General features: G+C 58.7%; 10 protein-coding genes and 1 non-coding gene across 13 annotated transcripts; 5 read left to right on the forward strand and 6 right to left on the reverse strand.

Moving 5' to 3' along the window:
- Window positions 1–6,578: 6,578 nt before the first annotated feature.
- On the forward strand, window positions 6,579–8,730 carry ZNF784 (zinc finger protein 784). Its single transcript, XM_068993302.1, is given in 3 exon segments — window positions 6,579–6,656; window positions 7,844–8,594; window positions 8,597–8,730. Coding segments are annotated over 3 exon segments (963 nt in total).
- A 3,491-nt stretch (window positions 8,731–12,221) lies between these two features.
- Window positions 12,222–15,679, reverse strand: ZNF865 (zinc finger protein 865). Its single transcript, XM_068993313.1, has one exon. The coding sequence runs from the start codon at window positions 15,677–15,679 to the stop codon at window positions 12,536–12,538; it is 3,144 nt and encodes a 1,047-aa protein (XP_068849414.1). The 3' UTR covers window positions 12,222–12,535.
- Window positions 15,680–23,702: 8,023 nt separating this feature from the next.
- On the reverse strand, window positions 23,703–26,939 carry ZNF524 (zinc finger protein 524). Of its 2 annotated transcripts, none has more exons than XM_068992918.1 (2): window positions 26,704–26,939; window positions 23,703–24,676 (listed from the first exon to the last, which is right to left on the reverse strand). In XM_068992918.1, exon 2 carries the CDS (start codon window positions 24,635–24,637, stop codon window positions 23,840–23,842), a length of 798 nt encoding a protein of 265 aa, XP_068849019.1. In that variant the 5' UTR covers window positions 24,638–24,676; window positions 26,704–26,939; the 3' UTR covers window positions 23,703–23,839. The 2 variants fall into 2 exon arrangements, with proteins under 2 accessions (XP_068849019.1, XP_068849018.1); XM_068992917.1 differs by lacking the exon at window positions 26,704–26,939 and adding an exon at window positions 26,346–26,435.
- A 2,056-nt stretch (window positions 26,940–28,995) lies between these two features.
- On the forward strand, window positions 28,996–33,226 carry FIZ1 (FLT3 interacting zinc finger 1). Its single transcript, XM_068992645.1, has 2 exons — window positions 28,996–29,312; window positions 31,020–33,226. Exons 1-2 carry the CDS (start codon window positions 29,001–29,003, stop codon window positions 32,193–32,195), a joined length of 1,488 nt encoding a protein of 495 aa, XP_068848746.1. The 5' UTR covers window positions 28,996–29,000; the 3' UTR covers window positions 32,196–33,226.
- Window positions 33,227–42,298: 9,072 nt separating this feature from the next.
- On the forward strand, window positions 42,299–44,040 carry ZNF579 (zinc finger protein 579). The gene has a single exon (XM_068993478.1). It carries the CDS (start codon window positions 42,299–42,301, stop codon window positions 43,985–43,987), a length of 1,689 nt encoding a protein of 562 aa, XP_068849579.1. The 3' UTR covers window positions 43,988–44,040.
- A 16,973-nt stretch (window positions 44,041–61,013) lies between these two features.
- Window positions 61,014–65,436, forward strand: SBK3 (SH3 domain binding kinase family member 3). The gene is made up of 4 exons (XM_068991656.1): window positions 61,014–61,058; window positions 61,520–61,670; window positions 62,143–62,345; window positions 64,756–65,436. The coding sequence occupies exons 1-4, from the start codon at window positions 61,014–61,016 to the stop codon at window positions 65,434–65,436; spliced, it is 1,080 nt and encodes a 359-aa protein (XP_068847757.1).
- Window positions 65,437–68,874: 3,438 nt separating this feature from the next.
- Window positions 68,875–78,270, forward strand: SBK2 (SH3 domain binding kinase family member 2). The gene is made up of 6 exons (XM_068993173.1): window positions 68,875–69,112; window positions 71,030–71,232; window positions 71,815–72,374; window positions 74,201–74,252; window positions 74,468–74,519; window positions 78,194–78,270. Exons 1-6 carry the CDS (start codon window positions 68,875–68,877, stop codon window positions 78,268–78,270), a joined length of 1,182 nt encoding a protein of 393 aa, XP_068849274.1.
- Window positions 78,271–81,144: 2,874 nt separating this feature from the next.
- On the reverse strand, window positions 81,145–103,215 carry SSC5D (scavenger receptor cysteine rich family member with 5 domains). The gene is made up of 13 exons (XM_068993174.1): window positions 103,191–103,215; window positions 102,696–102,722; window positions 102,121–102,429; window positions 101,389–101,508; window positions 101,089–101,202; window positions 100,442–100,750; window positions 98,413–98,730; window positions 97,986–98,162; window positions 97,447–97,764; window positions 94,827–95,405; window positions 94,431–94,745; window positions 94,129–94,296; window positions 81,145–83,135 (listed from the first exon to the last, which is right to left on the reverse strand). Exons 1-13 carry the CDS (start codon window positions 103,213–103,215, stop codon window positions 81,145–81,147), a joined length of 4,770 nt encoding a protein of 1,589 aa, XP_068849275.1.
- LOC138097274 (U6 spliceosomal RNA) lies at window positions 84,479–84,585 on the reverse strand. Its single transcript, XR_011146474.1, has one exon. It is a non-coding gene; the product is annotated as a U6 spliceosomal RNA (small nuclear RNA).
- A 1,082-nt stretch (window positions 103,216–104,297) lies between the features above and the next one.
- NAT14 (N-acetyltransferase 14 (putative)) lies at window positions 104,298–113,619 on the reverse strand. Of its 2 annotated transcripts, none has more exons than XM_068992913.1 (3): window positions 113,569–113,619; window positions 106,076–106,191; window positions 104,298–105,307 (listed from the first exon to the last, which is right to left on the reverse strand). In XM_068992913.1, the coding sequence occupies exons 2-3, from the start codon at window positions 106,145–106,147 to the stop codon at window positions 104,759–104,761; spliced, it is 621 nt and encodes a 206-aa protein (XP_068849014.1). In that variant the 5' UTR covers window positions 106,148–106,191; window positions 113,569–113,619; the 3' UTR covers window positions 104,298–104,758. The 2 variants fall into 2 exon arrangements, with proteins under 2 accessions (XP_068849014.1, XP_068849015.1); XM_068992914.1 differs by lacking the exon at window positions 113,569–113,619 and adding an exon at window positions 106,592–106,639.
- On the reverse strand, window positions 107,428–110,539 carry ZNF628 (zinc finger protein 628). Its single transcript, XM_068993013.1, has one exon. The coding sequence runs from the start codon at window positions 110,537–110,539 to the stop codon at window positions 107,453–107,455; it is 3,087 nt and encodes a 1,028-aa protein (XP_068849114.1). The 3' UTR covers window positions 107,428–107,452.
- Window positions 113,620–116,331: the final 2,712 nt, after the last annotated feature.

Raw genomic sequence — 116,331 nt, forward strand, 5'->3', positions numbered from 1 at the left:
AGAGGGATCCCAAAAGGATCACTCTCTAGGGGAGTTCCCTGCTCCTCGTTTCTTTTTTTTTTTAAGTTTGCAAACTTGATTTTTCTTTCTTTATAATTTCCCCCCTTTATCTGCACCTGACATGTGGAGCTTCCCTGACCAGGAACCAAACCCCACATCCCCTGCAGTGGAAGCTCAGAGTTTTAACCACCACGGAAGCCCCTCATTTTTGTTCTGATACTGTCACAAACAGACGAGGAAATCGGGAAATGCTCACCTCCTACACGGATTGGGGAAAATGAGAACAAGATGGGAGGGAACTTGCTTAAAACTAGTCAACCAGGAACCAGATGGAACTCAAGTCAGGGTCTCCTGGTTCCCAGTTCCCATAACCTCAGGGGTTTTCCTGTTTAACAATAGGTGAGAATAGCAAATGAAACAACTGACAAAGGATTAATTTCCAAAGTATACAAGCAACTCATACAACTCAATACCAGAAAAACAACCTAATTTAAAAAGTGGAAAAAAGACCTAAACAGACATTTCTCCAAAACCATACAGATGGCTAACAGACACATGAATAGATGCTCAATATCACTCATTATTAGAGAAATGCAAATCAAAACTGCAAGAGATATGATATCACCTCACGCCAGTCAGAATAGCCATAATCGAAAAGTCTACAAACAATAAATGCTGGAAAGGGTGTGGAGAAAAGAGAACACTCTTGTACTGTTGTTGGGAATGTAAGTTGATACAGCCACTATGGGAGACGGTATGGAGATTCCTTAGAAAACTAGGTATAAAACCACCATATAACCCAGCAAACCCACTCCTGGGCATATACCATGAGAAAAGCAAAATTTAAAAAGACACACGCACCTCAGTGTTCACTGCAGCACTATATGCAATAGCTAGAACATGGAAGCAACCTAGAGGTCCATCAACAGATGAATGGATAAAAAGTGCTGGTACATATACACAACGGAATATTACTCAGCCACAAAAAGGAATGCATTTGAGTCAGTTCTGACGAGGTGGATGAACCTAGATCCTATTGTACCGAGTGAAGTACATCAGAAAAAGAAAGATAAATATCGTATACTACTGTATATATATATATATGGAGAAGGGAATGGCAACCCACTCCAGTGTTCTTGCCTGGAGACTCCCAGGAACAGGGGATCCTGGTGGGCTGCTGCCTGTGGGGTCGCACAGAGTCAGACACGACTAAAGTGACTTAGCAGCAGCAATGTATATATATAGAATCTAAAAATATGGTACCAAAGGATTTATTTGCAGGGCAGAAAGTGGAGAAACAGACAATAGAGAACAGACTTATGGACTCGGGGAGCGGGTGAGATGTATGGAGAGAGTAACATGGAAACTTACATTCCCATATGCAAAATAGATAGCCAATGGGAATTTGCTGTATGTCTCAGGGAACTCAAACAGGGGCTCTGTATCAACCTAGAGGGGTGGGATGGGCCGGGGCGGAGGTGGGAGGGAGGTCCAAGAGGGAGGGATCATATGTATACCTGTGGCTGATTCGTGTTGAAGTTTGACAGAAAACAAAATTCGGTAAAGCAATTATCCTTCAATTTTAAAATAAATTTTTTAAAAAGAAAGAAAATAGATGAAGTAAATAATAACAGCATGGCTCCTAAAGGAGGAATGCAGGGCCTTCACAGTCAAGTTCCATCTGATATTCTGCCCCATCTCCAAGGATTCTTCTTCACACGTAGCAAAGCACATAGAATTCTTTGCTATAAAATTAACTAAGCATAACTGCAGAGGTGGATTTACCATGAATCTAATGAAGCTTAAGCTTCAGGGGTTCCTCACTTGCACAAGATATTTCCTGAGTCGTAAGCACTGACAATTCAAAGAGTCGTTAGATTAGTCACTGCTCAAAAGAAAGCAAAACAAAAAACTTGCACCAGGGTGTCCAGTGACAGATGAATGGATAAAAAGTGGCATATATCTACATGCAATGGAGTACTGCAAGTGTGCTAAGTCACTTCAGTAGTGTCTGACTCTGTGACCCCGTGGACTGTAGCCCACAGGCTCCTCAGTCCACAGGGATTCTCCAGGCAAGAGTACAGGAGTGAGTTGCCATCTCTTCCTCCAGCAATGGAGTATGATGCAGCCATTAAGAAAGAATGAAAGAATGCCATTTGGAGGAACATGAATGGAGGAGAGATTATTGTGCTAAATGAAGTCAGTGAAATACAAATTATATGATATCCTTATATATGGAATCTAAAATATGATACATACGAACTTTTTATACATACATATAAAAAACAGAAATAGACCCACAGAAGTAGAAAACAAACTTATGGTTACCAAAGGGGAAAGGTAGGGGAGGGGACAAATTGGGACGATGTGACTAACAGAATCATGGTACTGTATACAGATAACGGGCAGAGCGCTGGGCAGCACTGCCAATGTGTCTCTCCTTCCACGGTGCTCAGACAGAACAGGCCCAGGGACGCCCCTTCCTCCAGCCTCCGACCACCTTCCAACCATTTTTCCAGTGGCAACCTTGGAACCAACCAGCTGTCCTCGGCCCCCAGGACCAGCCAACGCCATTTGCAGAGCTCGGCTCCTTGTCTCCGGCTACCGTGAGCTCCCAGATTCCTGAGAATTATTCCTGCAGGCGGAGGCGCCCCGGCCACCCGGTCCACGTGCAGCCTCCGCCTACTGCCCCGACCTCTCTCTGGGCTTCCCTGACCACTAGGACCAGGCGGCTCTGGAGGGCGGGCCATCTCCCCACGGATCGGGGGAGAAACGGGGGACGGGGGACGGGGGGGGGGCGGACGGGGCGGCGGGGATGGGGGGTGAGGGGGCGCCGAGCTCCGTGGAACCTGCAGAGCCAGCGCTGGGCCGCGCGCTCTTCCAGGACATCCGTCCAGGGCAGGACGAGGTGCTCAGACCCCGGACGCCTTGGGGCCGCCCTGCTCGCGGAAAAGAACCCGAACCAGGCCTTCGTGGACCCGCAGGCCCCAGGTCCTCCCCGCCCGACTCCACCTCTGTGGATTCCTGCAGCCACGTCCTGGACAAGCGGGTGAAACTCATCACGACGGTGGGCGCCCACCTGACCAGCCCCGCAGGCCTCTCTCTGCCACTAGGCAGTTTATATTTCTTGGTTGGTTGATTTTATTTTATTTATTTTTGGCTGTGCTAGGTCTTCGTTGCTGCTCGAGGGATTTCTTTAGTTGCCGAGTTGGGGGCTATTCTGTGGCAAGCACAGGACCTAGACCTCAGGCTCAGAAATTGTGGCGCCGGGGTTTGGTTGCTCCAGGATGTGAAATCTTCCCAGACCAGGGATCAAACCTGTGTCCCTTGTGTTGGCAGACAGACTTTGGACCACCAGGGAAGTCCCACTAAGCAACTTGTTAACTTTGGAGCCCTCTCTGGAGCCTTCCATCAAAGGGAAATAATACAGGTTTTTGCAACAACAAAATTAAAAAGAGATAACCAAAAAGAACCTACTTTTTATGATAGGTAACTATATTCACTATCTTGTAATAAATTATAATGGAAAAGAAGCCAAAAATATATACATCCAAAAAAAGAATGAATATATATATATATATGAACCAATTCGCTGTAGTGAAACTACCACAATATTGTAAATCAACTATACTTCAGTAAAAAGGAAACAAATTGCAACCAACCCAATGTCCACCGCTAGGAGAATGATTAAAGGTTATCTGGCCTCATCAGTCGGCTATCAAAACAGCATTGACAATGAATGACTAGACTACACTACACTGTGGATATTTACAAATACCAAACAAAAGCAATATTGAGCGGAGAAAAGATTACACTGAATGACACCATCTATCCTAGAGGTGTTAAATGTGCAGGACAGTATCACATTGCATCATGTATGTAGCAAAATAGAAAGACATACATGCATAGGAATGGTAAACAAAAGACGCAGAATCTAACAGCCTCTCTTAGGGAAGGGAACGGAGAAGGCAATGGCACCCCACTCCAGTGCTCTTGCCTGGAAAATCCCACGGGCGGAGGAGCCTGGTGGGCTGCAGTCCATGGGGTCGCTAGGAGTCGGACACGACTGAGCGGCTTCACTTTCATTTTTCACTTCCATGCATTGGAGAAGGAAATGGCAACCCACTCCAATGTTCTTGCCTGGAGAATCCCAGGGACGGGGGAGCCTTGTCTCTGGGGTTGCACAGAGTCGGACACGACTGAAGTGACTTAGCAGTAGCAGGGAAGGGAAGGAGAAAAATTGATGGGGAGGGGTACACAGAGGGCTTAGACTGCTTCTGTAAAGTTGTACAGTCTTTGCTTATTAGTGAGAACAGGGAGCTATTTATGATTCTGGATATTTTTTTGTATAGAGAAGTGGTTCCAGATACTATTAAGAAAAGACTCCCTATATTCACCTGTCAATAGATTCTGCTGCAGTAACAAACAACACCAAGCTCAGTGGCTTTACACAACACATGATTATTTTAAATGTTATACATCTAAGGAAGATGAGCATCGTGTTCTGGTCACTGTAGGCACATACTCTGGAATTCAGGCTGATGAATTCACTTCACTTCACCCTGCAAGTCCCCAAGCACAGACCAGCAGGAATGGAAAGTGATCAATAGTCGAGCTGGCTCTTACCTTGTGCTGAAGTTGACACACATCTCTTCCACTTTTATTTTACTGGGCAAAGAGAATCACAAGGCCACATCTAATTGCAAAGGAAAATGCAACCTTATCATGTTCCCAGAAGGAGAAGCAGAATTTAGAAATGATCGTCATGCTTAGCATCTCTTCCCCTGTTGCCAGGAATAACAATATCAATATCAAATAACCTCAGATAGGCAGATGACACCACGCTTATGGCAGAAAGTGAAGAAGAACTAAAGAGCCTCTTGATGAAAGTGAAAGAGAGTGAAAAGTTTGGCTTAAAACTCAATATTCAGACAACTAAGATCATGGCATCCGGTCCCATCACTTCATGGCAAATAGATGGGGAAACAGTGGAAACAGTGGCAGACTTCATTTGGGGGGGCTCCAAAATCACTGCAGATGGTGACTGCAGCCATGAAATTAAAAGACGATTGCTCCTTGGAAGAAAAGCTATGACCAACCTGCTGCTGCTGCTGCTGCTGCTAAGTCGCTTCAGTCGTGTCCGACTCTGTGTGACCCCATAGACGGCAGCCCACCAGGCTCCCCCATCCCTGGGATTCTCCAGGCAAGAATACTGGAGTGGGTTGCCATTTCCTTCTCCAATGCATGAAAGTGGAAAGTGAAAGTGAAGTCACTGAGTCGTGTCCAACTCTCAGCGACCCCATGGACTGCAGCCCACCAGGCTCCTCCGTCCATGAGATTTTCCAGGCAAGAGTACTGGAGTGGGGTGCCATTGCCTTCTCCATGACCAACCTAGACAGCATATTAAAAAGCAGAAACATTACTTTGCCCACAAAAGTCCATCTAGTCAAAGCTATGGTTTTTCCGTTAGTCATCTGTGGGTGTGAGAGTTGGACTATAAAGAAAACTGAGCACCAAAGAATTTAGATTTTGAACTGGTGTTGGAGAAGACTTTTGAGAGTCCCTTGAACTGCAAGGAGATCTAACCAGTACATCCTAAAGGAAATCAGTCCTGAATATTCATTGGAAGGACTGATGCTGAAGCTCCAATACTTCAGCCATCTGATGTGAAGAACCGACTCATTGGAAAAGACCCTCATGCTGGCCAAGATTGAAGGCAGGAGGAGAAGGGGACAACAGAGGGTGAGATGGCTGGATGGCATCACCGATGCAATGGACATGAGTTTGGGTAAACTCCATGAGTTGGTGATGGACAGGGAAGCCTGGCATGCTGCAGTCCATGGCGTCGCAGAGTCAGACACTACTGAGCGACTGAACTGATACCCCTGCTCTCCCAAGAAAACAATTTAAAGTTGCTCCAGTCCAAATATCTTGCGTATTTATTTCTTATTGGGTTTTACAACCATCTACATTGTACGTGAGAGAAATGCAGGCACGACCCTGAGAAATGTGGTGACCTCTTCAAAGTCCCACAACCAGGCCACAGAATGAGTTGGACTCCTAAGACCTCAGCCCTGTCCTTGGTGCTGTCAAAACCCCACCATCTTTGGACTCTTTCCTCCCAAACATCATACCACCTGACTTATGCTAATAAATCCCAGTACGACCAGTGTGGCTGTTTGATGACTGTATTTCTGCAAATGGACTTTAAAATCCTTACATTGGTAAACTTTTGTCTCACTGGGTTATGGCAAGCCATGCAGAGGAGGTGACCGCAAAAATGTGTAGAAAACAGAAAAATCATTCAATTCTGGTCAGTGTCAACTGACTGCCAGGGCCTACTCATACAGGTTAAAAAGAGAAATTCGAGTTAGTTTCTCTGGCACCCAGCGCACCACGCAGAATGGCTCCTGAGGGCACTGACAGGTGATTAGAAAGAAATTCACCACTTTCTTCCCGGCTCCCTGGATGCCCCGCCCAGTCCTCCAGTGCGCCTGAGCCGAGGCGCTGACGCCATTCCCCGGCCACGCCCCCTCCCGAGGCGACCACGGGCCTCGGGGGCGGGGCCTGGGCAGAAGATGGCCGCCGCGCGCCCGGAACCCCCGAGTCCGAGCTCAGCGGCCCTGGAGCCGCGATCCTCGGAGCCTCCGGACGTGGTGCGGGCGAGGAAGGGGCCAAAGCTGGGGACTCGAGACGGCAGGAGGTCGCAGGGCTGGGGGCGGGGCTTAGGACGGGGCGGGGGTGATATTTATGGCTCCGGCTCTGGGGGCGGAGCTTCTCTGTGGGCGAGGGGGCGGGGATTATCGTGGAGCCAATGAGGGTGGTGGGTGGGGCCTGGGTGGGTGGACCCCGAGAAGGAGTGGGGGGGACATCTGAGCTGTTGATGGATTCGGAGAGGAGTTCACGGGGATGGCGTTTGTCTAATTAGGGGGCGGGGCCTCCGAAATTTTAGGGGTAACGAACCTCGTAGGTTGGGAAGGTGACCCTGAAAGACAAGGCTGTGGGGTTATAGCTGGGGCATCCACGCTGGGGTGGGGTATGATTATGCAGGGATCTGAGGGATGCGTCTTGATGCCCAGGAGAGGATTTGGGTGGAGGAAGAAATGACTGTTCCAGGTGACTTTGGACAGACTCTCAGGATGGGAGAGTAGGGAGGATGAGAGACATTCATTCATTCGACAGACATTTACTAGTCCTACCTGGGCCAGACAGATGGAGAGGCGAACGAATACATAAACTGTATTCTTCCGGAGCGCGCCGTGGAAAAGGGGAAGAGAGACAAGAAATGAGACTTGTGATCTGGAAAGAAAGAGTGAGCTGAGAGAGTGGGGGGTAGGGGAGCTAAATTTAGACGAGAGCAGTCAGCTGTGTACCGGCTTATAGTTACACTGGGGTCAGAGAGATAAGCAAGAGCTGGGTCATGGTGGATATTAGATGACGGTTTGGGATTTTAACTGCAATTGGAGTCATATGACAGTTTTGAGTGGGAAAATGACTGCTGTCTGATTTCCATGTTTCAAAAGGTCATTCGGGCTGCTTTGGGGAGGTGGGTTATAAGGGAGCAGGCGTAGGCACAGAGACACTCAGAGGGTTAGGAAACTTGACAAGAGATGATTGGCTTTAAAGTGCAGGTGGAGGAGAGAAACGGCTGGATCTGTGATGTATTTTGGGCAGGAGGGGAAGCCTTGATGGTCATAGGGCAGAATCCCGGAGGATAGAGAGCTGAGTCTAGAAATCGAGGGGCCCAGTAGGCTGCAGAGAGCGTTTGAATAAGTGGGGCGTGTTGGGGGGTGGGGTGCAGCAGAGTCCACAGGCTCCTCTCTTTCTCCCCCTCCCCACTCAGGTCCTGGTGCCTGATGATGGCCGCCCGGCCACCCCCCCGAGTGACCTCATCGAGATCCAGGTGGTGAAGGTGACAGACACCACCCTGGTCCCCGAGCCCCCGGAGCCAGGTTCTCTGCACTGTGCCTTGTGCCCGGCTGCCTTCCGGCTGGTCTCCGAGCTGCTGTTCCATGAACATGGTCACCTGGCGGGGGCTGAGGGTGGCGGGCAGGGTGGGGACCCCAGCCAGTGTCATGTGTGTGGCCACAGCTGCCCCGGCCCCGCCAGCCTCCGTGCCCACTATAGCCTGCATACGGGCGAGCGGCCCTACCGGTGCGCACTCTGCCCCCGGGCCTTCAAGGCCCTGGCCCCTCTGCTGCGGCACCAGCACCGACACGGGGTGGAGCCGGGGGCCCCTCGGAGGCCCCCGGAGGCGGCGGCAGCGACTCGAGAGCAGCGGCCCGGGGCGCCCCCGGAGAGGTCGGAGGTGGTGCTGGCGGCAGCGGCGGCGGGCGCGGCGGTGGGGAAGCCCTTCGCCTGCAGGTTCTGCGCCAAGCCGTTCCGCCGCTCCTCAGACATGCTAGACCACGAGCGGGTGCACACGGGCGAGCGGCCCTACCACTGCGGCGTGTGCGGCAAGGGCTTCACCCAGTCCTCGGTGCTCAGCGTCCACGCGCGCATCCACACCGGCGAGCGCCCCTTCCGCTGCAGCCTCTGCGACCGCACTTTCAACAACTCCTCCAACTTCCGCAAGCACCAGCGGACCCATGTCCACGGCCGGGGCCGGGGGACTCTAGGGGCCCGCTGGCACCGGGGGCCGAGAGGCCGGGGAGCAGGTGTGGGGCAGGGAACCCTCCTGAAGAGGGGTGTGGGGAGACGGCCAGAGTAAAGGTGGAGGTCGACCAGTAGTCTGGGAGCGCACGTTGCTGTAGGAGAGGAGCAGGTGGACAGGGGAGGACGACGAGAGGTTCGGGGTTCGCAGGGTGACATCAGAGCTCACAGAGATGGCCACGAGCAGCCAGCGTGGGAGAGCACACGGACAGCGGGGCTCACGACGCTCACAAGTCACACAGCCCCTGCGTGTGGTTCCGAGAAAGGCACGGTGGCAGCCCTGTGGGTGCTAGGAACCTGGGCTGGATGTCATGGCTTCGTCTGCCTCCCCGACGGCTTGTCCTTGCACAAGACATCACTTGTCGCAGCAGAGCCTGGGCCCTTCTTGAGGCAGGGGGATACAGGCTGGACCCTTTCGCCTACCTCACGGGATTGCACTGACCCTAAGACTGCCCACCTGTCCTCAGTCTGCCAGCTGGATCCTCCAATAAAGAAGCTGGGACCCTGTCACCTCAAAGCCAGAGGGTCCCCAAGTCACAGTGTCAAGGATGGAAGCCTAACCCTAAGGATTTTGACACCAGGACCCTTGCTCCCATGGTGGTCCCTCCCCTAAGCCAGACTCCTCTTTCAAGACAACTAAAACACTGGCCCACACTCAGCCAGCTGCTGCGCCCCTCCTAAAGCTCTCGGCTCAGAGCCCAGGGTCTCCCGGGGGCTGCCAAGTAGCCCCCAGTGGATCTAATTCCCTTCCACTCCCAGTTGGGAGCAAACAGCTTACAGGCCGGTCCCAGGCTATCCCACAGAAGGGTTGGTGGATGCCAATGGGGCTGTCCTGGGGGGCCTGTGGTTGGTGTGGGGCAGGAGATGAGTCACTGGGGCGGAGGCAGAGGAGGACCTGGGGGCTGGATGTGGGAGGCCTCCAGTGTTATTCCTATTAAAGGACTCTCTGAAGGGTTTCTCTATGTTGATCTTATGTTTTGGGGGGCGGGTAGGAGGGCTACCCTGGGGTCTTGTCCCCAGCAGTGAGTTGTGACTCTCTTCAAACCTCTGTTTCCTCATCTTTAGAACCAGGGAGGGGGTGGTCGGGGGAGGTGTCTGCGGTGGACAGCGTCTGGCTATCCAGAGAAGCTATGTGGTTCAGCTGTGGAACTGGGGATCAGGCAAGTTCAGCAATACGAAGGGGCTCCCAGGATCGGTATGCTTCAGGAAGGGGAGCCCAGGACTCACGCCTCTTCCTGTTCACCCAACACCTCCACAAGGCATCCCAATAGATGAAAGAGAATTCTGTTTTCACCAAGGAGACACCCCTGGTGTGGACATCACCACCCAAGCTACACAGCTTGGCGGGTTCCTTAAGCCGTCTTCACCCTTCACCCATCCATCGAATCCCTTATCAATTTCCTGTTGTTGGAATCTGAACGCTTCATCATCACTACTCTTGAAGACCAAGCTAACAAGTCGCACAGGTTGGGGCCCCGCCCTCTTCACTCTCCAGGCTGCGGCCACCTGGACCCATCCTTTGGAAACACAGATCCCTACCTTGTTACCAATCCCCAGCTCCTTGTGGCCACGAGGAGGGATCCCAAACGTGAGTGCCTGTAGGGTCTTCATGATAATGTGAGTGAGGAAGGTGGTGGGGTTTCAAGGAGAAACACCAGGACCAGTGAGGTGAAATGGGACCACTGACACGTGGGATGCCACGGTGCTGCAGCAGTTTGGAGAATACATGCCACGTCCAAAGAGAGCAAGGACTACTCGGCCCCGGGGGGATGCAGGCCACGTTGCTAGATCTTCCAAATTTTTCAAAAGTTGCATTAGTTTATATTATGTGAACTCGCTCTTTTTTTAATGTGGCTGCATTGGGTCTTAGTGTGTATGTAGGATCTAGTTCCCCGACCAGGGATTGATCCCCGGCCCCTCTGCACTGGGAGCTCTGAGTCTTAACCACTGGACCACCAGGCAGGTCCCCATATGTAAAATCGTTTCATGTTCAAAGTTTCGCAGCAAAGTCTTTTTTTTTTTCCTCCCATGGGCTAAACCGGAAGTCTCAGCGGCTCAGATCCAGCGGTTGCCAGCCTCCAACCCCTGCCTCCAAGGTCATCCGAGCTCTGCTGTTTGGGATTCGTGGCTCTTCAGGAGCCAGTCCCCGACCCTCGGCGTCTCTGGCCACACCAATCTATTCAAAATTGGCTGGAACAGCTGGGTTGACTTGGACACGCTTTAACCCTCCACCTGGAATTCAATGCCTGCGTCACCTGCCAAGCTTCTGTGGCCCTGTCATGCTTTGGATGTCCTGCTCCTCCTGGGAGCCTGGTTAGCCCCTCCAGTCTGATGCGGAGAGTGTGCCATGCTCTCAACCCCTGGGGAGACTCCACGTCCTCTACAGCGTGGTGTGCAGCGTCCACGTGACTCACTTTGAGTCCCACACCGGGTCTGTCACCTGCTCGGTCTCCGGCATTACAGCAAGGTGGCCACACTGGCTTCCTGCCCTCTCGTGAGTCAAACTGGACTCACCCAGGCAGTGACCCCTGACCTGACTTGGTCTCCAGGTTTCAGTCCTGAGGCACCCGGGACTGTAGGCCCAGGGCTACTACGAACCTGCTAGGTTTCCCTGGAGCCTTTCTTCTCTGGGACCTCAGCATCCTCTTCTGAAAGTGGGCTAAGTCAGCCTCACAGGGCATATATTTCACTGCTCTGAGGACCAAAATGAGGAAAAAAATGAAAGGGCTTCTGATGCTCCACTAAGTCACGCTGGAGGGAGACATCCTATAAGTGGGCTGTATAATAAACAGAGCCCCAGCTCACCCGCTCTCTTCCAGCTCATTTGAGGGCCAGGAACGTGTCCACTTCATGTTTCCCCGTGCTAAGTCACTCAGTCATGTCCAACTTTTGCAACCCCGTGGACTGCAGCCTGCGGGGCTCCTGTCCATGGAATTGTCCAGGCAAGAATACAGGAGTGGGTTGCCATTCCCTCCTCCAGGGGGTCTTCCTGACCCAGGGGTCGAAACCGTGTTTCTTACGACTCCTGCAATGGCAAGCAGGTTCTTCCCCACTGGCGCCAATGTTTCCCCAGTGTCCATCAAAGGACTGGGCAGATGGGCCCTGGAGAAATGTTGGCCGTGGAATAAACAAACCACAAAAGCATTCTGAAGGAGATGGGGTCCAGGTACCTGGTCGGTTCCTGAGCCATGACTTACCTGTCTTGTTCTGTGCACGCTCCACTGGGAGACCAGAGCCTGGACATGGTGAAGCCTTGGTGACTACCAGCTGAATGAGGAAAAGCAGAGAGAGGCAGGGCGAGGCAGAAGGTGCTGGGAAATCACCATCCCAGGAAGCCAAAGTTCTCACCCTTCCGTTTGTCAGCGCTCAACCCCCTCCCCTGGGACGAAAGAAGGGACTCCAGCGGCCCTGTTGATAACATTTATTCTTCTCCGCTCTGTACAAGCCGCGTCTGCCCCCCGCCCCCCACCCCCACAAACCAAGAGCACCCAGGCCCCCACCCCGTGCCCTCCCGAACCGCCCGCACTCCGCTGTCCGGCCAGCTTGCTGGGGAAGGGGGAGAGGCCGTCCAGACCCGGCACGACCCAGCTCACTGCGGGGCTGAAGGCTGCTGGGGCAGGGGGGCTGGAGAGGCGTACACATCAGGGGTGGACGGAGGGTCGAGTTCAGTGTCCGATAGGAGGAGGAGAGGGCCAGGGAGGTCCAGGTGGAGAGAGGCAGGCTAGGGTCTGCACGACATGGGCCTTGGGAGAGGAGGCTAGTCTGTCTTAAATTCGGAAGGATGATGGATGGGAGGGCCGGAAGGAGGAGGTCTGCGCCCCCGAGGGGCGAGTCCCGGAGGGGACGAGTGATGGGAGTGGCGATGGGGAGACACACTCCCCGGTCAAGCGTCCTTCCCGGGCAACGGGCCGGGCCCCGCTCCCGGCCCCGCCAGGCCCTCAGCTTTGTGCGCCAGGCGGTGTTTCTTGAGGCCGTATGTGTTGGCGAACCCCTCGCCGCAGGAGGAGCAGCGGAAAGGCCGGCCGCCCTGGTGGGCCGCCAGGTGCTTCCGGAAGTAGCCGGGATCCTTGAAGGCCTTGAGGCAGGCGGGACAGCGGAGCTCGGGCCGCGGAGGCTCGTGCGCGCGCTGATGGCGCAGCACGGAGCTCAGGTAGAAGAAGCCCTTGCCGCAGTGCTCGCAGCGATAGGCGCGCTCGCCAAGGTGAAGCCGCTGGTGCTCCAGCAGGTTGGAGCGGTAGCGGAAGGTCTTGCCGCAGGCGCCGCAGCGCAGGGGCCGTGCCACGGCGTGCAGCCGCCGGTGCTCCGCCAGGCTGGACGACTGCGCGAAGCGCTTGGCGCACACGCCGCACTTGAAGGCGCGCTCGCCCGTGTGCACCACGCGGTGCTGCCGCAGGTACCAGGAGCGCAGGAAGCCGCGGCCGCACACGCCGCAGCGGTAGGGCCGCTGCTCCGTGTGGCAGCGCTGGTGGCGCATGAGCAGGGCCGCCTCCCAGAAGCGCTTGCCGCACACCGGGCACCGGAAGCCGCGCTTCTGCCGGTGGCTGCGCCGATGCAGCAGCAGGTCGTAGGCGCCCGCGAAGCTCTGGCCGCACAGGCCGCAGCCCAGGGTCCGGCGCACCAGGTGCACATACTTGTGGGTCACCAGGCCCAAGAAGTGCTTGAAGCTCTGGCCGCAGGTGGCACAGCTGAAGCGCTCGGGGCCCGCGCTGGCGCCCCCGCCGCCCCCGGCCGCCGCGGACCCGCTCGCGTCCTCGCCCCCGGACACCCCGGCCAGCGCCGCCACGGCCGCCCCCACCTCCCCAGCCAGCCCGTTGTCCAGCACGGTGGCCGCGTCGGTGCCGCCGGAGCCCTCCGGGGGCTGGGCGCCGCCGGGCGCGGGCGGCAGCAGGCGCTCAGGGGCCGCCTGGTGCACCAGCTTGTGCCACATGAGGTTCTCGATGAAGCCAAAGGTCTTGCCGCAGGCGTCGCAGCCGTAGGGCTTCTCGGCCATGTGCGCCTCCTTGTGGCTCATGACGTGGAAGAGATCCGGGAAGTGCTCGCCGCAGTCTGAGCAGGCGTAGCTGAGGCCGTCCGCGGCGGCCCCAGACGCGGCTGAGCCGCTCGGGCCGGCCGCCCCAGCCGCGCCCTGGGCGGCGGGGAGGCCGGCGGCCCCGGCCAGGGCGCAGGGCAGCTGGAGCCGGTGCACCTGGCGGTGGCGCGTGAGACTCTGCGGGTAGCCAAAGACCTTGCCGCAGAGCTCGCACTTGTAGGGCCGCTCGCGGGTGTGCACCACGTGGTGCTTGCTCAGGTGGAAGGACTCGCGGAAGCGCTTCCCGCACACCGGGCACTGGTGTGGCTTCTCGCCCGTGTGGATCCGCTCGTGCCGCTTCAGGGTCTCGCGGCGCCCGAAGCCGCGCCCGCAAATGCCGCAGCAGAACGTCTTGCCGGGCGCAACGGCGCCCGAGCCCCCGGCCCCGCCGGGGCCGGCCCCGCCGAGCAGCAGCGGGTGGGCGCCCAGCAGCGGGACGGGCACGGCGCCGTACACCACCGCCGCGGCCGCAGCCGCGGCCGCCTTCTCGCCGTCGGAGGCGGGCGGGTCCGGAGGCAGCAGGTAGGGCCCCGGCGGGAAAGCGGGCGCGGGAGGCGCGCCGGGGGCCGCCGCGTCCTTGGGCGCGTCAGGGGCGGCGGGCGGGCCGTGCGCCGCCTTGTGGCGCAGCAGGCTCTGCGGCGCCGAGTAGGACTTGCCGCACAGCTCGCAGGGGTAGGCGGGCCGCGGCCCGGGCGCGCCCGCGTGCGCCGCCTGGTGCTTGAGCAAGTAGGCGGCGTCGCGGAAGGCCTTGCCGCACACGCCGCACGGCAGGCGCAGCAGGTCGGCCGAGTGCGTCTTCACGTGGCGCTTGAGGCTCTCGCGGCGGTTGAAGCTCTTGCTGCACACGGAGCACGAGAAGGGCTTCTCGCCCGTGTGGATGATCTGGTGCTGGTGCAGGTGGCTGGGCTTCTTGAACACCTTCCAGCACAGCGTGCAGGCAAACGGCCCATCGCTGCCCCCCGCCGCCGCCGCCGCCGCCGCTGCCGCCGCCGACCCCGCCGGAGGAGCCACCCCCACGCCCGTGCCCGCGGGGGCCGCGCTGCCGTCGGTGGGCGCAGCCGGGGGCCCGGGGGGCGCCGAGGAGGGTGCGGCGGGCGCGGGCAGGCCCAGCGGTGGGAGCGGAGGCGGCGCCGGGGCGCCCGCGGCCGGCGGCACGTCCTTGTGGCAGCGGCGGTGGCGGATCAGGCTGGACACGTGGTTATAGGTGCGGCCGCAGACGCCGCACTCGTAGGGTCGCTCGCCCGAGTGCACCAGCATGTGCTGCACCAGGTGCGAGGACTGCTTGAAGGACTTCTGGCACACGCCGCATGGGAAGCGCCGCTCCATCAGGTACTTGAGCCGCCGGAAGTAGCCTTTGTCGTCCTTGGCTGCGTCGCAGGCTGCTGCTCCCGCCGCCGGACCTGGCGGCGCCTGCGAGGCAGCGGGGAGCGGCCCGGGGGTCCCCGGGGGCGCGGCCAGCCCCGGCGCGGCCCCCGGCCCGGAGGCCGGCCCCCCACGCTTCAGGTTCCCAAACAGGTGCTGGTGGCCCGAGAGGTCCACGATGCCCCACTGCGGGGCAGGGAAGGCCGCGTCGAAGATCGGGGGCGGCGGCGCCCCAAAGGCGGGGGGCAGCGGCGGGTCGGGCTTCTTGGCCTGGGAGGACGACGACGAGGACGAGGACGAGGACGAGGAGGACGACGAGGAGGGGGCCTCGGCCTTGGGCTTGAAGCTGGCCTGGGGCGGGTAGTCGTACTGCGGCGGCGGTGGCTGCGGCGGCGGCTGCGGCGGGGGCCCCGGCGCACAGGGCAGCGCGGCTACTGCCTTGGCGTGCTCCCCGTACAGCTCCATGGGCTCGAAGCGCTGGTGGTTGAGGAACTCCAGGAAGTCGAAGGGGTAGCTTTGGAAATGGACCCCGTCCTCGCCCCCCAGGCCGCCGCTCCCGCCGCCCCCGGCACCGCTGCCCGCTGGGTTGGCCTCCATCCTGGGCGGCGGGGAGACGGGGGACCCTGCAGAGAGGAGAGCGGGGCTCAGGAGGCAGAGCCGCGTGGGGTCCCCCAGCTGCGGGCACTGGAAGAGCCACAGGCACCAGCCGGGACCCCCACTATCCGTCCTCGCCCGTCGGTCCCTCTGTCCTTCCCCCGCACCAAGCGGTCTTCCCCCGGGCTCCGCTGGCACGCTGACCTCTCCCACTCGGCCTGCCGCCTCCTGCCCGCGTCCTCTGTGGCCCTCGTCTCCCCTCTCCTCCCGAGATTCCCCCTCTCTCTTCTTCCCGCAGTTCCCACACATCTCCATCCATCCCCAACACCAGCACGCCTTGTTCTCAGACTCTGGTCTCAGGCCCCTGTGCAAACACTTTCAGGCCTCCAGGCTGGGTCCCCCAGGCCCTCTGCTCTGTAGCCCCCACCACCACACATGCACTAGCCCAAGCCCTGTGCTCCCAAACCCCTCACGTTCTGCCTTTGCCAAAAGAGAACAGTTTCTATCAGAATGATTAAGAGGGTGGCCATGATGCCCTGCTAGCCTCTCACTGTGTGACCCTGGACAAATTCCTGAACCTGTCTGTGCCTGAACCTTCCCATCTACACGTGGAGGTGACAAAGCATGTCCCTGTCTCCCAGGGCTGATGCAAGGACCCAACAAGCTACAGTGGGTCGGGTGGACACTCGGGGCCCTCTGGAGGGGATTCTCATCCTCATAGTAGGAACACAAAGTCAGGACAAACGCTGGGCGGGAGTGGGGGTGGGGTGGGTGGAGCTGGGAGGAAGGCCGTGTGGGTAGTTCCTGCACTACCAGGTAGGAGGGAGATGCTGCCGGCCTGAGAGGAAAAACACGCTACAGTAGGAAACATGCCAGGCCAGGGGATTTTAGCCCCATCCCCGTCTGACCTATGCTTGTAAAGGGGGCCCTGACCCCCAGAAGGAGGGGGACTTAGGGGGCTGGCTGGCAGAGCTCGCTGGCCCAGTCCCTGGAGCTACCTGTACCTTCACATCTGGGAGGAGCCTGGTGGCAGGTGGTCCAGGAGGTTCCCGCCCTCGCCCCTGGGGGCAACTCCCGCACCCTCCACCCAGCAGTCATTCTCTAAGCACCTTTCTAGGACCTCTCCTTCCAGACTGCAGCTGGCCAGCGTCTGTCTGCCCCAACCCCCAGTGTCCTCTGCAATTGATCTCGGCCTGACACCCACCAGGGGCCCTGGGAAACGCCTCCACTGAGCGGGTGGAGCGCCACGGGGAGAAGGGCCCGCCCGGTCAGGCGTGCTTCTTAGCCACCGTCCCCCCTCCGCTGGGGCCTGGGGCCCTGCGGCCAGCCCACCCCAGTGGTCAGTGGGCCCGTCCGCGGCCACCTGCCCGTCTGGCTGCCTCTGTTCCCAGACAGGTGAAAAGTGAGTGCCTCCCCGACCCCTGCCCGGAGGACAGTATTTTTAGCCTCCAGCTCCGGGTGTCCCTGGGAGCGATTCAGCAGCCCATGCCCGTCACACTCGATGCCCGTCACACTCGGCTGGTTAATCTGATCTCCGGAAGGAGCAAAGGCGTGGCCGGGTGCTGGTGGAAGCCTGTGGGCAAAGCCGAGTCCAGGAGGCAGTGCTGGAGTGGGCTGGGGAGGGGACAGCGGGGAGGCATGTGGGGGGGCGGGGCCAGGGCGGGGTCCCATGATGAAGCCCCGCCCCACCCCAAGCGCACACCTAAGGCTGCGGGGCCCTCCCCCAGGCCAGCACCTTGGAATCCCTGCCATGATGCGCACATACAAGGTGGTTCCCTGAGGAGGAAGGCGAGGGTGGAACTGGGGGGGTGGGGGGGGGCAGAAGCCTTACTTTGGGGGCGCTCTCTGGGTTATGAGGGGCATTTCTACAGGGGCTGGGTGGGAGGGGGGGTTACCTTCCTGAACACGTGGAGCGGTGAGGCGGTGCGGCTGCTTCCTCCTGCCTGGACCCTCGTCCCCAGACTTCACGCCCCCTGCCCTAACCCCCTTGAGGTCTCTGCTCCGGGTCAATGTCGCCTCCAGGAGAGAGGACGTGCGTCCCTCATCCTGCCACACTTTTTTCACCAAAGCCACTGCTGCCAACATACTGCTCTTATTTCCTCGTGCTGTCTCTTTACTGTCGCGTCTCCTCGCCTAAGAGGGCTAAGACTTGGCCTGTGTCTTACCACTGGGCGCCCAGCGCCTGGCACAGCGTGGCTACTTGGTAAGTTATTTGCTGAAATGTGGGAGTTAAACAGCACCCTCCCTCATCACCAGTGGGAAATCAGATGGACAAAAATGGAAAAGTAACAAGTTAGGAGATGCAGCTAAAGCTGGGCTCAGAGGCAAACTTATAGCTGTTGGTGTCTACTGATATAAATTTGTTGAATAAAGGGAATCGACTGTGCTGACCAGAACTTCCGGGGGGTGGGGAGTGGGGGGCAGCATTTAGCAGAGATGGAGCTGATATTGTCAAGGTGTGCCCAGGAGGACGAGTTCTGGTGGGAATGATGTCATGAAGAGGGCCTCCAGGGCAGGTGAGATGCCGAAGGACTTCGGCTGAGAGATGCAGGCGGTGGGACTGAAGGACAAAACTGACCCAGCTCACAACTATTTTCACTGGGAAAGGAGCCACATTTCCTGTCTCTGGGGACCTGAGTCTTAAACTGCTGTCTTTCTAAGGGGAAATGTATGGTGGATTTCACGCAGAGTGGCCTGAGGGGGTAGCCCCTCCCAAGGGGCAGGAGTCCCACAGCAACTGCAGTCACAGTCCTAATAACAACTCGTGTGCACTGTCTGACGGGTTTCACGTGGAACATCACCCCGATGCCTCCTAACGTCCTGTACATCACTGGATCCACTGCACAAGGAAGGAAATGGAGAAGTTGGAGGGGTCATTTCCCCAAGGAGGGGAAAGCAAGTGTTGGATTCCAGGCCCCTGATGCCCACACCTGTGGGCCATGCTGGTGCCATAAAGCTGCCTTGTGATGAGATTCTCGTCTGTAATGACAATAACAGTGACACACAGTAACAGGGAGCCCTGAGTGAGTGCTTCCTATTTGGGAAGTACTCTTTTAAATCCTTCATATGTGTTGACTCAATGAGTCTTCCCAATAACCCTAGAAGATGGTTCAGATTATTAACTCCATTTTACAGAGGAAGAGACTGAGGGCCTGAGAGGTCAATTAATTTCCTAAAGTCATACCACCAACAAGTGGCAGGGCCAGGAATTGCAGGCCAGCGGTGAGGTTCAAGAGGACATGCTGTTATCTTCACAACATGCTGTCTTTATCTTTTTCTATTTTTGTGGTAACACCTCATGGCTTGCAAGATCTTAGTTCTCTGATCAGGGATGGAACCTGGTCCCCCTGCAGTGAAAGCATGGGGTACTAACTACTAGACCACCAAGGAATTTCCATGCTGTCTTTCAATACTTCTCTCTCCAAAACAGAATTTTTAAAAAGCCTTCACTCCACTTTGTACTGGAAATACACTCTGCCTCCACACAACCCCAGGACTAGCCACTGGCATTTACTCAATGCTACCAAAACCGCACTGTGTTTCATATGCCTCTTTCAATCAAACTCACAACAGACTTGCAAGATAAGCATTAGTGGGGCTTCCCTGGTGGTCCAGTGGTTAAGAATCTGCCTCGCAATGCAGGGGAAGTGGGTTCAGTCCCTGGTTGGGGAATGAAGATCCCACATGCCGCAACTACTGAGCCCCCGCACCACAACTAAGACCCGACTGAGCCAAATAAATACGAAAAAAGGAAAAAGATAAGCTTTATTATTGTTCTTACTTAGTAAACAGGAAGACTAAGACCGAACCATGTCATTGTCGCTCCTCTGCTCAAAACCTGCAGTGACACCTCAGAGGAGGTCAGAGACCTCCGCAGCCCCAGCTGCCTCCTGGCAGCTCTGGCCACATGCTGGCTCCATCGCTGCCCCAGGGCCTTTGCACAGGCTGTTGCTTCTGCCTGGAAGGCTGGGACTCCCATACACACGGTTCTCTCACCCCCTCATCTCCTTCACGTCTTTGCTCAGACGCTGTCTTCTCAACCAGGTGCTCCAAGACCACTGTAACCTGTCGCCCAGAGCAACATTCCTGCTCACCCCAGCCTCCTCCGCTTCTCTCCTTTCCAGTCAGTGCATGCGTATGTGTGTTTGCGACCCTACGGACTGCAGTCCACAGGGCTCCATGGGGATTCTCCAGGCATGGATACTGGACTGGGTTGCCATGCCCTCCAGTCAGTACCACCACCGTATGTTCTATTTGTTGCTGGACTGCCCCTCCCAGAGGTGGGCTCCAAGCAGGCAAGATTTGGCATCTGACTTGTTCACTGGTCTAGCTCCAGCACTTAGAACAGGGCCCGTCTAGACAAATGTGTTAAATGAGTGAATGAATGAGGCCTGGAAATAGGAAGTGGTCTGCTCAGAGATATGAAGGCTAGTGCAAGCCAGGGTTCATGCTCTTAACCATTTCACTCCCGGGGGAGGGGAGCATTAAGGAGCCCCCTTCCCCCCGGGGGACTGCAGCTGTCCAGGAGAGGAGTCTACACACAGATCTAACTTCTCCGTGCTGGGGGGACAGGGATCTCTTGAAAGAGCCCTTCCTGTCACTTCCTCTGACACTGCGGCCCTGCTATGCTCTTACCCTGCTGTATTTCTTTCACACAAACATCTATATTTTGCTTTTTAATTGTCTGCCCCAGAGCTGGCATATGCACTCCACGAGGACAGGGCTTTTTGTCTGTTCTGTTCTCTGCTGCATCCCCAGTGTGTAGCAGGTGTTCATTAAACAGTTGTTGAACAAAGGAGAAGAAGGAACAAATGAAGGATGCTCTGGGCTCCGCAGAGCTGACCAAGGCCAGGTGACTGACCACAACGCCCCCACCTCTGAGGCCCTGTGAGATCACACTGTCTCCCCCCTCATCCTCCCCTCCACTCTTCTGCTCCAACCTCACCACCTCCCCTGCTGCCCCTCCCATCAGCATGCTCACGGCCACCTCAGGGCCTCTGCCTGGAACAATTCACCCAGACCTTTCCGTGGAGAGGTTGCCTGTGCTAATTCAGGTTTCACCTCTGAAGTAGCTCATAAGGCTCTCGGAAAAACCCCAGAAAACAGCACCGATCTTGTTTACTTGCTTTTGATCTGTCTCAACCAGACTGTAAAGACCCACAAAACAAAGACTGTATGGCTCTCTGTCCTTCACGCTGTACACCCTGGACCTGGAACAGCAAGTGCATATTCGTTCAGTGAAGAGTGAACGAATGCATGTCCAAGGGAAGAGGCGGCCGAAGCTGGGTCTTCCTGGGGGAGTCCAGGAGGGGCGTGGGGAGAAGCTGCAGGTGAGGGGCCAGGGGCAGAGGAGCTTTCTGAGGGGAAAGCCTCACGTGGGGTGCCGTTCCCTGGGAGGACCCCGGACAGGCGCTGACCCCGAGGAGGGCGGGGTTGGGGGGGGTTCAGGGGAGCCTGGGGCTAAACCGGCAGCTATTCCTACCTGAATGGGGGGAGGGTGTGAGTGTGAGAGCACAACTCTAGGGGGAGCTGTTTATGGAAGGGGGAAGTGAGGGTGTCGGTCATCGAAAGCAATATTCTCAAGGGAGATTATTGCGGGGAGGGGCGGGGAGAAACGGAAAAAAGGTATTTTGGGCCGCTGATCAGAATGCAATGTATTTTTACAGTAACGAAGGGGGCGTTGGGGGGGGGGTTAGGAGCTTTGGGGGCTGTTGTGCGTGGACAGAGAAAATAGGGGTCTGCTATAAAACACTAATACCACACTCTTGCGAAGCAACCTACAGGAATACCAAAGGGAGGGTTCACGGACAGCTGCTCTGCACGGGGACGGGCAATGCCGATGGTATTTTGGGGGCTGTCCTTCAGGAAGCAAAGGCGGGGGGGCTGTGTAGAAAGGGAACCTATGAGAAAGCCTTAGTGGGGGGCCCTGGCAGCAGCTGAGAGATCGCCACGAATGAGAGCGCTCTGGTAGCTGTCCTGCACGGGGGGCGGTAATGGGGCGCTATCCGGAGTAGTCTTATGGGGGCCCCCCAACGAGGGCCGGGCGAGAGAAACACTGATAGGAACGCTCTGGGAACCAAGGCGGGCCAGGGCGGGACCCCCCGCCCACGCTGCCCCCGGGCCCCCGGGCCCCGCGCCCCGTCACTCACCGGCGCCGGGGTCTCCGCCGGGAGGAGGCTGAGGAGGCGGAGGAGTCGCCGCCGCTCCGGGGAGACCCGAGGGCCCGACCGGAAGTGCCGCCCCCTCCCCCTCCCCGGCAGCCCCGCGCCGCCCGCCTGCCCGCCCGTCCGGAAGCGGAAATCGCGCCCGTCTCCGAGGCGCCGGCGTGGAGGAACGGAAAGGGGAGGCGGCGGCGGAGACCGGGAAGGAGAAGTGCGCCTGCGCGCTGGCTCGGGGGCCGCAAGAACAGGGGGAAGCCGGCCCCGCTTCCGGTAGGCGATCGGAACGCAGTGCGCCTGCCCCTTCCTAGGGCACCGCCCATACGCCCCGGGCCCCTCATTGAAGCCACGCCCCTTATGCAAAATAACGCCTAAGCCCCGCCCCAGCCCCGACGACTCCTCTTTCGGAGCTTATTTAGCATAGCCCCGCCCACCGCCTCAGAACCCACCCTCGTCGACCCAGCCCTTGAAGTCTGCCCGGTACTTCCCAGTCTCAAAGGCCCCCACTCTCAGGAAGCCCACTTTTCCCTGGTAACCCCCGCCTCTCGGAGCTTCTGGGGCCGAGCCACGCCCCTGAGCGTGAGCCCCGCCTTTTCCGCTATCAGTATTTAAGCCCCCGCCTCTCTCACCGCTTTCACGTTCAATTGTTTCGCACTTCCAAAGCATTTCCCTAAGTCAGGGGGTCTGAAAGTGTGGTTTGAATACTTGCAGCGGCGGCGCCACAGGAAATTCGTTAGAAATGTAAATTCCCAGTCCCCTACCCCAGATTCCCTGAATCACAGACCCTGGGGGTAGAGCCTAGGGACCTGCGTTTTAAAACACCCTTCAGGTGATTCTGACGCAGGCTGAAGTTTCGAACCACACAGCTTTACCACATTTTACACGGCCCCTCTCGAATACTCGCTCTAAGCCTCGCCTCTAACTCAGCCCCACCTCAAGCAGCTAAGCCCGAGTCTCTCCAGCCCTTCCTCCTAAGCTCTGCTTTCCTCATGGACTCCCCTTCGGTACTCCTCTCTTAAAGACCCTCTTCTCTCCCCTTGGCCTGCACAGCAGTTATATCCACCGCTCGGCATCCTCACAGTTCAAGTCCTACCTGTCCCAACACTTTGCTCTCCTGCAGTTTGCCCTTGAAGCCCCTCCCGTCGGATAAACCACCTATCCATTCCCTCTAAACGCTCTCAATTTCTGCGCGCCAACCCGCCCACTTGCTTAAGCCCCTCCCCGTCCTCAGCCCCCTTTTCCTAGGCCCCGCCCACAGCCGTCACCTAACTGCGCAACGTCCTGAGATCTGCCGGTGCAGGTCGCTCCTTATCTAGCTGCTGCTGCTGCTGCTAAGTCGCTTCAGTCGTGTCCGACTCTGTGCGACCCCGTAGACAGTAGCCCACCAGGCTCCCCCATCCCTGGGATTCTCCAGGCAAGAACACTGGAGTGGTCAGTACAGCACGCAACTGTTAATTCCATTGTCTCTGCAAACAGCTCCAGAACAAAAAGATGGGCCAAAGTGGTGGCTGGTTAGAATGGAATCTGGTTAGAATGACGCGGGGAACGGGGACTCGGGGTCACGTTTGCACGGAAGGTTCTATGTTTTACTTGAGTGGACATTTAAGGGGAATGCTTTGGGGTCCGCTGGAGATGGGAGCGGCGGCAGAGGCTTCTCCCAACCCATTCTTTAGCGCCAAGCTAATGAAGCACGTGGCTTGGGGTGGTGCAGCGGCGGAAGGACACTGGAAGGGAGAAGGGGGCCAGCCCTGGGACCCTGAGGGAACGCACACCAGTGGGCAGTAGGCAGAGATTTATTTCCACAGTCCCTGCCTCCACAGGCCTGTCAGTCCGGGGGAGGGTGGTAGAAGGCAGCAGGGTCCAGAAGTTGAGGTCTGCACCCTCAGCCCACTCCCACAACGGGAAGACCACCAGACAAGGTGTCCCGGCCTCGCTGCCCAGGCCCCGCACCCGCGGCACGCCCAGCTCTAAACCTGGCCCAGGGAGCGGTGGCCGGGGGTGTGGGTCAGGCCAGCTCTTTCCCCTCCAGCTCTTCCTCGTCGTCATCGGCCCCTGCCGTGGCCGGGATACCGTCGTCGTCCCACTGCGCTTCAGGCTCTGGGTCCGGAGGACACAGAGGTGCCTCCATGGCCTCGGGGTGCTTGCGTTTGGCGTGGCGCCGGAGGGTGTTGGTCTCCATGAAGCGCAGCCGGCACACCGGGCACTGGTAGGGGCGCTCGCCGGAGTGGACGCGGTGGTGGTGGGCCAGCTCGCCCGCCTCTCGGAAACGGCGCGGGCAGAGCGGGCAGCGGAAGGGCCGCAGGCCCGCATGGATGTTGCAGTGCCGCCGCAGGTGGCTGGACCGCTTGAAGGTCTTGCCGCAATCCTTGCACTCGTGCGGCTTCAGCTCTGAGTGTGAGATGCTGTGACGCTCCAGGTCGGAGAGGTAGGGGAAGGCCCGAAGGCACACCGGGCAGAAGTGCGGGGCCTTCTTAGGTCCGGGGCCGGAGCTCTCGGGCCCGCCGGCCACTGACCCTTCGGAGACCGTGTAGGGCACACCCTGATCGTCGATCAGCAGGAGGTCACTGCTATCGCCACTGCCCACCGGGGCGCTCACCCCCTGTGCCAGGGGGGGCTCCTGCTCTGACTTGGCGGGGCGGCCCCGCTTGCGCGGGAGGGAGGCCTTGAGCGTCCGGTGTGAGGAGGTGGCCCCCCCAAGACTTCGGCCTCGGCGGCCCCGGGGAACAGGAGGAGGTAAGGCCAGAGGTTTCTCTTCTTCCTCAGGCAAAGGCGAAGGCCACGGGTCTGGGCTGGGGGTGTCCATTGAGCAGTGGGGGGCTTGGGTCTGGGCACTAGAGCCGGGCTAAGAGGAGAGAGGGGCAGCTGTCAATGCAGGGTGGTCTGGAATAGCCCTAGTCCCCCAGACAACTTCCTGGGTTCCAGTCTGTCGACCAGGGCATGGCCGACATCCGCTGAATGCGCAATTAAAGCCAAGCTAGTGGGTAAAATAGCAGGATAATTCTGTACCAATCGCTAAACACCTGAGCCCCACAGGCGGGGGCTCCTAACTCCAGACCTAACTCCTCCTAGACATTCAGGGTCAACCAGCAAAAATAAAGAAAACTCTTCCTGGGGGGACAGAGTCCAACTGAGGGTGCAGGCCAGTATTTGAACCTCAGAACAGAGAAGAGCCAGCGAGGCCTCAGAAATGTTTTATCTCTCTTCCTGACGAGGTGAGTTGTGGATGAGGATGTATGTCAGAGCTGTTAAGAACCTGGGCTCTGGAGCCAGAGGTTTGATCAGAGCTCTGGAGCTCAGATTCCTGAGCCTGTCACTCACTCTCTGTGTGGTGGCCTTGGGCAAGGCGCTCACCTGTTTGAGCGGCAGCTAAGCCTTTGCAAAACAGGGTATTTGCACCTACTTGCACACACGTGCCATGAGGATAATATAGGCAAAGTGCTCAGTACGCAAAGGGCTTCCCTGGTGGCTCAGACAGTAAAGAATCCGCCTGCAATGCAGAGGAACCGAGCGCCATCCCTGGGTAGGGAAGATCCCCTGGAGAAGGGAATGGCAGCCCACTCCAGTGTTTTTGCCTGTAGAATCCCATGGACCCAGGAGCCTGATGGGCAACGGTCCATGGGGTCGCAAAAGTCAGGACTGAATGAGTAACACTTTCATACATAGAGGTCCTTAGACAGTATTAGCTCTTATCATGGCTTGTAACTAAGCTTTACACCAACCCTCTGAATAAAGGTATATAACCTCCTTTTTGCAAATTTGGAAAACGAAGGCACAAGTTGCAAACTCCCTCTGCTGGTAAGCGGCTGCTGGGTCAGGACTTGATCTCAGGGACCCCGGTGTCTCAGGGCGTGATAAGAAATGGGCCCAAGGGACCTCATGAGGTCCCTTAGCCCTGCGTTTGAATCCAACTCTGCTGTTTAACTAGCAAGCGGCCTTGCCTCTACGAGCGAGTTCCCACTTCGGTAAAATGGACATAGCAGGGTTGCCGGTTGTAATAAGCACCAAACGATCTACCATCAGCAAAACCACCAGGGCCTGGGACAAGGGAACTAGAGTGTACTAAAGTGAAGGGCGAGAAACACATTAGAGCAGGCACCCAGAGTGAGACCCACAGAAGGGCAGCCACTTCTCCGTGACCACACGGCTCCCTCTGTTGGGGGGGGGGTGCCTAGGCCAGAACCCGGGTCTCTAGAACAGGGCCTAGACCCTCGCCCTCCTCCACCCCAGGCGCAGGCGCGCGCTCGGCCGGCGGCCCCGACCGCGCGGGGCGGGCCCTGCGGGGGCGGCGGCCAATGAGCGGCGCCGAGCCGCGGACTGCTAGGCCGAGCCAGGAAGGGGGTCTGCGCGCGCGCGGCCAGGCGGGCCGGCTCGGCGGGGCGCGAGGTCGGCGCGCGCGCCTCGGCGGTCGCGCGAGCCGGAGCAGGTGGGGGGCGCGCTCCAGGCGCGCACGGCCCCGGGCCTCCCCTAGCCCGCTCCCGTCCCCCAACCCGGGCCCCCCGCCTTTCGGGTACCTCATTTGCATGCCGCCTGGACTCGCGAGTGTGCGCGCGCGGGGGCGCGAGGCCGGGGTGCGGGAGGGGTGGGGGAGAGGGGGACCCTGCCTCCCGGCCGCGCGCGCGCGGCCCCACCCCTCGGAGTGGACGCCCCGCCCTCGGCGCCCCCGCCCGGCCCGGCTCGGCCCGCGGGGAACAAAGGGCACGCGCTGGGTCCTAAGGGCCGGTCACGTCCCCGTAGGCCGGCCGCTCCTGCGCACCCGCCGCTCTCGCTGGCCCCGAGCGGGAAAAAATTACCGCACCAACACATCCTATAAACAGAAATATCGTCCTCCCACAAAGGACCCAGCCGGGTGACCCAATCAAAGAAAAGTACCAAAAGGAGGAGAAGCGGAAAAATGGCGGCGGGTTCCCGTAGTTAACATGGCGCCCGATGGGCTTCAAAGCCCACTGGAAGACTAAAGCACAAGATGGAGCCCGCTCTTTCCTCCTGTCTTTGTCGCAGGCGGCGAACTTCAATGTCTGTTTTTTCCTGTAGCAACTCGACGTCCTACCCAGGAGAAGCCTGAGGCTGCGACGAGGGAATCAAATCTGCCCTCATCTTTGTTAACACCCACCAGCGTCGACAACGCCGGAATGAGGCCGCGCGCTCGTAGCTTGTTGCCCTTAGTCTGTATGGCGCCGAGGGCCGCCCTAAGCCCCGCCCCTTCCTCATGCCCTCACCCAAGATGGCGCCGCCCTGGCTTCTCTACCCTCCAGCAGCTGGGAAAGGGATGGGAAAGAGGGAGAAGGGAGGGCGGCGGGGAGGAGAGAACCCAAGAAGGCGGGAGGAAGGGGGAGTGTGGGGGAGAAGGGAGCCGAGGCGGAAGTCGAGGGGCCCCCCGGGTGGAAGTGACGCTACCCCCGCTGCCCAAAATGTCGGCGCCCAGAGGGAGGTGTAAGTAATTAAAGAGGAAAGCCGATTGACTTTCCCGGCCTCCCGGGGCCGCCTCAGGGCTCCAGAAACCCCGCTCCGAGCGAGCAAGGTGGACTCGCCGGGCCGCGGGCCTAGCCAGACCTGCCACTGCCCCGGGCTCCCCGGCCCGCACCTCTCAGGGACAGGGGGGAGGGGCACAAAAGGCCGGCTCTCGGGGCCTGGGTCCCCGAACGGACTGGGGAGGGGGGCCAGCCCCGCAGGCGACTGGGTGGGGAGGAGGCGGGGCTTAGCGGCGCCGGGGCGGAGCGATGGCTACGAGGAGGCTGAGTGGGCGTGGCTTCGCGAGTGGGCGGGACTGTGGTCGAAGTGGGAGGAGTTTGGGCAAGGGGCGAGGTTTTACGAAGGGGAGTGGCTCCGGGAGACTGGTAGGCGGGCCCTAGGTTGAAGGGTCCCTACTGGGGCTGAGTGGGGAAAAGGGTTCATTGTGGAGGTGGGAGGAGCTAGGAGAAGGGGTGGAGTTTGTCTAGGGATGAAGCTTTCAGAAAGTGATGGGCATAGTGGAGGGGGGTGGGGTTTCAGCGTGTAATTTGGGGGCGTCTTTAGTGGAAAGTCCGTGGTGGAAATTGGGATTCTCTGGTTGCTAAGACGGTAAAGCGTCTGCTCGCAATGCGGGAGACATGGGTTCGATTCCCGGGTCGGGAAGATCCCCTGGAGAAGGAAATAGCAACCCACTCCAGTACTCTTGCCTAAAAAATTCCATGGATGGAGGAGCCTGGTGGGCTACAGTCCATGGGGTCGCAAAGAGTCGGACACGACTGAGCGACTTCGCTTCGCTTTAGTGGAAATAGCAGGTCTTTATAACTGCAGGTGAAATGACTTAAGAGAAGATGGGGATGGTGTCAGAGAGGAATGGCTGAGGTGGCAAGAGAGGGAGATTGATGGGGCCTTGGAAAGAAAGGGGTTTACCTAAAACCTGAGCTTAAGGAAAAAGTGAGCAGGATTTAGGAGGTGGATCTTGGAGAAGGGATAGGGACTTCAAGAGGAAGCTCGGAGGAATTTAGCAGACATCATTTAATCAAAACAGCTTAGCTGTTGAGTCTTTGCTGTGCGGTCAGTAAGCACTTGGCGCGTGTGGCCACAATTTTGCTTAGTCCTCACCACCTCCTGAGGTAGGTCCTCCTAGTATCCTATTTTGTGGATGGAAATAGAATCGGTTGGTTTTCTCAAGGATAGTCATGGTCACCCTGGAAGGTTGATTCATATGCCCTTAACCCAAAATCTTTGTTCTTTCATTGGCTAAGAATGTCAGCCTTCCTCTGAAGATGACTTTCATCTTCAAAGAAGAGAGGGGGTGGCTTTCAGAAATACAACAGGCTTCAGGAACAAGGAGACTTTGGAAGGAGTGGGTGCGGCCTGAGAGCGAGTGGGCGGGGCTTAACCACAGTGGGTGGGGCTTGGAACAGGGTGGGAGTCCAGCTTAGAAGTGATTGGGAAGATAGGCAAATGAGTGGTGGGGGTGGGGGTGGGGGTGGGGTCCAAGGAGAGTGGGAGGGGTTTTAAGAGCAGTGGGCGTAGCCTTTGACAGATGGGCGTGGCTTAGGAGGTAATTGGCAGGATTTCTAGGGACAAGTGGCAGGTATCTGAGTCCAAGGAGCCTAATTGGGGAGGCTGATGGGGAGGTGACTCCCTCACCCCCCTCCATGTCTCCCTGCTCCAGAGAGAGCCCCCACCCGCCACTGCCCTTGCACCGCGCCGCCATGGATGATGCGCCGCTGCCAGCGCCCCCGCTCCCCGCCCGGGCCCCGGCCCCGGCTCCGCCCGCTGCTGCCCCCCGCGTCCCATTTCACTGCAGTGAGTGTGGCAAGAGCTTTCGCTACCGCTCGGATCTGCGGCGCCACTTCGCTCGGCACACTGCGCTCAAACCCCACGCGTGTCCGCGCTGTGGCAAGGGCTTCAAGCACAGCTTCAACCTGGCCAACCACCTGCGCTCGCACACCGGCGAGCGACCCTACCGCTGCTCCGCCTGCCCCAAGGGGTTCCGAGACTCCACCGGCCTGCTGCATCACCAGGTGAGTCCTGCAGGCCGGCCCTAGGCTGGCCTCGCTGTGCTGGACTTGCCCTCGGAGTCCCGGAGACGCACTGTGGGCAATAGCAGACAGCTGGCCCCTGAGAAAATTCCTCCCTCCCTCGCCATCGAAGCATCCTGACCAGTGAAACCATGAGGTGTTTCTCTTTGAGTCACCACCCAACCCAGGAACTAAACATTCACAGTAAATTTGCCCTTCCCTGTCCTGTGCTTCTGCTCACATGCCAGCAGCTGCAAGTTTGTGTTCGTCTTCCTGTACAGTTTTTAAAGATAGATTTACCGTATATGTACTTAATTCCTTTACTCAGCAATTATTTATCAACTGATTTCCCAGTTCCCAACCCCGGGGCTACCAGGATGAACTCAATAAAGTCCGTGCCTCCGGAGAACTTACATTCCATTGAAAGTGGTCCATAGCCAGGTAGACAGCAAATTCACAGGCGAGGGTGATCTAGAAAGGGAGAGATTTGGGGAAGGAAGTTAAAACAGCAATAGCACTATTAACCATCTGCTATGAAGGAGGAAAGGGGGAAAGCTCTGGGCTACCAGTTCAGTTCGTTCAGTCGCTCAGTTGTGTCCGACTCTTTGTGACCCCATGAATCGCAGCACGCCAGGCCTCCCTGTCGATCACCAACTCCCGGAGTTCACTCAGACTCCCGTCCATCGAGTCCGTGATGCCATCGAGCCATCTCATCCTCTGTCGTCCCCTTCTCCTCCTGCCCCCAATCCCTCCCAGCATCAGAGTCTTTTCCAATGAGTCAGCTCTTCACATGAGGTGGCCAAAGTACTGGAGCTTCAGCTTTAGCATCATTCCTTCCAAAGAAATCCCAGGGCTGATCTCCTTCAGAATGGACTGGTTGGATCTCCTTGCAGTCCAAGGGACCCTCAAGAGTCTTCTCCAACACCACAGTTCAAAAGCATCGATTCTTCGGCACTCAGCCTTCTTCACAGTCCAACTCTCACATCCATATATGACCACAGGAAAAGCCATAGCCTTGACTAGACGGACCTTAGTCGGCAAAGTAATGTCTCTGCTTTTGAATATACTATCTAGGTTGGTCATAACTTTTCTTCCAAGGAGTAAGCGTCTTTTAATTTCATGGCTGCAATCACCATCTGCAGTGATTTTGGAGTCCCCCAAAATAAAGTCTGACACTGTTTCCCCATCTATTTCCCATGAAGTGATGGGACCGGATGCCATTATCTTCGTTTTCTAAATGTTGAGCTTTAAGCCAACTTTTTCACTCTCCTCTTTCACTTTCATCAAGAGGCTTTTTAGTTCCTCTTCACTTTCTGCCATAAGGGTGGTGTCCTCTGCATATCTGAGGTTATTGATATTTCTCCCGGCAATCTTGATTCTGGGAAGCTTGTGCTTCTTCCAGTCCAGTGGCTGCCAGACAAGGTAGGAAAGTCAGGGCAAGGTGATGCTCCGGCTGAGACCTGAGGGAAGAGCAGGAATTCGCCATGGGAACAGCATAACAGGAAAAGGGAACAGCCAGTCCTGAGGCTGGAGGGACCAAAAGAATGCGGACAATGGCCGGACGCAGAGAATGAGGAGAGGGTCGCAGCTAGATCCTGGCCCGGTGGACCTGGCCGGAGGCTTCCCCCGCGTCCCTCCGGGAGGCCAAGACTCTGTCCCCGGGGCCAGACTCTCAGCCCTGACGCCGGGCTCTCCCTCCTGCCCTTGCAGGTCGTCCACACTGGTGAGAAGCCGTACTGCTGCCTCGTCTGTGAGCTCCGCTTCTCCTCGCGCTCCAGCCTGGGCCGCCACCTCAAGCGCCAGCATCGTGGGGCGCTCCCGTCCCCGCTGCAGCCCGGCCCAGGCCTGCCCGCCCTGAGCGCGCCCTGCTCCGTCTGCTGCAACGTGGGGCCCTGCTCGGTGTGCGGGGGCGCGGGGGCGGGCGGGGCCGGCGCCAGCGGCGAGGGTCCAGAGGGGGCAGGCGCCGGCGCTGGGGGCTGGGGGCTGGCCGAGGCCGCGGCGGCCGCAGCGGCGGCCTCCCTGCCCCCGTTCGCTTGCGGCGCGTGCGCGCGGCGCTTCGACCAGGGCCGTGAGCTGGCGGCCCATTGGGCGGCGCACACCGACGTGAAGCCCTTCAAGTGCCCGCGCTGCGAGCGCGACTTCAACGCGCCCGCGCTGCTGGAGCGGCACAAGCTGACCCACGATCTGCAGGGCCCCGGCGCGCCCCCGGCGCAGGCCTGGGCCCCCGGGGCCGCAGGCGAGGGCGGCGAGGCTCAGCCAGCCTGGGACGGCGGGCTGCTCCTGGGCCGCGCCGGGGGCGGCGTGCCTGAGCTGGGGGTGCTGCTCCCCGAGGGCGGCGGCGAGGCGCCCGCGGAGCCGTCGGAAGACACGCTGTACCAGTGCGACTGCGGGACCTTCTTCGCGTCGGCGGCGGCGCTGGCCAGCCACCTGGAGGCGCACTCGGGCCCCGCGGCCTACGGCTGCGGCCACTGCGGGGCGCTGTACGCGGCGCTGGCGGCCCTGGAGGAGCACCGGCGCGCCAGCCACGGCGAGGGCGCGGGCGCGGGCGGCGCGGAGGCGGCGGCAGCGCCCACCCGCGAGGGGGAGTCCCCGTCCGGGGAGCCCGCGTCTGCCTCGGGCCGCGGCAAGAAGATCTTCGGCTGCTCAGAGTGCGAGAAGCTGTTCCGCTCGCCGCGCGACCTGGAGCGGCATGTGCTGGTGCACACGGGCGAGAAGCCGTTCCCATGCCTGGAGTGCGGCAAGTTCTTCCGTCACGAGTGCTACCTCAAGCGCCACCGGCTGCTGCACGGCGCCGAGAGGCCCTTCCCCTGCCATGTCTGCGGCAAAGGCTTCATCACGCTCAGCAACCTCTCCAGACACCTGAAACTGCACCGGGGCATGGACTGACGCGGCCGGGCCGTGCGCCCCGCCATCCGACCTCCCCTCCCCGGCGGGCTGGACTCAGGCCCCGGGCCCCGGGAACCTAGGGACCACGAGGGAGGCTCCCCACTGGCCCTCCAGAGCCAGGCACGGGCCCGGGGAAGAGGGGACCCTGGCTGGAGGACAGGGGACCACCCAGCGCCTGCACGGGCCCCTCAGCTGGTGGGCGGCAAGACTAACCTCGAGGGTCCCGGATCTATGGAGAGACTCCTCACCTCGAGGCCCCTGGATCACGTGCTGAGCACCCCCAAGTCAATCGGCCTCTAAGATGTGGGGACCTGGGGATGACAAAGGGGTCTCCACAAGTCCTTCTCCTCTTGGGGGCCCTAATAATAAAAGACGGGCACCCCCTTCCCCACCCCAGGGAAGACTGCCCCTCTTCCTAAGAGCCATCATTCCAACCACCTAGATCTGGAGTATGGGGGGAACCATGTCCCCGGATTTCCCTGGATCCCCCCGCAAATGCTACCCACCAGGAATCACTGGTGCCCCCAGATAACAGATATAGCCGGAATCTGCCTCCTCCCCTGTCACTTATACCCTGTGTGGAAAGAGGACCAGGGTAGTTGCCCGGTCTCGCTCCCCTACTACGGAATGGATGGACCCTAATGATCTTTCCCGCCCCTCAAAACTTAGAATAGGCTGGTTCAGAATCCGATACCCCCCGCCCCCTGTAGGATGGACTGATCGGGATGCAGGTAGACCCCACCCCCTGTCCGCTGGAATGGGCGGGTGCGGGTTGCGGCCTGCACCCCACTCCTTAAGGCGAATAGGGCAGACATTCCCCTCTTCCTCCAGCGTGGGGGCCGGTCCGCGTCATCCCCCGCTCTGTGAGCTCAAGAGTGGGGCGTGGGGTTCACCGGGGTGCCCCTCTCGCTCTGCTGTAGCACCTGTCAGTCTTTCCATCTCCGTCAGTTTGTCTCCGTGTTCTTCCCAGCGCCAAGGGGAAGGGGGGTTTGGCTGGGGAAGTGTCCCCTGTGAGCCTTGACCTCGCCCCCTCGCCCCACTCCCCAGCTCCTCCTGGACCCCAATAAACGCTGTCCTTTCAGCTGCTCCCGTCTCATGTCCTGATCCTTGGTTTTTAGGGACGTGGGGGCTTCTCCCTCCCTGAGTTACGGCAGGGAGACAGACAAAGACAGAGCTTTCCTTTCGCCGGAGACATTTCGAGTCCTCCAATCCCTCAGAGACTGCCTACCACCTCGTGGCATGTGAGAATCTTAATTTTTCCCATCAGGGATCGAACCCGTGTCCCCTACACTGGGCGCGTGGAGGCTTAACCACTGGACTGCCAGGGAAGTCTCAGTGTATGACCCTTTTAATGTCAGGGATGGTCTAGATCTCATCCGAGTGGAACCCTGCCTCTGAAAGCAAAATCCACCCCCAACGGACGGACATGCCCCCTGGGACCAGACACACGCTTTAGAAACCCTCAATCCCACAGGACACGCCCCCTAAACACCTAAAGGCCCCGCCCCTTAGGTGCTGTCTCCCAGACAACCAAATTTGTCCCTGAGCGTCCTTCCCCTAGATTAGGATCCGCCCTTCTGAGAGCGAGCAGACTTTCCACACTGTCTTCTACACACTAGATTGTATTCCTATGCTGAGTGCCAGGCACTGTAATTCCCCCTGGGGATCCAGCAGCGAACAAAATTACTCCCTGAGAAAACAAATGGCTGGGCTGTGTCACTTAGGAGGAGTGGTCTGGTGGAGGGGGGTGCTTCTCTGCAGAGGTGACACCTGATCTGAGACCAGAGGGTGAGGAGGGGCCGGCCAAGTGGACAGTTGGGCCAGCCCAGGAGAGGAGGGGCCTGTGAGAGGAGGTGGAGAGGTGAGCAGGAGCCCGGGCACGCAGACCCTGGGCTCACACAGGCATCTGACTGTGCTCCGTGGACACGGATAAGCACGACTGTTAAGTGTGAAGGGATGCGACCGCTGCTGCACTTCCCATGGGTCCCTCTGGCTGCTGAGTGGAGAAGGGGGCTGAGGGGATGCCGAGCAGGCTGCTGGAGTCCACCAGGAGAGAGACGTGCAAGCTTGGAGCTGAGCAGTGGACAGAGCTGGGGAGGGGGGGCGCGCTGAGATGAATCCTGGAGGTGGGATGAGGGAGGGTGTGTTGTGTGTGTGTGTGCGCGTGTGTTTAATGGAAAAGGAGGAATTGGGGTGGGGGCTGGTTTCGTGGTGGGGCCGAAAACGTAGAGAAAGCAAGTTTAGGTAGTGGCTAGAGGGGTCACGAGTGCCATCTTGAGCTTCTTAAATTTGAGATGCTTGGGAGGTAGTGTTGTTCAGTCGATAAGTCACGTCTGACCCCGTGAACTGCAGCATGCCAGGCTTCCCTGTCCACTATCTCCCGGAGTCTGCTTGGACTCCTGTCCATTGAGTCAGTGATGCCATCCAACCATCTCATCCTCTTGCCCCCTTCTCCTCCTGCCCTCAATGGGACACTTTAATAAGGCTCTACTATTGATAGGCCTGAACCCTAGAGAAACCCTGAATTCAGAACCACTGAAATACCCATTGCTATGATCTGAGCGTGTCCCCCCAAATTCATATGTTGAAATCTTAGTACCCAATGAATATGATGGTATTTGGAGGTGGGGTCTTTGGACGGTGCTTAAGTCATGAGGGTGGAGCCCCCACGAATGGGATTCATGACTCATAAAGGGCTTCTTTGTAACTGAAGGGACTCCAGAGAGACTGTAGCCCCTTCCACCCCACGTGGCCACAGTGGGAAAGCACAGCAGTGAACAAGGCCCCTCAGCAGAAGGCAAATGCTGGCACCTTGACCTTGGACTTCCAGTTTCCAGAACCGTGAGCAATAAACTTCTGTTATTTATAAGCCACCCAGTCTGTGGTATTTTGTTATACCAGCCTGAATGGACTACAACATTCATTACCAATACAGTGAATAAATAAAAGGTGGTATATTTATCCAGGCTTCCCTGGTGACTCGGATGGCGAGGAATCCTCCTGCAATGCAGGAGACCCAGGTTCAATCCCTGGGTTAGGAAGATCCCCTGGAAAAGGAAATGACAACCCACTCCAGTGTTCTTGCGTGAAGAATCCCCATGGACAGAGGAGGCTGGTGGGCTACATGGGTCCACATAATTGCACAAGGGTTGGACGTGACTTAGCGACTGAACAACAACAACAACAACAAATATTATTCTATGAAATACTATAGGGACTTCCTTGAAGGCCCAGTTGTTAAGAATCTGCCTTGCACTGCAGGGGACACAGGTTCCATCCCCAGTGGGGGAACTAAGATCCCACATGTCCTAAGCACCTAAGCCCACATGCCACAAGGAACCTGCCACAACAAAGACCCAACCCAGCCAGATAAATCCATAAACACTATACAGGAAGAGAATGCATGAGTACAGAGACAGATAGTTACACAAGGGAAAGTTACAAAGAAGCCAGGCCAAAGAAACCAGATAGGTAGAGTCCCTTTCCGAATCTACCACATGGAAGCAAGCAAAACTGAATTGTAATGTTGTTTAGGACGCCCTGTGGGTGTGAGCCATCTAGAGGAAAACTTTTATTTTCCCCTGTAAAACTCACAACAGTGTGGATAGATGGGTTAAGCTCGGGGTGGGACATAGTGGAACCTTCTATGGGGCTCTGGGGCGGCTGCCAACATTCCTTTTCTAAATCTGCTGATTATTTTATAATTCTTTGTTAAATTGTGCGTTTTTATCATGCCCTTTACACCGATACGTCTTATACTTCACAGAGAAAAAAACATTTAAAGGAAGGAGATAAGTTTGAGGGCAAACAAGTGGGAGTTTGTCACTCAAGAAAGACGTTTTGCCTGGAGATCCACACGTGCCCCACTTGGAAAGGTGGCAGGGCGGCCCCTGGGAATGCTCAACCTCTCCTCTCTACCCCCACTACTCAGCAAGGGGAAGCAGACTCACCCATTTGGGGTAAAAAATATATATATATATTTCTCCGAGTTGGAAAAACAAGACCCACCTCCTTAGGTACAGGTACCGCCCTCAGGGACAAGACCCGCCCAGTTGGAGACCCACTCGGCCTGCAGAGCGGAGGGCCTGGAAACGTACCAGGGTTGTCATGGAGACCCCCGCCTGGCAGTAGGGTGATGAATAGGGACCTCCCTCCCACCTCACCTGCACACAAATCCTTTCTCTTCCGAGACGGTAGTGAAAGGAATTCACCCCCTTTCCCGAATGCTCCCCAGTGCCAAGGGGGTGGCCTGGGCCTGGTCCCCTACTCGTGACACGGAGACCCCGTTTTATCGATGTGCTCAGTTGAGGCTCAGAGGCTGAAGGGGTGGGTTTTACCCTGGGGGCGATCTCACCGGTTCCGGAGCGTCAATTACGAGCCAGACGCCGGCGACTCCCACGCCTCTGTGGGCGGCGCTGACTCCCTCGCGCAGACCCGCTCACCTGCGCTCCGCATCGCACCCCTCCCCACAGTAGTCTTCCCTTCCAGGGCGCCCCCACTGCAAAACCGCGTCCTCCTCACCCCGCGTCCCTCTTTGTGTGCGCGCTTAGTCGCTTCAGTCGTGTCCCACTCTTTGCGACCCCCTGGACTGTAGCCCTCCAGATTCCTCGATTTTCCAGGCAAGAATACTGAAGTTCGTTGCTATGCCCTCCTCCAGGGGATCTTCCCCACCCAGGGATCGAACTTGCGTCTCTGAACATCTCCTGCATTGGCCAGTGGGTTCTTTACCAATAGCGCCACCTGGGAAGCCCCTCGGCCCTCCTTATTCACCTACAAATATTGCCCGACGTGCGACGCTCACTAGGGTAAAGCGGGTAAACAAACAGGTGAAGAAACCCCCCGCCCTCGGGCGTTTATACTCCAGTGGAAGGGGAAATAGGCAATCAGTGGGCAACTGATACACAGACTAATATTTGTGATACGTACAATGTTGAAAATTAGGGCCAAGCAAGGACTAGATGGTGACAGGAGAGCTCTTAATTTTTATTTATTTATTTAACCGCGCTGCGCGGCTTGTGGGATCACAGTTCCCGCATGAGGGATCGAACCGATGCCTCTGCCATGGAGGCGCGGAGTCCTAACCACTGGGCTGCCAGGGAATTCCCAAAAGGGCTATCTGAGCTAAGGTGGACGGGACAGATGTCTCTGAGGAGATCTGTAAGAAACGAGGGAAGTAAGGAAAACATGATGGCACCCCAGGAGAGAGCTACCCAGGTGTAAAGAATCCGCCTGCAGTGCAGGAGAAGCGGGTTCGATCCCTGGGTTGGGAAGATCCTCTGGAGAAAGAAATGGCAACCCACGGCAGTATTCTTGCCTGGAGAATCCCATGGACAGAGGAAAGTGGCTGGCTACAGTTCATGGGGTCACAGAGTCGCACACGACAACCTAGAAGAGCATTCCAGGCAGAAAAGTGCGCGTGCAAAGGCCTGAGAGTGAACGAGCCAAGAGCGCGGTGAGGATGGAGCAGAGGGAGAAAGGCTGGAACCCGTTAAGGGAGGCTCCAGGGTTCAGGCAGGTAGGGAGGGGAACGGGGGTGTAGGTGAGGAAGGTGAGGAGGAAGAAGTGAGAGCCCTGGGACCGTGTTCAGCGCGGAAGCAAAAGTGATTGCGGTTTCCAAGAGCTGGAGACAGGACTCCAGGGAGGGGCGGGGCCGTGAAGCAGGGAAGCCAATGAGGAGGCGGTGGCGGCGGGAGTGCCACCCAGAAGGGCAAAGCTGGGCCAATCAGCACAAGGTCCCGCCCCCAACCAGGGGACTCTGCCCCTGCCCAGGACCCCGCCCCTGCCAGAGCCGGCCCCGCCCCCTGCCCGAGCCGGCCCCGCCCAGGCCTCCTCGCTCACCTGGACCTGGTCCCCGCCCCCTCCCTGCTCAGCTCCTCCATCTCCCCTGCATCCGGCCCGGCCTCCGCGCGGGTCCCACAGGAATTTCTCTAAAACACTAATCGGATCATGTGAGTCTCCAGTTTAAAACCTTTTCAATGGCTCCTCAGTACACTCGGAATGCGTCCGGCCTTCAGCCTGGACTGGGAGGCCGGACGTCCTTGCTCGTGCGGCTCTCGCCATGCCCCCATCCAAGGCCCCACGTGTCCCCCCAAGGCACGGATTCCCACGGCCGCCGCCTGCACATACGGACAGCACGCTGATCCCTCTGAAACTGCTTTCCCTCACCTTCATTCCTGAATTCGTTTCTTTATTTAGGAAAAAAATAGTTTAAGGCTTTAAAATATACATAATAAAATAATAGCACACACACCTAGGAATGTACCCAAAAGAATTGAAAACAGCCATTAAAACAAAAACTTTACACGTAACGAATGCTCTTAACAGTACTGTTCACAACAGTCCAAAGGTAGAAACTACCTAAGGTTCACGAACAAATGAATGGATAAACAAAATACAGTAACCCATACATGGAATATTACTCAGCCATAAAAAGAATGAAGCATTGGACTTCCCTGGTGACCCATGAATAATAATCAGCCTGCCAATGCAAGGGACACGTGTTCAATCCCTGGTCTGAGAAGATTCCGCATACGGTGGAGAAACTAAGCCCTTGAACCACAACTACTGAGCCTGCGCTCTAGAGCCCGGGAACTGCAGCTACTGAGCCCATGTGCTGCAACTACTGAAGCCTGCATGCCCAGAGCCTGCGCTCGGCGACAAGAGAAGCCACTGCAATGGGAAGCCCATGCACCACAGCAAAGACCCAGTGCTGCCAAAAACAACTACATACAAAAGAATGGTGTTGACACAGGCTACACATGGATGAACCTGGAAAACACTGTGAGTGAAAGAAGCCAGTCATAAAGGACTACACACTGGATGACTCAACTGATATGAAATAGAGACAGGAAGACAATTATTGGTTGCCAGGAGCTGAGGGGAGAAGGGCATGGGGAATGACAGATTAATAGATCTGGGTTTCTGTCCAGGGTGATGAAAAAGTTCTGGAACTAGCCACTGGAGTTGATTGTACAACTTTGTGAATGTTCTTAATATCACTGAATTGTACACAGTTCCAAATGGCTAAAATAGTAAATTTTTATCTTTTTTTTTTTTTGGCTGCACCACAAAGTATGTGGGATCTTAGTTCACTAACCAGTGTCGAACCCACAACTCCTGCAGTGGAAGCCCAGAGTCCTAACCACTGGACCACCAGTGAAGTCTCTAAAGTGGTAAATTTTGTTATGTGTATTTTAACAAATAAAAATATACACACGCACACATTCATAGATTGACTACTAGTTTTAAAACATAAGGTACTCCTGATTCCATAGATCTCTCCCCTTCCCTGACTGTCTCTCCCTTCTCAGAGGTCACCCTACCCCAAATTTGGTGCTTATTGTTTCCATGAATGTGTTTAGACTTTTGATCATTAAAATACAGCATTATCGACCAAGTGCTTTTAATAATCATGCTCCTCACCCACTATCATCTCTCTCATCTCTTTGTGAGATACAGAGACTTAGACCCACCACTTTGAAACTCTCAGGACCTCACTTTACTGCTCTATGAAATGGGAGAGTAACAATACCCACTTCCCAACAGTCTGGGAGGGATTGGGGGCAGGAGGAGAAGGGGACGACAGAGGATGAGACGGCTGGATGGCATCACCGACTGGATGGACATGAGTTTGGGTGAACTCCAGGAGTTGGTGATGGGCAGGGAGGCCTGACGTGCTGCAATTCATGGGGTTGCAAAGAGTCGGACACAACTGAGCAACTGAAGTGACCTGAACTGAACACGAGGAGGAACAAATGGGTTTGTGTTTATTTTTTATTATCCCCATTTGTTTTTCTCTTTACTTTGTGAAGTATGGAACACATTCACTATGGTTGCAAGTTCCAAAAGTACACAAGGAGAGAGTGTAGTCACTTTCAGTCCTGGGAGTTAGACAATGTTGCGAGCTCTTCGCTCTCCTCCCAGTTCTCCCAGTTCACCCAGACACAGCCTGCTGATAAGTGCAAATGGGGCAGGCTGTGCTCCATCTTCCACGTTTCTCTGTTATCACTTGGAACCTCTCCATACTTTTACACAGCGAACTTCTCTGTTCTTTCTTTTATGAACACACAGCATTCCGCTGAGTAGATTTATCACTCAAATCCCTGACCGATGGCATTTAGTTCACGTCCCCTGAAGTAAGGCACAATACTGCAACAATTAACGTGATACAGACACCTCTCCTGACATGTTTCTGAGTAGCGCTAGTCTATTTCTTTCCTATTTCCATTTGCTCCTCTTCCCATTTCTAACTCTTGGTTTTCATCCTGAAGGTTTCAGCAGAAACACAGTTGCCTCCAGGAAGCCCTCAGGGGTCACTCTCACTCAGAGGCGAGTCTGCTCCGGTAATCCCACGGCATCCTGTTTCCTGCCTTGGAGCACACTCTCCAGGAGGGCAGGAGGGCCTGTGACTGTCTCCTGCTCCGTCAGACCGGGAGCTCCCTGTGTCCTGGGTCCGGTGGTCTCTGTCTTTGCTGCTTCAGATCCAGCACCAAGGACAGAGCTAGCTCATAGTAGGTGCTCAATAAACACCGGTGGCTTCGGATGGAGTCAAAGTACGTAGCACAATAAGTAACTGGTTTCTTAGCGTCAAGTGGATAGCCACGGGGGGGTTAATCACGGAGGCCGAGACTGAGGAGCACAGAGGGAACGTCGCCTTCTCAGGCAGCCGCGTGACGGCTGCAGCCAGGTTCCCGTCCCGATTGCGGAGACTTTTCCCGTCGCCTGTCACTCAGGGCCGCATTCACCATCCTTCCCGGCCACCCGCCTCGCCCCGCACAGTGCCTGGCGCAGACAGGACCTGATGAATGTGCATGTGTTGAAGGAATGAATGGGTGTGTGTGTGTATGTGTGTTGTGAGAGGTGGGGGCTGACCTCCTGGAGGCAGAGGACGGGCCCCCAGCCCCCTCCTCTTAGAGGACCCAGGCGTCCGAGCCGCCCTGCGTCCCCGCCTCCTGGGTCCCCGCGTCCACCCGCTTCCGGCCTCCCCGCCAGCCTTTTCCCCTTCCAGGCGCGGGCTAGGAGCCGGGTTTCCGGGGGGAAGGCTTAGGCGGCGACACCGAGGCGGCCTCCTCCCCCGCCCCCGCCCCCACCGCGCTCGGGGGCCCTGCCTCCCCGCCACCGCCGTCCGCGCTCGGCCGGCCGCGGGGAAGGAAGAAAGGAGCGGAGAGGCGGAGCGCGCGGAGGTAAGGGCCGGGCGCCGGGCCGCGGGGCCGAGCCGCGGGCCCAGGGCTCAGAACCCTGCCGGGGAGGCCGCGACCCGCCGCCCCGATTCTGCTGATCACGCCTGCGGGGGGCCGGAGGCTCCCCGCCCAGCCCCAGCGGCCTTCCCCGGGTCGGGGGCGTCCAGGCCCGGGCCCCCTGCCCCCTACTCTCCCTCGTCTCAGGCGCCCGGCCCCCTCCCCCAGCCGTCTCCACCCCCAGGGACCCCGGAATCCGCGCCCCCACCCCAGGTACTCAAGTCTAGATGCCGGCCCCCAGCATTGCCTCCCCAGCGCGCACCCCCAGCCCCGGCATCCGGGCCCCTGAGCCCCCTCCCGGCCCAGGACTCCCAACCTTCCTGTCCCGGCCTCTCCCAGCCTCTGGCCGCCCGGGCACCCACACTCCGTTTCCGGGGCCTCCGGACTCTGCCTCCCACCCCCTCCTCTCTGGCACCGGGGACCGTGTCCCGGCCCCTCCCGGCAGGCTCCGGCTGGGTCCCCCCCGGAGGAAAAGCGCTTCAGCGACTTTGCCGCCCGTTTCTTCTGTCTGTCCCCGGCTCGGTCTCCCTGTCGCTCCCCCGCTCCATCCTGCCATGGTCCCGCTGGCCTCTGTGCTGGCCCCATCTCTGCCTGCATCTCTTTGTTTTCTCTCCATCTCTGTCTCTGCTGGGTGTCCCCATCTCTCGCCTGCTTTCTGCTTCTCGCCGTCCCATTTTCCTGCTGCTCCAGGTCTCTGCCTCTCACCCCGGCCCCTTTCCTGCGTCTGTCTCTCCCTCTCTTGCCCCGCTAAGCTTCTGACCCTCGCTGTCTCTCCATCGCTCTGTCTCTGCATTTCCGCACCGCCCCCCACCCCACCCCGAGCCCCCCGCAACAATATCTCTGTCTCTTCCCTTTCTCTTTACAGACATGGATCCGCAGCCCCCTCCACCAGCCCAGGGCAGCCCACCTCACCGGGGCCGGGGCCGGGGCCGGGGCCGTGGCCGTGGGCGGGGCCGGGGCCGTGGCCGGGGGGGCGCTGGAGCCCCCCGGGCGCCCCTGCCCTGCCCCACGTGTGGCCGCCTCTTCCGCTTCCCCTACTACCTCTCTCGGCACCGGCTGAGCCACTCGGGCCTGCGGCCCCACGCCTGCCCCCTGTGCCCTAAGGCCTTCCGCCGGCCGGCCCACCTCTCCCGCCACCTGCGTGGCCACGGGCCGCAGCCCCCGCTGCGCTGCGCCGCCTGCCCGCGCACCTTCCCCGAGCCGGCGCAACTCCGGCGCCACCTGGCCCAGGAGCACGCAGGAGGCGGCGTCGAGCTGGCCATCGACAGGGCGGCCAAGGAGGCAACTGAGTCCAGCTGGGGCCCGCAGGACAAGGCCGCCGAGCAGCCGCCCGGCGCCGGAGCCGAGGCGGAAGACGCGGCGCCAGAGGAGGCGGCAGCAGCGCGGCCCGAGCCGTGGGCCGCGGGGGAGCCGGGCACGCCAGCAGCCGCCTCGAGCGCGGGAGCCCGCGAGCCAGAGGGGGCCGGGGCTGAGGCCGAGGCCGGGGCGGCGGAGCTCAGGGACGAGCTGGCGCTGGCAGCCGGGCGGCAGGAGGAGAAGCAGGTCCTGCTGCAGGCCGACTGGACGCTGCTGTGTCTCCGCTGCCGGGAGGCCTTCGCCACCAAGGGCGAGCTCAAAGCGCACCCGTGCCTGCGCCCCGAGGGCGACCAGGAGGGCGAGGGGGGCCCCCCGCCGCGCCCCAAGCGCCACCAGTGCTCCATCTGCCTCAAGGCCTTCGCCAGGCCCTGGTCGCTGTCCCGCCACCGGCTGGTCCACTCCACCGACCGCCCCTTCGTGTGCACGGACTGCGGCCTGGCGTTCCGCCTGGCCTCCTACCTCCGCCAGCACCGCCGCGTCCACGGCGCACTCAGCCTGCTGGCCCCGCTGCCCGCGGCGGCCAAGAAGGACGACAAGGCGGTGGCGGCGGGCGGCCGGACCTCAGGGAGGGGGCCAGAGGGGGGCGAAGGGGCAGAGGGTGGGCCGGGCGGGCAGAACGGAGGCGAGGCGGCCCCGGCCCGGGCCCCAGCCGGCGAGCCCCGCTTCTGGTGCCCTGAGTGCGGCAAGGGCTTCCGGCGCCGGGCGCACCTGCGGCAGCACGGGGTGACCCACTCGGGTGCGCGGCCCTTCCAGTGCGTGCGCTGCCAGCGGGAGTTCAAGCGGCTGGCTGACCTGGCCCGCCACGCGCAGGTGCACGCGGGGGGCCCGGCCCCGCACCCCTGCCCGCACTGCTCGCGCCGCTTCTCCCGCGCCTACAGCCTGCTGCGCCACCAGCGCTGCCACCGCGCCGAGCTGGAGCGGGCCGCCGCCGTGCAGCAGGCGCTGCAGGCCCCGGCCTCGCCACCGCGTGCCCCGATGCCCCCCGCAGGCCAGGAGGCCGAGGGGCTCCCACTGCCCCTCGCCCATATCAAGGAAGAGCCGCCGTCCCCGGGGTCCCCGCCCCAGTCGCCGGCGGCGGCACCCCCTGTCTTCCTCAGCGCCTCCTGCTTCGACAGCCAAGACCACTCGGCCTTCGAGATGGAGGAAGAGGAGACTGAGAGCAAGGCTCACCTGCACGGTCTGGGGGGCCTGGCCTCCTGACCCGCACCCACCCCCTCAGCCCCACCGTGGGAGCTGCCCCCCCGGTTTGCAGCATGGAGGAGGGAAGTGAAAGGAAAGGAGCCTCCTCTGTGAACCCACCCTCCTCTTCCAGCCCTCGACACTAGGGGCGGGGGCTGGACGCCCCTCCGTCCCCATTGCCCACCCCCAGGCCCCTGATGCTGGTTAGAAACTGCTTGCCCCACGTCTGAAGGCAGGACTCTGAGTCGGAGGCGGAGGACATTGGCCAGACAGATGGAGACTGAAAGGGGGGACCCCCCCCAAGCCTGGCTGCCTCCCTGTTTCACACACTGGACACCATCACTTCTTTGGAACTGCCGGATCCTGGGGTGGGGGGCAGTCCCCAGTGAGCAAAGGTCTGTCCGTGTCCCTTTGTCCGTCTGTGAATAAATGTGAGTTTGTGGAACTGGAGAGAGTAGGGCTATCTGTACGGGGAAGGCCGGTGGGGTGGGAGAGTCTGGGAAGCAGGGCGGCATCTTGGCTCAGAGTGGAAGAAGGCAGAGCCCCACTTCAGGGGACATGGGCCCAAAAGCCAAGCAAGACACTCATGAGAAGAGCCGGGGCGGGAGATGACAAGCTGCCCTCTGCCCAGGGGTCTTCGGGGACCCCTATGTGCACTCATTCACTGAACACTGCCCGAGTGAGCGTGAGGCCCTGGGTACGTAAGAGGAAAGCCGCTCTGCGGGAACCCGGGACTGCCACTCGGCACCGGCTGACACGGTGTAACCACGGGCCCCAGGTGGCGCTCCCACTGAAACGGAGAATAATACGTTCATGATAAAATAATTAAAACGGAATAAGATTAAACACTCCTCAGTGTTTGTTTCAAGTGCCCAGTATCTCCCTGTGGCCGGTGGCTACCGAGCTGGACAGCACAAATCTAGAACATTCCACATCACCAAAAGCTCCACCAGAACCTCGCTGCCCTAGATAATAAACCAGTCTGCACCACATCAGGTACTGATAAGGGCTTCCAAGAGAACTGTGGGTGCTGTGCAGACGGACCCCAGGGGACGGCGGGCCTCTGGGGAGATGACCTCTGACCTTCTGACCTGAATGAAGAACCAGTGGAAAGAGGGAAGAGCAGGGGCAAAGGAGCAGGGGTGTGTGTGTGTGTGTGTGTGTGTGTGTGTGTGTGTGTGTTAGGTGGCTGCTCCCTGTTAAGAAACCGCAAGGAATCATGGGTGGGGCGGGCAGTGTCATTGTGTACACAGCCTCGAGGTCTGTGTGTGTGTGTGTGTGTGTTTAGCCCATTTGTTTGGGTCCTAGTAGTGGAGGGGGGATGTCTCCAGGCCAGTCCTCCTTAAGCTCCCTCTTTTTCCTCCTACCGACATCCTGCCCCCCTGCCCCCGCCCAGGCTCTCTCACCCTGTGCAGACAGTGGCCCTGACTACTTAGGTATCTCTGCACCTGGGAGGCCAGGCAAGGGATGGGTGACATCATCCTTGTTTTCCAGAGCAGCAAACGGAGGCTCGAGGCTCAGGGAGGGGGTCTGCTTCCCTGGTGCGATGAAACACTGGCAGAGAGAGTGGGCAGGAGGGAAGCTGCAAAGACGGGGGCTGAGAGGCAGGCCAGGGAGACGATGACCACTCTGTGCTCTGCAGAATTCCCAGACGTAACGAGACGCATTGGAGCCGAGCCCTTGGAATGGTGCCCGGCACGCGGGAAGGTCTCCGTGTGTGCCGCGTTCGCCACACCCCAGGCTGCCTGTTGGCATCAAAGACCAGAGGAACACCTGCCTTGGGGAGCTCACAGACTGCTGGGGAGGTAATCATGTATTGGCACAAATAATGACAGTTTCCAAACCAGCCCCATTCTCCGGAGCATTAGATCCTACCTGAAACTATAACTTAACCTTGGGTGCTGGGGGAAAGGGGGCTGAGGCGCGCTTTCCTTACAGGCCAGCCACCTCCCTCCCCAGGAACCTTCAGTGGCTCCCTATTGCCACATGCCAACGGCGGGCCAGACACCATTTCAGCACAATCTCACGGATGAAACTCCTTGCGGAAGGTGATTACCCAGCCCCGTTTATAAGAGGCAAACTGAGGGTTCATGCTAAGAAGGCATTTGTCCTACTTCCGTGATCACTAACATGAACTGAGCCCTTCGGATCAACGTGTTACTGTGGGGAATTCCCTGGAGGTCCAGTGGTTAGGACTCTGGACTCCTACAGCCAAGGTCCTGGGTTCAGTCCCTGGTCAGGGAACTAGGACCCCCACAAGCTCCATGGCATGACCGAAAAAAAAAAATCACTTTATGGGAAGAGTTGAAGACAGTGGTTGACACCTGGGGGCAGTTTTTGCTGCTCTTGCTTTCTTCTTGATATAGATATGATCTCAGGGAATCCTAGTTCCCACAGGAAACATCCTCGCCATTTTCCAGAGGAGTTAACACTGCTCGGAGCAGGACTCTCTTGTCCAAAGTCCCATAGGTAGGCAACAGCAGATGCAGGGTTCCAGTGCAGGCTGGACTGGTTCCACACCCTGAACCCTGCACCAAGCCCATACGACCTTCACAATCAGCTCCCAGCCGTACAACCCACCTTTCAAGGCTCCCACACACACACATCCTGGCCTCCAAGCCCCAAGGCACCGCCACTACAGGTGTGCCCACTACCCTTCCCCACCCCACATGCTTACTCATACTTCAAGACACTACATCCGAAGAGAAACATTCCTAGAACAAAATATAGGACTTACGACAAGAAAAGGGCCTCAGAGACGGAGTCCACGTCTCCCGTTCCGCAGGTGAGAAAACTGAGGCCCATGTACGTGGGACAGCCCCAGGAAACTGTAAAATAACCAAGTGACTGGTATTATCGTAAAGCAGTATTAGGGCTGTTTGTGAATCTTAACTCTGTGTCGATTGCTGTCTTTCCCTGGAGTGAGCATTTTACACAGACGATCTTGTCACACTTGACCACAATAATACAGACGAGATTCTTGGGTATTTGCCCTACATCTCTAAGGAGATTCATGTGAATTAGCTCACAGTCTTCACAGTGGCATCATTAGAGAGATACCATTATAGGCTCTTCTTTTTCTTCTTAAGCATATTTGTTGAGGTGTCACTTACATTCCACAGAATTCACTCATCTTAAGTGTGCTGGTCAATGACTTTTGGTAAATTCACAGGATCGTGCAAGTATCGCCACAATCCAATTTTAGAACATTTTCATCACCACCACCGCCCTACCCACCCCCCATCCCCCCTACCCACCCCCCACCCTCCCACCCCCCCACCCCCCTACCCCCTCACTACCCCCCACCCTGCCGCCAAAGACCTCTCCTGCTCATTAAACACACTTCCAGCTTCCACTTTTAATCCTAGGCAGACACGAATGTACTTCCTGTCACTAGAGACCTGCCTTTTCTGGACATTGCACAGACACAGGTCACACAACACGTGGCCTCTTGTATCCGGTCTCCTTCACTTGATGTCCTCAAGGTCCATCCGGGTTGTAAATTGGATCCGCGTGTCACTACTTTCACGGCTGAATAATATTCCATTCCATCCATTCACGGGCTTTTGATGTTTTGGCTCTTACAAATAGTGTTGCTATGCAGTGAAGACACAGACATAGAGAAAGGGCTTGTGGACACAGTGGGGGAAGGAGAGGGTGGGAAGAACTGAGAGAGCGGCATTGAAATATATGCATCACCATGTGGAAACCTGGGCAGCCCGTGGAACTTTGCTGTGTGACACAGGGAGCTCAAACCCAAAGCTCTGTGACGACCCAGAGGAGTGGGAGGTGGGAGGGAGCTTCCAGAGGGCAAGGGCGTGTGTGCACCTATGGCTGGGCCAGGCTGATGCATGGCAGAGACCAACATGACACTGTAAAGCAATTGTCCTCCAATTAAAAATAAATAATTTAAAAGAAAACAGTGCTGCTGTGAACACGTGTGTACAAGTCTTCCTGCAGACGTGTGTTTCTGTTTCTCTCGGGCAGATTCCCAGGAGCGGAATTGCGAGGGTGTGTGGAAGTTGAAGGTGAGCTTTCCAAGAAACTGCCAGACTATTCTCCACCTACAGTCCCACCAGCGAGACATGCAGGCTTCCCAAGGGGGCTCTATTTTCCTGAGAAGGAAACTCAAGTCCAGAGAGGTGAACAGACATGCTCAAGGCCTGGTCGGGAGCGGCAGTTCTCGATACGACCCCGAGCACTGTGGTCCCAAAGCGTGTGCTCTCCCCCCACCCACACCACCACTTACCTTTTTACCCCTTAAGTGTGCAGTTCAGTGGCATTAAGGCCATTCACATTGTCATGTAACCATCACCATCTTCAATCTCTGGAACTTTTTCATCATCCCCAACTGAAACTCTGTGCCCATTAAACAATAATAACTCTCCACTCCCCTCCACTCGGCCCTCGACAATCACCCTTCCACTTCTTGTCCCTACAGATGTGACTACTGTAGGTATGTAAAGAAAACCCTTCCGTCTGTCTTCTCCACTCTCCTCTAACACTGCTCATGAAATACGTCATCTCTGATACTCCCAGCCATCAAATGTCTGTGGCATCTGGTCACACATCAAGTGATTCATCATCAAACTTCTGTTGTTTAGTCACCAAATCATGTCTCACCCTTTTGCAACCTCATAGACCGTGGCCCCCTGGGCTCCTCTGTCCATGGAATTCTCCAGGCAACAATACTGGAATGGGTTGCCATCCCTCCTCCAGGGGATCTTCCTGACCCAAGGATTGAACTCGAGATGCCTGTACTGGCAGGCACTGGCAGGTGGATTCTTCACCACTGAGCCACCTGGGGCGTCTAGAATTCAATTCAGTTCTGACATTGTCCACCCAGAGATAACGCCAGATCGCACAGGGCAAGGGCTCAGCCCCACCAGACTGTATCTCCTCTCCCCACCTCCAGAACCAGTCGAAGTCTAGGTTGTCACCATGCCAATGCCTGTGACTCATCCTTATCCTGTTCACTCATTTATTCATCCTAAACTCTACGGAGCATCTTGTGTTTAGAGGTCAAACATCAGCAGACCAGCAAACAACCTCACGTTCCAGTAGGGGATGTATATAAATATACTCAGGACATCAGTTCAAAATAATACTTGCTGGGCTTCCCTGGTGGTCCAGTGGTTGAGAATCCACCTTGCAATACAGGGGACATGGGTGCAATCCCTGGTCTGGGACGATCCCATGTGCTGCAGGGCAGCTAAGCACATGCGTCTAGAGCCTGTCTCCACAGTAAGAGAAACCACCACAATGAGAAGCCCGTGCTCTGCAATGAAGACCCAGGGCAGCCAAAAGTAAATAAAATGAAATTTAAAAAAACAAAGAAACAAAACACTTACTGAACTCCCATTCTGGGCTGGGCACTATGCTAGCTCACGCGCTGTCTAGTGAAACAGACACGAGGCCGTTCCCACGAGGGGCGTCCTTCCTGGCGGGAGGAGACAGGCATGAAAACGCGGTGATCAGGGAAGGGACAAGGCATCTTCGAAGGGGATGATGCTGTGGAGCGGGGAGACGCAGGACAAGGTGGGGGTGCGGTGGGAACTCCTGGCTGTCCAAACAGGAGCTGAAGGAGGGGGCCTCGAAGATAACTGGGGACGTGTCCCAGGGGAGGGCAGAGCGGCTGCAGAGGTCCTGAGGTGAGACTGTGACCTGTGTGTCCAGGGAGCAGAGAGGCCAGCCTGAGCGGAGGCAGAGACGGGAGAAGAGATACGCGAGGGGATGGACCAGATCCAGCAGCAACTCACAGGAGCCTGCTCTCTGCCCCAGGGAAGTGCAGACAGCGCCTCGCAGGGACTCGTGAAGAGGCTGACAGGACCTGACCTGCCTTCCCCTTTTAACATGTGATACATCTATTTATTTAGGCCGTGCCACGTGGGTTGCCGTCTCTCAGTCCCCCAACCAGGGATGGAACCCAGGCCATGACAGTGAAGACACAGAATCATAACCACTAGATCACCAGGGACCTCCCCGTCCATCTTTTAAAAAATAAACAGATTTTAATATCTAAAGCCATTTTAGGTTCACAGAAAACTCGAGGAGAAATACAGACAGCCTCCATCCACCTATCCTTTAAAAATGCATTTCAAAGCAATCTGCAAACATGTGTCCACATCACTGCTAAACACTTCAGCATGTGTATCATACCAACATATCAAATATTTATCTAACTTCCTTGTCCTATATAAAATTTAAAGTCATTGAAAAGCATGCAGGTTATGTTGCTGCTGCTGCTGCTAAGTTGCTTCAATCGTGTCCGACTCTGTGCAGCCCCATAGACGGCAGCCCGCCAGGCTCCTCTGTCCCTGGGATTCTCCAGGCAAGAACACTGGAGTGGGTTGCCATTTCCTTCTCCAGCAGGTTATGTTACCATCCGATAAACTTTGAGAGCTTACAGAAACACCTGAGTAGCACAGATTTTTCTTAAATAACTTTTCCCTCTGGAATCGTTGTAAATATACAGAGAAGTTGCTATGATGGTACTGAAGTTGGGTACCCCTGACCCAGGTTCCCCGAATATCGTCATGTCCTTACCATCCAAAACCAAGACGCCAATATCAGCAGTTTTCTATCAACCAAATGCGAGCCCTTCCTCAGATTTCGCTTGTTTTTCCTATTGTCTTTCTGTCCCAGGATCCCCCAGCCTCACCCCCAGGACACCGTGTGGCCTCCCGTCCTGCCCCGAGCCTCCACTGGTCTGTGTCCACTCCTGAGGCTGCCTGGGTCTTGCACGACCCTGGCCGTCCTGAGCGATTCCTGGAGGAGAGGCCACGCCCACGCGCCCCGTGGCTCCCGGATGCGGGTACCCCCTGACGTCACTGAGGATGCTCCCCTCACCTGGAGGTTTGCACACTGCGGAGTGAGCACCCCACAGCCTCTACTTTTTGTAAACAGATCAGCTGAGCGCAGCTCCCCGCCCCTCGTGGACGGGAGGGGAAGAAAGCTCCGCCTTCTGGAGGGGGCCGTATCCAGATACGATTTGGGGGAGAATTCTTCCGTCCCTTCTGTTTATTCATGTATTCAGTCATTTATTTGAACCCGAATGGATCCATAGCTGTTTCTTTTATACTTTGAGAGACAAACACCACGTTATCTCATATAAATAGTCTATATTACAGTCCAATGCCACCTTATGACTCTCATAGAAGCACACCTGTGTTTAAATGCCAGGTGTTGTCAAGGGAAAGAAGCACAGAAAACTCAGTGTCTTGTAGTAACCTATAAGGGAAAAGAATCTGAGAGTGTGTGTGTGTGTGCAAGCGTGTGTGTCTCTGTATGTGTGTAACTGGGGCTTCCCCAGGAAAAGAGTCTGAAACAGTGTGTGTGTACGTGTCTGTGTGTGTATGTAACTGGGGCTTCCCCAGAAAAAGAATCTGAAAGAGTGTGTATGTGCACGCGCGCGTGTGCAACCGGGCTTCCCCAGTGGCTCAGTGGTGAAGAATCTGCCTGTCAGTGCAGGAAACACAGGTTCAATCCCTGGTTGGGGAAGCTCCCCTGGAGAAAAGGAGCCTGGTGGGCTATATAGCCCATGGGGTTGTAGAGTCGGATGCGACTGAGCATGCACACACACGTGTGTAACTGTGTAACTGTGAAGCAGTTTGCTGTGTATCTGAAACTAACACAACACTGGAGATCAACTACACTTCAACAAAAAAATCAAAACCAGAGAGAGAACCAATGCTGAACAAGAAGCAAGGGCTTCTGGCCAGCGCACGATGGAAGATGAGGCTTCAGCCTGGTGGTCGAGGAGGGCTTCTGAGGAGGGGTAATTGGAGACTTGGGCTTCCCTGGTGGCTCAGTGGCTCAGTGATAAAGGGCCTACCTGCCAACACAGGAGACCCAGGTTTGATTCCTGGGTCAGGAAGATCCCCTGGAGGAGGGCATGGCATCCCACTCCAGTTTTCTTGCCTGGAGAATCCCACAGACAGAGGAGCCTAGCAGCCTACAGTCCATGGGGTCCCAAAGAGTCAGACACAACTGAGCAGCTGAACAACGATTGGAGATTTGTGCCAGACAGGCCGAGGAGCTGAGCCAGGGAGGGGCTCTGAGGCCCACAGGGTCGGCCACCTGCCCGGAGCTCACTCGCCTCTCCTGGGCACCAGCCCCACGGCAGCTTCAGCCCTCTGCTCTCAGCACCCCGGGAGGGCAGTTTGGAATTCAGCCTCCAAGGCCAAGTCCCCAGCCTCCTGGGGCCTCTTATCTCGCCACGCCCGGCCCTGTGCCTGGCACCAACCTGCGCTCCGCAAATACTTGCCACTCACCCGGCCGCCCGAGCCCCCACTGCCCTCCTCTCCCCTCCTCTCAAAGCAGCTCTTTCGCCTGCAGGAGGGAGGGGGCACTGGTGGGTCCTGACGGGAAGCCAGGGACGTGACCCGGCTGGGGTGGCCGGGAGAGAGAGCTGAGCGGCCTCCAGACTTCTAATAATGGGATAATCAGCACCGCTACTACTTGTTATCTGGCCTGTTTGCTGGCGTCAGGCACTTCACACGCCTTTTCTGGTTTCATCTCCACAACAACTCGCTGGTTACCAGCACAGACCACGCTGCCTCGCCCTGTGGCCGGGGATGGGCCAGCCTCTTGGCCTGGAATGACCCCTCCCCCTCCCCCCAGGAGGCCCACCCTGCACCCCAGTTCTCTAGCGAGAATTGTTAGATGGCCCCCAAGATCCCTGCTCCCTGGGCCCCACACCTCTTCCTAATTATTCAATCAGATGTGGATGTCGGTGCTGCTGTGAAGGGACATTGAAGCTGGAATTAAGGTTCCAAATCTCAGATAAGAATTGGCTCTTCGGTGGGCCTGGCCCATCAGGTGACCTCCCGGTAGGAAGGTCTCTTCAGTGGGCCTGGCCTCATCAGGTGACCTCCCATGCAACCTCTGGAAAAAGAGACTCGAAACATGAGGGGTGTTCAAAAGCGAGGAGATTCTCCATTGTGGCCTTTGAAGGCAGAGGGGACCCCACAACGAGAGGGTGTATCTCTCTGTCTCCCACTCAGTTTTGTTTTAAATCTAAAACTGCTCTTAAAAATAAGTTTACTTAAAAAAAACCCGCAAATCAAGAAGGATGCTGATGTTTCTTCCACAATAATGACTGAACATCATTCTGTTACATACAGGACAAGGGGGTGTTTATATGATATGGGTGTCTAATACCTCCGGTCTCTGGGGCCTCTGGTTAGAATGCATGCTTCACTGGGACAGGAATTGTTTTTATCGCTTTATTGAGATACAGTTCCTAGACCCCACAATGTGTCCATTTAAAGTGTACAACTCAGGGGATTTGGTGTCGTCATAGGCTTGTGTGACCATCACCACGATCAATTTCAGAACACTTCCGTCACCCCAAAAAGAGACACTGTAAAGAAGACAAAATAATAATAATAATATAGTAAAATGGAAAGAGAAAGAATAAAAGAAACACAGTAGCCCGTAGGCATCGCTCCTCATTGACCCATCTCCCGGGCAACCATGTCATCCCCTCTCCCTCGCTGATATTTGCCTCTGATGGTGGGGGTTGCACACTTTGCTCTGATGTGTCCCCGAAACCTGCAGTCCCGCTGGCTACACCCAGCAGGCAGGTGCTCCTCAGTTAAATGTAACTTGGTAAAGCGCCCACCTGCCAATCCAGGAGACACAAAAGATGTGGGTGGCTCTGATCCCTGGGTCGGGAAGACCCCCTGGCGGAGGGCATGACAACACACTCCAGTATTCTTGCCCAGAGAATCCCATGGACACAGGAGCCTGGCGGGCTACAGTCCATGGGATCGCAAAGGGTTGGACGCAAGTGAAATGACTTAGCACGCACGCGCACGATCTGTTTTTGAGTTCCAGTCGCGGCTGCTCTCTCTCAGAGCCCTGTCTCTCCCTCACCCACTGTCCAGCAGGACCTTTCAGAGTCACCTCCGTTAGAGCAGGAAACACACTGTTTCACAATTGCCTGTGTCCTTGTCCAGGGCACCCTCCAGAATCCTCGGGGCAGGGATGGAATCTACCTGGTCCTCTTGGCTCATTAGGCCCCAGGGATGTGGGTGTTGCCTTTGAATGGAAACCAGAGCAGTCAGCATCCTCGACACACACATGTGCCCAGCCTGCGGCCCAGCAGAGAGGCCCCGGGGGTGAGGCGCGGAGCCCACCTATCCCCGAGTGAGTCCTGACTGCGCAGCTGACCCCCAGCGGGATGCTGGGCAGGAGATTTAATCTCCGCGAGTCTTCCTTTCCTCAACTATAAAACAGAGCTAATAATAGGACCTACCTCTTCCCCACGGCTGCGAGGATTAGCACAGGGGCTGGTAATACACAGAGCTCAGTAAATACTGGCTATAATTATCGCTAAGCACGCGGGATTTATGAAGCCGTGACACACGCCCTTTGCTGGTCCATCCGGCGGCTGCCTCGCCCCGCACACGTTTCCGGAGGAGAGGGAGTGAGATGCCGCGCGCCCCCGAGGCCTGTGAGTCCTTCCCCGTGACTGGGGTGTTGGGTGAAGCGGGGTGTGGCGGCAGATAAGACGGGGCCGGTGCCAGCCCCGAGAGGGCTCTGAGGCCAGCCTGGGGACCGTGGTCTCTTTCCCTGAGGGCAACTAGGAGCCAGCGGGTGGTCCTGAGAGGCTGAGGGACAAAGGTCATCTTTGAGCATTAGGAGGATGGCTTTGGGGGTGACAGGGGGCAGGGGAAGACTGGAGGCCTGCAGGAGGTGGAGGCAAGGGGATGGCCCACGTGGGAGACAAAGCAGCCACGACCTTGGTCTGCAGCCCAGTGCGCGTAGAGACTGCCACGATTCCGAGCCCACCGCGTCTAGACTTCTAGAGAGATCTGGGAGGGTCTGTAGAACCGCCTTCGTCTGACAGCCCTGTGCTTCCGTTTTTACAGACGCAAAAGAGAGACAAGGGGAACGTAATTGTGAAATGGTTTAGTTCACCCCATACAGTGTATTTTTTCTCCTTTTTCACAGTAGTGATGCTTTATAGCCCGGCATGAAGAAATGAAAGCGTTAGTCGCTCAGGTCGTCTCTGATTCTTTGCGACCCCGTGGACTGTAGCCCCCGCAAGGCTCCTCTGTCCATGGGGATTTCCCCAGGCAAGAATTCTGGAGTGGGTTTCCATTCCCTTCTCCAGGGGCTCTTCCCCACACAAGGATCGAACCCAGGTCTCCAGCATTGCAGGCAGATTCTTTACCACTGGGTCACCAGGGAAGCCCCCTGTAGCGGCATAGTGAACCCTAAATAACTGGTCCTGAACTGGTGCATGGTGGGAGGGGAAACACAGGCTCAGGCTCCTGATGGGCTTTGATGACGCTCTGTTGTTGCTGTTAATTGATGTATGCGTAGTCTTCTGTGTGTTTCCACTTAAAGGCACCTTGTCTAATGCACACTGTTGACTCACTGACACTGAACTCGGAGCCAACAGTGCTCTCACTCACGCCTGGAGGAAGCTTATCTATCATTTCCTCCATAAGGCATGTCCCAGCTCTCTCAGGCTGTTAGGACACCAGACAGCACTTGGCTTTATGTTTGGGCCTGAGTAGCGGGTGTTTGAAGTTGTAAAATCACCAACAAAAAGCCCAATACTGTGAAAAAAGAAAAAAAAAGATGGTCCTTTACGGCGATGCGAGCTTGTTCCCCCTCAGCCGGGAACACGTGTCAGAGAGGAGAGGTGCTGGCTGCTCTGTGCAGGCACCGGGGGCCACAGTGGCATCTCAGTGGATAGGCGAGCTGGCAGATACAGGAATCCGCCCAACGATGAGCTCGACTGTATACCCAAAACATTATCATGTCATCATGTAATTAATAGAAATGTCACCCACAGACAGCTTACATGCTCTTTTTCGTGCTAAGTCTTTGAAAGCCAGGGTCTGTTTTGTGTTCAGAGCGCATCTCAATTTGGCCTGGCCACGTTTCAAGTGCACAACGGCCCCACATGGCTGGTGGCTTGTGTATCAGTACAAGTCCCCACAGCTTTCTTCAGACTTTCCAAGGGCCCTGTGAACTCAAAAATAAAGATTGGAAAAGCAACGTCAGATATGGCCACCTTGGAGAGAGCTGTGTGGCAATACCTAAGATTAGCTGTGCGCTCTTCTTTCCACCCAGAAATTCCACTTTGAGGCCAGTGCCCCATGAACTGTACCACTTTGCACCAGACAGCACATATAAGAAGGTCCTTTGCACCCCTGCCTGTAAGAGCACCATAGGGGAGAAAAAGAAAATGTCTGTGCTCGGAAGAATGCATCTGTAAAGCACAGCATGCCCACACACTAGACTCTTCAACATCTTTGCAAAGAAAGGAACCTGAGGTCCCTCTAACAACACGGAAGAAACGCAGAAACAGGGTTGAGCGGGTGAGGACAAAAGCAGGCTGCCGAAGGTCAGGGACCTGCTACTATTTATACAACACTAAAAACATGCAAGGCGATACTCTGGGGCAGTCACGGATTCATACATACGTGGCAAAAGCATCTTCTTTTTTACCATGAAGAATAACAAACATCTCCTTAGGGATGGTAGTTACTTCTGGGATGGAAGGGGAGGATTTGGAGAAGGGTAAGTACACAGAGGATTCCAATTATATTTGAAAAGTTGTATTTCTTCAGCTGCACGCTTGTGGGCAGGGAGGCACTAGTTACGCTTATTTGGGATATTTGGGGCGTGTGTGCCTGAGAAGGCAATGGCACCCCACTCCAGTACTCTTGCCTGGAAAATCCCATGGACGGAGGAGCCTGGAAGGCTGCAGTCCATGGCGTCGCTGAGGGTCAGACGCGACTGAGCGACTTCCCTTTCACTTTTCACTTTCATGCATTGGAGCAGGAAATGGCAACCCACTCCAGTGTTCTTGCCTGGAGAATCCCAGGGACGGGGGAGCCTGGCGGGCTGCCGTCGGTGGGGTCGCACAGAGTCAGACACGACTGACGTGACTTAGCAGCAGCAGCAGTGCCTGAGATATTCTTTTGCACAAGGAACCACGGCAAAGGTTTGTGCTGCTACGTGACCTGGTCAGACAGACAGTGAGCGGGCAGGTGTGGCTTTGAAAAATACTAGAACTAGGATCACAGGCCGATGGTGAGGGTTCTGTGAAACTCCCGGATGGGGGATAAAGCTCCCAGAACAGTATCTGGCCTGTTGTAACTGTCACTGGTGTGTCTGTTGCCGGAAATCATATGACTAAGCAATTGCTCTATTCCAGGTCTTACGTCTAGTGTCTTCATCCATTATTTTATTTAATAGTATTTATGCTGAAACTGAAGCTCCAGTATTTTGGTCGCCTGATGTGAAGAGCCAGCTTATTGGAAAAGGCCCTGATGCTGGGAAAGATTGAAGGTGGGAGGAGAAGGGGACAACAGAGGATGAGATGGTTGGATGGCATCACTGACCTGATGGACATGAGTTTGAGCAAGCTCCAGGAGATGGTGAAGGACAGGGAGGCGTGCTGCAGTCCCTGGGGTCACAGAGTCAGGCATGACTGAGTGATTGAACAACAAAAATCCAGTGTATGTAGGAATAAAGCCACCCACCCCATGAGAGTGACTGAGACAAACGCAAGTGCCACGAACACGGGAGGGCAGGCGGGCAGCCCAGTCCGCACGATGCACCATGATAACCGCCAACAGTCAAGGTTTCCCAATTAGTTTAGAGTCTTACTCTTTACAGATGAAACACACTGATTTAACGTAGGGCCTTTCTTTCTTTTTATCTCTCTCTTTTTTTTTCTTTTTGCCCCAAGGATGGTGGGGAGTTGCAGGGTCGGGGGGTGGGCAGGTAAGCTATTAATTGCTCTACCTTTGAAGTACAGGTTTTTTTGTTTGTTTTTGGCCATGCTGTGTGGCTTGTGGGATCTTAGTTCCCCAACCAGAGATCGAACCTGGGCCCTTGGTGGTGAAAGCACAGAGTCCTAACCACTGGACTGCCAAGGAGTTCCCTTTTCCTTTCTTTCTTTTTTATTTTGAAGTGTAAGTTAATTATTTATGTCTTTGCTATGCTAAGTGGCTTCAGTCGTGTCCGACTCTTTGCAACCCCATGGACTGTAGCCTGCCAGGCTCCTCTGTCCGTGGGATTCTCCAGGCAAGAATACTGGAGTTTTTTTGTGATCTTTATTTGGAAAAAGATATCAAGTATATAAATAACATATAAATAAATGCTGGATATAATGTATATGATAGTACATACTGCACGTGTGTGTTAAGTTGCTCAGTCGTGTCTGACTCTCTGTGACCCCATGGACTGTGGCCCGCCAGGCTCCTCTGTCCACAGGGATTCTCCAGGCAAGAATACTGGGGTGGGTTGCCATTCCCTTCTCCAGACATGGTGTATATATCAGATCACGTATATTGTGTTTATTATTGTGTTAGATACAATCAAATGTATGCTACAAATGTTAGATGTTTCTTTAACAGTAACACTCTGAGCAGGACCAGCAATTGCTCCCATTTCTTAAGGAGGAAACAGAGGCAGGGAGGCAGCTGGACACTTGGCCGGGGGATCAGAGGCAGGGCTGGAGAGCGGAGGCCACGGGATGGGGAGGGGAGGCCCAGAGCCCAGCTTTACCCAGGGGTGTGTGCACCCAGGGGCCAGGGCCGAGCACCCCACCCCCGGCACACCTGCCTCTCCAGGTCACTCCGGGTGACCCCATGGGGCAGTGTTGCTAAATGGGGAGGTGCAAAGCTCCGCGGATCATCGGTGAGCCTCTGGTGGAGGGGGGGCAGGTACTGGGGAGGGCGGAGGCCTGCAGCGGCCCCTCTGACCCTCCCCCCGAGGGCCCAGGTGGCCAGCTCTGCAGCTTGATCTCTTAGCTCTCGCCCAGCAGCTGGCCCGCTCCCCCAGGGCCCTCCCCACACACTCACAGCCGCCCCAGGCCCCCAGGGGAGGGGCTCAGCTCCAGCCTGCATGGTGGGGGCACGGAGCAGAAGACAGCCTGCAGTCTCCAGAAACTCAGGGACCCAAGTGCTGCCTGTCGCCACCTGCTGGTCCCTGCCTCAGTTTCCCCATCTGTAAACGGGAAGCCCTCATTTTAGTCAGCGAAGACTTGTAAGGAGGACTTCCCGAAGTCTTCAACAAAAAGCAAAAAAAGATCCAGGGAGGGCCTGACACCAGATCAGCACTGAATGAAGAGTCTCCATTGCGTCGTCTAATTTCATTTTATGGATCAATAATATGCTGTGCTTCTGTTGTCCAGCGGCTCTGTTGTGTCCGGCTCTTTGCGGCCCCGGGACTGCGGCACGCCCGGCTTCCCTGTGCTTCACTGTCTCCCAGAGTTTGCTCACACTCATGTCCGCTGAGTCAGTGATGCTATGAGGGAAACTGAAACACCAGGGAAGCCAGAGTGTTGCAAGGTTTCCCCAAGGCCGTGGGGACACTGCCGACCGACCCCACTACTGCAGCCACAGGAGGCGTGTTTGGGGAACCTGGGGGACGCGGAATGCAGGCTGGGTGTCAGTCCATTGTAAAGAATTACCATTTGTGATTGAAAAAAGCTTTGCCATTGAGCTGGAAATTTTCCTTCCTTTGACGGGAGACGGAAACCTGAGGCACAGTTTGCCGTGATGCCTGAAGCCTAGTGAATCGCATTTAGCTTTTTATGAGGGAAAATTTCCAGCACAACCAAAACTAAAGGATAAAAGCACATCCTTGTTCTCAGCAACACATGGGCAGCTGTGTCCCGACCCCAGCCCTCACTGGAGTCCTGACTTTCCAACACGGGAGTATTTGAAATCAGACACCAGACAGCGCCTCATTTTGCCCCAGATTTCCGTGGGCTGCAATTTACTTTAAAACACACCATTGCCCCAACAGAAAAGAGAGAGAGCCAGTAGGGCCAAAAAAAAAAAGGGAACATTCGTGAAATCTGGTCAGTGGACTGCCAGGTGCGGCCTTTCCTTGCTCTGATCTGTGCTCACAACTTTCCACAAACCCCGGAAAGTCAAAGAGCAAAGGCGGCTCTGTCCGCCGCCCGCCCCCCGCCCCCCACCCTGAGCCCCGCGCAGGCTCCCAGGGTGAACACGCGAGCCGCCTTCCGGGGACCCTTCCAGAAGCCGCGTCTTTTATTAATAGCAGGTTGTAGTAGTAATGGAAAGCAACCAGGCTGAGTCACACAGGCCTGGCCCAGCCAGCCCACACCTCCTCCCCTCTGACCCACTCGCTGCTCAGAACCTCAGTTTCCCACTCTGGAAACTGGGGCTAAGTCCCCGCCATTCTGGGGGTGCCCAGGAGGACCCAGTGTAAAGGCCCGAGCAGGGAGCTGGGCGCAGAGCCTTGCTGCATCCAGGAGGGAAGCCTGCCCCCCGCCAGGGTCTCCATCAGCAGCTGAGAGCTCCCAGGCCTGAGCGAGGAGGGGCCGGGGGCCAGAGTCCGGGGCTGAGGGTGGCCGTGGGGGCTCTTCCGTGAAGGGCTCTGAGAGTGGGCTCCCAGCCTTCAGAGGCCGCGGGGTAGGCTGGATGCACACAGCCTGGGGCCCCTGTCCCAAGTAAAGGGCACAAAGCGCCCGTCTCCCCTCTGCCCGCTGCCCTCCGGCCCGGCCCTTGGGGTTCAGGCTATGTTTTGTCCCCTCTGTCCTGGGAGCAGAGCCCAGAGTCCAGGCTGGTCTAAGTTTGGACGGGGGAGGGAGGGGGGCCGCGGGGCGGGGAGGTGTGGGGGGACGGGATGTCTCTGAGCTGTCCCGGCTGGAGAAAGGGAGGGACAAAGGCAGAAACAAAGACGGCAGGGAGACAGACGGGAGGGCACCCAAAGCAGGGGACAGACAGGGCCTCCTGAGACAGACGGACAGGCGACCGCAGTGGGAAGAGCCTGGGGGCAAGAGTGGGGGGCTGGGGACCAACAGACGGGCAGGGAGACCCCGAGACCTCAGGCGCTCAGCCTCGGGCTGGACTGGGCCAGGGAGGTGCAGGGAGAGGGGGCGGCCACGCAGGGCAGGCTGCAGGCCCAGACGCGGGGGGACACGGGCGTGGGCCTCGCAGACCAGCCCGCCGGGCGTGGCTCTGCTCAGGGCTGCAGCGGGGCTCAGTGTGCGGGTGGATTTTCAGGGAGCCCAGACCAGGGGTGCTGGCCTGACCCTGAGATGGAGCTCAGGGACCCCAAGAAGCAGGAAGATGGGGACCCGGAGGTGAGAGGCAGGAGATAACGGAGAGAGGAGGAATGGGACGGGCTGGGGGACAGACACGGAGAGACACAGAGACAACAGGACAGCAAGGAGACACACACATCCAAGACACAGGGAGCCCGAGGAGACACAGCAAGCCTGGGGCCCAGGAGACACGCTCCCAGATAGAGGGGCAGGAGACCAGGAAGAGAGGAGGATGGAGAGGGAGGCGGGCGGGGCAGGGGCACCGGCTGGGGAGGAGGCGGCCCCAAGTGGGGCTGGGGGCTCCTGGGGGGAGCCCCAGCGGCCGTGGGCAGGGCCGCCGAGACAATCACCCGTGACCCAGCCAAGGCCCGAAAGCAGGTGGCCCAAGGCGGGGTGAGTCACTGTGACTCACCCTCCGCGCCGGGGACAGTGACCCAGGCCCCCGGCTCGGCCTGACGCCCTGACTGACCCCCCGCCCCCACCCCGTCCCTCTCCTGCAGGAGGACACAGCCACGGCCCTGCAGAGGCTCGTGGACCTGACGGCCTCCAGGGTGACCCCCGTGCGGAGTCTGCGAGCCCACTACCGCCTCATCCGGAGGCTCGGCTCGGGCTCCTACGGCCACGTGCTGCTTGCCCGGCCTCGCCAAGGGGGTGAGTGTGGCCACCGAAGGGCAGACCCCAGAATGTTCCCCTCTTAGGGTCCTCGTGCCCACCGCGACAGGGAGCATTCTTGGGGCAGCTGATCAGGACTCCTCCCGATGGGCCCTCAGAATGTTAAGAGCTCTGTGATCATCGCCCAAGGAACCAGAGCTCTCGCCCAGAGATGGGGAGAGGCTTGCCTGAGGTCACACAGCGAGGCAGAAGCATGACTAGGATTGCTAGTCCAGTTGGCACGTCCGCCAGTTCACGCGAGAGGAAACGGAGGTCCAGAGAGGGTCAGGCAGTGGTGCAGGGTCGCACAGCAATCTGAGAGAGAGCAGAGAGAGTCCCCAGGGAAGGGGTCCTCCAACAAACCCCCCGCAGATGGAGAAAGGAGAGGCACGCAGAGGTCAAGCACCGTGCCCCGTCCCGGGATTGATGCTCAGGGCGCCCTGACTTGCCCTCTGACCCCGCCCCCCGGCAGGTCGGGCCGTGGCTCTGAAGCTCCTCCCACGGGCCTCGGTCTTCAGAACCACCTTCCTGAGAGAGTTCTGTGTGGGCCGCTGTGTGTCATCACATCCAGGCCTGCTCCAGACGCTGGCGGGACCGCTGGAGACCCCACGACACTTCGCCTTCGCCCAGGAGTACGCGCCCTGTGGGGACCTCAGCGGGATGCTGCAGGAACGGGTGAGGCGGGCAGGCGGGGGTCTCATCCAGGTCTGACGTCGGCCCTCCCCCGGGCTTGTCCCCCACCCTGACCTCCAGAGGGGGCTCCCCTCTAAGCCCCCAAGGGCATTAGTTGCTCAGGCGCAGCTGTGGACTGTAGACCGCCAGGCTCCTCTGCCTGCGGGGTTTCCCAGGCAAGAACACTGAAGTGGGTGGCCATGCCCTCCTCCAGGCAACCTCCTTCTTTCTCTTTCTCAGCGCAGTTCCAGGACTAACCCAAGCCCTAATCCATCCAACCATCCGAACACAAGCTTGCCTGGATGACAGGTTGGGATTGGGGTGGAGGACAGATCAGGTCTGATGAGAGGGTGGGCACGGAGGGAGAGATGGGATTTTAATGGCAGTGGGACTGGGAAGCGGTGAGGGTGGAGCTGGATGAGCTGAGCTTCGAGTTGATGACAGGCCAACTCTGAGTGTGGAGAAGACCATGCGTGCGGCTGCAGAGACAGCTGAGGCTGTGTCTGTGTATAGAGGCAGTTGGAGGAGGACTGTAATGGAGTTCTCTCCAGAAAGACCAAGTCAGGACTGAATCCGTGACCTTCTAGGGGTACTTGAATGTGAGGTTAAGGTGGGGTCATCTTTAGGAATAGCTTCCCCGGTGGCTCCGAGAGTAAACCTCTGCCTGCAATGCAGGAGACCTGGATTCAATCCCTGGGTCAGGAAGATCCCCTGGGGAAGGGAATGGCAACCCACTCCAGTATTGTTAACCTGGAGAATCTCATGGACAGAGGAGCCTGGTGGGCTACAGTCCATGGCATCACAAAGAGTAAGAAGTGACGAACCGACTTTCACTTTCATCTTTAGGAAGGAATAAACTTTGGATTTCAGATAAGTTTGGGGGTAAAGAGGAGGAAAGAAGGAAGCAAGGGAGATAAGGAGAGAAAGAGTGGGATGGATGGAAAAAAGGGTGGAGGGACAGATGGCTGGGTGGCTGTGTGGCTGGGTGGGTGGCTGGGTGGCTGGGTGGGTGGCTGGGTGGATGGATGGGTGGGTGGATGGGTGGGTGGATGAGTGGATGAGTGGATGGGTGAGTGGATGGATGGATGGGTGGATGGATGGATGGGTAGTTAGATGGATGGATGGGTGGATGAGTGGATGGATGAGTGGATGGGTGGATGGGTGAGTGGATGGGTGGATGGGTGAGTGGATGGATGGGTGGATGAGTGGATGGATGGGTGAGTGGATGGATGGGTGGGTGGGTGGATGGGTGGGTGGATGGATGGATGGATGAGTGGATGGATGGATGAGTGGATGGATGGGTGAGTGGATGGATGGGTGGGTGGATGGATGGGTGGATGGATGGATGGGTGGATGAGTGGATGGGTGGATGGGTGGATCAGCGGATGGATAGATGGATGGGTGGATGGATGGGTGGAGGGATGGGTGGATGGGTGGATGGATGGATGGATGGGTGAGTGGATGGATGGGTGGATGGATGGAAGGGTGGATGAGTGGATGGGTGGATGGGTGGATCAGTGGATGGATAGATGGATGGATGGATGGATGGGTGGGTGGATGGATGGATGGATGGGTGGAGGGATGAGTGCGTGGGTGGATGGGTGGATGGATGGATGGATGGGTGGAGGGATGAGTGCGTGGGTGGATGGGTGGATGGGTGCATGGTTGGGTGGGTGGGTGGATGGATGGATGGATGGGTGGGTTGAAGGGTGGATTGACAAATGAGTGGATGGATGGATGAAAGAAAGGAAAGGTAGATGAATAGATGGGTGGATGAGTGGGTGGATGGATGGATGCATTGAAGGATGGTGGAATATATGGATGGATATCAGATACTAAATAACTGGACAAATTATTGAACTGCTGACTAGCTGGTGGAATGGATACTGACTGGAACCCTGCTGTGTAGACTGTTGGATAGATGACAGGTTGGGGTTAGGATGGATGGGTTGCTGTCTCACTGCCTGGCTAGCTGGATGGACAGATCTATCAATCGATTAATGAAGTAAATGCTGGGACTTTTGAACTGGGTCTGAGTTGGAGATGGGCCCTCAATTAGTACAGGACTAAGATTAGTTAAGTTCATTAGTTAAGTGCGAGATTTAGGGTTTCATTGGAGATCTTTGTGGTCTGTGGAGTGAAGATAGAAATGTAAGGAGTGGTTGTGAGTGTCAGGACCAAGTTCAATGGAAGTTAGAGAGCTTCTGGTGAGATGCGGGGTCCCGGTGAGGAAAACATGTGAGGCGGGTCTACAGAGACAGCTGGTGGTTGCGGATGACCTGGAGAAGGTGTTGGGAGATGTGTCAGAGACACTCCTGGTAGCCAGTGGTCCTGGGACTGGGATTCCTGAACCCCAGGAAGCAGCAAAGAGGAGGAACTGAGGGTGACCTTTGCCCTCTGCCTTTGACTCCAGGGCCTCCCAGAGTTGCTGGTGAAGCGCGTGGTGGCCCAGCTCGCAGGAGCCCTGGACTTCCTCCACGGCCGGGGGTTGGTGCACGCAGACGTGAAGCCCGACAATGTGCTGGTCTTCGACCCTGTGTGCAGCCGCGTGGCCCTGGGGGACCTGGGTCTGACCCGGCCCGAGGGCAGCCCCACCCCGGCACCCCCAGGGCCCCTGCCCTCCGCGCCCCCCGAGCTCTGCGTCCTGCTGCCCCCCGACACCCTGCCCCTGCGGCCCGCCCTGGACTCCTGGGGGCTCGGTGTGCTCCTCTTCTGCGCGGCCACCGCCTGCTTCCCCTGGGACGTGGCGCTGGCCCCTGACCCCGAGTTCGAGGTCTTTGCGGGCTGGATGACTGCCAGGCCCCAGCCGCCCCAGCCGCCACCCCCCTGGGACCAGTTTGCGCCCCCCGCTCTGGCCCTGTTCCAGGGGCTCCTGGATCTGGATCCTGAAACCAGGAGTCCCCCGCTGGTCGTCCTGGACTTCCTGGGAGATGACTGGGGGTTAAAGGGGAACAAAGAGAGAGCTGGGGGCTTGCGGAGCATGTCCAGCGAGGGTGGGGAGGAGGAGGAGGAGGGCGGAGCAAGCCTAGAAGAATGGTCAGAGGAGGACGGTGACAGCGGGGGGAGGACGGACACAGATGCGGGAGAGCCCTGACCAGGTGAGCGGGACAGGTGGCCCGGCCCGGGCCAGAGGCCCCGCCCCCAGGGCCCCGCCCCAGAGGCCCCGCCCCCAGAGGCCCCACCCCCAGAGGCCCCGCCCCCAGCCCCCAGGGCCACCTGCGCGGGAGAACGGAGAGCACCCTGCGCCTCTCCCAACCGAAGGCTGCGCTGAGACGCACGACTCCCCTCCCTGCTGACGAGCTGGGGGTCTGGAGCCCCCGCCCCTCCTCCCTCAGACCCGGGGCTCCAGGCCCCCCGCCTCCCCCCACTCAGACCCGGGGCTCCAGGCCCCCGGACCCTCCTCCCCACTCAGACCCGGGGCTCCAGGCCCCCCGCCTTCCCCCTCTCAGACCCGGGGGTCCAGGCCCCCGGACCCGCCTCCCCCCTCAGGCCCGCGGGTCCAGACCCGCCCCCTCCTCCGCCCTCAGACCCGGGGATCCAGGCCCCCCGCCTCCCACCTCAGACCCGGGGGTCCAGGCCCCCGCCCCTCCTCTCCCCTCAGACCCGGGGGTCCAGGCCCCCGCCCCTCCTCTCCCCTCAGACCCGGGGGTCCAGGCCCCCCGCCCCCGCCTCCCCCCTCAGACCCGCGGGTCCAGGCTCCTTCCCTCCCCCCTCAGGCCCGGGGTTCCCGGCCCCCCAGCCCCTGCCCCCTCAGGGACCCTCCCTCACCCTTCCGTCAGGCCTTCCTGAGATGAGGTGCCATGTCTCCTGCATATGCGTTTCTGCCCGTGGGGTTCTGCTCGGCGCCTGTGGGCCTCTGAGCAGTCATTCCTCTCCTCTCAGACCTTAGTGGACGCCCGCTGACCACGGCTTTCCACGTGGAACCCTCACCTGCCATCTCTTCCACTTTCCTGGGCTCTGGGTGACATTACAGGAGTCACTCATCCTTTCTGGACCTACATCGACACACATGCGCACACAGGCACACGTGTCCACAGACGCACAAATGCACACACGTGCACACATGTGCATGCACCCACAAATACGTGCACACGTGTGGGCATGTGAGCACATAATGCGCACATGTGCACACACACATACACACTCTCTCTCCTGCCTACAGACGTTTGCACGCTCAGCATTCTTCTCCAGGAATGCCTCCTTTCCAACTCCAGGCCTCCAGGAAGCAGAGCCCCCCGGGGCCGCTCCCGCTCGTTTGGAGCCCGTATCACAGTGACCTGTGTCCCCCACTTCACATCTCCCGTCTCAGGCCGTCCGGGATGCACCTGGTCCTTCTCACCTGTGCATCCTTTCGGGCTCTCCTCCTGTCCAGAGAGTCTCCTGGGCCAGCTCCCCGAGGGCATGTGGTCTCGTCCACACCAAGGGCCACGACTGGTCTGCAGGGACCTCTGCCAGACCCCATGTGCCCCCTGCAGCCCAGCACAGAGACCCACAGGACAGGGGCCGCTTGGACCCAAGGCAGCATCCCCTGCACTCAGTACAGTCACGGCTGCTGGGAGCCTGAGCCGCAGGCTTCCACATACAACTGGCTCTCTGGGACTGAACCCTGGGACAGATAAGGGCTGCTGTGGACCTGAGACAAGTCTGCCATTTGACTGACACTTCCTATCTTCCTTTGGACAAGTGGACGTGTGGTTGGTGAGGACTCACCTGGCGGGGAGCTGCGGCAGGGGACGTGGGAGCTCAAAGCAGCTGTCCTGTGCATCCAGAAATGATTCTGGGACATGGGACTTCCCTGGAGGTCCAGAGGTCCGCCTCCCAGTGCAGGAGGTGCAAGTTCAATCCCTGGTTGGGAAGCTAAGATCATACACGCCTCAGGGTCAAAAAACCAACACGTAAAACAGAAGCACCATGGTGACAAATTCAATAAAGACTTTAAAACAATAAAAATGATTCTGAAGTCAAAAGCTTACTTAAAAAGAAGCAAGTGAGTTGGCATCGGTCATCTCGCTCTAAACCTGGGCGGCCCCCCCCCAGGTCCCCTACCACAGTCCTAGGGCTCCCAGCCTGCGCCCCCACCTTGCAGTCTGGAGGCTCGGGCCGGGGACGCCCCTCCGCCCATCCCTCCCCCGAGGCCCTCCGGCCCAGTTGCCGTACCACCTGCTCCCCTTCGCCCGCGTCTGAGGTCATTCCTCACCGCATCGTTCTGGAATCCTGTTGTGTCATCCTTTCCCCGGCAGACCCCAGTGCCTCCTCCCCCGGACTCCCCTCACCAAACACTTGCGTCTGACCCTTCATGGGGCACTGTGGGGCAGCCGGGGGCGGTCAAGACGGGGCAGGCTGGATGAAGGATTTCATTCTTTACAGGGTCACTGGAGTCCCGCGTCTGAGGAGGAGGGGCTGGGGTCTGGACACTGGCTCTGGGGAGGAGGCAGAATCCCTGGGTCGGGTCGGTCTGGCCGCAGCCAGTTCTGGGCCACAACACACGGTGTCGCTCTCCCCCTAGTGAGTCCAGGGGTGATGCCAGGGGCGGGGCTCCGACCCCCTAGGTGGGGGCGGGTCCTGCTGCGGGCAGGCCTCTGCTGGCATGGGCTCTGAGTGCTGGGCACTGGCCACAGCGGGCAGCCGAAGGGTCAGGCGAGCCTGGGAGAAGCTGAGGTCTGCAGGTCGGAGCCCAGGTCAGGAGGAGGCAGGGGTCAAATGGCCTGAGGTGGGCAGTGCCTGAGAGAGAAGCTGGGCAGGTGGTCGGAGCGCTGGGTTCTTCGGGGATCAGCAGCTCATTACGGACCCTGAGACTGCAGAGTGCTTGAGCGTGGGGGACACAGAGTCTGGGGTGGGGGGGTCCCAAGATATGTGAGTTTTGTAAGGTCTCAGGAGAGGGGTCCGCTGGGGGCCTGGACCCCTGGGGCTGAGGGAAGGGGAGCTGGGGGACTGGACCCCTGGGTCTGAGAGAGGAGGAGGGGCTGGGGCTGTGAGCACTGGACCACAGACCACCCCAGGGCTGGACACTCCATCCCAAGAGCTCGCTCCTCGCAAGGCGCCCAGCGTGCCCAGGCCTGGAGCGTGCAGCCCGCCTCTGCAGCCCTGGGGCTGAGCGCCTGTCCGCTCTTAGGAGACGGAGGTCCCTCATCCGCCCCCAGGGCCCAAGTCTGTTTGCTTTGGAAACAGGGGGGGTGGGGGGGGCGTCTCGAGTCGTCTGGCTCATCTTTCACCCTCAGGCCATCAGGTGGCGCAGGGTGGTGGGGGCAGGGCGGGCACAGCGAGGCCTCGGGCTTGACCTCATCCCACCCAGCTGCTGCCCCAGAGACTCCCCTGACAAGGAGGGAAACCGAGTCACGAGGGCCCGAGCCAGTGACCCGCCACCTTCCTCCTTGGACCTGGGGGTCGTGACCCCAGCCCCTCCTCCCTCAGGCCCAGGACTCCAGGCCCCCAGGCCCTCCCCGCCCTTAGCTCTGGTCTGCCAGGACTGAGCCCGGGCGCCCTCTCCTCTGCCCTTGCAGGGATGCCCGGAAAAGCATCGCAAACGGAGCACATGGAGGCTGCGCATGGAGAGCACACAGAGAGCCGGGAGGAGGAGGAGGAGGGCCTGGGGGGCCTCACGGCGGAGGAGCTGCAGCAGGGCCAGGAGGCCGCCCGGGCGCTGGAGGCCCGAATGGCGCTGAGCGCCCAGAGCCTGGTCCGGGCCGAGGTGGACGAGCTCTACGAGCACGTGCGTGCCCTGGGCCAGGGCCGCTTCGGCCGCGTCTGGCTGGTCACCCACCGGCAGGAAGGTACCGGGGCCTGGGGGCAGGGCACAGGGGCAGGGGGGCTGCAAACTCAGCCAGTCCCACCTCTGCCCTCTCCAGGCTGTGTGTTTTCGGTAACGGCCCGGCCCTCTCTGAACCTCAGCCTCCTCCTCCTCTAACACGGGGGTGATGATCCCTTCTCTGAGAGAACCAAGATTCCCGGAGGAGATGTCAGGAGCTCTGGTTGCCGGGGACAATGGGGAGGAAGACGGAGCCCCCTGCCTCCGCCCTCAGTGGGCCTCACACGGGCCGGCTCAGCAGTCACTGTGGGGGCAATGAGAGACGCCCTGTCTGCTGGGCACTCAGCGAGGCCAGCACATGGTGGGTGTGCAGGACATGGGCCCCGGCCCCAGACAGCTGGTCAGCATCCAAAGAGACTGGAGGGCTCAGCCCTGAAGGGGGATGGGGGACAGCTGGGCCCCCAGGGAAAAACCTGCAGCCCCCCAACCCCCCGCACGCCAGGGTGTGGCCGTTCCCTGCGGTTGTCAGCTGATAAGAAAGGGCCACAGACTGGGGGGCCACAGTTCGGCAGAATGGGCTTCTCCTGAGGCCCCCCTCCTCGGCTTGCAGAGGGCCAAGCTTCTCCCTGTGTCCTCACGCCTACCTGTGTGTCTGCGTCCAGGCTTCCTCTTCTCGGAAGGACAGCAGTCACACTGGAACTGGGGATCACCCCCAGTGATCTCACTTCCTCTCTTGCACGACCGTACCTCCGGGGCACTCCCTGGCAGTCCAGGACTCAGGGCTCCGCGCTTTCACTGCCGAGGGCCACAGTTCAGTTCCTGGTCGGGGGCACTAAGACCCCACAAGCCGTGCAGCCGAAAGAAAAACAAAAGCGCCCTCACCAGATACAGTCACGTTCTGTGAAAATGGGCATAGGAACTGCTTTAAGGTGAATTTGGTGGGAGGGATGCCAGTCAGCTCATAAGAGAGAGAGATGCAGAGAGATACAGTTCGGGGCCATCACAGAACTTGGGGGACACGAGCGATAATCAGAACCACGGGCTCCACGAGGGGGCCTCGCCCACCTGGAGGCCAGCTCGATGCCCTCCCCAGGCGGTGCTGGGGCGCAAAGGTGTACCTGCCCCCAGAGGGTAGAACCAGACCTCGACATGGGAGGTGGCTGACAGCTGGCAGGAATTCAGGGCGCTGCTGACACACGAAGGGGCTGCACTCAGTATCTCAGGCAAGGAGGTGACCCTCCCCCACCACACCCGGCCTCTCTGCGACCCCGTGGACTGCTGCCCTCCGGGCTCCTCTGTCCATGGGATTCTCCAGGCCAGAATACAGGACAGGGTTGCCATTTGCTCCTCCAGGGGGTCTTCCCCACCTGGGGATCAAACCCTCGTCTCCTGCATTGCAGGTGGATTCCTTATCACTCGCTAGTGCCACCTGGGAAGCATTACATGCTATTGTTATCACTGGACTTCCCTGGTGGCTAAGCTGGTAAAGAATCTGCCTGCAGTGCAGGAGACACGGGTTTGATCCTGGGTGGGGAAGATCCCTTGGAGGAGGAAATGGCAACCCCCTCCAGTATTCCTTTTTTTTATTATTATTATTTATTTATTTGACTGCACTGGGTCTGAGCTGCAGCACGTGGAATCTAGTTCCTGAGCAGAGACCTAAGGCAGGCCCTCTGCACTGGGAGAGTGGAGTCTTTGCCACTGGACCAGCAGGGAAGTCCCACTCCAGCATTCTTGCCCGGAGAATCCTGTGGACAGAGGAGCCTGATGGGCTACAGTCCACGGGGTCGCAAAGAGTCGGATAGGACTGAGCGACTAAGCACTCACACAGCATTTTCCGCACCACCGGTGGGGTTTGGGTGGCCAGGCTCCTTTAGGGTGGGTGGGCAGGGGCAGGGCGGAAGAGGGGGCGGCCCCGGGCTCACGTCGACCCCACCTCCAGGCACGGTGCTGGCCCTGAAGCAGCTCCCGAAGGCTTCCACCACCCTGCGCGGCTTCCTCTACGAGTTCTGCGTGGGCCTCTCCCTGGGCTCGCACGCGGCCATCGTGGCAGCCTGCGGCGTCGGCCTGGAATCGGCCGACTCCTACAGCTTCCTGACCGAGCCCGTGTTGCACGGCGACCTCATCGCCTACATCCGTCCCAAGGTGGGTCGCCCCGGAGCTCGGAGCTCGGAGCTCTAGGGGGCCTGGCACAGACGCCCCGCCCAGCCTGGGCCTCAGGAGTCACACTCAGGGCAGCCTGAGCGCGTCGCCCTGCAGGGGCCCCACCGCGCCCGCAGGTCTGGTGGGCTGGACGCGCCCCTCCGAATCCACGGCTATCACAGGGGCAACGCGGAGCCTACCTCACAGGCTCACCCTGGACCCACGGGGCTCACTCCAGGCCTCATCAGGGCCCCTCGCAGGGCTCAGTCCAGGCCCCTCCCACAGGGCTCACCCCAGGCCCCGTCAGGGCCCCCCACGGGGCTCACCCCAGGCCTCATCAGGGCCCCTCACAGGGCTCAGCCCAGGCGCCCCCCCACAGGGCTCACCCCAGCGCCCCCACCATGGGACTCACCCCAGGCCTCATCGGGGCCAACTAGGCCTCTGTCGCCCTTGGCCTGCTCCCAGGGGCTGAGGACAAGCTCCAGGGCCAGCCCCCGTTGGTGGGCTGGGGAGCTGGGACCCCGACACTTGTCCCCGGGGCTGAGGACAAGCCCTGGGCCCAGCCCCTGACACCTGTTCCCACAGGTGGGCCTCCCGCAGGCGGCCGCCCAGCGCTGCGCAGCCCAGCTGGCTTCCGCCCTGGAGCACATCCACTCCCTTGGGCTGGTGTACCGGGACCTCAAGCCCGAGAACGTGCTGGTGTGCGACCCCGACTGCCGGCAGGTCAAGCTGGCGGACTTCGGCCACACGCGGCCACGGGGGACCCTGCTGCGCCTGGCCGGGGCCCCCATCCCCTACACGGCCCCCGAGCTCTGCGCGCCCCCGCCCCTCCCCGAGGGGCTGCCCATCCAGCCCGCCCTGGATGCCTGGGCACTGGGCGTCCTGCTCTTCTGCCTTCTCACCGGCTACTTCCCCTGGGACCAGCCCCTGGCCGAGGCCGACCCCTTCTACGAGGACTTCGTCGTCTGGCAGGCCTCGGGCCAGCCCGACCACCGGCCTCGGCCCTGGTTCGGCCTGACGCCCACGGCCGACACCCTGCTGTTGGGGCTCCTGGAGCCCCAGCCGCGGAGGAGGAGCCCCGTGAGCTCCGTCCGGGGCTTCCTGGGGCGGCCCTGGAGGCAGCGGGAGGGGGAGGCTGAGGAGGTGTACCCGGGGGAGGACGGAGACTCAGGGTGAGGAGGATGGGGCAGGGGTGCGCCCGGACAGGCCCGGCCCACCCCCCACCCCCTGGGCTTTCGGGGCGGCTCTTGGCCGTCTGTCCGCCTCTGTCTGGGATCGTCCGCTTCCTGTCCTTGTTTCCCACCTCACCGTCTGTCTGCGGCCTCGGTCCGGGGGTCTCTGACTGAGCACCGTGTCCGTCCGCACCCCTCCGCCTTCCCGGGCCGCGGCACCCACGGCTCCCTTTGCCTGGCTGCTCTTGGCTCACGCCCCCAGCCCCAATCAGCCAGGCTGCCCCCGCCCCTCTCTGCTCCCCCTTCTCTCCGGCCTCCCCTCTGGTGGAGCCCAAGCAGCAGGGGCGATCGTGTGCGTGCAGGCGGCCCATCCCTCAGGTTTTGCACGGCCCTCCTGCGCACACCTGTCGTCCTGCCCGCGTCCCTCCTCTCCTGGGCGCCACCCACTCCCACCTCACCCCCTCTGCCCCTTCTCCCACCAGCTGGGTCTGCGCCCTCTTGCTAACCTGTTTTGCCTTTCTCACCCCAGCCGCTCTCTGCACATAAAGTCCTTCTGGCACTTAGGTCCCCGTGATGCTGTTGGTCTGTCAGCCTGGGACAGAGAAGGCGTGTGTGTGTGTGTGTGTGTGTGTCTGTGTGTCTGTGTGTGCGCAAGTGTGCCCTGAAGGGCGTGCTGTGGAGGACAGACAGAGACAGAGGAGGGAGAGAAGCAAGCGAGGCAGAGACAGAGAGAAAGGGAGAGACAGAGAGAGGAAGACAGACACACAGGCAGGAAGAACGGCAGACAGTGGTCCCTCCTGTGGTCGAAGGAGATGCTGGCTCTGTGTGTGTGTTTGTGAGTGTGCCTGGGGGTGAGTGTGTTTGCACTTGACCTGCACAGATGTGTCTGAGAAGGAGAGAGATTAAACAGCGGAGCTGGAAAGTGTCTGGCTGTTTTCGGGCAGGAACTGGAGCATGCATTTCTCAAGTTCCTACCTGAAACTTGTGTGTATTTGTGTGTCCATGAGCACCCACCTGAGCCCGTGTGTGTGTGCAAATAATGGTGTGTGTGTGAGTGACAGAGAGACGTGAGGGTTGAGTGTGTCTCACTCCACGCAGATGACATGAGTTGCGTGTTTGTGCGCCTGCGAGACCCCGTGTGCTCAGGGAATTGTGTGGCCACGTGTGAGGGTAGAGAGTGGAGAGCACCTTGCTGTGTGTGGCCACTGGACCCGTGTGTGCGCCTCAGGCCTTGAGCCTGCGCGTGTGTGCGCGTGTGCGCGCCTGTGTGTAACAGGGGAGGCAGAGTCCCAGGCGCGGCTGCCAGTCACCGCTGGGCGCCCCCTCCTTCACACCTCCCCCCGCCCTCACCCCGGCCCCTTCTTGGCAGCTACGCTGTTTGCAAACACTCTCTCTTCCTCTCCGTGGCCTCCTTGGCTGCCCGCCCAGAGAAAGGCTACAACTCAGGCCGGATCGCGTGTCACCCTCTCCCTGGCCCTCACACTCCCTCCCAGGCCCCTGCTGTGGCCGCCGAGGTGTTGTCTGGTGGGGAGGAGGGTGTGGTGGAAGGACCCCCAAGGACCCTTTCCATCTAAATTCAGTCCAGAGACCTGGGGACGGGGCGCGTGTCCCAGGCAACCTCAGTGGGCTTCCTGGAGTAGGGGGCTGTGGGAGAGAATAAGACGGTGGGTGCACTGGGTGAGGGGGGGCAGCAAGAGCAGGGCTTCCTGTCCCCTCCCCCGTGAGCAGCCCAAGCAACGAGACCAACAGTGTGTCCCCGAAAAGCTGGAGGTGGCTGGGGTGGGGTGGCACCGAGGGAGGGGGGGTGAAGAGGAGCAAGGCAGGGTGGAGGGCGCAAATTGGTGGCGGCAGGTGGGGATTAACTGGGAGGAGGCGATAATGACCAGCGAAGGGCCCCAGGAAGGGCAGGAGGAAGGGCCCCAGGGGCAGTCATTAAGCATTACTTAATTACAGGATACCAATCTTACACTTCACAGGAAGGAAGCTGCTCACCCCTCAAGCAACTCCTGGTAGGTGGCAATTCCTGCTGATGCTGGAGGGGGTCCCTCAGACCCTCCCCACTCCAGCGGCAGGCGCAGGGGGCCCAGAGAGACCGAGGCACCTGCCTGAGCTCACACGGTGAGTCAGGCGGCGGGAGGACTCTAATCCAGGCCAGCCCTTCAAGGGTCCGAGGTGCATGGCATTGTGCCGCGGCCGTCAGGGGCTGGGGGCCTGAGCACACGTGTGTGGGTGTGAGTGTGGGTGTGTGAGTGTGTGCTGGTGAGCGGACCGCCCCTCCCTTGGAGGAGATGGGAGTTGGGGCAGCTACATGAAAAGGAAAGCTGAAAAGCCTTCAGACCCAGGCAATGACCGGAGTACGCAGACAGACAGCAACACGTGCTGGCGAAGAGGGGAAGCTGGAGCCCTCCTGTGGGGCTGGGGGAATGCGAAAAATGGGGCAGCCGCTTGGGAAGACCGCCCGGCAGTTCCTCGGAATATTAATTAACTTTGGACTTACTATGCGTGCGTGCTCAGTTGCTCAGTCATGTCCAACTCTTTTATGACCCCATGGACTACAGCCTGCCAGGCTCCTCTCAGGAGTATTTCCCCGGCAAGAATACTGGAACAGGTTGCCATTTCCTCCTCCAGGGGATTTTCCCGACCCCAGCACTGAACCCACGTCTCCTGCATTGGCAGGTGCCTTCTCTACCACTGAGCCACCAGGGAATCCCATGGAGTAAGTGTACAGCCCAGCAATTTCGGCCCGAGGTGATGCCCACGAGAAATAAAAACACGTGTCCACACGAGTGTTCATGGCAACATTGCTCACAGTAGCCAAACAGTGGACACGACCCAGACGTCAAGTCACTGGTGTAGCGATAAAAGAAATGTGGCCGAGGGACTTCTTCGGCAGTCCAGTGGTTCGGACTCCACACTTCGACTGCAGAGGACGGGGTTTTCAGTCCCTGGTCGGGGAACTGAGATCCTGCAAGTTTCGCCACATGGCCAAAGAAAAAAGAAAGAAATGCAGTCTATCCGTACAAGGGAATATCACATGCATGCGTGCTCAGTCCTATCCAACTCTTTGTGACCCCCCTGGACTGTAGCCCGCCAGGCTCCTCTGGCCATGGGATCCTCCAGGCAGGAATACTGGAGCCGGTTGCCATCTCCTTCTCCAGGGGATCTTCCTGACCCAGGGATTGAACCCGTGTCTCCTGTGTCTCCTGCGTTGGCAGGAAGCACGGACACACACATCACTGATGAATCTCAAAAACCTGGAGACCATCTGTTGTAGGATTCTCTGTATCCACAGAGGAAGAAAGCTTAGTGATCACCAGGGCAAATGGGGTGACTGCTCATGGTACAGGTTTTCTTTTGGGGGGTGGTGATGGTGGTGGAAAAAGCTCTAAAATTAGATTGTGTGAATGTTCCATAACTCTCTGAGCATATTTTAAAAAGTCATTGAATTGTACATACAAAAGGGTGAATTCTGGATGGACCTAGAGATTATTATACTAAGTGAAATAAGTCAGACAGAGAAAGACAAATACCATGTGATATCATTTATAGGTAGGCTAAAAAAATGATAGTAATAAACTAATTTATAAAACAGAAATAGACTTGCAGACTTAGAAAACAAACTAATGGTTACCAAAGGGGAAAGGGGGAATAAATTAGGAGTTTGGGATTAAAATATACACACTATACAGTCCACCCATTCTGAAGGAGATCAGCCCTGGGATTTCTTTGGAAGGAATGATGCTAAAGCTGAAACTCCAGTACTTTGGGCACCTCATGTGAAGAGTTGACTCATTGGAAAAGACTCTGATGCTGGGAGGGATTGGGGTCAGGAGGAGAAGGGGACGACAGAGGATGAGATGGCTGGATGGCATCACTGACTCGATGGACGTGAGTCTGGGTGAACTCGGGGAGTTGGTGATGGACAGGGAGGCCTGGTGTGCTGCAATTCATGGGGTCGCAAAGAGTCAGACACGACTGAGCGACTGAACTGATAGAGTTCACTATGTGGTCCAGTGGCTAAGACTCCATGTTTTCAATACAGGGGCTGGGTTCGATCCCTGGTCAGGGAACTAGATCCCACGTGCCACGACTAAGACTCAGCACAGCCAAGTAAATCAGCAAAGACCTACTGTACAGCCCAGGGAACCGTACACAGCATCTTATGACAGCCTATAATGGAAAAGAACCTTAGAACGCATTGTGCATAAATGAATCATTTCGCTGGACGCTTGAAACCAACACAACGTAAATCAACTATATTTCACTAAAAAATTGTAAAGGGTGAATTTGGCATGTAAGTTTCATCTCAATGAGACTGCTCCAAAAAAAAAAAACAAAAACACAGGCAATTCCAGGTTCTCACGCTGCGACCTTGATCAGGTTCTCTGATCAAGTTCTGAGTTCCCATTAAAAACAAAAGGGAAAACCCTGCCCTTTTTCTAAAAGTGTCAAATTCAGAACCTATCATCACACAGGACCTGCTCACATCTCTCTCCTCTTTACAGACAAGACTGTCGAGGCCGTACTTTCCAAAGACCCTAAAGTCAAAAGGTGGCAGAGTCTGATTCCAAAGTCTTTGGTCTTACTCCCCAGTCACCCGCCCAGTGTCTATAGGCCTGTGATCACCAAGGAAGGTCTGGCTACACCCCAGCTGGGGAACCCCAAGCATGCAAGCAGGACCAGTTACAAAAATTTGGTGCAGCCAAATTAAAATGTGGGATTTCTTGTTTTTAAAAAAGTTTATTTCTGGGACTTCCCTTGTGGTTTAGGATTTCCCTCGTGGCTCAAATGGTAAAGAATCTGCCTGCAATGCAGGAAACCTGGGTGTGATCCCTGGGTAGAGAAGATCCCCTGGAGGAGGGCATGGCAACCCACTTCAGTAGTCTTGCCTGGAGAACTCCATGGACAGAGCATAGTGGGCTACAGTCCATGGGGTCGAAAAGAGTCAGACATGACTGAGTGACTAACACACTCCCTGGTGGTCCAGTGGTTAAGAATCTGTGCTTCCACTACAGGGGCCATGTGTTTGATCCCTGGTCAGGGAACTAAGATTCTGCATGCTTCATGGTGCAGCCAAGGAATAGACAAAGAAAAGAATTTTTTTAAAGAAATGATTTCCCCCTCCCTCCCCATCCCCCATTTGCTACTGCATGTCACGCTCCCTGGGCACCAGGATAATCACTGGCAGACCCTCAAGAGGGTAGGGGGTCGTGGAGCCTGCCTGAGAGCAGACAGCCAGGAATTGGTCACCAGAACCCATCAGGGAAGTGGGACATTGCACGAGCACGCAGAGCCTGCTTCCTTGTCCTGTCAGCTTCAAAACGCAGAATCACTGGTCCCAAAACAGAATCAAAATTCACGACCCGTGTCAGGCCGGTTAATGGCTGCAGAGCATTAAACCAGTGGGGTTTGCACCCAACTCACTCCCTTCTCTGCCTGGGCCGGCTGTGCAAGGCCTCAGAGACACTGCGCGTAGCCCGCAGTTCATGTTTAGTTCAGACATGCAAATGGCTGGGCTGCACCCACACATCACCACCACTCCCGCCCTGCCCCTGCCCGCACGCCGACCCCGGCCTGGTTAAAACGCAGATGCTTATCCAGGGGGGTCTGGATGGCTCCTGGAATTCTGCTCTTCTAACCAGCTCCTGGAGGCAAGGCCGACACTTCAGATCCATGGGTCACACACACTTGGAGGTGCAGGGAATGGTGAGAACACTATTTTAGAGTACTGACCCCTCATCCCAGCTGAACCCTCATCAATGCTAAACATTTGCCTGCTCCATTCCGTGCAGTTTTCGATGTGGCCGGTCACATCGTCTGTGGGGAAATGACAGACTTGTGGCTCCCTTTCCACCCTTTATCTGATTAAGGGGGCTCCCCTTGCTCCTACTCTGCAAACAGTGTGTGCGTGTGTATGCATATGCGTACGTTTGTAAACCATGAATGGGTGTCAATTTTGTCAAATGTTTTCTCTGCGTCAAGCTTGCTAGGCCTCTGCAGCTACTGTTTTGGGCTTGTTGCAAGCTGGCAGGCAGAGGAGCGGGCTCAGATGTCCTGGGGGAGGTGTCCGGGGTCAGGGCCAGCAGTAGGTGGGGGCTGGCCACCCATCCTGGCCGTGGGCCCCGGGGCCAGATGTTTGGGCTTAGCTGCCTGGCCAAGCGGGGATAAAGTGACCGGATAATTAAGCACCCGCTTCTTTGGGGCTGGCAGAGGGTGGAAGGACCTTGGGCCCGGGAGACCCCGCCACCCTGGCTTGCAGACGGTGGAGCCAGGATTCTGAACCCCCAGGAGGGACCCTCTCGGGGGCCCTGGAGCCAGGGTGCACCTGCTCCCATCTGGGGATGAAAGAGGGCGCCTCTGGCTTCCGAGTCAGGGTGCCACTCTTGGAGCCTCGACGAGCCGGGACAGCGAGGGGAATGCAGGCAGACGCCCTCCCCGGGGCACCAGTCAGCAGTTATTTAAGTCAGAGGGCTTAATGGGACCCGGGGGGAACAGAGGATTCTCGGCGTGCTCCTTGGTCTGTTGGCAGGGACAGACAGCTCATCTACCAAGACCCCCAGACAATCTCCCTCCCCACCCCCAGCAAGTAACTGGACCCCGCTGGCCTTTGCCTGACCACGGGGGCGCCAGCTCCGTGACCTTCCAGGACCTCAGAGCCAGGCTCTGGTCTGGGGAGAGGGGGGAGGAGGGGAGCTGAGGGATTGACACCGTGTTATTCTGAGGCAGCTCTGCAGCTCTGCTGTGTGACCCTGGGCAAGAAACTTGCCCTCTCTGAGCCTCAAAGCCCTTTCTGAAACAGGAGTCAAGTTGCTCCCTCTGAGGGCTGGACGGAAAGGGGGAGGGAGTGTATTGAGAGTCCACAATGGACTCTCAGTGGTAAAGAATCCCTGGTGGCTCAGTAGTAAAGAATCCACCTGCCAATGCAGGAGATGCCAGTTCGATCCCTGGTCCAGGAAGATCCCACATACCCTGGAGCAACTAAACCTGGGGACTCCAACTACTGAGCCTGTGCTCTAGACCCCAGGAGCTGCAACCACTGAGCCCACGGCCTCAGCTATGGAGCCCACACACCCTCAAGCCCGAGCTTTGCAATGAGAGAGGCCACCACAATGAGAAGCCCTGCACCACAGCCAGAGAGGAGACTCTACCCCCTGGAACTAGAGAAGGCCCACACAGCAGTGAAGACCCAGCACAGCCAAAAACATATCAAAAAAAAAGAGCGAGCGAGCCCCCACTGTGTGGGGCACAGACAAGCACCGTGAGGAGTGGTTGCGACCAGTCTTGTTGACTCGTGCCAAGCTCTGCTGTCACCTGCAGTAACTCCTCTAATCCTCACGACCACCCCAGGAGGCAGGAGGCACAACCACTACTCCCCCCTTGTACAGATGGGAAAACTGAGACTCGAGAAAGCAAATTAACTTCCAGAGTCCCCACAGCCAGCATATGGCCTCGAAGCCAGGGTGATCTGACTCGGGGCATGTAACACCTTACGAGCAAGGGCCCTGGGTCAGATGGGCCTGGGTTCCAGTCATGAGCCTACTGCATACTCCCTGGGTGACTTGGGGCACAGGACCAAACGTCTCTGTGCCTCAGTGCCCTGACCTATAAAGTGGCGATAATACAGTAATAACTATCACATAGAGAGCAGGTGTCAAGAGCCAGGCCCTGTGTTAAGCACTCTCATATAGGCATTAATCTATCAGTTAATCATCACAGCAGCCCCACAGGGTGTATATTATTATCTCCCTTTAAGAGATGGGGAAACTCAGACCAAGCGGTAACTGACTCAGGCCCAGGCCCACAAGGGCTCAAACTCCGGCATTCAGGCTCCAAAGCTCACCCACTCCCTGCTGAACTGTAGAAACAGTACCCTCCTCAGCGGCTGTTCATGAAGATAAAATGACATCATGCGTGCAAAGCCCTCCACACAGAACCTTACCCGTAGGAAGTGCCCGGAGAACATTAGTCATTATTACTATGACGATGAGCTCAGTCATTCAGAAGGTATTAATGAAGGGGGCATGTTGTGTCAGCCTCCGTTCTAAGAGATGGACACACGTCTGTGAACAAACATTTCTGCCCTCGTGGGCCTTCATCATCACCATCGTCACTGCCATCGTGATTACCACCGTCACCTCCACTATCCTCACCATCACGACCACCACCGCCACTTCCATCATTCGTCACCATGATACTCTTCACTGTGACCCTGGAGACCGTCACCGCCATCCTGGTCACCTGCAGCACCCTCATTATCAGCATAATCATCGCCGCCGTCACCACGATTGTCTTCAACCTCACCGGCATCATCCCCATGACCACTGCCATCGCTGTCATCACAACACCGTCACAACAGCTATCGCCGTGATCTTCGTGACCATCATCGCCACCACAGTATCACCATGACGATCATTCCCATCAGGATAGCTGTCCCCACTAGCTTCATGCCCATCATCACCATGGCCACCTTCATCGCCCCCACCATCACCACCTTAATGGAATGATCATCACCAGGATCAGCTTCGTCCTCGCCATCACTATCACCTCCTCCTCTTCACCATCACGACCATAACCATCACAGTCACCTGGATTGCCTCGTGCGGTGCCTGTGATTCACAAGCACATCGGTCTTGGACTCCTCCTCCCCTGGTCCCCCAGAAACACCATTCACACTTTGTTTTAAGTAGATACTTTGGGTTTCCTTTGTTGTTGCTGGGGAGTGGCTTAAGTCCCTCTGATAAGGTCACACATCTCCCCGCAGAGGCCTATCTTCCCACTCAGGGGTGGCAGTGGTTGGTACAGGTGTGGTAGGGGGCCAGGCCACCTCTGCCAGTCTCTTCACAACCTCACCCAGCTGCCCCAGACCCTGGGCGGCCTCCACCAGCTGGGTCAAGCCCAGTCCCAGGGCTCGGCGCTCCTGTTGATCTCGCTCCAGGGCCTGGGTCAGCCTCTGCAGCTGGCTGCCCACATCCCTCACAGCAGCCACCAGCTCTACCAGGGCAGGTGGCTCGCAAGCCATGACCCTCACAGGCGGCACTGGGGCCTCACACGGGCCCGGAGGGCCTGAGCTCGGACTGGGAGCTGGCCCGAGGGAGAGGTGATCAGGGGGCGGTTGATCCAAGGGGTGGGCCATAGGAGCCAGATGGTCCCCAGATGACCCCACAGGGGTCACAGTGGGGTCAGGGGCTGAGTGTGGAGTCTGGGTAGGTGGAGAGGTTACTTGGGGGCTCTGGCTTGTGGTTGGTTTGAAGTTCTCAGTGGACGGTATGTCCATGCTTGGGGCAGGAGACAGGCTGGACTCTGAGGCTGGAGATGTGGAGGGGCGAGGGCCCCCCATGAAGGTCATCTGGGGGTGCAGGCTGGGCTTCACTAGAGAGGGAGAGGGAGATTCTGTTCCCAAGGGAGTTAGAACGGACTTGGCAGTGACCATAGAGGCTGAGGTGAGGTCAGGAGTCATGGTGTGGTAAGTAGTGGTCGTGAGGTGAGGGGTCGTGGTGGGACGAGGGGTGGTGATGGGGTGAGGAGTTGTAGGGTGAGAGGTCGTGGCAGGGTGAGGGGTCGTGATGGGCTGAGGGGTCGTGGCAGGGTAAGGGCTGGTGATGGGGTGAGGGGTCGTGGCAGGGTAAGGGCTGGTGATGGGGTGAGGGGTCGTAGTGGGGTGAGGGGTTGTGGTGGACTGAGCAGTAGTGATGGGAGCGGGGGTCGTGGTGGGGTGAGGGGTTGAGGTAGAGTGAGCGGTGGTGGGGGGATAAGGGGTCTTGGTGGCGTGAGGGTTCGTGGTGGGGTAAAGGGCAGTAGTGGGGCGAGAGGTCACTGTAGGGTGAGAGGTCGTGGTGGGATAAGGGGTCGTGGTGGCGTGAGGGGTCGAGGTGGGGTAAAGGGTAGTAGTGGGGTGAGAGATCGCTGTGGGGTGAGAAGTCATGGTGGAGTACGGGTCTGTTGTGGGGTGAGAGGTCATGGTGGAGTACGGGGCCGTGGTGGGGTGAGAGGTCATGGTGGAATACGGGGCCATGGTGGGGTGAGAGGTCGCTGCGGGGTGAGAGGTCATGGTGGAGTATGGGGCCGTGGTGGGGTAAGAGGTCGCTGCGGGGTGAGAGGTCATGGTGGAGTACCCGGCCGTGGTGGGGTGAGAGGTCGCTGCGGGGTGAGAGGTCATGGTGGAGTACGGGGCCGTGGTGGGATGAGAGGTCGCTGCAGGGTGAGAGGTCATGGTGGAGTACGGAGCGGTGGTGGGGTGAGGCCCGGTGAAGCGGTCTGGGGAACTGGAAGGTTCTGGAACTGCGCTGGGCTGTGGAGACGTGCCCCGGCCTGGGGCTCTGTCCGGCTCCGGAGTCAGCCCTGAGGTAGGGGAGAGGTGGGTCGCCGCCGCCGGCGCAGAGGGGTCTGAGGTGAGCTCCTTGGGCGCGGTGGGCGGTGGGGTGGGCGAAAGCCCAGAGGTCGGCGCGGGGGCCGCGGAGGCGTCAGGGGAGGGCACAGTAAGGCCGGGGCTCGTCGAGGTGCGGTGGGCGCTCCCCCGAGAGGCCGCGGCCGGGCTGGACGGCACCGCGGAGGTCCCGTCAGGGGTCTCCTCCGGCGTTGAGGCCGCCGTGCGGATGAGCGGCGGCGCGGAGGTGGAGGTCAGTGGAGGGTCGGCTGGCCCCGGCGCGGCGGAGCGGGGTGGGGAAGGGGCGGCGGGCGCAGTCCTGGCCGTCGTGGGCCGCAGTCGGCGCTCTGGCCACCGTCTCCTCAGGGAGCCTGGCGGAGGAAAGACAGACGACCGAGGTCAGGCCGCCCCGCCCACCCCGCGGCGCGCCCCGCCCTCCACACGGCACGACCAATGGGGAGGCACGGGGCCTCGTGACGTCACGGGTCGCCGGCAGACTTCACCCGGCCCTAGTGCCCCACCTCCTCGCATGCTCCGATGTCTCCAAGCGCCACCTGGCGTCCTCCCCTCTGGAGGATGCGGGGATGGGCGCGCGGGGAGAGCGGGATGCAGGATGGTTGGGGTGGGGGGGTGTGCAGGTGATGTGGGAGGATGCGGGAGGGAGCCAGGGGAATGAGGGCCGGGGATGTGGGATGCAAGAGTGGGCGGAAGGGCAGAAATGGGGTGAAGGGAGATGAAGAGGCAGAGGGCGTGGGAGCTGCTAGAAGAATGTAGGAGGGGTCGGAATCAAGTAATCAAGACCAGTATCTTCTTGCCCTGTTTTTAAACAATCAAAATTAATGCGAAAGATCCGCAGTTAACAAAAAGTCAAAATTTTAATTCAAGTCAGGATCCGTCCAGCCTACCTCACTGGAGTCCCCCCTAAAATTGTCAGATCCTGGTGAGGTAGGTCGGATCCGACTTGTTAAAATTTTATTTACTTCATCGTGGATTGTTTTTGCATTCGTTTCTATTTTTTTAACCAATGGTATTAAGATTTTATCTTCATTACAAAATGCTTAGAATGCCCCCAAATTTTAGGCCTTAACAAGGGAGAAACCTTCCCCTCTTCCAGGCCCTGCTTCCAGATAAATGTGATTTTTAAACTTTTTTGACAGATGAGGAAAATCAGGCCAAGAGGGCAAGTAATGTGCCCGAGGTCACACACAGACACAGTTTGAAGGTTACAAGAACAAGGTCTGAGCCCGAGTCCTTTGCATCCAGAGTCTGGGCCAGTGAGTTATCACTTTCTCAGCAGTGGGAATGTTCTGTGCTGGCCAGTATGGTAGCCGCTGGTCACCTGTGGCTTCTGAGCACTTGAAATGTGGTTCAACTAAGGAACCAAATGTTTCCTTCTTCAATTTTTAACATTTTTATTTTGGCTGCGCTGGGCCTTCGTTGCTTTGTGCGGGCTTCTCTTGTTGGGGAGCACAGCCTCCAGGGCCCCTGGGCTTCAGTACACGTGGCTCTCAGGCTCTAGAGCACTGACTACCATAGTTGTCGAGCACACGCTTAGTTGCTCTGCGACGTGTGGGATCTTTCCAGACCAGGGATCAAATCCATGTCGCCTGCATTGGCAGGTGAATTCTCATCCACTGCGTCATCAGGGAAGTTCTCAACTTGTTTTTTGTTTTACTTTGAATGGATTTCCTTTTGTAAATGTTTTTAAACAACAAAAAAGTATGAATGCTTCACAAATTAGCATGTCATCCTTGCACAAGGGCCATGCTAATCTTTTCTGTATGGTTCCAACTTTAGCATATGTGCTGCGGAAGCAAGCACTGTAAGTTTTTTTTATTAAAATATAGTTGATTTACAATGTTACATTAGTTTCAGGTGTACAGCAAAGTGATTCAGTCATTCATAAATATATATATATATCTTCTTTTTTGGATTATTTTCTTGTATAGTGTTTGTCGCTCAGTCATGTCCAACTCTGTGACCTCATGGACTGTACCCTGCAGGCCTCCTCTGTCCATGGAATTCTCCAGGCAAGAATACTGGAGTGGGTAGCCATTCACTTCTCCAGGGGATCTTCCTGACTCAGGGATCAAACCTGGGTCTCCTGCATTGCAGGCAAATTCTTTATAGACTGAGTCACCAGGGAAGCCCAGGTTTTCTAATGTAGGTTATTACAAAACAGTGAGTACAGCTTCATGTGCTAAACAGTGGGTCCTTCCTTTTTCAGGTTTTTTATTAATTAAACAGCCACCTGTGTTGGTAGCTACCATATTGAACAGAACAGCTTGACTGAATTCCACTTTTCTGCAGGGTCCCTGAGATGCATCATGTCCCCCTGCAGGGTCAGAGGAACAGTTAAGTAAAGGGCTTGGCCTCCACCCAGGCCGCCCGGATTTAAACCCCAGATCCTCTGCTTCCTAGCTGGGTTCAGTTCAGTTCAGTTCAGTTGCTCAGTCGTGTCCGACTCTTTGCGACCCCATGAATCGCAGCACACCAGGCCTCCCTGTCCATCACCAACTCCCGGAGTTTACGCAAACTCATGTCCATCGCGTTGGTGATGCCATCCAACCATCTCATCCTCTGTCGTCCCCTTCTCCTCCTGCCCCCAATCCCTCCCAGCATCAGGTTCTTTTCCAATGAGTCAAGTCTTCGCATGAGGTGGCCAAAGTACTGGAGTTTCAGCTTCAACATCAGTCCTTCCAATGAACACTCAGGAATGATCTCCTTTAGGATGGACTGGTTGGAACTCCTTGCAGTCCAAGGGACTCTCAAGAGTCTTCTCCAACACTACAGTTCAAATGCATCAATTCTTCGGCACTCAACCTTCTTCACAGTCCAACTCTCACATCCATACATGACCACTGGAAAAACCATAGCCTTGACTAGACAGACCTTTGTTGACAAAGTAATGTCTCTGCTTTTCAATATGCTATCTAGGTTGTGAGAGGGTAACAGGCAGGAAGGCCAGGGGTCTCCAAATGGAGAAAATAGCCTGCAAGTGTCAGACATTTTTCTCTCTCTTAAGCGGCAGGAGGAAACAAACTAGCGGTATTTTTTTTCCTTCTCTATACAAATTTAAAAGGTCTCTCTTAAAATTCTGTGTTGCCATAATGACACCTGGTTTCACCTGAAGTTAACCAATGCCTTTTTCTTATGGAAATGTTTATCTTAAGCTATGCTAATATACTATGCATTTACCCCAAACTCTGTCTTCAAGTCGGTTCCACCTTTTGGGCTCAGAACCTACTTGATAAACCAGTGTGTTATACTCCGATACTGTTCCTCTAATCTGTGTAAACGACACTGTTTGCATGGTGCTCTGCCCTTCTTCAAGTTAATCCTTTTATGGCCCAAGATAAACCATTTGGAGCCAAGGTTATCCCAAAATACATCTTATGGGTGAGGGGTCTGGTGCCATTTTAAGTTTTGAGACATTCCTTTCTTTCATTAACAAACTGCTGGTGACTATATAACATCCGGCTGAAGACTAGCAGGGGGGTACTCTTTCTGCCCCCTTCTGATGCCTATGTCAGAAGCTTTCTCTATCTCCTTTATACTTTAATAAAACTTTGTTACACAAAAGCTCTGAGCGATCAAGCCTCGTCTCTGGCCCCGGATTGAATTCTTCTCCTCCGGGGCCAAGAAGCCCGGCGTCGTAATTCAAACAACCTTTCAGTTGGTCATAAGTTTCCTTCCAAGGAGTAAGCGTCTTTTAATTTCATCGCTGCAATCATCATCTGCAGTGATTTTGGAGCCCAGAAAAATAAAGTCTGACACTGTTTCCCATCTATTTCCCATGAAGTGATGGGACCAGATGCCATGATCTTCGTTTTCTGAATGTTGAGCTTTAAGCCAACTTTTTCACTCTTCTCTTTGCCTTTCATCAAAAAGTTCTTTAGTTCCTCTTTACTTTCTGCCATAAGGGTGGTGTCATCTGCATATCTGAGGTTATTGATATTTCTCCTGGCAATCTTGATTCCAGCTTGTGCTTCTTCCAGCCCAGCATCTCTCATGATGTACTCTGCATATAAGTTAAATAAGCAGGTTGACAATATACAGCCTTGACGTACTCCTTTTCCTATTTGGTACCAGTCTGTTGTTCCATGTCCAGTTCTAATTGTTGCTTCCTGACCTGCATACAAGTGTCTCAAGAGGCAGGTCAGGTGGTCTGGTATTCCCATCTCTTTCAGAATTTTCCACAGTTTACTGTGATCCACACAGTCAAAGGCTTTGGCATAGTCAATGAAGCAGAAATAAATGTTTTTCTGGAACTCTCTTGCTTTTTCTATGATCCAGCAGATGTTGGCAATTTGGTCTCTGGTTCCTCTGCCTTTTCTAAAACCAGCCTGAATATCTGGAAGTTCATGGTTCACATACTGCTGAAGCCTGGCTTGAAGAATTTTGAGCATTATTTTACTAGCGTGTGAGATGAGTGCAATTGTGTGGTACTGGGTAACTGTGGGCAAATGACTTAATTGCCTCGAATCTCCGTTTCTTCCCCTTCTGTAAACCATGGATGATCCATGTATCTCCCCTGTAATCATGAGAGTTCAGCGAGACTATGCGTGCACAGAGTGCTTACGCAACGCCAAGCAGGTAATAAGCATTCTCATCATTACTTATATTGCCACAGGCAATCTGTGCCTCAGTTTCTCTCATCTGTGAAACGGGCACAACTATAACACCTACATCACTCATTAGTCCTTGTGTGGCTGCTACAAGGATTAACATATATAAATGCTAAAGACTAACACACATAAAGTGCACAGAATACTGCCTGACACATGGTATATTGCTCCATAAATGGTGACTGTTCCTAGTTATCATTTCAAGAATCAAAGCTTGGTTTGTGTGCACAGGGGCTCAGATACCTAGAGTGGTGTTGGCTTTTAATTTTTTAGACCCAAGGAACAGAGAGTTGAGCTAACTATACTCCCCTGGACATTGTCATCAATATCGCCGGCAAAGTCTCCTCTCGTTTTTTCTCTTCTGTAGCCCCCATCTGCATTCTCCTCATGCTCTCCCACAGGCACCTCCAGCCTAATGTGCTTCATGTGTGGTCTTAAACAACATAGAATGCACAGATGTTTTCAAGTTAATACAAAAGTGTATGTATATTTTGGGGTTTGTGCTTTTAATTTCTGCAAATAACATTCTGCTGGAAATCTCAATCTGTTTCTGAACTTCTCAGTGTTATGTCGTCAGTACCTATGCATGTTGCTGCGTATATGGCCTGCCACTGCTTTAGCTACTGCACAGAAGCCATCAGGTGTAACCATTTCTCTTCTTCCTTACCTTTCTCTTGGACACTTTAGTTGCCTCCCATTCCCTAATACATCCTCACACATATTCCTTTGTAAGCCTGTGAAAGAATTTCTCTGGATGCAAAGAGCCGACCCATTGGAAAAGACCCTGATGCTAGGAAAGATTGAAGGCAAGAGGAGAAGGGGGTGACAGAGGATGAGATGGTTGGATGGCATCACTGACTCAATGAACATCAGTTTGAGCAAATTCTGGAAGATAGTGAAGGACAGGGAGGCCTGGCATGCTGCAGTCCATGGGGTCACAAAGAGTCAGACATGACTTAGTGACTGAACAACAACAAACAGATCGAGGAGCAGGGTTGCTGGGTGGGTAACGTACAATCATATTTAATTTCACTAAACATCACTGCTGCTGCTACTGCTGCTAAGTCGCTTCAGTCGTGTCAGACTCTGTGCGACCCCATAGACAGCAGCCTACCAGGCTCCCCCGTCCCTGGGATTCTCCAGGCAAGAACACTGGAGTGGGTTGCCATTTCCTTCTCCAATGCATGAAAGGGAAAAGTGAAAGTGAAGTCGCTCAGCTAGGTCCCTTTTATTGAATTGCTCTATCCAGTGGGGATGCCTGTCTCCCCATGCCCACACCTACAATGGGTATTATTGAGCTTTCCATTTTTTTTTCACGCTTGTCACTGTTTTCATTTGAATTTTCTGACTCGTTATGAGCGTGAGCATTTCCAGACGTACTCGCTGGGCATTCGGGCTTCCTAGTCTGCAGATCGGCTGTGTGCACCTTTCCCCCCATTCTCTTACAGGGTTTCCTCTCCTGCTTTTGTTGACGTGCCAGAGTGACTAACATGGTACAGGTTAGGGTTTCTCCACCTCGGCTCTGTCGACATAAGGGGCTGGCTGGTTCTTTGTGGTGGGGGCCCTTGTGCAGCCTGGCCTAGACCCACCAGGGACCACTAGCCTCCCCTCTCCCAGCTGTGGCAACCTGAAATGTCTTCACGTGTTGCCAGTTATCCCAGTTGAAGACCAGCGGTGTCAATAACAACCCTTTGTTTCAGGATATATTTCTGCCTGGTCTTTCTAGGGTGAAAGCTGGGTCACCACTGGGAGATCTACAGTCCACCTCTCCATTCTGTTGTTGTTGAGCCGCTGAGTCGTGTCCAACTCTTTATGACCCTGTGGACTCCCCGCCAGGCTCCTCTGTCCATGGGATTTCCCAGGCAAGAATACTGGAGTGGGTTGCCATTCCCTTCTCCACCACCTCTCAACCCCACCCCACAAACACCCTGGACCCCGCCCCACCCCCGCCACATGCCTCACCTGTGTCCCCACGGAGCCTGGGAGCTAGAGAGGGGTGGCCTGAGCTCCTGGTGGTGCCAGGGGGGCCAGGCGTGGCTGCAGCGGGTGTCTCCTTGGCTGGGACTCCTCCTGAAGGTGTGTCCCCCGTCCGGGAAGGCTCACGACAATCCTTGTCACCTTGAGAAATAATAGAGAGAACCGAGTAATCCCTATCTCTGTGTTCTGAGGCTTTCTTCACAGGATGCCAGGTTTTAGGAGGAGTCTATCGAGAAGAACACAAATAGGAACTGCTTTCCCTGTTAAAATGTCAGCCCACCAAGGGCAGGCATGCTCCCTGGGCCCGTATGTTCTCGAAATGTGTTCTAAGAAATGGCCACATGCTCGTTCATAGTTCATTCGTGTGTAATCAATTTGATTTTTTCATTAAAACATACACCGAGAAAAGGGGACGCACAGGGCTTCCCTGGTAGGAGTCCGCCCTGCAGCGCAGAGGACACCGTGGCACAGGCGGTACAGGCGGCACTGGCAGGCAGACTCTTCCCCCACGGAACCACCAGAGGAGCACGCGTCTCTCTAGACGCTGTCCAGCGGCCCTCACAAGTGGGTGCAGATCCTCAGGCCTGCCTTTATCCCAAATCCTTGCCGCTGAAAGACATGTTAATTCTTGGCAAGCTCACGGGGAGCTGGTGGGCACAGAAGCTGCAGGTTCAGTACAGATGACCACCCTGAAGCCGAGAGGGCAAGGTCACACAGCTAAGGAGCAACACTGGGCTTCAGATCCAGCAGGCCTACCTGGTTCTGAATGGAGACCTCCTTCCCTGTGGGAGCAGACAGAAATAAAGCCCGAGGCTGGCCTCACCCCTGGTCACTCCCCCTGCCTGGCTCACTCCACTCCAGCCAGGCTGTGGGCTCTTCTCTCAAGACCCCACCACAGGGCCTTTACACATGCTGACCCCTCTGCCCGGAAAGCGCCTTTAGCTCCCTCTCCAGGCTCCCCATCACAGCTGACATCTTTACAATGGACCACAGCCCTCACCCCCTGCTGCCACCCCCACCAAGCACTCCACTTCCGCCCCACCAACCTCACTGCTCTGTCTCGAACCAGCTGAGCACACTCCCACCTCGTGGCCTTTGCACGTGCTTGCGGACTGCACTTACACTCTCCAACCAGCTATTTGCATGGCTTTCCCCTTCTTTTTTTCCCTTTCCTTTCATTTTATTTGAGTGCACTGCATGGCAGGTGGGATTTAAGTTGCCTAACCAGGGACTGAACCCTCACCCCCTGCACTGGCAGGGCCGTCTTAACCACTGGGCCAGCAGGGGAGCGCCCCCGACCTCTTGAGGCTGTCACTTGACTGGCATTTCCTCAGTAAGTCATCTCTTAACCATCCCATTTTAAATGACAATTCTTCGCTCCCCCCGTTTCCCCTCCCTTTCTCTGTCCATCATGTTCCCAGGGGTTGGGACTCATGCCTGCCACACAGCAATCACCTGAGGCATGAACTAATGCCTGTGTCTTCAAACTCCATCGTCCAGGAAGCCTCAAGAAATGTTGCTCAAATAAAATGGAAAGACAATTCAACCTTCATAAGCTTCCATCTTCATCTCCTGTGCACTCTCTCTAGACCTACACGGCGATCTCACAACCAGTTGTTCATTCGTTCATTCAACACAGATCCCATGGAATACAGATTAATGCTCCCCAAAGATGTCCAAGCTTTAACTCTCAGAACCTGTGAATATGTTACCTTTCATGGCAAAGACTTTGCAAACTGACTAAGGGCCCAGTCCTTGAAATGAGGGTTTATCCTATATTAACCCAAGGGAACCTGATCTAATCACATAAATCCTTATTCTTAGAGAATCTATCCCAGCCGTGGGCTTCCCTGGTGGCTCAGTGGTAAAGAATCTGCCTGCCAGTGCAGGAGCCATGGGTTCAGTCTCTAGGTCGGGAAGATCCCCTGGAGAAGGGAAGAGCTTAGTGGGCTATAGTCCATGGGGTCTCAAAGAGTTGGACACGACTAACACACACACAAATCCTCACTGCAGTGACAAAGATGTAAAGATTAAAAAAGGACCACAGAGATGCAACATTGCTGACTTTGAAGATGGAGGAAGGGGGCGTGCACCAAAGAATACGGGAGCCTCTAGAAGCTAGAAAAGGCACAGGAACAATCTTTCCCTTCAGCCTCAGAAAGAATACAGCCCTGCCATCTTTCATTTCAACTAGTGAGAGACCTCAGTGGGGCTTCTGACCTCTAGAACTGCAAAATAATAAGCTTGTGCCGTCTTAAGCCCCAAATGCGTGGTGGTCTTATGGCAACAATAGAAACTGACATAGCTAAACCTGAGATGATGTGTCCTCAATGGGCAATGCAATTATCTCAACTCCAGTCTTCGCTGCTCAGAGAAGCCCCTTCCTTGTGGGGTCTCCTGGTGGAAAGGATGCCATCTCCTCTGCGAGCTTTTTCCCACTGCTCTACTAGAAATAATCGCGGTGTCCCTGGGATTCTACAGCTGTTGTTCATTTATGGTAAATAACTAACAAGCAGTGGATTGCGGTTTTAAGTGATTTCACACACATTTTGCTCATTGAATTGGGACCTGAGGTCACCCAGCCCCTTGTTCTAATTCCAGTGGAGTCACAGCTGGAACCCTGGCAGCCAGACTCCAGAATTCACACTTGCAATGACTTCAGTAATTCCCCAGTCCAGTGAGCAAACTGTGTGCGAAATCGTTTAAAATGGATCTCAGCCGCGGCTCCTGAGTTCAACTTCCCCGAGCCTCATTCCCCTCCCTCCCACGTGAAACACAGGGGCAACACCAGGACCTATGAAAGTGTGAAAGTGTTAGTCGCTCAGTTGCGTTCGACTCTTTGTGACCCCATGGACTGTCGCCCGCCAGGCTTCTCTACCCATGGGATTCAGGACTTACGTCAGCCAGTTAATGGCATGTGTTCCTGGCACTGTCCTTGACTCTTTCCAGGGACCCTAGAGCTGCAGCTTTTTAATTTGCTTTTTTCGAAGTAAGGAATTGCACCTCAATGAAGCGGAATCATTTTTTTCAAGGCCACCTTGCTAATAAGGACAGAATTTCTGTCGTTTCCACCTCTGCCCACCCAACCCTGCCCCTCTTCCCAGTACTAAGGTTGCACATGTGACCCCTGGGATTTCCATCACGCAGTGCCCAGTTCCGTACTTATCTGTGCTCACGCACCCCCTCTCCCCGACCAGGAGCAGGTGGGGTCTCAGAGGCCCGCGCACCGCCGCCCTCAGAGCTGCGCACGCCCAGCATCCGACCGTCTCCGCCGCGAGGGGGCGCGACGAGAGGGACCGGCGCCCGGCTACAGAGACCGAAGGCTCTGGAATCCTGGCCACACGACACGGCACCTCTGGAAACTGAGCCCTAAGTCACGATTCGGGTGCCCCCCCACCCCAAATCTCGGCGGCACCAAGGCCTGCTACGTGCCCCCGCCCCGTCCCTCCGGCGGAAGCAGGACACCTAAGCAGAAGACAGACCCAGGTAGGGGTGGGGGAGGGAAGAGAACTACACCCCGCTTCACGCTTTTATAGCTGCGGAGTGGGCCAGCTGGCCAATCAGGAAGCGTACCGCGCCTGTGACGTCACATGGCGCTGGGCCATTGACGTCCCCCCGCCCGCCCCTCCAGCCGAGGCCCCGCCTCTCTCGCCGAGGCCCCGCCTCTCGCTCCCGCTCCCGCTCTCGACAGAGTGGGGAGGGTGGGCAGTGGGAAATGGAAGGAAAGAGCCAGACGCCGGGGCGGGGATAAAAAGAAGTTGACCGAGGTGGGGGAGGGCGGAGAGAAACAGTAATGGTGGGACATGAACTTGATAAGGAAAGAAAACGAGGAAGGTGACGAGAAAGAGACATGGTCCGTGAAAAAAAAAAGTGATCGAGATGCGGAGGGTGAGAAGCTGAAAAAAGAAGGTGAGAACGAGGAGCAGAGAAGGATCAAGAGAGACTGAGCAGGCTGGAACAGAGATCTCTCTCTCTCTCTCTCTCTCTCTCTCTCTCTCTCTCACACACACACACACACACACACACACACACACACACACACAGAAATGGGAACCATCTGAGCGGGTCAAGGCCCGAGTGTACACACACACACACAGAAATGGGAACCATCTGAGCGGGTCAAGGCCCCAGTGTACACACACACACAGAAATGGGAACCATCTGAGCGGGTCAAGGCCCGAGTGTGACCAGGCCACAGAGAGACAGAGGCCATGGGGCAGCGGGGCTGGACCTGTGGGGCTGGAGGCTGCCCCCACTGGCCAGAGTAAGGGGTCAGGCTGGGGAAAGCCATCCATCCGAAGGCCCCTAGCCTGCCTCCGAGCCTCAGCCCCGCCCAGACCAGAGCATGGGTTCAGAGAACAGGCTTGAGGGGCTCGGGTGGGGCGGCGGCATGGTGACAGCCTGTCCCTCCGTGTGGGGACTAGGGAACTTCTGCGGAGGCACTGCCTCCAGGGACACGGGCTTTGACATCAAGGCTGATTCCCAGAGGCCCCAGAAGATCTGCAGGAGGACAGGGAACAGGGCTCTGCCAAGCCTGGCTTGATTCTGAGACGCAGGGCAGGGCAGAGGAAGGGATCTCCTCTTCTAGGCTCTTGCAGGACAGTTACAGACGAGCCAAGGGAGGGGTAGTTCTTAGCGTCTTTGGAGCCGAGGAAAACCTGCCTGCGGTCTCTCGGAGACCCGGGCCAGCTCATTCAGGAGGGTCTTTCAGGAAGCCCGGCAGGGAGACGCTCCTCCCCACCCCACGCCTGCCCCTCACCTGTGCTCGGAAGGCGCCTCGTTGCTGGGGCAGGGGCCCCTGGGCTCCCCGTGGTTTCCCGGGAGAGGGTGTGTCCGGGCACCCCTGCAGCTGCGGTCCCCTTGGCTAGGTCCTCCCCTGAGGTGGGGTCCCAGGTCCAGGGGGGATAGTCCTCCTCGTCTGCGTAGCCTGGGGAGGAAAGTGGGGAGGGGCGAGCCCCGACGCGTCTCAGGAGTACTTACCACTGCGGCTCTGGAGGCCCCTGCCAGGACCTCCAGTTGCGACTCCGGCCCCGCCCCCGCTCCGCACTCCACCCCCCTTACCAGTGCAGGTGAGCCCCACGTCCTCCTCGTGGTCGCAGTTGTGCTGTCCCCACGCCCGGGCCGGGCAGTCGCTCAGCGAGGATTCGCTGCCCTTGCAGCCCACGTCGTCCAGCCAGATGGGCCCGGAGCCGGGGCCATAGTGGGTTTTGCCCACTCGAGGCCGGACCCTCCCGCAGCCCAGCTCCCAGCAGGCCACCATGCCGTCCCGCAGGTCCCAGCCATCATCACAGACCGTCCCCCAGCGTCCGGCGTGCCACACTTCCAGCCGCCCGGCACACCGGTTGGGCCCGTCCGCCAGACGAACCCGGAACGGGCCTGCTGGTGGGAAGCCAGGATCAGGAGGGGTCAGAGGGGGTCTGGAGGGGCCAGCCTCAGCCTTCCCGTTCCTCTGCTCACCTGCTGCGCCGGCGGGGGAGGGGGCCGGGTCCGTGGATGACTCTGGAGAACCTTGGCCTGGGAGCTCAGCAGATGGCTCCACTGTGGCCTCAGAGGTCACTAATCGGGGGCCCTGGGTGGCCGGCGTCACCACGGTCTTAGAGGTCCGTTCCCGGGGGGCTTGAGAAGTCCGAGTTACGGTGGTGTGCGAGGTCAGCCTGCGGGGGGCCTGCGTGGTCAGCCTGGTGGTAAACTCGGAGGTGGGTCTTCGGGAGGCCCCCGTGGCCGGGGTGCTGGTGCTGGTGGTCCGTGAGGTCAGTTCGGGGGTACTCTGGGTGCCCGAGACCCTGGAGTGCTTAGTGGTTGGCATCGCTGGGGGCTGAGTCGTCGGTCTCTTTGCGTTCTTGGTCACCCACTTCTTGGTGCTTTTGGGCGTCTTCCCTGGAGCCTTGGTGGTGGTTTTCTCGGGGATGCTCGGGGTCCGCCTTGCAGAGGGCTTGGTGGCCAGCTCCCCCGGGAGCCAGGCATCCACGTCTCTGCCCAGGCCGGGGATCCAGCTCCAACTGAAGGGGTCTGAGATGGAGTCCAGGCCGGGGGTTCCTGGAGACGGGGGTGGGGGGTGCGGCAGGGGAGATGGCAGACACTGTGAGGTCCCCAGCCAGGCCCCGCCTTCTCCTGTCACCCCCTGCAGACAGCCACCGAGTTCCCAAGCACTCAGCCTCATCAACAGGTGGCATCTGAGCATCTCCTATGAGCCAGGCCCTGTGCCAGGCCCAGGGCACTCGGTGGCCACCCCTGCCCCATCCTGCCTCTGAGCATTTGCGGTCCTGAGCTGCCTGCCTCCCTTCACCCCCTTACTCTGACCTGTCCTGTCTGCCCAGCCACTGCCCTTCCCTCTGTACCTGCTGACTGGTCACCGCCCCACCAGGGTGGCACCGGGCCATCCCCCAGCTCAGAACCCTGCTGTGTCTCCCAGAGCCTTGGGGAGGAGAGGGAAAGAAGGAACATGCCCCAGCCTCCACGGCTCACCCAACATCTTTCTGGGCAGCACAGGGAAGGTGCTGGACGCTGTGGATGATGCCGAGGGTGAGTGGTGCAGAACAAGGGTCAATCTGGCCCACAGAGGGGTCTGGCCCTTCGGCCCCAGCTGCTGGAGGCAGGGGCACCCTCCCAGCCCTGGCAGCGTCCTGCATGGTTGAAGCGTGTTGCTCGCCTGGGGGCCTGGGACCAGCCAAGTCATCTCTGCTAACAGCGTGGCTCGCGAGCGCCATGGGCCGCCAGCCCCATGGGGGGACCCAGCTCCTGAAAACGCTCTGCCACCGGCTGGGAAAGCGTCACGTGCGTGGTCGCGTGTCATTGCCGGTGTTGGGAGCGGAGCGGATTAAGTGCTGTCTGCACCCCTCCCCTGGGAGAGGAGGGTTCACAAGGGTCTCTCCCGACCCTGCCCCAGCTGCCTCCTCCCTCATGATGTGAATCTGAGCCCTTCTGCTGCGGGAACCCCTGCTCCTGAGTCTGAGAGCTTCTCTGACCATTGTGAGTCTTTCTAGAAAACTGTGGAACCTGAGGGTGGTCTTGGGGAACCTCCCAAGTGACAACGTGTCACACGGGCTCGTGTCTCTGTCCCACAGTGAGCCCCGGGCTTCTTGGAGGCCAGAGCCCTCGCGTTCTGAGCCCCCTGTACCAGGCTCAGAGTCTGCCGCTGGATGAAACAATGGTGCGGGAGAGAACAGGGGCCAAGGCTGAGCTCGCTTCAGCGGGCCCTCCGTCACACTGGCTTCTCGCCATCTCTCGGTGCCCCTGTGCCTGCTTCCTTTCATCTCAGGGAGGACAGAGCTCCCCTCCAGGAGGGAGACCTCGTGATTCTTGGTAGGAAGAAGAGGAGGAAGGACCCCAGCTGTGCCGCTTAGTTGCTGTGTGACCTTGGGCAAGTTACTCGGCCTCTCTGTGCTGCAGTATCATCACCAGGCTTCCCTGCTGATGGCGGAGAATCTGCCTGCAGTGCGGGAGAGCTGGGTTCCATCCCTGGGTCGGGAAGATCCCCTGGAGGAGAGCATGGCAACCCGCTCCAGTTTCTTGCATGGGGAATCCCATGGACAGAGGAGCCTGGTGGGCTACAGTCCACGGAGTCGCAAAGAGTTGGACGCAACCAAGCAACTAACACTAACATCTCTATCAGTAAAACTGGTGTGTGTGTGTGCATGTATGTGTGCATGCGTGCATGCGTGTATGTCTGTGTGTGTGCGTGCACACACCCAGTCTCTCAGCTGTGTCTAAATGTTTGCAGCCCCATGGACTGCAACCTGCCAGGCTCCTCTGTCCATGGGATTTCCCTGGCAAGTATACTGGAACAGGTTGCCAATTCCTTCTCCAGGGGATATTCCCGACCCAGGGATGGAACGGTATCTCCTGCATTGGCAGGCGGATTCTTTACCACTGCACCACCTGGGAAGCCCTCACATGGGCATAATGTCCATCAGTTTGGACTTATCCTGAGGTGTGAATGGGCTCACATGTGTGAAAACAGCCCTCCTGGGGCAGGGGTTAGGAGGCAGGCTCTCAGTCAACATTAGTGCCAATGTCAGTTCCTGTTCCCTCCTCCAGGAAGCCCTCTGGAAGCCAGCAGATGGCGAGGCCTCCTCACCCGCACAGGTGACTCCAACGTCCTCGTTGTGGGCACAGTTGTGCTTCCCCCAGGGAGAGGCGGGGCAGTCAGCCAGGGCAGCCTCGGTCCCCGTGCACCTCACATCGTCCAGCCAGATGGGGCCAGCGCCCCAGCCGAAGCGGCCGGCGGTGGGGTCGGGCTGCCGTGGCCCCCCACAGCCCAGCTCCCGGCAGACCACGGCCGCGTCCCGCAGGTCCCAGCCATCGTCACACACGGTCCCCCAGCGTCCCGCATGCCATACCTCCAGCCGGCCTGAGCACCTGCTAGGTCCCGCCACCAGGCGCAGCTGGGGGGACCCTGGGGTGGGGGGGGGACACAGATAATTCGAAGTGGGCCCTCCGCCGTCTTCCCTCTGTGCATTCACCCAGGAGGAGACCCCAGCTGGCCCAGACGCTCTGTGCTCTCCTCCCCTCTGTCCTCTGAGTGGGGAGGGGCCCCTGGGGGATTGTGGGAGGGGGAGGGCAGGAAACCTACGCTCAGCCCCACACTTGGGGTTCAGGGGAGGACAGGGGGCTCACCAGCGTCCGGCCCAGGCTCCTGAAGGGCAGTCGGGGGGACAGGCGGAGCTGAGACACCGGGCGTCCATGGGGCCAGGCTCGCCGTGGGGGGTGGGGGCCTGGAAGCAGCCCCCCTGGGCCCTGAGCTGTTGCTGCCTGCCGCGGGGGCCGTGGGAGGGACATACCCGAGAGGCATACCTGGGGTGTGGGAGGGGAGAGGTGACCACCAGCCCCTGCTGTGTGGCAGGCGGCTCCCCGACCACCAGCCCAGGACCACCATAGTGGGGATTCACATGTGAGCATGAACGGCATGGTGGGCCACCTGGACGGAAGGAGTGCGGACACCTGGAGGGGTAAGCTTCGGAAACACATAGCATCCCAGCTCTCGCCCCTCCGGGCGAAGCCCCCCAGGCCTCCCTCCCTGGCCTCTCCCTGGGGCCGCCCTCACCGTCACACACGGCCCCAGCATCCTCCCGGTGGTGACAGTCGTGCTGACCCCAGGGCCGCGCCGGACAGAACCGCAAAGCCGTCTCGTTCCCCCGACAGCGGAGGTCATCCAGAAGGATGGGCCCCGCACCCTCCCCGAAGAAGGCGCCCCCGGGGGCGGCCAGCGCGCCCCCGCAGCCCAGCTCCCGGCAGGCCACGGCAGCGTCACGCAGCTCCCAGCCATCGTCGCACACGGTGCCCCAGCGCCCGCCATGCCACACCTCCAGGCGGCCGGCACACCCATGAGGGCCGTCGGCCAGACGCAGCCGGGGGGCCGGACCTGGATGTGGAGAAGGGGGGAAGGCAGAGAGGAGGGAGACTGCAGTGGACAGGCAGGAACTGCAGCGGTGAGGATGAGGGGGCAGGCCTAGGCCGTGTGTGGGTCCTGCTTCACACCCAGCACAGGGCTGCAGAGCGGACCCTCCATCCTCACAAGTGAGGAAGAGGCTTTGACACGGACCATCTGGATGGACGGAGTGCAGGCACCGGGGTGGGGGGGGTACCCCAGGAAAATACACAAATCCCCAGTTTGCATCCCTCTGCTCCAGGCCCAAGTCACGCTGCAAGAGTCCAGCTCTGCTCCGTCCACTGCCCCAGGCACATCCCTGCCTCCCCAGGGAGAGCCCAGGGCACACCTGCCAACGCCCACCCCCACCTCCCCAAGCAGGTCCCCATGCACAGCTGCCTTCCTCAGGCCTGCAGAGCAGGGCTTCTCAGCCTCAGCTCCCCTGACACAGGCGCTGTCCTGAGCACCATATTATGTCCAGCCGCATCTCCCGGCTCCACCCCAGTCACCCCCCCCAAAAGGTCTGTAGACCCCGCACCAGCCACCCTAGCAGGGGTGCTGAGAGCTGGGCCAGAGGTTTGGGGGCATTTCTGTTAGGTGTTTGTGCATGAGAGCGGGGCCAGCTCTGGGCAGTGAGGAGTCCATCTCCAGCCCCCAGTCAGTGTCTAAAGGGGACAGACCAGAGAGGGTGCCACATCCCTGGCCTGCATGACCCGGCTGCACGTGCCAAGCTCCTGCAAGGCCCACCCCGAGGAGCAGAGGTGGAGCTAAGACACCACGCTCCCGGCCCCTCGATGGGGTTCGCAACTTCTCCCCGGAGCTTAACCGCCCTGGGGAGCCTGGGCTGACCTTCCAGGCTTCAGAGGCCACAGCTCAGCCCCCACGGTATGGCCCTCAGAGGGGCCAACCTCACGGCTACAGGTCCCTCGACCTGTGTCGCCCTGGTCTCCACCACCACCACCACACCCCACACGCCAGACCTGGACATCACCCCTCTGTGCAGCAGGGCTGGAGGTCATGCTTTGGTGGAGCCTTGGCTCCATCTGTGGGTGGGGGTGCGGCTTGGAGCTCTCAGCTCCCTCTCCCAGTTCCCACCCACTCCTTGAAGCATTTCCTGGCCCCTGCCTGGGTGGGTGGATATCTGCCTCCAGTGGGTCCTTGAACTTGCCCACCCCACACCCATGCGCCGCCCCGCCCTTTGCCGGCTGTGTCCTCCTCCTGCAGAGCTAAGACTCCCAGGTCGGGAGAGGGGTCTGGGTCAGTGGCCACATGCATGAGGCTGAATGAGTGTGGGTGTCGGGAGGAGGAAGGAGGGAGGGGGACAGGGCCAGGGGGAAAAATGGGGAGAGAGGGGAGGAAGCGGAAGAGGAAGGGAGCGAAAGAGAAGGAAGAGAGGGAAGAAGAAAGACAGGAAGGAGGGAAGGGGGCTGGAGAAATCTTTTTGAAAGTCATGACATCTTTAGGGGCGTGGCCCGAGGGAGGGGCGTGGCCCGAGGGAGGGGCGTGGCCCGAGGGAGGGGCGTGGCCCGAGGGAGGGGCGTGGCCCGAGGGAGGGGCGTGGCCCGAGGGAGGGGCGTGGCCCGAGGGAGGGGCGTGGCCCGAGGGAGGGGCGTGGCCCGAGGGAGGGGCGTGGCCCGAGGGAGGGGCGTGGCCCGAGGGAGGGGCGTGGCCCGAGGGAGGGCGTGGCCCGCGGAGGGGCACGTACCTGTGCAGACCAGTCCTGCGTCCTCGCTGTGGTCGCAGTTGCTCCGGCCCCAGGGGCTTCGGGGACAGTCTCTCAGGGCCTGCTCTCCGCCTCCGCACCCCACGTCGTCCATCCACACGGGCCCCGCGCCCGGGCCGAACCGAGCCCCCCCAGGGGCGGCCAGGGCGCCCCCGCAGCCCAGCTCCCGGCAGGCCACGGCAGCGTCCCGCAGGTCCCAGCCGTCGTCGCACACGGTGCCCCAGCGCCCGCCGTGCCACACCTCTAGGCGCCCGGCGCACCCGTGGGGGCCAGAGACCAGGCGCAGCCGTTCTGCGGAGCAGGCGGGAGGGGGAGCTGTGAGGGGCCTAGTGGAGGCGGCTGGTACACTCTCGTTTTCCGTCTGGGAAAACGGTGGCCCCGTGGGGTCAGGGGACTGAGATCAGCCTGCCTGCCGGCCAGTGGCAGAAAGTCAGGGTCTGGACAGGGCCCGGGGCCTGGGGGCCTGCCACAAGTGGTCTACTGACCAGGCGGGGAGCCTGGACCTGGCCGAATCCCTGAGGACATGGTGCCCCCCTACCCTGCACCTGGGGTCCCCAGTTTGGTCTGGGGGGCCTAGAGCCTGACCCCTTCTGGAGTTGCTGCAGATGGAAGGCCTGCCTCGGACTTACCCTGGCGGGGGGCTCCGGCAGTCAGCACTGGGGCCCTGGTGGACTTGGCCGGCTTGGGCAGCCGGGGGCTCTTCTTCCGGGAGCCACTCTGGGGGGTCCCGGCTGGGCGGGGGGCTAGGCGAGGAGGGGGACAGTACGGTGGGCGGTTGGCAGCTGAACCTGGGGCTGTAGGTCAGTCCTGAGAGTCCCCAAGGGTCTGAAGGGGGCGTCACGGGGGGCCCTGGGAGGGTGGAGGAGTCGGGCCTCTGTCCCTTCTCCCTCACGGCCAAAGCAGGAGCCAGAGCACAGGAAGGGGCTCACCAGGCGTCACTGGGGGCTCCTCAGAGCCGGCGCTCAGCTCCCCTGCCGGCCCCAGCCAGGGGTCCCCATCCAGGACTGAAGGGGGGTCGTCGTGGTCCCTGGAGTCTGTCCCACGCTGGCCTTGGGGACAGCAGCCTGTTGCTGGAGGCCACGCTCCCTCCTGTGGGCCCGTCTCAGGCCCGGGTCGCCCCCACCCCACCCCACCTGGCATGGCTGAGTTTCACCCAAGCCAAGTAGGTTCCCTATCAGTTTTTACCCTTGCTTTCCTCTCTCTGAAGACAGATGCTTTTTGCTGACACAGTTGATAAGTGGCCCATGAGGAATAATAGTCATGAGACCCCCTGAGGGGAGGGACAATCCCCCGTTCCAGTCTGTGCAGACCTGCTCTGGCCCCTTTAAGTCTTCCTGCACCTCTTTAGGTGGGGGGAAGCACAGGCGCAAATAAATAACTCTGGCTCGCCATCTGCACCATCCATCCTGTCTGAGTTCCCCGTGTGAGTTCATGCTAAACTTCATAGTTGTCCTTTACAGAGCTGCCAGCTTTATCAATCTCAAAGTTCCTTCCAAAGAGTTTGGAGGATGTTCTTCCAACACCCACCGTCTAACACCCCAGTGCTATGGAGAGGGCAGTCTCTCAGTGAGGCAGGGGTAGGGTGTCTGGACTTCTGGATGCTCAGAGTTAGTTACTGGGCTGAGGGTCCCTGGGCATTGAGGAGGTTGAGGACCCCTTACCTGCACAGACGACCCCCGCATCCTCCTCGTGTGAGCAGATGTGGGCCTTCCAGCCCCGGTGGGGGCAGAGGCCCAGCTGCCGCTCCCCACCCCGGCAGGCCAGTTCACTCAGCCACACGGGCCCCGCACCCTCCCCGAAGAAGGCGCCCCCAGGGGCGGCCAGGGCGCCCCCGCAGCCCAGCTCCCGGCAGGCCACAGCAGCGTCCCGCAGGTCCCAGCCGTCGTCGCACACGGTGCCCCAGCGCCCGCCGTGCCACACCTCCAGGCGGCCCGCACACCCATGGGGCCCATCAGCCAGACGCAGCCGCTCTGCAGGGACGGAGGAGAGGCTGTGACATCCTGGAGACCCTGGGACTGGCGGGCAGGGCAGGGGCTGGGGGCTGTCCTGCAGGGGCGTGACCGGGAGCCCCTTAGGAAGCAGGAAGCTGGGTGACCGTGTGGTCCTGCAGAAGTGGTGTGGGGGTCGTGGGCACACGGGGGTGGCCAGGGTCCAAGGGAGGGTGAGCCCGGGCCAGGCGTGGGGAAGGCTTGGAGCTGAGCGCACCCAGATGGGAGAAGTGTTTGGGGCCACTTACCAACAGCCTGGGTCCCCATCAAAGCCACTGGAAGGGAGGTTGGAGGGGTGAGGCAGTGAGGTCCTCGCTCCTCTGAACCAGAAACCCGCCGCCGGGAAGGAGGACTCGGGCCCAGCGCCTGGCCGAGGCCCAGGTCCTTGGGATGGGCGGAGCCCAGAGGCCTCAGGTCTGGGCAGGGGGCCAGGCCCTTGGCTCTCCCCACTGGGGGCCTGGCCAAAAGGTGAATGATGGGTGAACCCCCCCTGCAGGGTCAGGGCTCATGGAGGGGAGAGGAAGTCCTGGGGTCTCCTGAGAAGGTGGGACTCGGGGTGCCTGAGGCCAGGTCCCTGGAGGATCAGGCAGAGGCAGCCAGCTGTCCTGTGCTCCCCCACAGCCCCCCCACCAAGCGACAGGGACGGGGCCCTGGAACTCAGAGGCTCTGCAGTGGGTCAGCTCAGGGGTCAGAGGGCCGGGCCCGGGGCCCCTGAGTCCCGGAGGAGGGGAAGGGTCACTCACCAAGGAGGCAGGCCAGGACCCTCATGTTTGCAGAGTCAGGGTGGGGACAGGGTGGAAGTGGACGGGAGCAGGAGCTAGGAGGAGGGGACCGCCGACGCAGGAGGGAGGGGAGCGCCTGCCAGAGGAGCCCTGGACCCGGGGAGGAGCAGGCGGGGGCTGGACGCTCTGCAGGAGGAAGAGAGGCTGCCGAGGAGGCAGCAGGGGACAGGAGCGGGGCGGGGAGGGGGCTGGCCGGCGGCTGAGGCCTGGGGAGGAGGGCGGTGGCGGGCGGGAGGGAGGGTGTCCAACTGCAGACACCCACACAGGAGACAGCCGGCTGGCCAGAAGTGCCGCGCTCAGGCTTGGGGGGCAGCAGGCTGCAGGGGAGGATCCTGACAGGGTGCGCGGGCGGGGCGCCCACCCATCTGCTGCTTCTCCTGTCCCACCAGGGTGGTGTGCCGGAAGCAGAAGGCTTTGAGGGTGGGCTCACATCAGCTGCCGGGTTGGGGACCTGGTGCAGCAAGAGGGCTTGCAGGCAGACACCAGGAAGGACTTCCTGGACTGGGAAAGGAGACAGAGAGACTCCCTTCTCCATTCCCCCTGGTGGATTTGCAGGCAGAAGTCATCAGCCCTCTGTGTGTCTCCCAAGAAAACTGGGGTCAGGGGTCGAGAGGGCCAAGGGTCAAGACTTGGGTGGGGGAGGACGACTGCACACACACACACACACACACACACACACACACACACACAGGAACGTACTCTTTCTCTCTCTCTCTGCACTAAGCAGCTGTGAGGCGGAAAAAATTCGGTAATGGGGAGCGTGAGTCAGAGGGCTGGCAGGGAGCTGGGCTGCCTGAGCTCATCGCCTCCCCTGCCCCCAGTCCAGCACACTCCCCCCTCCCAACAATTACTGTCAACCTCGGGAAGGAGGGGCCAGACAGAAATGGTGGGTGTGGAGGCAGACTGGAAAAGGCATCAGAGAGAGATGGCGAGCAGCGGTTACAGGCTTTATTAACAAACGGGTGTAAAAAACCAGATGGGTCTGGCCGCCCCTCTGGGCTCCCACCTTCCTGGGGAGGGGCTGGCCAGGCAGCCCTGTGCCCACCACCCCCTCCCCGGGGCTCTCTCCAGGCAGACAACACTCCCCTGCAGAAGCTTCGCTCAGCCCCTCTCTGCCTCTGCAGCCTCGCCCCCTCCAAGCACGGGCATCGCGCCCACCCTACCTCCCCGGGGCTGAGGGGGGCCCTCGTCCCTGTTTGGGGTACCCCTGCCAAGTCCAAACCCCAGTGGGGGGTGTACTTGCTCGGCCTCCTCTCCTGCCACATGTCATAGCACAAGCAACACAGGCTTGGCAGACAGACAGATAAGATTTCTCTGTGCAGACAGAATCTGAGGCAGGGGTCGGACGGGTTGAACTCTCTAAGAAGTTCAAACACTATGGATGGGCATCAGGCTGTGGCAGGGTCTCTTGCCCTCTGTGGGCCTCGGCTGCTGGGCCCTGGCGGGGGGGTGGGGAAGGATGGTGTGGAAGTGCCTGCACACAGCAGGTGCTCACTAAGTGCTGCTTTTCCTCCTGCTACGGTCTGCAGTCACAGTTCCTTGCTGAACTCGCGCACCAGCGTGTAGCCCATGCAGCCCCAGCTCCCCTCGGCCTGGTAGCCACAGCCCTCCAGCATCCCGGCCACGCCCCAGGCTGCCACGGCCACCGGGACCACCAGGCGTGCCCGGGGTTCCCCCATGCCGCCAGCCCAGGCTCGCGCCCGGGACTCGGCAAAGGCCAGCAGGCGCCTGCCTACGCCTCGGCGGCGGTGCCAACGGGATACCGAGAGGCGGGTGACCCGGGCCCCATCCCCAGCACCGGTGCCTGGGGCCAGGGCCAGGACCCCACACACGTCCCCCGAGCCCCGGACTGCCACCCACGGCCCCCCGAGGCCGCCGGGCGGGGGCAGCGAGCCCCAGCGGGCCCGCAGGCCCAGCTTCATGGCCGCCACAGCCAGGAACACGGGCAGGAGGAGGGCCAGGGCGAAGGAGGCCAGGACGAAGCGAAGGCCGCTGCTGGCTGCAGCCAGGAGGAGCAGGGCCGGCGGCCGCGTCAGTGCATGAAGGGCCACGCGGTTCTCTGTGTCCTTCACGCCAGCCTGCGGGCAGGAGGGGCAGTCAGCGTGGGGGAGGCAGGCAGGGGGGCCCTGCCTGGGGTGGGAGCAATCGGAGGGGAAGGGGACAGCAGTGAGCCGGGGCCTGTGGCAGGCTTGCCGTGGCGTGAACACACTGCTGGCTGGCACACTGGGCTCCGAATGAGGGAGCTGGTGAATTAGGAACGGTGGGCGCTCCGGGTTCAGTGGAGTTGCAGGCGTGAGGCACCAGGGGAGACTGGACAAAGGGGTGGCCCCACCGAGCGGGGAAGCTGGAAGGGCCTGGGGGTCCTCGAGGGCCAGGCTTGGAGGAGGAGGAGGCCGGGGCACAGGGCTGAGGGGAAGTGGGGAGATGGAAGGGCTTGTAGTGCGCGGGTTACGGCTTAGATCCATGATGGGGGAGCACTAACATCCCGCGTGCCATGTGGCGTGGCCACACACACACACACACACACACAAAACCGTTCTCGATCTCCAGGTTAGGGAGCAGGCACTAGAAAGAGGAGGGTCCAAGGCTGGAAGTGTCTTAGGAGCAAAAGATTGATTTCCAGGGTCACCGCTGGCTCAGGAGGATGGCTGAAGCCACTCGGGATGCCCCCTGCCCCCTCCCGGGCTCCCTGGTGCCCCTCATTCTGTCCCCGCCCTCCCAAGCTCATTGGTGTCCCCATTCTGTCCCCGCCCCCTCCCGGGCTTTCTAGGTTCCCGCCCCCCACCCCCAAGTGGTACCCTCCGTCCCACGCCCCCAGGCTCAGTGGCGCTGCTAATGACTCTCACCTTCAGCATTTCCAGCACTAAGGGTTTTTCATCTTCCCTCATCTCCCGCACCGACAGGTGGCTGGGGGCCATGGCAGCCCCCAGGCTCCCGCGCCCCCAAAGGAGCAGGCGTGCACCTGGCGAAAACAAGCAGGTCAGTGTCAGGAGGGCACCTCTTGTTCCCCAAAGTGCCCCAGAGCTGCGGGCCAGCAGCGGCAGCGTGTCCAGGTCAGGAAGCGGGATGCTGGCGGCCTCCAGGCGAGGCCCGAGACAGAACAGGCTTCCCGTTCAACCCAGCGACCTTCCGAAAGCCTCTCGGGTGAAGCCCTCGCCCTAGGCGGTATTCGGCGACCCACGCCTAAAAGCCTGGTGCCCGCCAACACCTGCCAACAGCGCGCTGCCTCCAGGCCCCGCAGCTGCCCTGGGGGTAAGTGAACCCCCCCAGCCAGGGAAAGGACCGCGCTCCCCGCTCCCAGCGCCTCTGCCCCCGGCCGCCCCCGAGCGGCGCCTGTGGCAGGAACGAGGACTTTCAGACACCTCTGTGGGTCGCTCCGGCTTTTCACAAGATGCGGGGGGTGGCAGGGTCGGGGAGGGGTCGCCGGCGGAAGTGACGTCAGACCCGCGCGCTGGGAGCGGGGCGGTGCCTGCTCTCGGCCTTAGCAACCGTTGCCAAGCGTCCGGCCTGGCGGGTTAGAGCCGGGAGGAGCGGCGGAGAGAGCTGGCGTGCGGGACGCTGGCAGGGGAGCGGGCCGGACTGAAGGGCCTGCAACTATAGACCGGCTGGGGGCGGGCAGCGGGGCTTACCCAGCGCGCGCCCCGGCCGGCTTCCCGAAGGACCCTGGTTGCTAAGCGACCTGAGCGCGGGGGTGAGGGCGCGAAGGCGGCTTGATTTCCACTGGCTCCGCGGCTTTCGCGGGCGGGGCCGCGACAGCATCTCAGACCCACAGGTTCCCCAACTGCCCACCAGGGCTCTCAGTGACCGTTGGGATAAGCATTCCCGCCATCCACCTATTTTTCTGCACGAGGAGGGGTGCAGCGACTTACAGAGAACAAGTGGCAGAACCGGGGTTCCAGATTCCAGCGCCGCCCCCATACCGAGACTGTTGGCGTCCCTTTTCTTAAAAAATGGATAAACAGGGCCCCCACATAGGAGCAGCGGCTGGCCCCAAGACGCAAAGTCACCTGCGAACCAGGAAGCAGGAGACCCCACCAGTTCCCAAGTGGTGGCTATGGGCATGACATTGACCTCCCACCCCATCAATAAGAAGAAAAAACACGAGAGGGGATTCTGGTCTTTATTTGCAAGCCCAGCCTGCAGCTCCCTCCGCCCAGCCCAGCCCAGGCGGCGATGGGGTGGGGGCCTCTTCGTGGGGCGGGAAGAGATACCCGTGGTCCGACTCAAAACGTGTGCACCAGCTGGACCGCGGGCAGAGTCTGGACAATCTGGATGGAAGGCAGGCCCTGTGGGGCCACGCCCCCAGGTGCCGCTCCTGCGGGGACCACTTGTACCATCTGGGGGCCCGGGGCCACAGGGACGCCCGCAGGAGCAGAGGCTGGGCCAGGTGGGGGGGGCGCCAGTAGCTGCAGCGCAGCGGCGCCTCCCCCAGCGCTGCTGTTCTCCAGCAGCTCTGCGGCCGGGGCGCTGCGGATAATGAGCAGCTTCTGTCCGGGCGGGCCGGAGGCGGGCGGCTCGGCCAGACCCGACGGTAAGGTCTCTACCTCCTGCACACACAGCTGGGTCTGCTCCCCGTCGGCCCCGCTCAGCACCAGCACGCTCTGCAGTCCCTCCTCTGTCTGCAGCGTCTCAAAGAGCACATCCGGGACTACCCCCGGGGCGGCCTCGCCCTCGCCAGGCTCCACTGGGCCGGGGTCCGCCAGCAACTCCTCAGCTGCCCCGCTCTGAACCACTAGCAGATTAGGCGCCTCGGTGGTCACGGCTCCCCCGCTGGAACTGGACAGCGGACCCGTCACAGGCTGGAGCTGGACCGTGGTCACCTCCTGGGCCGGCTGGAGTTGGACGGTGGTCAGTTCCGGGGCTGGACGAAGGGGCTGGAGCTGAACCCCACTCACTTCCTGCGGGCCTGTTTCCCCACCCGCCACGTTCTGCAGAACTATGAGGCTCTGCCCTCCCACGTTCCCCGCAGCGTTGCTTCCTCTCTGCACGCCTAACCCCCCAGGGCCTGGCAGCCAGACTACTCCAGCCCCCGGCCCAGCTTTCCCCGCGGCCCGCGGGCCTTGCCGGGGGCAGCTGCCTCCCCCAGCGGGGCCGGAGGAGGGCAGCAGGATGAGCTTGGGGGGTGCAGGCGGGGGCGGGGGCGTGGGCGGCTGGACGCTGCTGGGAATCAGCTGCAGGCCCTGAGCCGTCTGCACCAGGAGAAAAGTCTGCGAGTTGGGAGCGGCGGGGCCGGGGGCCGCGGCCGGGGCCGTCCCCCCAGCCACCTCTAGGGAGAGCGTGGCCTGGAGGTGGGGGAGGACGTGCACATCCTGGGTGGCCGATGGGGCAGGGGCGGCGGCCAGCGGGGCCGGGGGCTGGGGGCCGGCCGCGGGGGCCGCGGGGGCATGCGTCCTCAGGTGCCGCTGCAGGTAGGCAGCCATGACGAAGCTGCGGCCGCAGACCGGGCAGGTGAAGGGCCGCTCGGCCGAGTGCGTGCGCTGGTGCAGCAGCAGGTTGGAGGAGTGCGTGAAGGTCTTGGGGCAGAGCGGGCAGCGGAAGGGCCTCTCGCCCGTGTGCACGCGCTGGTGCTGCCGCAGGTTGGAGGTCTGCGCGAAGCTTTTGCCGCACACGCCGCAGGCGTGGGGCCGCTCGCCCGTGTGCACGTGCCGGTGGCGGCGCAGGCATGACGTGTTGCGGAAGGCCTTACCGCACTCGCCGCAGGCGTAGGGCCGCTCACCCGAGTGCAGCCGCAGGTGGTACTGGTAGTGCGAGGACCACTTGAAGGTGAGGCCGCACTGGCCGCACGTGAAGGCGCGCAGGCCCGTGTGCACGCGCTGGTGGATGGCGAGCAGCGACGAACGCTTGAAGGCCTTGCCGCACTCGCCGCACTGGTAGGGCCGCTCGCCCGTGTGGTCCCGCAGGTGGTAGCGCAGCCCCGAGGAGCCCTTGAAGGCCTTGCCGCACTCGGCACACTTGTAGGGTCGCTCCGCCGAGGCCGGAGCGGGGGCAGGGGCGGGAGGGCCGGGCGCGGGCCCCAGTGGTTCCTGCGGGCAGGTGACCTCAGCGGCCTCGGCCTGGGGGGGCGGGCGCCCGGCCGCGGCCTCCTCCACGTGGCTCTGCTGATGTGCCAGCAGGCTGGCCAGCTGCGGGAAGGCGCCGTCACAGCTGCCGCAGCGGAACGCCTGCCCACCCGCCGCCCCGTGGCTGTGCTGGTGGCGGGAGAGGCCGGCCACCGTCCGGAAGGACTTCCCGCAGGGGAGGCAGGCGAAGCCAGGGGCAGCGGCGGTGGCGGGAGCAGGCTGGGGCAGCGGGGACCGCGGCGGCGGCAGTGGGTCGGCCTTGGGCGCCTCGGAGGGCGCGGCGGCCGGCGGGGGCGGCGCCGCGGGCCCTGGGCACGGCTGGTGCTCCAGGAGCAGCTCCTCGCTGCCAAAGCCAAGCTCGCAGCCATCGCAGCGGTACACCAGCTCCACCGTGGTCTCGGCCGCGGCCAGGAAGAGCTCGGGCACCACGGGCGGGGGCGCGGGTGGCGGCGGCGCGGGTGGGCTGGGCGGTGGCAAGGGCCGCTGCAGGTAGGCGTCGGAGACCAGGACCTTGCCACCCGCGGCAGGCTCGCGCGGCGGAGGCCCGGGGCCGGCGCCCGGGACAGGGGCGGCGGCGGCGCCGCCGTGCGTGCGCTGGTGCAGCAGCAGGTTAGAGGAGTGTGTGAAGGTCTTGGGGCAGAGCGGGCAGCGGAAGGGCCGCTCGCCCGTGTGCACGCGCTGGTGCTGCCGCAGGTTGGTGCTCTGTGTGAAGCTTTTGCCGCACACGCCGCAGGTGTAGGGCCGCTCGCCCGTGTGCACGTGCCGGTGGCGCCGCAGGCTGGACGAGTTCTTGAAGGCCTTGGGGCAGTCCGGGCAGGGGTAGGGCCGCTCGCCCGTGTGCTGCCGCAGGTGGTACTGGTAGTGCGAGGACCACTTGAAGGCCAGGCCGCACTGGCCGCACGTGAAGGCGCGCAGGCCCGTGTGCACGCTGCGGTGGATCTGCAGCAGCGACGAGCGCTTGAAGGCCTTGGGGCAGTCGGGGCACTGGTATGGCCGCTCGCCCGTGTGGCCCCGCTGGTGGTAGAGCAGCGCCGACGAGCCCTTGAAGGCCTTGGGGCAGTCGGGGCACTTATAGGGCCGCTCGCCCGTGTGTGTGCGCTGGTGGTGCAGCAGGCGGGACGACCAGCGGAAGGACTTGCCGCACTCCCCACACTCATACTGCGCCGGTGGGGCAGGGGCCGCGGGCCCGGGCTTCTCGCTGGCCCCCTCGGCGGTCGAGGCCGGCGCCATGTCCGCGTGGGAGCCGACCATCACACCTGGGGAGGGACGTGGGGTCAAGGCAGGCCAGGGGCTCCCGGCACCTCCACTCACACGCCAGACCATCGCAGCCCCACACCCACAGGCTGGCCCTTTCAGAGGCAGGGAGCACCTTCCTTCGGACAAGGAGGCTGCCCGTGAAGGAGGCTGCCGGCGATGGAGGCCTTGGGTGCTCAAGGGTGTACTGACTGGGAGGAGCTGGTCACTCCCTGATACGGGGCATCCCCTCCAGGAGGCTGAAGCGCTCTCTGCCCCGTCCCCCTAAAGACAGGAGTGTCCTTAAAGGACGCCAGGTCTCTAGCGCCCTGGCTCCGGATCCTTCAGCTGGCTCCCTCTAAAGGCCTCCTCCTCCATCCTGCCTTAGTACCTGCTCCCACTGCTGAAGCCCTTTCCCTCTAGATGAAGCCTCTCCGACACCTACTCTCCACTACGCAGCCTGCTCCAGCGCCCCCTTCTGGCAGCTGAACCCCAAACCAACCACTGACCCTGCAGCCAGCACCCTGGCCCCCATCCAGACCCTCGCCCCCACTTTACCCAGCATACGGTGCTGCTGGTGACCCGAAGCCGCCTGGCCTCCGTCTCCCTGCGCATCCAAGCCCAAGGATCTCAAAGCTCCCTCCCCATCGCCCTGCACTGCCCACCAGGTGACACCTGGCGCGTCTTCTCTCCTCTCCTCTCTCCTGTGCCCTCTTGCTCTTAGCAGGCGGCACTTGCCACTGACCCTGTGGCTGAGAAAATAAAAGCAACCAGAACAGAATGTTCCCATGATGCAGCAATTACACCGGTGGTTCTCAACGAGGCCATGCGATCTGCATGCCCCCCACTACGCCCCCACTCCAGGGGGCATCTGGCCATGGTTGCAGACTGGGTTGGCCGTGTCAACTGGAGGGGCAGGGGCTAGAGACGCTGCTCCACGGCCTAAATGCACGGGACAGAACCACTCACCCCCCAAACAGCAAAGAGCCATCGGTTCAAAATGCCAGGCGTGCTGAGGCTGAGAAGCCCTGAACTACCCCCCAGCCCTGCCATCTGCCTCCTGCATCTGGGCCAAAGACTCTGACTTTCCTCACCTCCCGGACCGTCCCCGTCACTGCACCCACGGGCTAAGTCTCCCATCTTTAAAAAGAACAAAGACCTTTCACCCCACTTCCTCCTCCAGCGGTGGCCTCCTTTCTGTCTCCGTGCAAAGGCACCCCAACATGCCATCAGTACACCCTTCCTCCCATCTCAAACCATGCCAGCCAGACCCTCCCCACTCTCAAGGCCTCCACGGTGCTAAAGCCAGTGGCCTCTGCTCAGTGGTCCGCAGACACCCTGGTTCTCTCTCCTTGAACCACTGCCCTGGCTTCTGGGCTCCCCGCTCTCCTCACCTGCCAGCCCTCCTCTTCTGCACCCATCCTCTCCCTGGGGCTCCACAATCTACAAACGGGACCATTCCGAAACTCCTCTCCATTTGACACCTGACCTTGGACACCTACACCCCTGCTGGGTGCCTAAGAGACACCTCACACTTAGCAGGCCCCACACTTAGCTCCAGCTCCAATTTCTGGTCCTGCTGTCTCCCCTCTGTGTCCCAACCCACTGCAAACATCTCTCTCACCCCGAGTCTTCTCCATCTCTGAAAACACCTTTGTTTTTCTTCAGGCCAAAAGTCCCCGGGCACCCTCGATTCCTCTCTCTCTGACCAGTCCATTAGCTGTCTCTCCTATTCTGGCAGGAGCATCGCTGGAATCTGACAGTTCTCCTAGTTCCCATCCTTACTCTTCTCACCCCCAGCCTGTTCCCAGCACAGAGGCTGAATGGAAACTGCTGACACAGACCATCTCACTGCTCTGTGCTAAAGGCTTCCACAGCTTCCATCTGACAGCAGAAGACAGATCCCTCCCCAAAACCTACAGACTTCCCACGGGCTGTGCCCTCCTCCCCTCCCTGACTCTCTGCCTGCTGCCCTCTCCAACCCTCATAGCTCCCTGCTCCCGGGGCCACTGCAGGCATGCCCGCTCCCGCCTGGGGCCCTCACACAGGCCCCTTCCCTCCCTCACCTCCAAGGCTTTGTGGAAACGTCATCTCCGGGAGGCATTCCCTGATCACCCTACTAAACTCTGCAGTCCCTGCCAACACGCTGCAATCTCTTTCTCTGCCTTATTATACCCCCGCCATGGGGCTTATCACTTTCTAACCTACTTCATAATCAGAGTTTCCTAGCATCAGCGCTGTTGAGATCTGGGGCTGGTCGGGGGTCCAGGGGTCCAGGTTCCCTGCACAGCAAGTTGGTCAGCCCCTGGCCTCTGCCCACTGGATGCTAATGGCATTTTGTTCACTGTTGCTTTCCGGCGTCTAGAGTCTGGAATGCATCTGCCACAGAGTGAGTGCTCGGTGAACACATCTTGAGTGAAACAAAGCGGGGCATCCTCTCTGCACAGGCCATAAAGATCCCCTTTGAGAAAAAATGAGCGACCCCTTTGAAATGGAAGCACCTCCTTTTAAGAGACTACGCCAGGACGCTGCACGTGTCTTTCAGAAAGCAGCATGCCTTAAGACAGCCGTACTCTGGAAGGGACCGGACCCTGTGCTGATCCCGTCAACAGCAACCCGTCTAGAGGCCAGGCCACACCCTTCCATCAGGCCCGGCTTCCCCTTTAAGAGAGTTCTGCGCCCGCGTACCCACCTATCTTGCTGAGCTAAACTAGGGACTTGCTTTGAAGCCACTAGGATTCAGAAGCTTTTCCTTCAGCGTGTGGGACACTGTCAGCGGCCTTTAAGAGGCGAATTCTTTCTGGGGGTGCGGGGTGGGGCAGAGGGGCGATGGGAGAGGGGAGAGCTTACGAACTGCACTACCTGCCCCGACCCTTTAAAGAGCGGTCCCTTGCCCTTTAAGAGGGCGGGGCCAGCCCGGCGGACAAAAGTCGGAGGTGAGGCAGCACCCTTCCCTTTAAGGCACCCCTTCCGGTTTCACGTTCGCCGCTTCCCCAACGTCTCCGCCCTCCGGTCCCTCCCCCACCACCGCCCCTCCGGTCTCTCACCTGCGGCCCCGACCGGGGAACGAGCGGAGGCGGCCCAGGGCTCTCCCGCAGGGGTCGACGGGAAGGCAGGGCCCCGGCGGCGGCGGGGCGGGAGCGGGGGCCGGGGAGGGGGCGGGGGCGCGCTCCCTCCCAACGGCCCCCGGCGCGAGGCACCCAACCTTTATCGGCGGCCTCTCGCGCACACAAACCCCGACGTCGCCGCTGGTGCGTCAGGACGCCACGTGCGCCAAGGCCCCACCCCTCCACCCCATTGGCCGCTGGCGGCCGCGGCGCTCTCGGGCGCTTACGGCGCGAAGCATCCTGGGAGTTGTAGTTCTCCCGGAAGCCCGACCAACGATCGGATCCAAGAGGCGGTTGCTGGGATGGGACCAAGGCCCGGCAAAGACGGGTCGGGGCGCGGGGTCAGACGTGCCCCTTTACCAGCATCGACTCCCTCTTGTCTGTGATAGAATCCTGAGCAGGCGTCGCCCTGTCACTCCTGGCCCACCTCCAGGCCCTCGGGGTTCCCGTTACTCCCAAGAGGGAAACCAAGGCCCGCAGTGCTGGCGGTTGCGGGCGTCTGTCGCCTGCTCGCGAGTGCGGCTGTCGGGCAACCTGAGCCTGGCTTTGCAGGGGGCTCGCCCAGGGCACTAGGGACTCCTGGGGGCTTAGGGACCGCCGGGACCGTTCTGAACCCCCTGTCTGCCCTTACCATGTTCACCAGCCTCCAAGCCACACCGGCTTTTCTGCGGGCCCTCCAACCCACGTTCTCAGCCAGGGCACTACTGACATCTGGGCTGACCTCTCCTTGCTGTGGGGGCTGTCTTGTACCTTGCAAGCTGGTTCAGCCTGGCCCCCACCCACCAGAGGCCAATAGGGCTCCCTCTAGCACATCTAAAGACGGCCCCCTCCAGACCCGGCCACAGTCCCCTGGTTGAGAACCACTGTTCCAAGGCAACGCCTCTCGGCCTGATGGCATGCCTCATGCCACCCCGTACCCCATTCCTTCTCAATTCCTACTGGAAAGTCGCTATGTTAGGGATAGAATCGGATAGTCATATAAGTAGCTGCATATAGGGAAACCTAGGAAACTTTGGGAGGCCACTGTAAGTTGATGATCACTCAAGAAAGTTACTGGACCGTGTTCCCTCCCCCGTGTTCCTTTAACTGTAAAATTGTAGCCCACTTAATCTTTGGTGGCAGGGAGGGGCGTCCCTGGTAGCTCAGATGTTAAAGAATCCACCTGCAATGCACGAGACACGGGTTTGATCCCTGGGTTTGGGAAGATCCCCTGAGAAGGAAATGGCAACCTGCTCCAGTATTCTTACCTGGAGAATGCCATGGACACAGGAGGCTGGTGGGTCTTCACTCCCTGTGGTTGCAAAGAGTCCCTCACAACTGAGCAACCTTTTTTTTTTAATCCTTGTGGGCAGAGCTCCCTCACCAGCCCATTTTCACCTCTTACAAGCATTCTATACTAATAACTCTTATTCCTATCACTTTGTCTCACTGAATTCTTTCTGTGATGAGACCTCAAGAATCTGAGTTTCATTAAGTCATGAGACCAGCTGTGTGATCTTAGTTGGAAGACTGTAGGTTTGGGCCAGGTTCCAGTACCAAGCTGAGGTGAACGGTCTCCCCTTTGCTAGGTGGAAGTCCCATTACATGCTCATCTCTGCTCCATGTCAGAGGGGTGGGGTCTGCCTTTGCCACCCAGGTGTCCCCAACAACCAACAAGGGGCCCTGTCAGGAGCAGGTGGCACTCTTGAATGAGTGAAGTTCTACAGCCTCCCAGATGGTTGGACCATAAAGAAGGCTGAGCGCCGAAGAATTGATGCTTTTGAATTGTGGTGTTGGAGAAGACCCTTGAGAGTCCCTTGGACTGCTAGGAGATCCAACCAGTCCATCCTCAAGGAAATCAACCCTGAATACCCATTGGAAGGACTGATGCTGAAACTCCAATACTTCACCTACTTGATTAGAAGAGCCTGATGCTGGAAAAGACTGAGGGCAGGAGGAGAAGGGGGCGACAGAGGATGAGATGGTTGGATGGCACCACCGACTCAATGGACGTGAGTTTGAGTAAACTCCGGGAGATGGGGAAGGACAGGGAAGCCTGGCTTGCTGCATGCAGTTCATGGGGTCGCCAAGAGTCGGACTCTACTTAGCGACTGAACAACAAAAGGTAGTTCCCCAAGGCCCCCAGGCAGGCTGGGACTTGGGTTATCTGAGTGGTCAGACCTATCCAGACCAGCAGGGTCTTTATGAAATCCCCAGTGAATTCATGAATATAAAGCTCTTGTCTTACAGCTCACCCCAAACATTGCTCTCCTTTAGCTTTTCTTTACCTCCCCCGCCAGAAAAGAGGCCCTGGAGGGACACCTGAGCAGAGCACTGAAAGGTCCAGGAGGACGAGGGGAGGCTAGGGAAGAGCTGCAGGCTGCGGCCCCCGGGGTCTGTATCCTTGGCTCTTCCACACGCCAGGCCCCGCCCCCTGACCCGGGCTTGGGGAAGGAGGGAGGAGCCCCCAGGAGCCAAGGGATCCCGTTCTCTGGGGCCTGGGGCCTCTTTGGGGAAGGGAAAATAAAATCTGCAGATCTGGCAAGCTCATTTTCAAAGCAGCAGTAACAGCCCTGTGGGGCGCCTGACGGAAAGCCAGCACCGTGTCTGGCTCCCGAGGGACGCGCGCGAGAGGAGCCGCGCCCCCCACCAGCCATGCCTGCGCTGGAGCCCACGGAGCTTTGACTGTGGACTCCTCGGCACAACCCTGCGCCGGACGTCACG

This window comes from Capricornis sumatraensis, chromosome 20 (assembly GCF_032405125.1).
Source record: "Capricornis sumatraensis isolate serow.1 chromosome 20, serow.2, whole genome shotgun sequence".
Taxonomy (NCBI): domain Eukaryota; kingdom Metazoa; phylum Chordata; class Mammalia; order Artiodactyla; family Bovidae; genus Capricornis; species Capricornis sumatraensis.

What these genes read in the sequence shown, in the direction of transcription:
- ZNF865 (XM_068993313.1), bottom strand. Translation starts at nt 15,679, where the DNA reads ATGGAGGCCAACCCAGCGGGCAGCGGTGCCGGGGGCGGCGGGAGCGGC.
- ZNF524 (XM_068992918.1), bottom strand. Translation starts at nt 24,637, where the DNA reads ATGGACACCCCCAGCCCAGACCCGTGGCCTTCGCCTTTGCCTGAGGAA.
- FIZ1 (XM_068992645.1), top strand. Translation starts at nt 29,001, where the DNA reads ATGGATGATGCGCCGCTGCCAGCGCCCCCGCTCCCCGCCCGGGCCCCG. An exon ending in CCGGCCTGCTGCATCACCAG is followed by an intron (nt 29,313 to 31,019) that starts GTGAGTCCTGCA and finishes CTGCCCTTGCAG; the next exon opens with GTCGTCCACACTGGTGAGAA.
- ZNF579 (XM_068993478.1), top strand. Translation starts at nt 42,299, where the DNA reads ATGGATCCGCAGCCCCCTCCACCAGCCCAGGGCAGCCCACCTCACCGG.
- SBK3 (XM_068991656.1), top strand. Translation starts at nt 61,014, where the DNA reads ATGGAGCTCAGGGACCCCAAGAAGCAGGAAGATGGGGACCCGGAG. An exon ending in AGGAAGATGGGGACCCGGAG is followed by an intron (nt 61,059 to 61,519) that starts GTGAGAGGCAGG and finishes CCTCTCCTGCAG; the next exon opens with GAGGACACAGCCACGGCCCT. An exon ending in TGCCCGGCCTCGCCAAGGGG is followed by an intron (nt 61,671 to 62,142) that starts GTGAGTGTGGCC and finishes GCCCCCCGGCAG; the next exon opens with GTCGGGCCGTGGCTCTGAAG.
- SBK2 (XM_068993173.1), top strand. Translation starts at nt 68,875, where the DNA reads ATGGAGGCTGCGCATGGAGAGCACACAGAGAGCCGGGAGGAGGAGGAG. An exon ending in GGTCACCCACCGGCAGGAAG is followed by an intron (nt 69,113 to 71,029) that starts GTACCGGGGCCT and finishes CCCCACCTCCAG; the next exon opens with GCACGGTGCTGGCCCTGAAG. An exon ending in GCGCAAATTGGTGGCGGCAG is followed by an intron (nt 74,253 to 74,467) that starts GTGGGGATTAAC and finishes TCCCCACTCCAG; the next exon opens with CGGCAGGCGCAGGGGGCCCA.
- SSC5D (XM_068993174.1), bottom strand. Translation starts at nt 103,215, where the DNA reads ATGAGGGTCCTGGCCTGCCTCCTTG. An exon ending in GGAGCCCCCAGTGACGCCTG is followed by an intron (nt 101,203 to 101,388) that starts GTGAGCCCCTTC and finishes CTCCTCGCCTAG; the next exon opens with CCCCCCGCCCAGCCGGGACC. An exon ending in CTCCCCCGCCGGCGCAGCAG is followed by an intron (nt 94,746 to 94,826) that starts GTGAGCAGAGGA and finishes TCCCACCAGCAG; the next exon opens with GCCCGTTCCGGGTTCGTCTG.
- NAT14 (XM_068992913.1), bottom strand. Translation starts at nt 106,147, where the DNA reads ATGGCCCCCAGCCACCTGTCGGTGCGGGAGATGAGGGAAGATGAAAAA. An exon ending in TAGTGCTGGAAATGCTGAAG is followed by an intron (nt 105,308 to 106,075) that starts GTGAGAGTCATT and finishes TCCTGCCCGCAG; the next exon opens with GCTGGCGTGAAGGACACAGA.
- ZNF628 (XM_068993013.1), bottom strand. Translation starts at nt 110,539, where the DNA reads ATGGTCGGCTCCCACGCGGACATGGCGCCGGCCTCGACCGCCGAGGGG.